At 47.9% G+C, this 144179-nt stretch overlaps 1 protein-coding gene and 2 pseudogenes across 1 annotated transcript; 1 reads left to right on the forward strand and 2 right to left on the reverse strand.

The window, feature by feature from the left end:
* Nucleotides 1-10195: 10195 nt before the first annotated feature.
* LOC147118741 (uncharacterized) lies at nt 10196-10974 on the reverse strand (annotated as a pseudogene).
* Nucleotides 10975-12322: 1348 nt separating this feature from the next.
* LOC147118742 (uncharacterized) lies at nt 12323-100631 on the reverse strand (annotated as a pseudogene).
* On the forward strand, nt 40023-41474 carry LOC147118743 (uncharacterized; the record flags this gene model as incomplete). The annotated part of the gene is made up of 1 exon (XM_085984563.1): nt 40023-41474. A coding segment is annotated over one exon (945 nt), but the record flags the coding sequence as incomplete, so codon positions are not given.
* Nucleotides 100632-144179: the final 43548 nt, after the last annotated feature.

Raw genomic sequence — 144179 nt, forward strand, 5'->3', positions numbered from 1 at the left:
ATTCATTACATTGAAACTAGACACTGGGGCAAAAGCAAACTTAATCAGTATGAGTGACATTAAAAATATGAAAGAAAAGCCCAAATTACAGAAAAAGTCAGTACTACTGAAGGACGATAATGGACAGAAAATAGATAGCTTAGGTTTATGCAGACTTAAAGTGACAGTCAAAGACAAAGTGCTTCATCTCATGTTTTCTGTTGTGGCTGAAGGGCTTGATTCACTACTAGGTGACAAAGCTTGTGAGGACTTAGAACTGGTCAAGAGAGTCTACCGTATAAACTGTGCCATAAGCAGACCAGATGACTCAGTGGATTCTGTAGTGAGTAATTTCCAGGATGTGTTCAAAGGATTTGGAGTTCTACCATTCACTTACAAGATCCAGCTAAAGGAGGATGCTCAGCCAGTGGTACATGCTCCACGGAGAGTTCCAGCACCCCTGCGTGACCGGCCCAAGAAAGAACGGGACAGAATGACCACACTAGGAGTCATCAGGAAAGTCGAAGAGCCAACAGACTGGGTTAACTCCATGGTATGTGTAAAGAAAAAGAACAATGATCTAAGAATATGCATGGATCCAAAGGACTTAAATGCAAACATAAAACGTGAACACTACCAGATTCCCAAGCGAGAAGAAATCACCAGTGAAATGTCAGGTGCCAGATACTTCACAAAGCTCAATGCCTCACAAGGATTTTGGCAACTCAAACTGGATGAAGAGAGCACCAAATACTGTACCTTCAACACACCATTTGGCAGGTATTGTTTCCTCAGAATGCCTTTTGGGATAATATCTGCATCTGAAATCTTTCATAGAGCGATGGAACACATAATTGAAGGTCTGGAAGGAGTTCGGGTCTATGTTGATGACATCATCATCTGGGGCTCCACACTGAAAGAACACAATGAGAGACTGACTAAAGTGCTACAGAGCATACGCTGGAATGGACTGAAGCTCAACAAAGCCAAGTGTCAGTTTGGCATCCAGGAAGTTACTTTCCTAGGAGATAATTTATCTGGTAAAGGAATAGAGCCAGATATGAAAAAAGTAAATGCCATACTCAACATGCCCCGACCAATGACAAAAAAGGAGTGCTACGCATCATGGGGATGATAAACTTCATTGGAAAGTTCATTCCTAACTTGTCAGCCAAGACAGCCTGTCTGCGAGACCTGCTACATAAAACAAATGAGTTCGCATGGACAGAAAGACATGAACAAGAGTGGATGAACCTCAAAACAGTGCTGACAACCACACCTGTACTCACCTTCTTTGACCCAACAAAGAGAATCAAAGTGTCAATGGATGCATCAAAAGATGGCCTAGGCGCGGTCTTGCTGCAAGCAGAGGGTGAAGATTGGAAGCCTGTTGCCTATGCCTCCAGGTCTATGACTGATTCTGAGTGTCGATACGCCCAGATTGAAAAGGAATGTCTAGGCTTGGTAGTTGGACTAGAAAAGTTTCATGGCTACATATATAGACTTCCCACCTTCACAGTTGAGACAGACCACAGCCCACTGGTTGCCATCATTAAAAAAAATCTGAATGAGATGTCTCCAAGGATTCAACGACTCATGATGAAGCTGCAAAGATATGACTTTGAACTGATCTACACACCAGGCAAACACATAGTGTTAGCAGATGCACTATCCCGAGCACCCACAATGAGTCATGTGAGCTCTACTGAGGAAGACGTGGATGTTCATGTGAGTATGGTCACTGCTGCGCTGCCCGTGTCAGACACAAAATCAAAGCAAATAGCAGAAGAAACAGTAAAAGATACAGTGTTACAAACAGTAATAGAGAACATTCATCATGGTTGGCCAAAAGGTTCCTGTCCAAAGTACTATCACATAAGGTCAGAGTTGAGTGTCGCAAGTGGACTATTACTGAAACAGAACAGAATAGTCATTCCACAGGCTCTACGTCGAGACATGCTCGAAAGAATTCATGAGGGACACCTCGGAATTGAAAAATGCAAAAGGAGAGCAAGAGATGCTGTTTATTGGCCTAGAATAAATAAGGACATTGAGAACATGATAGGCAAATGTGAGACATGTCAGAAACACCAAAACAAACAAGCAAAGGAACCAATGATAGTAGCTGACATACCAACAGCACCGTGGCAAAAGGTTGGTATGGACCTCTTTCATTTGAATGGTAAAGACTATCTATTAGTGATTGACTACTATTCTAACTATCCTGAGATGGCGCTGCTCTCAAGCACCACAGCAAGCAGTGTCATAATGCATGTGAAATCCGTCTTCGCCAGACATGGAATTCCCAGGATTGCTGTTAGCGACAATGGTCCGTACTTCAACTGTAAGGAGTGGCAACAGTTTGCAGCACATTATGACTTTCAGCACATCACATCCAGTCCTCTGTATGCTCAGTCGAATGGTAAGGCAGAGAAAGGTGTTCAAGTTCTCAAACAGCTACTGAAGAAAGCAACAGAAAGCAAGACTGATCCTTATCTCGCCCTGCTGAGCTACCGAGCCTCACCTTTAGACTCTGGTTCTTCACCTGCTGAACTCCTAATGGGTCACAAGTTGCGCACTACACTACCCTGCTGTGCAAAAGAAAAGCAGAGTAAGGAACTGAGACAGAGACTTCAACTGTTAAAGCTGAAACAGAAATCATACTATGACAAGTCATCCAAAACTCTGAAACCATTGACAAGGGATGATATTGTCAGGATTGAGGATCCAGATGCATGGAACAGGAAAGCTACAGTTCTTGAGGAAGTAGGACCAAGGTCATACACTGTTAGAACTGAGGAAGGACAGATTCTCAGGAGGAACCGCCGTTCCCTCCCGAAAACACAAGAAACTATCCAAGAGCAAATCGATGACAATGCCGCAACTGAATCTTGTCACTCACCACCAGAACAATCTAACACAAACACACATACAGGCTCTCATGAAAACACATCAGACTTACCTGTGCTGAGAAGATCCACACGTGAAGTAAAAAAGCCTGATAGACTTAATCTTTGTGTATAAAGTAAAGCTTTGAAAATGTGTTGACTGTTGTGAAAATGTTTATGTTTATAGAGCACTAACAAAAGTGTTACTGACATCATCTTTATCGTGTTTCTTGAAAGTTGATTGATATTGATTTTGTTTAACCTCAAAGAAAGGGGGATGTAATGATCAGTAACATGTCATTCTAGAATGGTATACTAGGTGGAGCTGTACGTATATAAGAGTGGGGCTACCCACGATGCACTAGGCTACCCACAAGGCAGTAGTCAAGATGGATGCAGTACATCAGTCCACATGGCTGAATAAAGTGACTAGCTCAAGCTAGCTGTTCATAATGAAAACATCTAGTTATTTATGAACATAACACAGGGGATTTATTGGCTTTCAGTACCGACCTTGGTTTGTAAAGAAGTCTCTCATGCAATACTTTGTCAAAGGCCTTTTGGATGTCCAGGTACACTACACCATTTAATTTGGGATACGCCCCATTTAATTCGGGACGTAGTCTCTTTCAAAAAAGTCTAAGAAGTTGGTTAGGGAAGATCTATCTATTAACGCTGATTCTCCCTCCACAGATGCTGCCTGATCTGCTGAGTATTTCCTGTTTTTATTTATAATAGAGAAGGGTAAAGCTGTGTCTGTGCCTTTAACGGCAGCTGCCCAGACACAGGGTGCTGTCCCTTTAAGAACGAGTGACGGGGACAATCCAGATTCCTCTGTCAGGTTTCCTGGGGCGGATGTCAGGAGCCCAGCGTGCAGGCGTGGGACAGGCTCTGTGCATTCGCCGGGCGGAGCTGTAGGTCGGCGGGAGCGTGGTCGGGAGATTAATAAACTGCGGGTAGGCCGCGCCGCTGGGTTTATAAAGTTTGAGAACAGCCTCAGGCCTGAATGAGATCCAGTGGCCCGGTTTGTGTTCCACCGGACGGCAGCGGTGATGCTTTTTCTCGGTGACAGGCCCGGGTTACACGCCGCCATCTTGGTGGAGGAAAGACAGACAGGTTCCATCTGCAGCACGGTGCATGCGCAGCCATTTTGGTAAAGGAACAAAGAGTGGGTGGGGCTTCAGTGACCAGGAGAGACTTTCATTGACTCATTGATTTTATTCTCACTCTACACACAGCGGGTGTAGAACTGAACCCAACCAGAGTAGAGGGAGGGGGAAACTGGGAGTGGAGGAAAGAAATGTTGGAGATGGTGCGATGGGTTTGGATTTCAGCACAGGGAGGAGGGAGAGTGTGTGGGATGGGGATTTACAGCTTTGGGGGAACAAGAGAGGAAAAAATGTTCCATAGAAACTAGAATTGTCTGTTCTGAATTTCTAGCCTGTACTTACAGTGATGACTTTTGTAAACTCATTTTACAGGCTGTTAGAAGGGGAGGATTTGCAGACAGGAAACTCAAACCAAACATCACATCAAGATCTGACAGAGTCACTCAATTCATCAGGACCTGAATATCATCGGCCATTAAATGTGGAAGGAAGAATTTCTGTCTGTTCTGTCTGGGAAAAGATTTCAAACATCAGTGTGACTGGAAAAGCACCGAGACACACACACCCGAGTGAGAGTGTTCCAGTGCACTGACTGTGGAAAGAGCTTTAACGAGTTAGCCTGAAAAAACATTGCACCATTCACAGCGGGGAGAAACCGTACACGTGTTCTGTGTGTGGACAAGGCTTCAACTGATCATCCAACCTGGAGAGACACAAGGACACCCTCACCACGGAGAAACCGTGGAAATGTGGGGACTGTGGGAAGGGATTCAATTACCCATCCCAGCTGGAAACTCATTCACACAGTCATACTGGGGAGAGGCCATTCACGTGCTCCGTGTGTGGGAAGGGATTCACTCACTCATCTGCCCTCCGATCACACCAGCGAGTTCACAGTGATGAGAGACCTTTTAAATGTGCTGATTGAGGGAACTGCTTTAGAAACATAGAAACATAAAAGATAGGAGCAGGAGTAGGCCATTCGGCCCTTCGAGCCTGCTCCGCCATTCAATGAGATCATGGCTGATCATCCAAATTCAGTACCCTTGTCCCTGCCTTCTCCCCATATCCCTTGATCCCTTTTGCCTCAAGAAATATATCCAACTCTTTCTTGAATATATTTAATGAACTGGCCTCTACCGCCCTCTGTGGCAGAGAATTCCACAGGTTCACCACTCTCTGGGTGAAGAAATTCCTCCTCATCTCAGTCCTTAATGGCTCACCCCTTATCCTTAGACTATGACCTCTAGTTCTGGACTCCCCGGCCATCAGAAACATCCTTTCTGCATCTAGTCTGTCCAGACCTGACAGAATTTTATAGGTTTCGATGAGATCCCCTCTCAATCTTCTAAACTCCAGTGAGTACAAGCCCAATTGACCCAATCTCTCCCCATACGTCATTCCTGCCATCCCAGGTATTAGCCTGGTGAATCTTCGCTGCACTCCTTCCATGGCAAGAACGTCCTTCCTCAGATAAGGCGACCAAAACTGCACACAATACTCAAGGTGCGGTCTCACCAAGGCCCTGTACAACTGTAGCAAGACATCCTTGTTTCTGCACTTGAACCCTCTTGCTACGAAAGCCAACATACTGGTGCACAAGAACACCCAGGTCTCTTTGCACTTCCCCTTCTCCCAATCTATTGCCATTCAAATAATAATCTGCCTTCCTGTTTTTGCCACCAAAGTGGATAACCTCACATTTATCCACATTATAGTGCATTTGCCATGTTTCTGCCTAATCACCCAACCTGTCCAAATCATACTGGAATTTAAACAACATCCTCCTCACAGCATACCCTCCCACCCAGCTTTGTGTTGTCTGCAAATTTGGAGATACTTCATCCAATTCCCTCGTCCAGATCATTAATATATATTGTGAACAGCTGGGGTCCAAGGACCGATCCTTGCGGTACCCCACTAGTCACTGCCTGCCACTCGGAAAACGACCCGTTTATTCCAACTCTTTGCTTTCTATCTGCCAACCAGTTCTCTATCCAAGTCAATACCTTGCCCCCAATCCCATGTGCCTTAATTTTACAAGCTAATCTCTTATGTGGGACCTTATCGAAAGCCTTCTGAAAGTCCAAATACACCACATCCACTGGTTCTCCCTTATCTATTTTACCAGTTACATCCTCAAAAAATTCCAGTAGATTAGTCAAGCATGATTTACCTTTTGTAAATCCATGTTGACTTTGTCCGATCCTGTCACTGCTTTCCAAGTGCTCTGCTATTACATCTTTTATAATGGACTCTAGCATTTTCCCCACAACTGATGTCAAGCTTACCGGCCTATAATTCCCCCCTTTTTCTCTACCGCTTTTTTTGAATAGTGGGGTAACATTAGCTACACTCCAATCCATGGGTACTGTTCCAGAGTCTATCGAGTTCTGGAAGATGACCAGCAATGCATCTACTATCTCCAGGGCCTCTTCCTTAAGTACCCTAGGATGTAGATTATCAGGCCCTGGGGATTTATCGGCCTTCAACCCCGTCAACTTCCCCAACACCATTTACCTACAAATACTGATTTCTTTCAGTTCCTCCCCCTCATTAGTCCCTATGTTCCTGGACATCGCTGGGAGGTTATTTGTGTCCTCCTTTGTGAAGACAGAACCAAAATATGTATTTAATTGGTCAGCCATTTCTTTGTTCCCCATTATAAATTCCCCTGATTCTGACTGCAAGGGACCTACGCTTGACTTCACCAATCTTTCTCTCTTCACATATCTATAAAAGCTTTTACAGTCAGTTTTTATGTTCCCTGCAAGCTTACTTTCATAATCTATTTTCCCCCTCTTAATTAATCCCTTTGTCCTCTTTTGCTGAATCCTAAACTGCTCCCAGTCCTCAGGTTTGCTGCTTTTTTTGGCCAATTTATATGCCCTCTCCTTGGATCTTATGTTATCCCTAATTTCCCTTGTTAGCCATGGTTGAGTCACCTTTTTTGATTTATTTTTATGCCAAACTGGGATAAACAAATTCTGTAGTTCATCCATGTGATCTTTGAATGTTTGCCATTGCCTATCCACCGTCAACCCTTTGAGTGACATTACCCAATCAATCCTACCCAACTCGCATCTCATACCATCATAGTTCCCTTTATTTAAATTCAGGACCTTAGTCTCTGAGTCAACTGCTTCCCTCTCCATCTTAATGAAGAATTCTATCATATTATGATCGCTCTGACCCAAGGGGCCTCACACAACAAGATTGCTAATTAATCCTTTCTCATTGCATAATACCCAGTCTAAGATGGCCTGATCCCTAGTTGGTTCCTCAACATATTGTTCCAGGAACCCATCCCGTAAACACTCCAGGAGTTCCTCCTCCACAGCATTGTTACTAATTTGGTTAGCCTAATCTATATGTAGTTTAAAGTCACCCATGATGACTGCTGTGCCCTTATTGCACGCTTCTCTAATATCCCTTTTAATGCCATCCCCAACCTCTGCATTACTGTTTGAGGGTCTATACACCACTCCCACTAATGTTTTCTGCCCTTTGGTATTTCTCAGTTCTACCCATACAGATTCCACATCATCAGAGCTAATATCTTTCCTTACAATTGTGTTAATCCCCCCTTTAACCAGCAATGCTACTCCACCTCCTTTTCCTTTTTGCCAATCTTTCCTGAATATTGAATACCCCTGGATGCTGAGTTCCCAGCCTTGGTCCGCCTGGAGCCATGTTTCTGTAATTCCAATCATATCATATTCATTTACCTCTATTTGCGCTGCTGATTCATCCACCTTATTACGAATGCAATAAGGTGAATGAAAGAGGAGTTGGGGTGAGGGGGTTGGAGAGTAGGGGTGAAAGAGGTGTTGGGGTCAGAGGGGTTCGCGATTAGGGGTGAACGAGGAGTTGGGGTGAGGGGGTTGGGGTGAAAGAGGAGTTGGGGTGAGGGGGGTTGGAGAGTAGGGGTGAAAGAGGAGTTGGGGTGAGGGGTTGGAGAGTAGGGGTGAAGGAGGAGTTAGGGTGAGGGGCGCTGGAGAGTGGAGTGAAAGAGGAGTTGGGGTGAGGGGGGGTTGGAGAGTAGGAGTGAAAGGAGTTGGGGTGAGGGGGTTGGAGAGTAGGGGTGAAAGAGGAGTTGGCATGAGGGGGGTTGGAGAGTAGTGGTGAAAGAGGAGTTGGGGTGAGGGGGGTTGGAGAGTAGGGGTGAAAGAGGCGTTGGGGTGAGGGGGGGTTGGAGAGTAGGGGTGAAAGAGGAGTTGGGGTGAGGAGGGTTGGAGAGTGGGGTGAAAGGGGAGTTGGGGTGAGGGGTTTTGAGAGTAGGGGTGAAAGAGGAGTTGGGGTGAGGAGGGTTGGAGAGTAGGGGTGAAAGAGGAGTTGGGGTGAGGGGTTTTGAGAGTAGGGTTGAAAGAGGAGTTGGGGTGAGGGGGGTTGGAGAGTAGGGGTGAAAGAGGAATGCGGTGAAAGAGGAGTTGGGGTGAGGAGGGTTGGAGAGTAGGAGTGAAAGAGGAGTTGGGGTGAGGGGTTTGGAGAGTAACAACAACAACTTGCATTTAGATAGCACCTTTAACTTAGTAAAACATCCCAAGGTGCTTCACTGTCACGTTATCAAACAATCTTTGACTGAGCCACATGAGGCGATATTAGGGCAGATGACCGAAAGCTTGTTGAAAGAGGTAGGTTTTAAGGAATGTCTTAAAGCAGGAATGAGAGGTAGAGAGGAGGAGAGGTTTAGGGAGAGAATTCCAGAGCTTGGGGCCTCGACAGCTGAAGGCACGGCCACTAATGGTGGAGCGATTAAAATCGGGGATGCGCAAGAGGCCAGAATTGGAGGAGTGCGGAGATCTCAGAGGTTGTAGGTGTGGAGGAGTTTACAGAGATAAGGAGAGGGGAGGCCATGGAGGATTCCTCTGGTACTGGAATCAAGAACAAGAGGCCAGAATCTTAAAATTAGAGCTCGGCCATTCAGGGGTGAAATCAGGCAGCACTTTTTCACACACAGGGTAGTAGAAATGTGGAACTCTCTCCCCCAAAAGGCTTTGGATGCTGGGGGTCGATTGGAGCTTTCAAGACTGAGATGATCGATTTTTGTGATTTAATTGTTCCAAGGGATGTGGAATAAAGGCGGGTCAATGGAGTTAAGATACGGATCAGCCTGATCTAATTGAATGGTGGAGCAAGCTCGACGGGTTGAATGGCCTCCTCCTGTTCCTAATGTTCCTGTGACACACTCAGAAATGCCCCAGAGCACTGAAATCCCACTGAGCCCCAGCACATGCTCAATGGAAAGCCCAGGTCAAGGGCAAAGCCAGCGTGCCCTCTCTGAACCCAGTTTGCTGCTACCTCTGTGCCCAGCACTGCCTGCACCCCCGGCGCATGGCAGTGGAATTTCAAAAGAAGGAAGGAATCTGTCAGCGTGTGAAAGACTTTTAGAAAGAATTCAAGGAGTTTTCAGAGAGTTGGGATCTTTCTCTATTCTCGGGGAGTTAGATATCAGCCTTTCTCCTGTGAATATAGAGCCACCTTATAGGGCCGTGATCATCTTTGAAAGAGCTGCCAATTAATATCACTCCCCGGGCCTGTCCCCATAGCCCCACAAACTTTTCCTTTAAGCAGATCCAATTCCCTTTTGAAAGTTACTATTGAATCTGCGTCCACCCACTTTCAGACAGTGCATTCCAGAACACAACAACTTACGGAGTGAAAAATGGCTCATCTCCTCTCTGGCTTTTTGTCCATTATTTGGCGTGATGTGTTTATTTGTGAAATATATTTTCTGAGTGGAATTAAATTTAAAACCAGATTCTGAGGCGTGATGCTCTATTCACACATCGAAGGTGAGAGAGATGCTGTGGGGCACACACTTAGTCCAGTAGCTGAAAGTGATTAACAGACTGGGTTTGTGTTTAGTAATCCCGGGCGTGTTACCGATACCTTCCCTGGATACCAAGGCTAGGAGAGGCACTCTGGAATGTATGGGGAGCTGGGACTTGTCCATGAGAGTAACTGAAGGTATGAGAACTGAAATAATCTAGAGTTAGAAAGGAGAAAAGGCCCAAAAATGGAGCAGTCGGTAACAGGACATCAATTAGTCTCCTCTTATCTTGGAGAAATGAAGGACTCGACACACTGTGTGTTTGAAACAAAGCTGATTTATTTGACATATCAAAATATTAAACTCCAGCCCAGTTATAGGGTTATTACCATCAGCAGAAACAAACCCGGACTGCCAGAATGAACATGGTTCAGTCCTGGATGTGATTAACAGCAGCAATAACAGCAGAATCCAACCCTTGCAGTCGGTCGTGAACTCGCTGGGGTGTCTGCAGGTTGGATGACTGAGTGAATCCCTTCCCACACACGGAGCAGGTGGATGGCCTCTCCCCAGTGTGAACTCGCTGGTGTCTCAGCTGGTGAAATGATTTAATGAATCCCTTCCCACACACAGAGCAGGTGAATGGCCTCTCCCCAGTGTGAACTCGCTGGTGTACAGTGAGGTGGAATGACTGAGTGTATCCCTTCCCACACACGGAGCAGGTGAATGGCCTTGCCCCAGTGTGAACTCGCTGGTGTCTCAGATGTTGGGAAGAACAAATGAATCCCTTCCCACACACGGAGTAGGTGAACGATCTCTCCCCAGTGTGAACTCACTGGTGTACAAAGAGGTTGCATGAATGCCTGAACCTCTTCCCACAGTGAGAGCAACTGAACGGTCTCTCATCAGTGTGAACTCGCTGATGTTGAATTAGTCCCTCAGAACTTTTAAAGCAGTTCCCACAATCAGCGCTTTTAAAAGGTCTCTCATCACTGTGAACTCGCTGGTGTGATCGAAGGGCAGATGAGTGAGTGAAACCCTTCCCACACACGGAGCAGGTGAGCAGTCTCTCCGCGGTGTGACAGCATTGATGAGTTTCTAGCTGGGATGGGTAATTAAATCTCTTCCCACAATCCTTACATTTCCACGGTTTCTCCATGGTGCAGGTGTCCTTGTGTCTCTCCAGGTTGGACAATCAGTTGAAGCCTCATCCACACACAGAACATGTGTACGGTTTCTCCCCACTGTGAACAGTGCAATGTTTTTTCAGGCTGTGTAACTGGTTAAAGCTCTTTCCACAGTCAGTGCACTGGAACACTCTCACTCGGGTGTGTGTGTCTCGGTGCTTTTCCAGTCACACTGATGTTTGAAATCTTTTCCCACAGACAGAACAGACAAATATTTCTCCTTCCACATTCAAAGGCCGATGATATTCGGGTCCTGATGAATGGAGTGACTGTCAGATCTTGATGTGATGTTTGGTTTGAGTTTCCCGTCTGCAAATCCTCACCTTCTAATACCCTGTAAAAGGAGTTTACAAAATACATCATTGTAAGTATAGGATTAAAATTCAGAACAGACAATTCTAGTTTCTATGGAACATTTTTTCCTCTCTTGTTCCCCCAGAGCTGCAAATCCCCATCCCACACACTCTCCCTCCTCCCTGTGCTGAAATCCAAACCCATCGCACCATCTCCAACATTTCTGTCCCCCACTCCCAGTTTTCCCCCTCTCTCTACTTTGGTTGGGTTCAGCTCTACACCCGCTGTGTGCAGAGTGAGAATAAAACCAATGAGTCAATGATTGTCTCTACTGGTCACTGGGACCCGAAAGCCCCGCCCACTGTCTGTTCCTGTACAAAGATGGCCACGCATGCGCCGTGCTGCAGGTGGAACCGGCCTGTCTTTCCTCCACCAAGATGGCGGCGCGTAACCCGGGCCTGTCACCGAGAAAAAGCCTCACGGCTGCCGTCCGGTGGAACACAGACCGGGCCACTGGATCTCATTTGGGCCTGAGGCCGTTCTCCAACTTTATAAACCCTGCGGCGCGGCCTACCTGCAGTTTATTAATCTCCCGACCCCCGTTCCCACCGACCTGCAGCTCCGCCCAGCAACCGCGCAGAACCTGTCCCGCACCTGCGCGCTGGGCTCCTGACATCCCCAGAAAACCTGACAGAGGAATCTGGATTGTCCCCGTCACTCATTCTTAAAGGGACAGCACCCTGTGTCTGGGCAGCTGCCGTTAAAGGCACAGACACAGCTTCACCCTTCTCTATTATAAATATAAACAGAAAATACTCAGCAGATCAGGCAGCATCTGTGGAGCGAGAATCAGCGTTAATAGATAGATCTTGCCTAACCAACTTCTTTTGAAAGAGGTGACGTCCCGAATTAAATGGGGCGTATCCCAAATTAAATGGTGTAGTGTACCTGGACATCAAAAAGGCCTTTGACAAAGTATTGCATGAGAGACTTCTTTACAAACTAAGGTCAGTAGGTTTCAAGGTGAAACATGCATATTGATTAATTACTGTCGAGGTGAAGCTAGGTTGCAAAGGGAGGATACTGAGTGGGTTACCCCAGGGGTCCGTGCTGGGAACCCTCCTCGTCTTGGTCTACAAAGGTGACCTGGTATCATAATCATAATATAAAACAGTTAAATTTGGAGATGGCACCAAGCTAGGAAAGAATATGAATTCAGAGGAGGCAACTAGGATCTTACAAAGCGAGCTTTCAAAGAATGACGATTGGCAGATGAAACTCAAGATAGAAAAAGGCAAGATACTGTTTATATGGGAAAAATAGAAATGGGTGGTGTTGAGTCTGTGTTTTCCAAATGTAGTTATGCTGAATAACTGGACACAGACAACAGAATACTTAAACAGGTCTTTAGTAATTGAGGGTCAGGGCTGAACTGAAATACAAACTGCTCCACAGGGTTTATATACTGGTGTGGTCACCACCGGTACTACAATATACAGGAGCCATCAGAAAGTAGTTCATCACCTTAAGGTAGTCTCTTAAGGTGGTACAGGTTACATACACTACAATTCCTCCCCTTTTAGCTTAACAGTGTACACCCCAATTTAAACATAACATGGATAACATATATACAACTTTCATACAAAACTGTTCAAAGATTCAGTCTCTGAGGAGGCCTCCTGATCCGGGCCGGATAACGCCTTTCAGGGGTCTCTGGTTCTCGTTGCTGGGGTGACTCATCCATTTGATCTCTTATGGATTGAACATCATCATGTACGTTTGAGTCTGAGGTAGATGCTACAGGCTCAATAACTTCTTCAACTGGTGTCTCTGCCATAGACATGGGGTCGACCCTTGTTCTCGATTCCACAAGTTGGTCAGCATGACATCGTATTACGTTCTCTCCAACGTCTACCGTGTACATCAAGGGTCCTTGTCGGGCACGAATTGTTCCGGATTGCCATTTATCATTCCTATAGTCCCTGGCCAACACTGGTTGTCCTATTTCGAAACTCCGAGTGCCCTTGTTATTTACGTGCTGGAATTGTTTGTTTTCGACTTCCCTATGCACATTGGGTTTTAACAAATCCAATCGGGACCGCAACCTCCTGTTATAGAACATTATGGCAGGGCTTTGATTTGTCACTGCATGCGTGGCGTTTCGATATGCCATCAGGAAATTGTCCACCTTGTGTTGTAGTGGAATATGGTCTTCGCTCATGGCCTTTATCGCCTTTTTGAACGTTTGTACAAATCTCTCGGCCAACCAATTTGTAGCCGGATGATATGGGGCAGATGTATAGTGTTTCACCCCATTCTTCTTCATGAATTTCTGGAATTCTTCTGACACGAACTGTGGTCCGTTGTCTGAACATATTTGTTCCAGCAGCCCATTCCTTGCAAATATGGTTCTTAGAACTGCGATCGTCTTTTCAGAGGTAGTGGTCGACATCTTAATCACTTCTGGCCATTTAGAATGTGCATCTACCACTATCAAAAGCATGGAATCCATGAATGGACCTGCAAAGTCGATATGCACACGTTGCCATGGGGTTGAAGGCCATTCCCACGGATGCAGCGGTGCAATTGGAGGTGCATTTTGAACTTTTTGGCACCCTGAGCAGCTTTTAGTCAGATCCTCTATTTGTTTGTCGATACCTGGCCACCACACATAAGCCCTAGCAAGGCCTTTCATCTTGACTCCCCCCAGATGACCTTCATGCAGTTCCTTCAGAACTCGCTCCCTTAATTTAGGAGGAATAATCACCCTTGTTCCATACATCAATGTTCCTTGACAGATGGACAGCTGCTCTCATCTGGCTGAGAATGCCGGTAACAGTGGTTCGCCATGTGTTGGCCATCCCTTCACTGTCAAATCGTAGACCCGAGACAGTGTCGGGTCGTTTCTGGTCTCTCTCTCAATACTCGCATTGGTGACTGGTAAGCATTCGATGATGGTCGAGTGAAATATCTCGACAGGGTCAACTGCCGGTGCCTCTTCCGCTGTAGGTAGTGGCAGGCGCAACAGCCCATCAGCATTACCATGTTGCTTTGTAGCTTTGAATTTGATATCATATTGATGTGCCCCTAGGAAAAGGGACCATCTCTGAAGCCTCTGCGCCGTCATAACCGGAACACCCTTCTTAGGGTTAAAGATGGAAACCAACGGCTGGTGATCTGTCAGCAGCGTAAACCTTTGGCCTTGCAGGTAATGGTTAAATTTCTTAACTCCCCACACGAGGCTGAGAGCCTCCCTATCTATCTGAGCATAGTTGCGCTCAGCGGAGGTCAATGATCTGGATGCGAACGCGACTGGCCTTTCCAAGCCATTTGGCAACTTATGTGAGAGCACTGCCCCAATACCATATGGAGAAGCATCACAAGCTAAACGAATAGGCAGCGTTGGGTTAAAGTGAGCCAACACTTCCTTAGAGGTGATCAGTGCCTTGCTTTTTTGAAAAGCCCGCTTACAGTCCTCGCTCCACTTCCATGGTACTCCCATTTGCAAAAGAGTGTTCAGCGGGTGTAACACCGTGGATAAATTTGGAAGAAGCTTGTGGTAATAGTTAATCAACCCAAGGAACGACCTCAACTGGGATACATTTTCCGGAGCGGGAGCTTTCACAACAGCTTCGATCTTGTCAGGTGACTTATGAAGCCCCTCCTGGTCAATGACGTGACCGCAGTACGAGATTCGCTTCTGAAAGAACTCACATTTCTGGCGATTAACTCTGAGTCCATATTCTTTCAATCTGGTGAGCACCTGCTCCAAATTCGCGAGGTGTTCCTTATCATCATCTCCTGTAATCAGAATGTCGTCCAGGTAGCATTGTGTGCCTGGAATTCCCTGTAATACCTGCTCCATGGCCCTTTGCCAAATCGCTGGAGCCGATGCCACTCCAAAAACCAGTCTATTATACCGATATAAGCCCTTATGTGTGTTGATCGTGAGATACTGGTGTGACGCTTCATGAACTTCCATCTGTAAGTACGCCTGCGCCAGGTCTATCTTGGTGAAGTGTTTCCCACCAGACAGCGAAGCGAAGATATCCTCAATCCGCGGAAGTGGATATTGCACCGTGTGAAGAACCGGATTAACAGTGATCTTGAAATCGCCACAGATGCGAACCTTCCCCGGTTCCCCCGGCTTGTTGCTCAACGAACGCTTCATGACGGGAACAATGGGCGTGGCCCATTCGCTCCAGTCCACCTTTGACAGTACTCCTGAACGTTCTAGCCCTTCCAGTTCTGCTTCCACAGCAGGTCGTATTGCATAAGGCACCGATCTGGCTTTGAAAAATTTTGGGTTTGCATGCTCTTCAACCTTGATGTTTGCCGTAATTCCTTTCAGTGTTCCCAGTCCCTGTTGAAACACCTCCTTAGCATCGTCCAATATTTTGGACAGTTGTTTAGGTTTGACATCGTCCTCTTTACAGGAATCTACAGTTAGTGCTTGTAAGGAATGCCAGTCCATATTTATTCTCCGGATCCATTCCCATCCCAGTAGTGGTGGACCTCCCTCAGGTAACACATACAAGTCCATTCCTTGACTTTCTTTACCATTGTAGACCACCTTTACCTTTATCTTTCCGATGGGGTATACTCTTTGCCCCGTGTATGTTTTCAATACAATCTCCGTATCCCTCAGGGGAATGTGTGAGAATAACCTTTTGTACTCTTGCTTATTCATGACCGTCAATGCCGATCTAGTGTCCAATTCCATCTTCACTTGGACTCCTGCTATCCGAAGCATGACCCAGATAGTTTGGTGGTCTGCTGTGTTATCCACATTATGTATTTTTAGACAACCCAGTTCCTTACTGCTGGAGTCTGAATCCGTCTTTTGTTCATCCGAACTGTTCTCTGTCACCTTGTGTACTTTATTGTACTTCTCCTGCGGCGACTTTTTGTTGCTGGTCTTCTTTCCTGACCGGCATACTTTCGCTATGTGACCAAGTCTGCCACATTTCCTGCATTCTTTATCTTTGAACCAGCACTGGTTCTGATCATGCGTTGTCCTTCCGCAACGATAACACTTTACTGCACCCAATGCCATTTCATTGGTGCTGAATTCCGATGGCCTTTGCTGCATTTCCGCAGTGCCTCGTGCTGCTGCCTCGTGCGATGCTGCAATGCTGAAAGCTTTGTCCAATGTAAGATCCTTTTCCTCTAGCAGTCGCTTCTGGGTTCCTTCCTTTAGTAGCCCACACATGAACTTATCTCTCAGAGTGTCTGCTAGTCCTGTACCGAACTGACAGTACTTTGATAACTTGCGCAGTTCGATTAAGAATTCAGCGTTGCTTTCCTCTTTAAGCTGAATTGTTTTGTAAAGTTTAAATCGTTCCACTATCAGCAGCGGCGTGGGGTTTAAATGCTCTTGCAGGATAGTAACAATCTCAGCGAAACTCTTTCCTACCGGTTTATCTGGTGTTACAAGGTGCCTTAATAACCCGTACGTCTTCGCACCCATCGAGTTTAATATGGTTAGTGCTTTCTTATCTGCCGGTATCTCATTCGCTGTACAGTAAACTTCAACACGTTCCACATAAGTGGCCCAATCTTCTACATCGCTATCAAAAGCAGTGATGTTACCCGTTTTTGGCATCTTGTTGAGTTTCCTTTATTTTATTTATTTTTCCAAAATGGCGGCTTCCCGCGCTTGGTGGCTTTTCCCACGCTTATCATCTTCCCCCGCTGTTGCCGTTCTCGCCTCCCAGCGGTCCTTATTTCCCCTGACGCTGCTGCTCTTGTTCCCCGCCGCTCCCGCGGTCCTCGTGGACATTAACGCTTTTCTGGCTGCTGCGCGTCTCTGCCCGATTGCAGTCCGGCCCTTTTCACCGGCTGCGGTCATGTTCTCCGCCCTTTTCTTCGGTTTCCCTCCCCTTCTCCCACTGACAACTCGGCCGACTTTCTCTCCATGTCGCTAGATCGGGCTTACCCGCCGCTGTCGTAGAAGGGATGATCACTGCCTGTTGCTGATGGTGGACTTCATGGCCAGCAAATCCAAACCGGGTTCTCGATGCCTCCCGTGCGATGCGGTGCTCAGCAGGATGATGAGGGCGGATGCCCCTTTTCGACGCCCGTTCTGAGGACGAAGCTTCCTTGGATGCAAAACTGCCGCTAGGTACGATCAGACTCGTCGCCACTGTTGAGTCTGTGTTTTCCAAATGTAGTTATGCTGAATAACTGGACACAGACAACAGAATACTTAAACAGGTCTTTAGTAATTGAGGGTCAGGGCTGAACTGAAATACAAACTGCTCCACAGGGTTTATATACCGGTGTGGTCACCACTGGTACTACAATATACAGGAGCCATCAGGAAGTAGTTCATCACCTTAAGGTAGTCTCTTAAGGTGGTACAGGTTACATACACTAGAGGTGGGATAGACCTTGTCAAGTGGGAAGTTGAGACAAACCTTAGGGTGTTAGTTGAGTCATCACTCATCATTCCTAAAAGGTGTGGCTCATCAATAAACAAAGGAAATAGCATGCTAGATCATATTGTCCAATCAGCTCAGTTCAAATACCTAGAGCTAATGTCGAAGCTGCCCTGGTCACATTGCACTTGGTATGCTGCATATAGTCCTGGTCAGCCATCCAGGTCTTACTGGCATTCCAGAAGAAAGCAACAAACCCTGATCCATGGTGTTAGAGGGAAGAGTTATGATGTACAACTTGATAAGCAAGTCCTCTTCTTCAACCTCAAGAAGACAGGTCTTAGAAGCAACATTAATAGAGGTATATAAATACTTACCTGGATAGAGAAAGTAAATCTGGAACAATACTTTCAGATACATCTGGGCAGCAGGACGTGAGGGCACAGGGTTCATGGGTGTGAAGAGCAAATTTAGGACAGATGTCAGGAAATCTTTCTTTACTCAGAGGGTGATCAACAGCTGAAATGGGTTGCCAGCAGGGTGGTTTATGCCAGGACACTGGAGTAATTAAGAAACAGATGCTGTAATGGAAAGATGGTAAGGTTGGTATTCTAGAAGGAGATTAAATGGGCTGAAGGGCCATCTTCATCCAAACCTATCCTGTGATCTTGTACAAACAAATTTTAGAATATTCCACCATGAATTGTAAAAGATAAACTACTGTTTGCTTTAGATGCCAATAAGTCAGGCATCTTCTTAAAGCTGCTAATAGCCAATGTGTACCATCTGTCTAAATATAAGAACATTATAGCAAACGATTTATGGTTTTCACAGAAAGAAATGGATGAATTGCTGAATTCAGCCTCCAAAACTCTGGTAACATTCCCAGAATCCCATGTAGTAAAATAGAATTTGCCTTGTTCGGTCGCCAGTAGTCAGTGGCCCTGTGGGTGTTCCCTCCACCGAGCAACATTACATTTGGTTATTAGTCTCCCACAGGGCCACTATATCTGTAGCCAAAATTCCCATGTCGTCACATCATTGCCAGTCACTCTCACAGCTTGCTGTTTGAAATCCTCATAACCTCGGGTTTAGTTTTCAGCCACTTTACAAGGCTGCTTATGTTGTGTCAGCGAACATGAAGGGCTGCATTTAGTGTTTTTAATTTTTGGTGTTAACATGATCATTGAACTCTTTTATGCACCTGTTCCCATTAAAAAAAAAGCAAGTGTGACTTTATCCACAAAATATGGTGCAGCATCGCTGATTAAATTATCTGCATTGCTTTGTGGAGGAAGGTTTCCTTCCTGTCATTTTATGTCCCAAAAGAGCAGCAAGGTTATGCTAAAACTGTATAAAACACTAGTTAGGACACAGCTAGAGTACTGAGTACAGTTCTGGTCACCACATTACATGAAGATGTGATTGCACGAGAGAGAGTACAGAGGAGATTCACGAGGATGTTGCCAGGACTGGAGAATTTTAGCTATGAGGAAAGATTGGATAGGCTGCGGTTGTTTTCTTTGGAACAGAGGAGGCTGAAGGGAGACCTAATTGTGATGTATGAGTGGCCGAGATAGAATGGCTAGGAAGGACCTATTACCCGTAGCAGAGAGGTCAATAAACAGGAAGCATAGATTTAATGTAATTGGTAGAAGGATTATAGGGGAATTGAGGAGAACTTTTTTTCACTCAGAGGGTGGTGGGGGTCTGGAACTCACTGCCTGAAAGGGTGGTCGAGGCAGAGACCCTCATCACATTTAAAAAGTATTTCGATATGCACTTTGAGGTGCTGTAACCTACAAGGCTACGGACCAAGAGCTGGACAGTGGGATTAGGCTGGGTAGCTCTTTTTCGGCCGACACAGACAAGATGGGCCGAATGGCCTCCTTCTGTGCCGTAAATTTCTGTGATTTCTATGATTTTAATAACGTTTCAGGTCGATGAAATTTCGTCAGAACTGGAAAAAGTCAGAGATGTAACAGGTTTTATGCAGGGAAAGTGGGGGGGGGGGAGGAAAGAACAAAGCGGAAGGCCTGTGATAGGATGGAAGACAGGAGAGATTAAATGACAAAAGGGGTGTTGGTGGACACCAAAAGGAGATGGTAAAGGGACAAGTAAAGAAACAAAAGATGGGTCTAGAGGTTGTGTAAATGGGAATATCAGAATCATCAGCAACAACTGCCATCAGAAAAAATTGGGGCAGAGGTTATGATCTGAAACTGTTGAACTCAATGTTGAGTCTGGAAGGCTGTAGAGTTCCTGATGGAAAGATGAGGTGTTGTTGTTCGAGCTTATGTTGGGCTTCATTGGAACAGTGTAGGAGGCAGAGGACGGAGAGTTCACTGTTATAGTGGGGCGGAGAATTAACCCTTCTCTATGTTGTGTGTTTTTTGGGTAAAGGTAGAGTGCCTCTGCTTGCCTGTGGGGTTGAGGTCGTTTTTTAAAGAGACAGTGTGTGGGAAGTGCAAGAATTCGTAATAATTTACAGTTCTGAAGATTATTTTTTTTGATTAAAGAATCCCTGGGCGTTGTGCTTTTAAATTTCCAGGGATAAAAATGGCTGTCACACCACATGGCCGAAGACAAAGGACTTGGAAAGCAGCTTTCTGTGTCTGGAAGTAAGGTTCAATGGAGCTGCCAATCAAAGGGGTGTCCCCACCCCCCCTGCAGCAGGACAATCGATGCCTGTTTACAAAACGTTCTACAATGTTGACTCTAAGATCAAGTGCTTGAAACTGCCAGCATGAACAAAGGAACTTTGTTTGCTAAGCACTCAAGACTGTCAATCAATTGTGGCTCCAGATGACCACAGGACAATGCTTTGTTTACAAAGCAATTGAATGCTATTAGCATTTGTTTGTATATCGAGTGGATACATCTAAACTGCAGAAGAGACTTTTGGATCTTGAATGGGAACCGTTTAAGAACAGAATGGGTTTAAATCACCTAGCATTCTGGACAATAGAGCAGTTGTATTTCCCTTTTGTTTCAGCCCAGGGAGCTCCGGAAGACACATTAACCCAGTCCAACCACTCTGAGTTAGCCAATCACAGCTTTCTCTTGTGTATTGGACCCTTTGGGTGGGAATTTTGCACACAGCCCTTGCAAGGCAGAATGGCAGGGGGCTCACCAGGTATATAAGATAGCTGCTGAGAAGCTATCTCTCTCTTTACTTCCTGGGACCAGAGGTGAGCAGGGTGTTCTGACTCCTCGGCAAGGCAACCTAGCAGGAGTTTGGGGTGGTGATTTGAGGGGAATTGCTAAGATTGTTTAAATAACATTGGAGCCATTTTATCCCTCATTTTCACCGTCTGCAACTCCCTGTTATATAGTTTTACTGTAATTACTGTGTTCGTGTGGTATAGTTTATTCTTTTGATTGTAGTTTATTTAGGTAATAAAACTTGATTTTTCTCTCATCCAAACCACTTGTCCGTTTTAATATCATTAATTATAAGTTCCTCCACTCAGAACTGAAGGAGGGGTAGCAATTCAAAACCGCTGTTTGTAAATTGGTTTAGAGTGAAGCAGCAAAAGGTTGCTGACCAGATGTATTACCGTAAACCAGGTAAAAGGTTGGAATTGGTCAGAGCTCAGAGGCAAAGGCTGCTAGCCAGGTAAATTACCATAAACCAGTTAAAAGATGCCCCCCTTACAGAAGCGATTCACTCAGTCATGCACCAGTGTTTGCACATTGATAGACCAGCTGGTTCACACTGGTGATGGACCTTTTAAATGTTTGGACTGTGAGAAGAGCTTCAAAAGCATAAACAATCTGCAGATACACCAAAGCACTCAGACAGGGGAGAAGCCGTTCACCTGCTCCATGTGTGGGAAATAAATTACTCGTTCATCCAACCTGCTGACACACCCGCGAGTTCACATGTGATGGCAGGGGTTGGAAGCTGCTGTTATTGCTGCTCTTAATCAAATCTCGGACTGAACCGTGTTCATTCTGGCAGTTGAAGTATGTTTCTGCTGATAATAACCCCTATAACTGGGCTGGAGTTTAATATTCTGGGTATATATCAAATTAATCAAAGGGTGAAGATGCAGGTAAAAATTCTGCTGATTGTGTTTGCCTTCAATGGAGTTTATTTTTACTTTTTCCAAACACTTCACGTTTTAAAGGGTTTCCTTCAAATACTGAAAACTACCACAGTGCAGCTACTATCAGACTCACCGATAAATGGAAAGTTTCTCCTTCTCCACTCGTTAACCCTGACATAATGTTAAAGGCCTCTAACAGGTCTCCTCTTAGTCTTCTCTTTACCAGAGTAAAGAGCCCCAGCTTGCTCAATCTTGCTTGCTAGTTGCATCCTCTCTGGTGACACCTTTGTAAATCTATTCTGCACTTTCTTCAGTGCTTCAATATCCTGTTATATGGAGACCAGAACTGCCCACAGTACTTCAAGTGTGGTCTAACCAAGGTTCTATATAAATGTAACATTATCTCCCTGCATTGTTATTATATTCCTCTAGAAATGAACCCCAGTATTTTCTTTCCACGCTTTATGGCCTTATCAATTTGCGTTACTACTTTTAGCAATTTATGTGTGTGTATTTCCAGATTTCTTTGCTACTTTACTCCATTTAGTTTCTTACCTTCTTAGGAATAGGTGGCCTCCTTATTCCTCCCACCAAAATGAACGACCTCACATTTCACTATATTGAATTTCATTTCCCATTTATCTGCACAGTCTGCAAGCCTGTTTATGTATTCCTGTATTTCTGTGCAGTCAAAATTATTAGCTATATATCACCCAATTTGGCGTCATCTTCAAATTGCGACAATATGCCTCCAATTTCTGCGTGCAGTTTATGGTAAACAAATATTTACAATTGGGGCTTTCCATAGTGGGGCGTTTACCCAGAATCCCCCGCGCGGCAGACTGTGCCCCATCAATGACCAGGGGAGCTCAGTGCGCAGGCGCAAGACTGGGCGGTGCTCTGAGCATGCGCAGTGCCAGTGGAGGCTTTGGGCTGATGAGGAAGACACGGTTCCAGGAGGCGGTAGGAGATTGTGGGCTCGGGGTAGAATTGGACCCGCGGCTAGGCTGGACAGCTGCATAAACACTCGGTGTAGACCTCAGGCCCCGAATTAGAGCCCACAGGTCCCGTGTAGGCCCCGTGGTGACAGGCCCGGCCGCCCGGGTCAGCGGGGTCAATGGCCGCCATCTTGGACAGAGCGGGATCACGGCGCATGCGCGGCCATCTTGGCCAGGAACAGAGAGTGGGCGGGGCTCCAGGGTCCCAGTGACCCGGAGAGACAATCATTGACTCATTGATTTTATTCTCACTCTGCACACAGAGGGTGGAGAACTGAACCCAACCAGAGTAGAGGGAGGGGGAAAACTGGGAGTGGAGGAAAGAAATGTTGGAGATGGTGCGATGGGTTTGGATTTCAGCACAGGGAGGAGGAAGAGTGTGTGGGACGGGGATTTACAGCTTTGGGGTTAAAATGTGTTATTTTGGTCATATTTCTAGATTTGCCATTTTCTGCCCACTGGGCAATCACAGTGCACTGACCAACACCTTCGCTTGTCAGAATAGGGCAGGTGGAACCGAGCCAGAGGCAGCTCTGGGACTTCATCTTCTGAGCATTGGGTTGGGAAACCAGAATTCCATTGTTTATGGGGCCCTGGCGAGCACTGCCCTCCCTCCCACAATTTTAATATTTTGATGCATCTGTCTATTTATATACTAGGAATGTTTTAATTGCTTTCATAGCAAAATGCATTTATTATTAAACCTTCACAGAAGACAACTGTGGTAACAATTGAATAAAACTCAGAGAGTTGTGGGGATCTGGAACGCTCTACCTGAAAAGGTCATGAGCTGATTCCATCAATGATTTTAAAAGGGAGTTGGGCGGGTACTTGAGGATGAGGATCTTACAGGGTTACGGACAACAAGCAGGGATGTGGGACTAAGCACGACTGCTCATTCTAAGAGCCAGCACGGGCCCGACGGGCCGAATGGCCTCCTTGGTGATGTACGTTTCCATGATTCTATGAAAACTAACAGAACCAAACAAAGAAATGATCTTCCTTGGTTATTGATCATTTCACTAAATTTCAACAGAGAACTCTATACACCAACAACAATTTACATTTATATAGCGCCTTTAAAACATCTCAAGGCAGTTTACCGTAGCACAGTCAGACAATAATCGACACACATACTTTGTTTGTGGTCCAGTGCACTGACACAAAGTTCCTTCACAACTGTAACAATTTTATTACGGTTGCTGTGAAGGCTGCGCTCACTCTGCTCGTACATCTGGTCTCCAAAGGAGGCAAAACAGGACTAATGCTGCCGAGCTCAGCTCTTTTTGATCAGAAAATATCAACTGTTTCGCCTCATCAGGAAATGCACAAAAGAGGCAGCAGTGCTGATTGGCTGCCCAGGAAAGTCCTATTTAGATTAAACTCCTTCACCCAGAGAGTGCTGAGAATGTGGAACTTGCTGCCACAGGGAGTAGTTGAGGCGAAGAGCAGGGATGTATTTAAGGGGAAGCTGGATAAACACATGGGAGAAAGGAATAGAAGGAGATGCTGATATGGTGAGATGAAGAGAGATGGGAGGAGGCTCGTGTGGAGCATAAACACCGCATGGACCAGTTGGGCCGAATGGCCTGTTTCTGTGCTGTACAATCTGTGTAATTCTATATAATAAGAGAGGAGAGAATGTTCCATAGAAACTGGAATTATCTGTTCTGCATTTTAATCCTCAACTTACAGTGATGACTTTTGTAAACTGCTTTTACAGGGAATATCATCGGCCTTTGAATGTGGAAGGAGAAATGTTAGCCTGTTCTGTCAGTGGGAAAAGATTTCAAACATCAGTGTGACTGGAAAAGCACCGAGACACCCACACCCGAGTGAGAGTGTTCCAGTGCACTGACTGTGGAAAGAGCTTTAACCAGTTACACAGTCTGAAAAACATCGCACCATTCACAGCGGGGAGAAACCGTACACGTGTTCTGTGTGTGGACGAGGCTTCAACTGATCGTCCAACCTGGAGAGACACAAGGACACCCGCACCACGGAGAAACCGTGGAAATGTGGGGACTGTGGGAAGGGATTCAGCTCCCCATCCCGGCTGGAAATTCATCGACGCAGTCACACCGGGGAGAGGCCGTTCACCTGCTCCGTGTGTGAGACGGGATTCATTAATTCCTCCGACCTTCTGAGACACCATCGCATTCACACTGGGGAGAGGCCGTTCACCTGCTCCGTGTGCGGGAAAGGATTCATTCGGTCATCCCACCTGCTGACACACCGGCGAGTTCACACTGGGGAGATGCCATTCACCTGCTCCGTGTGTGGGAAGGGATTCACTCAGTCCTCCCACATGCTGAGACACCAGCGAGTTCACAAGTGAGTGCAGGGGTTGGATTCTGCTGTTATTGCTGCTGTTAATCACATCCAGGACTGAACCATGTTCATTCTGACAGTCGGTGTTTGTTTCTGCTGATGTTCATAACCCCTATAACTTGGCTGGAGTTTAATATTCTGGATATATAGCTGATTGACTTGTCGGGGCTGCAGTGTTCGTTTAAGAACCGCTGTCTGATCTTTCCCCTTAATTTCTGATGAGAGTCCCTGAATTATTTTACAATAAAATTATGAACTTTTACTTCAATCGTATATTAATCTTTAGTAGAAAATCTACAATTCAGTGCCTGAAAGGTTCCACTGATTAACATCTCCAATTAGAAAGTGCTGATTAATCCTCACTGACAATTCTTACTGACTTGCACATTACACACAGTGGCACCTCCATTATCCACCAGAAAGAAGGGGAATGGGAATTGGTGGAGAATCGAGAGTCCCCAAATGTTGCCCCTCCCGTCTGGTCCCAATCCCCTCGGCATGGGAATGGAGACAAGTCCAGTTATAGTGAGGGGATGAGTTAATGATATTTACTCAGACGGGCGGAAGGTGGGAAGTGGTGTTCCACGGGGATCGGTGCTGGGACCACTGTTGTTCATCATTTACATGAATGATTTGGACTTGGGAATCAGAAGTACAATTTCAAAATTTGCAGATGACACTAAATTGGGGGGTGTAGTTAATACTGAGGAAGACTGCGATAACATCCTTGTAGAATTATTCAGTTGTGTTCAGTAAATAGCAGCATCTTTTAATTTGCTTTGACTGATCACATCACTATAGAGTTATGTGAAAAACAGAAATCATTAACAGCTCCCAATTTTAGAATTGTCAGATTGAAACTCAACTTCTTCCAAGTACAATCTAACATTTCAAAAATTGTAATGGATGTAGGCGAGATATTAGGACTGTTGTCTAACACAATCCAAACACAGTGACACACAGACAGATGGGCAGGTGTAGCTTCACAGCGAATCCTTTCAAGCCTCACTAAAAAGTGGCAGACTGGCAATCCATTGTTCACTAATGGAGTTGTGATCTTTGTAAATTAAGAAAGGAAATGCATGGAAATGTGTCAAAGAGTTGATTAACAGAGTGGGGCATCATCTCCCTTTGATTTCTATTTCTGACACCAGGCAACAGAAAAAGGTCATTACAACACGACATAAACAGACTCTTCAGGTGTGAGACATCAGACTTCAGAACAACACGTCTGCCAGCTCTGGCCACAAACCTCAGTACAGTCAACCTTTCAGCAGCTGCAGCCCTGATTAAATAACTAGTAGATTAACATGTCTAGTAGAGCTTTTGTATTTCTATTCAAAATGGAACAAAATGTCTTTGTGACACACACACAATTAATAATTAAATCACAATGTGATTGTGAGGATCGATTATCATCTCTTTAACCCAAGGTCGCTACACACTTCCCTGAACTCAACCCTCTGATTTGTTTTTTGTAGCGATCTTTCCATCCATACTGCTGCCTGGCCCTTCACTCCACACGACCTGACCTTGGTCATCTTGTAGATCTTACAAACTGTTTATGGATAGCAAGCTGGTCACAAAACAGGAAACAGAGAGTAGGGGTTGGAAGTAGCTACTCAGACTGGCAAAAGGTGGGAAGTGGTGTTCCACAGGGATCAGTGCTGGGATCACTGTTGTTCATAAATGATTTGGACTCGGAAATCAGAAGTACAATTTCAAAGTTTGTCGATAACACCAAATTGGGAGGTAGAGTTAATACTGAGGAAGACAAAATGCAAGAAGACATTAATAAATTTCAGAATGGGCGTGTAATTGTCAAATTAATTTCACTATAGATCAGTGTGAGGTGGTGTGTTTTGGTGGGAAGAATAAGGAGGCCACACACTACTGGGACAACAAGGGGGAAAAATTGGGTTGCTTTGCGCCTCCCGCGATATTCAGCGGGAGGTTAGCGGTGGCGGTAGCCGGTAGCGCCCCGCGGCACTGCACCGCCGGCAATGACGTCATCGCCATGCACAGCACCCCGGCTGCAACCTTGGGTTGTGACCCCTGACCTATCGCCGGACGATATGTCTGACAGGGTCAAGGGTTGTTCCTGCAACTGCGGTGGCGCCACTTAAAGGGCAGCTGTCGGGCAGCAACTTTTTATTTTGGCCGACTGCCAGCACCTGCCCCCTTCCCCTTCTTCGGGGTGCCGGCCGCGATCACTCAGCCCGGCGCTCCTCTTGATCCGACACCCCGCTCCCCGGTGGTCCAGCAGGGCCCCAGTGTGCGCAGTGCTAGGCCCCTCCCCTTTAATCGAGGAGGGAGGTCTGCTATGACATGGTGCTATGTGCCGACGGGCGTGGCGCTGTTGCACAAAGTGCCGTGAAAGTCACTGGTAGCGCCTCAAGAGGGAGGGGAGCGCTTCCAGTAGCACCCCGCCTCCTGCCTGGGGCGCTACCACTGAAATTAATTCACAGGGGCGCTAACTTTTTCGGGGGGCTAAAATTAGCCCAGCGACCCAAAGGGGGCACCACAGAATTTTTCCTCCTAAGAGTCTAAATGGGCTGGAGGAGCAGAGGGACCCCGTGATACAGATGCACAAATCACTAAAAGTAGCGACACAGGTTAATAAGGCCATTAAAAAAAAAGCACTGGGCTACATTCCTAAAGGAGCCTTCTGTTCCGTGCCTAGGAAGTCTGAACCATGGCAGAGAGCGGCTGGGACACGTTTCTCACACACCTCGAGATTAACCCACACGGCGACTTTGCTGTCAGTGAAGAGAGACGAGAAAGACCAAAGTGCTGTTTGCCCCTCTCAGTGTGGCCCTGAAGGACTGTGTCCAGGCTGAAGTTCTGTTCCTGCCGTACAATCCTCCCCCAGATTGTCTTTTCTGAGCTCCAGCCAGGTGATGCTAAACACTAAGGTGGGAAAGACAAAAATCTACAACAATGTGTTTAAAACAAAGCTGACTTATTTGACATATATCCAGAATATTATACTCCAGCCCAGTTATAGGGGTTATTAACATCAGCAGAAACAAACCCCAACTGTCAGAATGAACATGGTTCAGTCCTGGATGTGATTAAGAGCAGCAATAACAGCAGAATCCAACCCCTGCAGTCGCTTGTGAACTTGCTGGTATCTCAGCAGGGTGGATGACTGAGTGAATCCCTTCCCACACACGGAGCAGGTGAACGGTCTCTCTCCAGTGTGAATGCGCTGGTGTGCAGTGAGTTCAGATGACTGCCTGAACCCAGTCCCGCAGTGAGAGCATCTGAACGGTCTCTCGTCAGTGTGAACACGTTGATGGTATGTCAGTTCCCAGGAACTTTTATAGCACTTCCCACAGTCCAGGCATTTAAAGGTCTCTCATCAGTGTGAGCGCGCTGATGATTCAGCAGTTTGGATGACTGAGTGAATCCCTTCCCACACACCGAGCAGGTGAACGGCCTCTCCCCAGTGTGAACATGCTGGTGTCTCAGTAGGTGGGATGAATTAGTGAATCCCTCCCCACACTCAGAGCAGGTGAACGGCCTCTCCCCAGTGTGAACTCACTGGTGTCGCAGTAGGTGAGTTGAATTAGTGAATCCCTTCCCACACTCAGAGCAGGTGAACGGCCTCTCCCCAGTGTGAATGCACTTGTGTGTCGATAGGCCAAAGGATTGGCTGAAGCCTCGTCCACACACAGAACACGTGTACGGTTTCTCCCCGCTGTGAACGGTGCTTTTTGCTTCCATTTTCAGAGGCCGGTGATATTCAGATACGATGAGTCGAGTGACTCTGTCAAATCTTGGCGTGATGTTTGGTTTGAGCTTACCATCTGCAAATCCTCCCCTTCTACTATCCTGTAAAATTAATTTAAAACGGGGAGCGTGAGAGAGAACCCACAAGAAACCAAAGCCAGGTTGTGAAATTGAGCTCAATGAATCTGGTCATTTGTGGGGCCGGCACTAGAAAAAAGTGACCATGAAAACTGCCGGATTGTCATCAAAACCCAACTGGTTCACTAATGTCCCTCAGGGAAGGGAATCCACCACCCGGTCTGGGCCTACACGACTCTGGCCTCTATGGGAGGGGGGCGAAGGAGATGAACTTTATACATCTGCAACTCGACCAGAACTTTGACAGAACCTCCAAAACCCACAACCTCCACCACCTAGAAGGACAAGGGCAGCTGTTGCATGGGAGCACCATCATCTCCAAGTTACTCTCTAAGTCACACACCATCCTGACTTAGACATATTCATCGTTGCTGGGTCAAAATCCTCGAACTCCTTACCTAACAACATTGTGGGAGTACCTTCACCACACGGACTGCAGCAGTTCAAGAAGGCGACTCACCACCACCTTCTCAACGGGCAACTGGGGATTGGCCATATTTGCTGCTCTTGCGAGCAGCGCCCACATCCCAAGAATAAATAAAAGCAAATCGGTAGATGTAAACTGGATTAAAAGCCTCTACAGAAATACTTGTTCCTAAAACAATACTCTTTTACATTGTAGGGACAGTGTCTGTTTAACAACCTAATCTCCCCCAGAATCCACCTCCCTTGACAGTCTCACATTGGAAATTGTTGGGTCCTCCTGGGTTCAGAAGTACTGAGGGTTAAAGCCAACATCTTCTCCTCCATCTCCACTCCAGCTCAAACTGAAGCAATAAAAAGACCTACACAGGCGGCCAGGGACCTACCTTCCGTCAGCCTGCAATAAAACTCTTCCCAACAGCCGCTGACTAATGGCGGCCACAGCACCCACAATTCCCTGCGCCCCAGAAACCGCTCTATCCAACGCGCTGATTTCCCCGCTGAGAGTGCGCATGCTCCCCGGGGCCGCGGGCCATTCTGGGAGCCTGGCTCTTGTCCTTTTCGGTGGAACCAGCAGAAGAAACCGGGAAGCGGTGGCTTGGATGGGGGAGGCGCTGCACCCTGGGTTTCCTGGTGCCGGGTCCGCCTATCTCGGCCGCTCTGATTCTGATTGAGTTTTTTGATGAGGTAACAGAGAGGGTTGATGAGGGCAATGCAGTTAACGTGGTGTACATGGATTTCCAAAAGGCGTTCGACAAGTGCCACATAATAGGCTTGCCAGCAAAGTTGAAGCCCATGGAATAAAAGGGACAGTGGCAGCATGGATACGAAATTGGCAAAGTGACAGAAAACAGAGTAGTGGTGAATGGTTGTTTTTCAGACTGGAGGAAGGTACACAGTGGTGTTCCCCAGGGGTCAGTACTAGGACCACTGCTTTTCTTGATATATATTAATGACTTGGACTTGGGTGTACAGGACACAATTTCAAAATTTGCAGATGACACAAAACTTGGAAGTATAGTGAACAGTGAGGAGGATAGTGACAGATATCAAGAGGACGTAGACAGGCTGGCGGAATGGGCGGACACGTGGGAGATGAAATTTAATGCAGAAAAGTGCGAAGTGGTACATTTTGGTAGGAAGAACGAGGAGAGGTGATATAAACTAAAGGGTACAATTCTAAAGTGGGTGCATGAACAGAGAGACCTGGGGGTATGTGTGCACAAATCGTTGAAGGTGGCAGGGCAGGTTGAGAAAGTGGTTAAAAAAGCATACGGGATAAATAGAGGCATAGAGTCTAAAAGCAAGGAAGTTATGATGAATCTTTATAAAACACTGGTTGTGGCCAATTCTGGGCATCGCACTTTATGAAGGATGTCAAGGCCTTAGAGATGGTGCAGAAAAGATTTACCAGAATGGTTCCAGGGATAAGGGATGATGGACTTCAGTTACGTGGATAGACTGGAGAAGCTGGGGTTGTTCTCCTTAGAGCAGAGAAGGTTGAGAGGAGATTTGATGGAGGTGTTCAAAATCATGAGGGTTCTGGACAGAGTAGATAGAAACTGTTCCCATTGGCGGAAGGGTCGAGAACCAGAGGACACAGATTTAAGGGGATTGGCAAAAGAACCAAAGGCGACATGAGGAAAAACTTTTTTACTCAGCGAGTGGTTAGGATCTGGAATGCACTGCCTGAAATGGTGGTGGAGGCAGATTCAATCACCGCTTTCAAAAGGGAATTGGATAAGTATCATTAAATATATTCAAGAAGGAGTTAGATATATTTCTTAAGGCAAAAGGGATCAAGGGGTCTGGAGAGAAGGCAGGGACAGGGTACTGAATTTGGATGATCAGCCATGATCTTATTGAATGGCGGAGCAGGCTCGACGGGCCGAATGGTCTCCTTCTGTGCTGTAACCATTCTATGATTCTATAAAATATTAGAAAGTTTGTTCCACAGAAGCACGGGGCTTATCTGCTTTTATTCATGAATTTAAAAAGTCTGTATTAAAACCTGAGCCAGTGTGTTGTGAGACAAAGAGCCTTGTGTCCAATAAGGGGAATAAAGGCCCACAGCCTCCCCTGGCCCCGGGCCCTGAACAAGGGACTGGAGAAACTCGCTGCCCTGCAGATCAGACAATCAGCCGGCGCTAGTCCCGCCCCTTGGGCTCCCCGATTGTTTGGAGGACCCGCCGCCGGCTCACTCCTCCAGCCGCGCCCCGCTCGCTCCCTATTGGTCAGAAGCTCCCGTCAATCAGGCCGTGGACCCGGGTCACGTGTCCCTCACCGACTTTACAAAGAAAGCCTCGCGCGGTTGCCGGGCGGAGCTGCAGGTCGGCGGGAGCGGGGTCGGGAGAATAATAAACTGCAGGTAGGCTGCGCCGCAGGGTGTATAAAGTTGGAGAACGGCCTGAGGCCCGAATGCGATTCAGCGGCCCGATCTGTTTTCCACCGGACGGCAGCGGTGAGGCTTTTTCTCGGTGATAGGCCCGGGCTACGCGCCGCCATCTTTGTGGAGGACAGACAGGCCGGTTCCACTTGCAGCACAGCACATGCGCGGCCATCTGGTACAGGAACAGGGAGTGGGCGGGGCTTCAGGGTCCCAGTGGCCTTTACCCGGAATGCCCTGCGCCGACTCCGTCCGACAGGATCTGAGTGCGCAGGCACAGCTCCGAGTGGCGGAAGGGGGTTTGTCTGCTCTGGGCATGCGCGGTTATTACCCTTGGTGACCGGGAGGGGTCGCTGTGCCGGACTCGGCTGAAACCGCTCTCCCGCCTGCGCATGCGTGGACTCTCGGCTGTCAATCAACCGTCAGCCAGCAGAGGTCGCTGGTGAGACCAGTGAAGGAAGAAAGACTTGCATTTATATAGCGCCTTTCACAACCACCGGACGTCCCAAAGCGCTTTATAGCCAATGAAGTACTTTTGAAGTGTTGTCACTGTTGTAATGTAAGAAACGCAGCAGTCAATTAGCGCGCAGCAGTCAATTAGCACACAGCAAGCTCCCACAAACAGCAATCTGATAATCTATCATTTTGTTATGTTAATTGAGGGATAACCATTGAAACATAGAAGATAGGAGCAGGAGTAGGCCATTCAGCCCCTCGAGCCTGCTCTGCCATTCGATGAGATCATGGCTGATCATCCAAACTCAGTACCCTGTCCCTGCCTTCTCACCATATCCCTTGACCCCTTATCCTTAGACTGTGACCCCTGGTTTGGACTCCCTGACCATCGGGAACATCCTGCATCTAGTCTGTCTAGTCCTGTTAGGATTTTATAAGTTTCAATGAGATCCCCTCTCATTCTTCTAAACTCCAGCGAGTATAAGCCCAATCGACCCAATCTCTCCTCATACGTCATTCCTGCCATCCCAGGTATCAGTCTGGTGAATCTTCGCTGCACTCCCTCCATGGCAAGAACATCCTTCCTCAGATAAGGCGACCAAAACTGCACACAATACTCAAGGTGTGGTCTCACCAAGGCCCTGTACAACTGCAGCAAGACATCCTTGTTCCTGTACTCGAACCTTCTTGCTATGAAACATAGAAGATAGGAGCAGTAGGCCATTCGGCCCTTCGAGCCTGCTCCGCTATTCAATGAGATCATGGCTGATCATCCAAATTCAGTACCCTGTCCCTGCCTTCTCCCCATATCCCTTGATCCCTTTAGCCTTAAGAAATATATCCAACTCCGTCTTGAATATATTTAATGAACTGGCCTCCACCGCCCTCTGTGGCAGAGAATTCCACAGGTTCACCACTATCTGGGTGAAGAAATTCCTCCTCATTTCAGTCCTAAATGGCTTACCACTTACCCTTAGACAATGACCCCTGGTTCTGGACTCCCCGGCCATCAGAAACATCCTTCCTGCATCTAGTCTGTCCAGGCCTGACAGAATTTTATAGGTTTCGATGAGATCCCCTCTCAATCTTCTAAACTCCGGTGAGTATAAGCCCAATCGACACAATCTCTCCTCATACGTCATTCCTGCCATCCCAGGTATCAGCCTGGTGAATCTTCGCTGCACTCCTTCCTTGGCAAGAACGTCCTTCCTCAGGTAAGGCGACCAAAACTGCACACAATACTCAAGGTGCGGTCTCACCAAGGCCCTGTACAACTGTAGCAAGACATCCTTGTTCTTGTACTCGAACCCTCTTGCTATGAAGGCCAACATGCCATTTGCATTCTTAACCGCCTGCTGCATCTGCATGCTTACCTTCAGTGACTGGTGCACAAGAACACCCAGGTCTCTTTGCACTTCCCCTTCTCCCAATCTGTTGCCATTCAAATAATAATCTGCCTTCCTGTTTTTGCCACCAAAGTGGATAACCTCACATTTATCCACATAATAGTGCATTTGCCATGTTTCTGTTTACATTTGCCATGTTTCTGCCCAAATCGTACTGGAGTTTCACGACATCCTCCTCACAGCACACACGCCCACCCAGCTTTGTGTCGTCTGCAAATTTGGAAATATTACGTCCAATTCCCTCGTCCAGATCATTAATATATATTGTGAACAGCTGGGGTCCTGGGACCGATCCTTGCGATACCCCACTAGTCACTGCCTGCCACTCGGAAAATGACCCGTTTATTCCAACTCTTTGCTTTCTGTCCGCCAACCAGTTCTCCATCCAAGTCAATACCTTGCCCCCAATCCCATGTGCCTTAATTTTGCACGCTAATCTCTTATGTGGGACCTTATCAAAAGCCTTCTGAAAGTCCAAATACACCACATCCACTGGTTCTCCCTTATCTATTTTACCAGTTACATCCTCAAAAAATTCCAGTAGATTAGTCAAACATGATTTACCTTTTGTAAATCCATGTTGACTTTGTCCGATCCTGTCACTGCTTTCCAAGTGCTCTGCTATTACATCTTTTATAATGGGCTCTAGCATTTTCCCCACTACCGATGTCAGGCTTACAAGTCCCCACTTTTTCTCTACCACCTTTTTTGAATAGTGTGGTAACATTAGCTACCCTCCAATCCATGGGTACTGTTCCAGAGTCTATTGAGTTCTGAAAGATGACCAGCAATGCATCTACTATTTCTAGGGCCACTTCCTTAAGTACCCTGGGATGCAGATTATCAGGCCCTGGGGATTTATCGGCCTTCAGTCCCATCAATTTCTCTAACACCATTTCCCTACAAATGCTGATTTCTTTCAGTTCCACCCTTTCATCAGACCCTATGTTCCCCGGCATCTCTGGGAGGTTTTTTGTGTCCTCCTTTGTGAAGACAGAACCAAAATATGTATTTAGTTGGTCTGCCATTTCTTTGTTCCCCATTTTAAATTCCCCTGATTCTGACTGCATACCATTTGCCTTCTTAACCGCCTGCTGCACCTGCATGCTTACCTTCAGCGACTGGTGCACAAGGACACCCAGGTCTCTTTGCACTTCCCTTTCCCCCAATCTATTGCCGTTCAGATAATAATCTGCCTTCCTGTTTTTGCCACCAAAGTGGATAACCTCACATTTATCCACATTATACTGCATCTGCCATGCATCTGCCCAATCACCCAATCTGTCCAAATCATACTGGAGTTTCTCGGCATCCTCCTCACATCACACACACGCCCACCCAGCTTTGTCATCTGCAAACTTGGAGATATTACATCTAGTTCTTTACATAGGAGCAGGAGTGGGCCATTCGGCCCCTCGAGCCTGCTCCGCCATTAAATGAAATCATGGCTGATCTTCTGCCTCAACTGCATTCACCAGCCCTATCGCCATATCCCTTGATGCCCTTACTGGTCAGAAATCTATCGACTTCTGATTTGAATATACCCAATGATTGAGCCTCCACAGCCCTCTGGGGTAGAGAATTCCAAAGATTCACCACCCTCTGTGTGAAGAAATGTCTTCTCATCTCAGTCCTGAATGGCCGACCCTTTATCCTGAGGCTGTGGCCCCTGGTTCTAGACTCCCCAGCCAAGGGAAACATTCTCCCAGCATCCACCCTATCAAGCCCTGTAATAATTTTGTATGCTTCAATGAGATCCCCTCTCATTCTTCTGAATTCAACAGAATACAGGCCTAGTTTACTCAATCTCTTCTCATACGACAGTCCCGCCATCCCAGGAATCAATCTTGTGAACTTTCGTTGCACTCCCTCTTTGGCAAGTATATCCTTCCTTAGGTAAGGAGACCAAAATTGTACACAGTACTCCAGGTGTGGTTTCACCAAGGCCCGATATAATTGGAGTTAGACTTCTTTAGTCCTGTACTCAAATCCTCTTGTAATGTCAATCAACCATCAGCTAGAAGAGGTCGCTGGTGAGACCAGTGAAGAAAGAAAGACTTGCATTTATATAGCGCCTTTCACCACCACTGGACATCCCAAAGTGTTTTAAAGCCAATTAAGTACTTTTGAAGTGTAGTCACTGTTGTAATGTAAGAAATGTGGCAGTCAATTAGCGCACAGCAAGCTCCCACAAACAGCAATGTTATAATGGCCAAATAATCTATCTTTTTATGTTGATTGAGAGATAAACATTGGCTAGGAGACTGGGGATAACTGCCCTGCTCTTTCCCACATTACAACAGTGACTACTTCATTGTAGTACTTCATTGGCTGTAAAGCACTTCAAGACATCTGCTGGTCATGAAAGCACTGTATAAATGCAAGTCTTTCTTTCTTGAAATAGTGTCATGGGATCTTTTACACCCACCTGAGAGAGCAAACAGAGCCTCAGTTTAATGTCTCATCCGAAAGACGGCACCTCCGACAGTGCCGCACTCCCTCAGCACTACACTGGAGCGTCAGCCTAGATTTTTGTGCTTAAGTCTCTGGAGTGGGACTTGAGCCCGCAACTTTCTGACTCAGAGGCGAGGGTGCTACCAACTGAGCCACTGGCTGACACTAAAGAACAAGCAGTTCTGACGAAAGGTCATCGACCTGAAACGTTAACTCTGTTTCTGTCTCCACAGATGCTGCCTGACCTGCTGAGTATTTCCAGCATTTTCTGTTTTTATTAAAGAAACGAGGGAGTGATTGCTGACAGGAAGAATGTTGGGTCGTCCTGCGTATGCGCACCTCCCTGGTGGCTGAGGTGAAACACCGACTCGCCCCCACCTGAGACGCGCACGCGTACCAGATGTTGCGGCCCCGCATGCGTGCCCGATGTTCCAACCGCGGGGTTTTGTGCGCTGAGCATGCGCGTTGCGGACCGATCGGGACGGGCGATTGTGGAGCAGGAGGGAGAGCGCGGGGGCCATGAGCACATGGGCGGGACTCAGAGTCAACAGAGCGCTTTCTGGAGTGTGGGGGCTTGTGGGTATTGCAGCCACCATTACTGCTGATCCTTTCAACCAACCTGTGCAGCAGCTGGGGCCTGAAAATCAGCTTCACTGCCCCTAGGTTCAGAAAGGGGAAAATTAAACAACAGTTTGTCTCTGATCCTTTTCTGATCTCAATTTACAGGGGTATAGAAGTGGAGCAGTTACAGGCGGGAAGCTCAGACCAAACATCACATCAAGATCTGACAGAGTCGCTCGATTCATCAGGACCTGATTATCATCAGCCTTTGCAAATGGAAGGAGAAAGCAGCGATCGCAGCGATGACAAACCGCACACGTGTTCAGTGTGTGGACGTGGATTCAGCCGATCGCCTGAGCTGGCGAGACACATGCACCGTCACACCAGGGAGAAAACGGGTAAAGGTGGGGACGGTGGGAAGGGATTCAGTTCCCCGTCTGCATTGGAAGTTCAACGGCGCAGTCACACCAGGGACAGTCCGTTCACCTGCTCCGTGTGTGGAAAGGGATTTGTTTGTTCATCCCACCTGCAAACACACCAGCGAGTTCACACTGACGAGAGACCATTTCAGTGTTCTGACTGTGGGAAGAGCTTTAAAAGCCCCGGGCATCTGAAGGAACACCAGCGGGTTCACACTGATGAGAGACCATTTCAATGTTCTGAGTGTGGGAAGAGCTTTAAAAGCTCCGGGGAATTGAAGCAACACCAGCTTGTTCACACTGATGAGAGACCATTTCAGTGTTCTGACTGTGGGAAGAGCTTTAAAAGCGCCAGGGATCTGAAGGAACACCAGCGAGCTCACATTGACGAGAGAACATTTCAGTGTCCTAACTGTGGGAAGAGCTTTAAAAGTGCCAGGGACCTGAAGGGACACCAGCTTGTTCACACTGATGAGAGAGCATTTCAATGTTCTGACTGTGGGAAGAGCTTTAAAAACCCCGGGGAACTGAAGCGACACCAGCTTGTTCACACTGATGAGAGAGCATTTCAATGTTCTGACTGTGGGAAGAGCTTTAAAAGCCCCCAGGATCTGAAGCAACACCAGCTTGTTCACACTGATGAGAGACCATTTCAGTGTCCTAACTGTGGGAAGAGCTTTAAAAGCGCCAGGGAACTGAAGGGACACCAGCTTGTTCACACTGATGAGAGACCATTTCAGTGTTCTGACTGTGGGAAGAGCTTTAAAAGCCCCGGGCATCTGAAGCGACACCAGCGAGCTCACACTGATGAGAGACCATTTCAGTGTTCTGACTGTGGGAAGAGCTTTAAAAGCCCAGGGGAACTGAAGGAACACCAGCTTGTTCACACTGATGAGAGACCATTTCAGTGTTCTGACTGTGGGAAGAGCTTTAAAAGCTCTGGGGAACTGAAGCGACACCAGCGAGTTCACACTGATGAGAGAGCATTTCAGTGTTCTGACTGTGGGAAGAGCTTTAAAAGCCCCCAGGATCTGAAGGGACACCAGCTTGTTCACACTGGGGAAAGACCATTCCATTGTCCTAACTGTGGGAAGAGCTTTAAAAGCGCCAGGGAACTGAAGGGACACCAGCTTGTTCACACTGATGAGAGAGCATTTCAGTGTTCTGACTGTGGGAAGAGCTTTAAAAGCCCCCAGTATCTGAAGGAACACCAGCTTGTTCACGCTGCTGAGAGACCATTTCAGTGTCCTGATTGTGGAAAGAGCTTTAAAAGCCCCGGGGAACTGAAGGGACACCAGCTTGTTCACACTGATGAGAGACCATTTCAGTGTCCTGACTGTGGGAAGAGCTTTAAAAGCCCCAGGGAACTGAAGGGACACCAGCGAGCTCACACTGATGAGAGACCATTTCAATGTTCTGACTGTGGGAAGAGCTTTAAAAGCCCCCAGTATCTGAAGCATCACCAGCGAGCTCACACTGATGAGAGACCATTTAAATGTTCTGACTGTGGGAAGAGCTTTAAAAGCTCCGGCGAGCTGAAGAGACACTAGCGAGTTCACACTGGGGAGAGGCCGTTCATCTGCTTTGTATGTGGGAAGGGATTCACTGAATCATCCCACCTGCTGGCACATCAGCTTGTTCACACTGGAGCGAACCCCTTTAAATGTTCTGACTGTGGAAAGAGCTTTAAAAGCTCCGGGGAGCTGAAGAGGCACCAAAACCTACACACTTGGGAGAGACCGCTCACCTGCTCTGTGTGGGGGAAGTGATTCGTTCAGCCCTCCAACCTGCAGAGACACCAGCGAGTTCACACTGACGAGAGACCCTTTAAATGTTCTGACTGTGGAAAGATCTTTAAAAGCTCCAGGGAGCTGAAGAGACACCAGCTCCTCCACACTGGTGAGAGGCCGTTCACCTGCTCCGTGTATGGGAAGGGATTCACTCGGTCATCCACCCTCCTGTCACACCAGCTTGTTCACACTGACGAGAGACCCTTTAAATGTTCTGACTGTGGGAAGAGCTTTAAAAGCTCGAAGAACCTTAAGAGACACCAGCGTCTTCACACTGATCATAGAATCTAACAGCACAGAAGGAGCTCATTCGGCTGTCCAATTTAGTCCCAAACCCCAGCTTTATCCCCAGAACTCTGCAAACTAGTCCTCTTCAAGTACATGTCCAATTACCGTTTGAAAGTTCCTGTGGAACCTGATTCCAGCATCCTTTCAGATGGTGCATTCCAGATCTTAACAACCCCCTGTGTGAAAACAATTCTCCTAATTTCCCCCTAGTTCTTTTAGCAACTATTTTAAATCTGTGACCTTTGGTTACCGACCCACTTGCCAGAGTGAACAGTTTCTCCCTACTTGCTCGATCAAAACCCCTCATCATTTATGCGCCGCCATCTTGGTGGAGCGAAGACGGACCAGTTCCACCTGCAGCACGGCGCATGCGTGGCCATCTTGGTACAGGAACAGAGAGTGGGCAGGGCTTCAGGGTCCCAGTGACCAGGAGAGACAATCATTGACTCATTGATTTTATTCTCACTCTGCACATTGCGGGTGTAGAACTGAACCCAACCAGAGCAGAGGGAGGGGGAAAACTGGAGTGGAGGAGCAAAATGTTGGATATTGTGCGATGGGTTTGGATTTCAGCACAGGGAGGAGGGAGAGTGTGTGGGACAGGGATTTACAGCTTTGGGGGAACAAGAGAGGAAAGAATGTTCCATAGAAACTAGAATTGTCTGTTCTGAATTTCTATCCTGTACTTCCAATGATCACTTTTGTAAACTCCTTTTACAGGGTATTAGAAGGGGAGGATTTACAGACGGGAAACTCAAACCAAACATCACATCAAGATCTGACAGTCACTCCATTCATCAGGACCTGAATATCATCGGCCTTTGAATGTGGAAGGAGGAATGTTTGTGTGTTCTGTCTGTAGGAAAAGATTTCAAACATCAGTGTGACTGGAAAAGCACCGAGACACCCATACCCAAGTGAGAGTGTTCCAGAGCACTGACTGTGGAAAAAGCTTTAACCAGTTACACAACCTGAAAAAACATCGCACCATTCACAGCGGGGAGAAACCGTGCACGTGTTCTGTGTGTGGACGAGGCTTCAACCAATCATCCAACCTGGAGAGACACAAGGACACCCGCACCATGGAGAAACAGTGGAAATGTGGGGACTGTGGGAAGAGATTCAATTATCCATCCAAGCTGGAAACTCATCGGCACACTCACTCCAGGGAGAGGCCGTTCACCTGCTCCGTGTGTGGGAAGGGATTCGCAGAGTTATCCAAGCTCCAGATACACCAGCGAGTTCACACTGGGGAGAGGCCGTTCACGTGTATTGAATGTGGGAAGGGATTTACTCAGTCATCCAGCCTCCATAGACACCAGCGAGTTCACACGGGAGAAACCGCTCTGCTCCGTGTGTGGGAAGGGATTTGCAGAGTTATCCAAGCTCCAGATACACCAAAGAGTTCATACTGGCAAGAGGCTGTTCACGTGTATTGAATGTGGGAAGGGATTCACTCAGTTATACCATCTCCAGATACACCAGCGAGTTCACACTGGGGAGAGGCCATTCACCTGCTCTGTGTGTGGGAAGGGATTCACTCAGTCATCCCATCTTCTGACCCACCAACTTGTTCGCACTGTTAAGAGACCATTTAGATGTTCTGACTGTGAGAAGAGCTTTAAAAACACAAGCGACCTGCTGACCTACCAACGCACTCACACTGGGGAGAGACCGTACATCTGCTCCGTGTGTAGGAAGGGATTCGCTCAGTCATGCACTCTGCTGAGACACCAGCGAGTTCACACTGAGGAGCGATCTTTCACCTGCTCTTATTGTGGGAAGGTTTTCACTTGGAAGTCTAACCTGCTTAATCACCAGCGAGTTCACACTGGGGAAAGACCATTCACCTGCTCCGTGTGTGGGAAGGGATTCACTCAGTCATGCACTCTGCTGAGACACCAGCGAGTTCACCAGTGATTGCAGGGGTTGGATTCTGCTGTTATTGCTGCTGTTAATCACATCCAGGACTGAACCATGTTGACTCTGGCAATTGGGCTTTGTTTCTGCTGATGTTAATCACTAGAATAACTGGGCTTGAGATTAATATTCTGGACAAATATTAAATAAATCAGCTTTGTTTCAAACACACAGTGTGTCTAATATTTGATTTCTCCATGATAAGAGGAGACTAATTGATGTTCTGTTACTGACTGTTCCATTTTTGGGCCTTTTCTTACTCTGGATTATTTCAGTTCTCATCTAGTTCACCTTCTACCACATCAAACCCCAAACTTGTTCCATTTGTGTACACGGCTTGTGGGTGTCATAGACTGAACTGTAGTGTCTCACTTTACACTCATCTGAAATTCCTTTGAACCACCCCTTTACAGAACTACCTTGCATAAGATTTGAAATCTGTTATTTTCTGTATCATTTAACATCTCTTGGATCCGATTTAAAAAAACTCCACACATACTGCATGTGACAGCCTTAGAAGTGTTCTGATCTTTGTAATTGTCATTGCTGATTTTGATGGTCTGTTTGATTTAATCTCTTGTTACTAACATACCTTGCACTATTTCTTTAATCGAGATAATTGTTTCAAATACTTCCTTTATCAGCTCTTTAGCTCCTCCATTGATCCCTGTCAATAATCCTTGGTCAGGGGCTGGGGTTAAGGTGTAGGATTGGGGTTAGTGGTTGGGGTTAGTGGTTATTGGTTAGGATTGGGGTTAGTGTTTGGGGCCAGTGGTTATTGGTTAGGATTGGGGTTAGTGTTTGGGGCTAGTGGTTTGTGAGGGTGCCGGTCAGTTCCTTCAGTAACCTCTAGATGGCACCTTCACTTGTTGGTTTCCCTTTGTTAATTGTTTCTAGCCTCTTGTGTTTATTAGTTAACTGCCTTTTATCTGTTCATTGGTTTCACCTGGTTTTGTTGGTATTTAAGTTTTGTGGTTTCTTCCCTCTGTGCTCAGTCCTGACAAAGGAGTTGGTCTTCACAAGGTTCTCTGACTTGACTAGGTGTTCAGTCTTGACTAGCCTTTTGCTCTGTGGCAGCTTGCCTTGACAAGCTGGTTGCCGTGGTTGTTGCTTGTATTTAAGTCTGTGGTTCTTCCTTTTGATCTCGGTCTTGACAAGTTGCTCAGTCTTGATAAGGTGCTCAGTTTGGACAAGCATGTTGCCCTGTGGTACCTTGTCTTGAGCCCTGTATTGATAAGCCGATTACCCCTGTGGTAGCTTGTCTTGAGTCTTATCTCTGCAAGCCGGTTGCCTATGTGGTAGCTTGTCTCGAGCTCAGTCTGGACAAGTGGGTTGCCTCATGGAAGCTTGTTCTGAGTTCCTATCTTGACTAGCCGTTTGGTAGCTTGTCTTGAGCTCTTATGTTTGTTACTGTTTTCCTTGTGTGAATCCAGTAATGTGTGAATCTAGTAAAGTACTGTTATTTAAGACTGTATACCTGCTTCTCGCCTCGTCTGTCTGCACTTGGGTCCAGAACCAGCCTCGCCCGGACAGCACGGCCCCGTATCTACATGGCCCCGTGACTCCCAACCCTGACAGTGGTTATTGGTTAGGATTGAGGTTAGTGGTTGGGGCTCGTGGTTATTGGTTAGGATTGGGGTTAGTGGTTGGGGCTAGTGGTTATTGGTTAGGATGGGGGTTAGTGGTTGGGGCTCGTGATTATTGATTAGGATTGGGGTAAGTGGTTGGGGTTAGTGGTTATTGATTAGGATTGGGGTTAGTGGTTGGGGCTAGTGGTTATTGGTTAGGATTGGGGTTAGTGGTTGGGGCTAGTGGTTATTGGTCAGGATTGGGGTTAGTGGTTGGGGCCAGTGGATATTGGTTAGGATTGGGGTTAGGGTTAGTGGTTATTGGTTAGGATTGGGGTTAGTGGTTGGGGCTAGTGGTTATTGGTTAGAATTGGGGTTAGTGGTTGGGGTTAGTGGTTATTGGTTAGGATTGGGGTTAGTGGTTGGGGCTAGTGGTTATTGTTTAGGATTGGGGTTAGTGGTTGGGGCTCATGGTTATTGGTTAGGATTGGGGTTAGTGGTTGGGGCCAGTGGTTATTGGTTAGGATTGGGGTTAGTGGTTGGGGCTAGTGGTTATTGTTTAGGATTGGTGTTAGTGGTTGGGGTTAGTGGTTATTGGTTATGTAATACCCACTGGAAATGTTATGTACGCTAAGTATGGTTATCAGTCTTTAACTTAGACACTGTATTATCATTGTTATAAATCCCTGGGTTAAAGTTGCCCATGTGAAGGTACGGCAAGAACTTTTAAGGACACAATGTGACTAAGAGCAGACTTTCCATAATTCTGCACCAGTATGAACTGTTGCAGACAGTGAGGCTGCGCAGTCTCCAGGCAGAAACCCCAGGAGGAAGGGGTGGAGTCGGGTTTTTCGAGCGGGAAACGGGAGCGACTGGAAGAAAAAAGGGCAGGAGCTCTGAAAAGAGGGCTCAGGAGGCAAATGGCTGCCGCATCCCATCCCGGGCTTCCAAACTCGGCCGCCGCCCTTCGTATTAGTAGCTCTGCATCCAGAACTCAAAGTGGGATTCAGTGATCGTGAAGAGAATTCAACGAAGGGGTTCGGAGTCGTAAGTCTTGCAGACATTATACATAGTGGCACGGTGGCATAGTGGTTAGCACTGTTGCCTCACAGCTCCAGGGACCCGGGTTCGAATCCGGCCTCAGGCGACTGTGTGGAGTTTGCACATTCTCCCCGTGTTTGCGTGGGTTTCCTCCGGGTGCTCCGGTTTCCTCCCACAGTCCAAAGATGTGCAGGTTAGGTTGATTGGCTATGATAAATTGACCCTTAGTGTTAGGGGGATTAAATACATGGGGTTATGGGGATAGGGTGGGATATGTGTTGGTGTAGGGGTTACGGGGATCGGGTGGGATATGTGTCGGTGCAGGCTCGATGGGCCGAAATGGCCTCTATCTGCACTGTGGGATTTCTGTGATACCATGAGCTCCAACTTAAGCACGCCAACGAAAGAGTGCACTCGAATTTGGACACAGGGACAGATTCTCCTTTGAATCCATATAAATGGAGAATGTATGTTTATTATGTCTAGATTCATTCTAATGCATGCAAATGTCTAATTTAGGTCATTGACCCGTAATCTTCTTATACTGTCTGACGTTAAAACTATAAAGTAAGATAATTGGAATTAAGCCATTGTAGTAGTGATCTCCTTACTGGACTATAGAATACTGTCTACAACAGAGACCACATCTCACATATATCTAGAGAACCGTGAAGGGGTTACAGTTAGGATTGGGGTTAGTGGTTGGGGTTAGTGGTTATTGGTTAGGATTGGGGTTAGTGGTTGGGGTTAGTGGTTTGGATTGGGGTTAGTGGTTCGGGCACGTGGTTATTGCTTAGGATTAGGGTTAGTGGTTGGGGCCAGTGGTTATTGGTTAGGATTGGGGCTAGTGGTTATTGTTTAGGATTGGGGTTAGTGGTTGGGGTTAGTGGTTATTGGTTAGGATTGGGGTTAGTGGTTGGGGCCAGTGGTTATTGGTTAGGATTGGGGCTAGTGGTTATTGGTTAGGATTGGGGTTAGTGGTTCGTTCCAGTGGTTATTGGTTAGGATTGGGGTTAGTGGTTGGGGTTAGTGGTTACTGGTTAGGATTGGGGTTAGTGGTTATTGGTTTGGATGGGTTAGTGGTTGGGGCTTGTGGTTATTGGTTAGGATTGGGGTTAGTGGTTGGGGCTAGTGGTTATTGGTTAGGATTGGGGTTAGTGGTTGGGGCTACTGGTTATTGGTTAGGATTGGGGTTAGTGGTTGGGGCTCCAGGTTGTTGGTTAGGATTGGGGTTAGTGGTTGGGGCCAGTGGTTATTGGTTAGGATTGGGGTTAATGGTTGGGGCCAGTGGTTATTGGTTAGGATTGGGGTTAGTGGTTGGGGCCAGTGGTTATTGGTTAGGATTGGGGTTAGTGGTTGGGGCCAGTGGTTATTGGTTAGGATTGGGGTTAGTGGTTGGGGCTCGTGGTTATTGGTTAGGATTGGAGTTACTGGTTGGGGCCCTTGGTTATTCGTTAGGATTGGGGTTAGTGGTTGGGTCTAGTGGTTATTGGTTAGGATTGGTGTTAGTGGTTGGGGTTAGTGGTTATTGGTTAGGATTGTGGTTAGTGGTTGGTGTCAGTGGTTATTGGTTAGGATTGGGGTTAGTGGTTGGGGCTAGTGATTATTGCTTAGGATTGGGTTAGTGGTTGGGGCCCGTGGTTATTGGTTAGGATTGGGGTAATTGGTTGGGGTTAGTGGTTGGGGCTAGTGGTTATTGGTTAGGATTGGGGTTAGTGGTTGGGGCTAGTGGTTATTGGTTAGGATTGGGGTTAGTGGTTGGGGCTAGTGGTTATTGGTTAGGATTGGGGTTAGTGGTTGGGGCTTGTGGTTATTGGTTAGGATTGCGGTTAGTGGTTGGGGCTCGTGGTTATTGGTTAGGATTGGGGTTAGTGGTTGGGGCTTACGGTTATTGGTTAGGATTGGGGTTAGTGGTTGGGGCTAGTGGTTATTGGTTAGGATTTGGGTTAGTGGTTGGGGCAAGTGGTTATTGGTTAGGATTGGGGTTAGTGGTTGGGGCTTACGGTTATTGTTTAGGATTGGGGTTAGTGGTTGGGGTTAGTGGTTATTGGTTAGGATTGGGGTTAGTGGTTAGGACTGGTGTTAGTGGTTGGGGTTAGTGGTTATTCGTTAGGATTGGGGTTAGTGGTTGGGGCCAGTGGTTATTGGTTAGGATTGGGGTTAGTGGTAGCAGCTAGTGGTTATTGGTTAGGATTGGTGTTAGTTGTTGGGGCTCGTGGTTATTGGTTAGGATTGGGGTTAGAGGTTGGGGCTAGTGGTTATTGGTTAGGATTGCGGTTAGTAGTTGAGGCTAGTGGTTATTGGTTAAAATTGGGGTTAGTGGTTGGGGCTCGTGGTTATTGGTTAGGATTGGTGTTAGTGGTTGGGGCTCGTGGTTATTGGTTAGGATTGAGCTTAGTGGTTGGGGCTGGTGGTTATTGGTTAGGATTGGGGCTAGTGGTTATTGGTTAGGATTGGGGTTAGTGGTTGGTGCTCGTGGTTATTGGTTAGGATTGGGGTTAGTAGTTGGTGTTAGTGGTTATTGGTTAGGATTGAGGTTAGTGGTTGGGGCTAGTGGTTACTGGTTAGGATTGGGGTTAGTAGTTGCGACTCATGGTTATTGGTTAGGATTGGGGTTAGTGGTTGGGGCCAGTGGTTATTGTTTGGGATTGGGGTTACTGGTTGGGGCTAGTGGTTATTGGTTAGGATTGGGGTCAGTGGTCATTGGTTATGATTGGGTTTAGTGATTGGGGCTGGTGGTTATTGGTTAGGATTCGGGTTAGTGGTTGGGGCCAGTGGTTATTGGTTAGGATTGGGGTCAGTGGTCATTGGTTACGATTGGGTTTAGTGATTGGGGCTAGTGGTTATTGGTTTGGATTGGGGTTAGTGATTGGGGTTGGTGGTTATTGGTTAGGATTGGGGTCAGTGGTTGGGGCTAGTGGTTATTGGTTAGGATTGGGGTTAGTGTTTGGGACTCGTGGTTATTGGTTAGGATTGGGGTTAGTGGTTGGGGCCAGAGGTTATTGTTTAGGATTGGGGTTAGTGGTTGGGGATCGTGGTTATTGGCTAGGATTGGGGTTAGTGATTGGGGCTAGTGGTTATTGGTTAGGATTGGGGTTAGTGGCTGGGGCCAGTGGTTATTGGTTCGGATTGGAGATAGTGGTTGGGGCTAGTGGTTATTGGTTAGGATTGGGGTTAGTGGTTGGGGCTCTTAGTTATTGGTTAGGATTGGGGATAGTGCTTGTGGTTAGTGGTTATTGGTTAGGATTGGGGTTAGTGGTTGGGTTCAGTGGTTATTGCTTAGGATTGGGGTTAGTGGTTGGGGCTAGTGGTTATTGGTTAGGGTTGGGGTTAGTGGTTGGGGCTTGTGGTTATTGGTTAGGATTGGGGTTAGTGGTTATTGGTTAGGATTGGGGTTATTGGTTGGGGCGGCTGGTTATTGGTTAGGATTGTGGTTAGTGGTTGGGGCTAGTGGTTATTGGTTAGGATTGGGGTTAGTGGTTGGGGCCAGTGGTTATTGGTTAGGATTGGGCTTAGTGGTTGGGGCTTGTGGTTATTGGTTAGGATTGTGGTTAGTGGTTGGGGCTAGTGGTTATTGGTTAGCATTGGGGTTAGTGGTTGGGGTTAGTGGTTATTGGTTAGGATTGGGGTTAGTGGTTGGGGTTAGTGGTTATTGGTTAGGATTGGGGTTAGTGGTTGGGGTTAGTGGCTGTTGGTTAGGATTGGGGTTAGTGGTTGAGGACAGTGGTTATTGGTTAGGATTGGGGTTAGTGGCTGGGGCTAGTGGTTATTGGTTAGGATTGGGGTTAGTGGTTGAGGCTAGTGGTTATTGGTTAGGATTGGGGTTAGTGGTTGGGGCTAGTGGTTATTGGTTAGGATTGGGGTTAGTGGTTGGGGCTAGTGGTTATTGGTTAGGTTTGGGGTTAGTGGTTGGTATTAGTGGTTATTGGTTAGGATTGGGGTTAGTGGTTGGGGGTAGTTGTTATTGGTTATGATTGCGGTTAGTGGTTGGGGCTCGTGGTTATTGGCTAGGGTTGGGGGTAGTGGTTGGGGCTAGTGGTTATTGGTTATAATTGCGGCTAGTGGTTGGGGCTTGTGGTAATTGGTTAGGATTGGGGTTAGTGTTTGGGGCTAGTGGTTATTGGTTAGGTTTGGGGTTAGTCATTGAGGCTAGTGGTTATTGGTTAGAATTGTGGTTAGTGGTTGGGGCTCGTGGTTATTGTTTAGGATTGGGGTTCGTGGTTGGGGCTCATGGTTATTGGTTAGGATTGGGGTTAGTGGTTGGGGCTGGTGGTTGTTGGTTAGGATTGGGGCTAGTGGTTATTGGTGAGGATTGGGGTTAGTGGTTGGGGCTCGTGGTTATTGGTTAGGATTGGGGTTAATGGTTGGGGCCAGGGATTTTTGGTTGGATTGGGGTTAGTGGTTGGGGCCAGTGGTTATTGGTTACGATTGGGGTTAATGGTTGGGGCTAGTGGTTATTGGTTAGGATTGTGGTTAGTGGTTGGGGCTTGTGGTTATTGGTTAGGATTGGGGTTAGTGGTTGGGGCTAGTGGTTATTGGTTAGAATTGCGGTTAGTGGTTGGGGCTTGTGTTTATTGGTTAGGATTGGGGTTAGTGGTTGGGGCTGGTGGTTGCTGGTTAGGATTGGGTTTAGTGGTTGGTGTTAGTGGTTATTGGTTAAGATTGGGGTTAGTGGTTGGGGCTAGTGGTTACTGGTTAGGATTGGGGTTAGTGGTTGGGGCTCGTGGTTATTGGTTAGCATTGGGGTTAGTGGTTGGGGCCAGTGGTTATTGGTTGGATTGTGGTTAGTGGTTACGGCCAGTGGTTATTGGTTAGGACTGGGGTTAGTGGTTGGGGTTATTGGTTATTGGTTATGATTGGGGTTAGTGGTTGGGGCTAGAGTCATAGAGTCATAGAGTTTTACAGCACAGAAAGAGGCCCTTCAGCCCATCGTGTCTGCGCCACCCATCCATCCCTGTCCAGTCTAATCCCATTTTCCAGCATTTGGTCCATAGCCTTGTATGCAATGGCATTTCAAGTGCTCATCCAAATGCTTCTTGAATGTTGTGAGGGTTCCTGCCTCTACCACCCTTTTAGGCATTGAGTTCCACATTCCAACCACCCTCTGGGTGAAAAAGTTCCTGCTCAAATCCCCTCTAAATCTCCTGCCCCTTACCCTGAATCTATGCCCCCTTGTTATTGACCCCCCTACTAAGGGGAAAAGTTCCTCTTTGTCTACCCTATCTATGCCCCTTATCATTTTGTACACCTCAATCAGGTCCCCCCTCAGCCTTCTTTGCTCCAAGGAAAACAACCCCAGCCTGTTTAGTCTTTCTTCATAGCTGAGGCGCTCCATCCCAGGTAACATCCTGGTGAATCTTCTCTGCACCCTCTCCAAAGCAATCACATCCTTCCTATAGTGAGGCGACCAGAACTGCACACAGTACTCCAGCTGTGGCCTCACCAGTGTTTTGTACAGTTCCATCATAACCTCCCTGCTCTTATATTCTATGCCTCGGCTAAAGAAGGCAAGTATCCCATATGCCTTTTTAACCACCTTATCTAACTGTTCCGCTGCCTTCAGAGATCTATGTACATGTACACCAAGGTCCCTCTGACCCTCTGTACTTCCTAGGGTCCTACCACTCATTGTGTATTCCCTTGCCTTATTTGTCCGTCCAAAATGCATCACCTCGCACTTTTCAGGGTTAAATTCCATTTGCCACTGTTCCGCCCAACTGACCAACCCGTCTATATCATCCTGTAGCCTGAGGCTTTCCTCCTTGCAATTTACCACCCAACCAATTTTCGTGTCATCTGCAAACTTACTGATCATCCCTTTTACATTCTCATCCAAATCATTTATGTAGATCACAAACAACAAGGGACCCAGCACCAATCCCTGAGGTACCCCACTGGACACAGGCTTCCAGTCACAAAAGCAACCTTCGACCATCACCCTCTGCCTCCTGCCACTCAGCCAGTTTAGGATCCAACACACCAAGGCACCCTGGATCCCATGGGCTCTTACCTTCTTGACCAATCTCCTATGCGGGACTTTGTCAAAAGCTTTACTGAAGTCCATGTAAACCACATCCACAGCATTTCCCTCATCCACCTCCCTAGTCACCCCCTCGAAAAATTCAATCAGATTTGTCAGACATGATTTACCCTTGACAAAGCCATGCTGACTATCCCCGATTAATCCTTGCCTCTCCAAGTGGAGACTAATTTTGTCCCTCAGAATTTTTTCCAATAATTTCCCTACCACAGATGTTAGGCTCACTGGCCTGTAATTCCCTGGTTTATCCCTGCTACCCTTCTTGTATAATGGTACTACATTAGCTGTTCTCCAGTCCTCTGGTACATCCCCTGTGGCCAGAGAGGTTCTGAAAATTTGTGTCAGAGCCCCTGCAATCTCCTCCTTTGCCTCCCACAGCAGCCTGGGATACATCTCGTCCGGGCCTGGGGATTTATCCATTTTATGGCCTGCTAAAACCGCTAGCACCTCCTCCCTCTCGATACTAATATGTTCAAGTATGTCACAGTCCCCTTGCCCGATTTCTATGTCTGCATCGTCTTTCTCCATAGTGAACACAGATGCAAAAAATTCATTTAAAACCCCGCCTACATCATCTGGCTCTACACACAGATTGCCACTTTGGTCCCTAATGGGCCCTACCCTTTCCCTGGTATCCTCTTGCCCTTAATATACTTATAAAACATCTTAGGATTTTCCTTTATTTTGCTCGCCAGTGTTATTTCATGGCTCCTCCTCGCCCTCCTAATTTCTTTTTTAAGTATGCCCCTGCACTTTTTGTAATCCTCTCGGGCTTCTTCCGTCTTTAGTCTTTTGTAACTGCCAAAAGCCCCCCTTTTATTTCTAATGCATTTTTGTATATCCCTTGTCATCCAAGGTTCCCTTTGCTTGTTGGTCCCACCCTTGACCTTTACAGGAACATGTTGGCGTTGTACTCTCTCTATTTCCCTTCTGGTTATTGGTTAGGATTGGGGTTATTGGTTAGGATTGGGGTTAGTGGTTGGGACTTGTGGTTATTGGTTAGGATTGGAGTTAGTGGTTGGTGCCAGTGGTTATTGTTTAGGATTTGGGTTAGTGGTTGGGGCTTGTGGATATTGATTAGGATTGGGGTTCGTGATTGGGGCTAGTGGTTATTGGTTAGGATTGGGGTTAGTGATTGGGGCTAGTGGTTATTGGTTAGGATTGGGGTTAGTGGTTGTGGCTATTGGTTAGGATTGTGGTTAGTGGTTAGGTCCTGTGGTTATTGGTTAGGATTGGGTTAGTGGTTATTTGTTAGGATTGGGTTAGTGGTTGGTGCTAGTGGTTATTGGTTAGGATTGGTGTTAGTGGTTGGGGCTGGTGGTTATTGGTTAGGATTGGAGTTAGTGGTTGGGTCTCGTGGTTATTGGTTAGGATTGTGTTTAGTGCTTGGGGCCAGTGGTTATTGGTTAGGATTGAGGTTACTGGTTTGGGCCAGTGGTTATTGGTTAGGATTGGGGTTAGTGGTTGGGGCTCGTGGTTATTGGTTAGGATTGGGGTTAGTGATTGGGGTTAGTGGTTATTGGTTATGATTGGGGTTAATGGTTGGGGCTAGTGGTTATTGGTTAGGATTGTGGTTAGTGGTTGGGGCTTGTGGTTATTGGTTAGGATTGGGGTTAGTGATTGGGGCTAGTGGTTATTGGTTAGGATTGGGGTTAGTGGTTGGGGCTAGTGGTTATTGGTTAGAATTGCGGTTAGTGGTTGGGGCTCGTGTTTATTGGTTAGGATTGGGGTTAGTGGTTGGGGCTGGTGGTTGTTGGTTAGGATTGTGTTTAGTGGTTGGTGTTAGTGGTTATTGGTTAAGATTGGGGTTAGTGGTTGGGGCTAGTGGTTACTGGTTAGGATTGGGGTTAGTGGTTGGGGCTCGTGGTTATTGGTTAGCATTGGGGTTAGTGGTTGGGGCCAGTGGTTATTGGTTGGATTGTGGTTAGTGGTTATGGCCAGTGGTTATTGGTTAGGATTGGGGTTAGTGGTTGGGGCTCGTGGGTATTGGTTAGGATTGTGGTTAGTGATTGGGGTTCGTGATTATTGGTTAGGATTGGGGTTAGTGGTTGGGGCTAGAGTCATAGAGTCATAGAGTTTTACAGCACAGAAAGAGGCCCTTCGGCCCATCGTGTCTGCGCCGCCCATCCATCCCTGTCCAGTCTAATCCCATTTTCCAGCATTTGATCCATAGCCTTGTATGCAATGACATTTCAAGTGCTCATCCAAATGCTTCTTGAATGTTGTGATGGTTCCTGCCTCTACCACCCTTTTAGGCATTGAGTTCCACATTCCAACCACCCTCTGGGTGAAAAAGTTCCTCCTCAAATCCCCTCTAAATCTCCTGCCCCTTACCCTGAATCTATGCCCCCTTGTTATTGACCCCCCTACTAAGGGGAAAAGTTCCTCTTTGTCTACCCTATCTATGCCCCTCATCATTTTGTACACCTCAATCAGGTCCCCCCTCAGCCTTCTTTGCTCCAAGGAAAACAACCCCAGCCTGTTTAGTCTTTCTTCATAGCTGAGGCGTTCCATCCCAGGTAACATCCTGGTGAATCTTCTCTGCACCCTCTCCAAAGCAATCACATCCTTCCTATAGTGAGGCGACCAGAACTGCACACAGTACTCCAGCTGTGGCCTCACCAGTGTTTTGTACAGCTCCATCATAACCTCCCTGCTCTTATATTCTATGCCTCGGCTAAAGAAGGCAAGTATCCCATATGCCTTTTTAACCACCTTATCTACCTGTTCCGCTGCCTTCAGAGATCTATGTACATGTACACCAAGGTCCCTCTGACCCTCTGTACTTCCTAGGGTCCTACCACTCATTGTGTATTCCCTTGCCTTATTTGTCCGTCCAAAATGCATCACCTCGCACTTTTCAGGGTTAAATTCCATTTGCCACTGTTCCGCCCAACTGACCAACCCGTCTATATCGTCCTGTAGCCTAAGGCTTTCCTCCTTGCAATTTACCACCCAACCAATTTTCGTGTCATCTGCAAACTTACTGATCATCCCTTTTACATTCTCATCCAAATCATTTATGTAGATCACAAACAACAAGGGACCCAGCACCAATCCCTGAGGTACCCCACTGGACACAGGCTTCCAGTCACAAAAGCAACCTTCGACCATCACCCTCTGCCTCCTGCCACTCAGCCAGTTTAGGATCCAACGCGCCAAGGCACCCTGGATCCCATGGGCTCTTACCTTCTTGACCAATCTCCTATGCGGGACTTTGTCAAAAGCTTTACTGAAGTCCATGTAAACCACATCCACAGCATTTCCCTCATCCACCTCCATAGTCACCCCCTCGAAAAATTCAATCAGATTTGTCAGACATGATTTACCCTTGACAAAGCCATGCTGACTATCCCCGATTAATCCTTGCCTCTCCAAGTGGAAACTAATTTTGTCCCTCAGAATTTTTTCCAATAATTTCCCTACCACAGATGTTAGGCTCACTGGCCTGTAATTCCCTGGTTTATCCCTGCTACCCTTCTTGTATAATGGTACTACATTAGCTGTTCTCCAGTCCTCTGGTACATCCCCTGTGGCCAGAGAGGTTCTGAAAATTTGTGTCAGAGCCCCTGCAATCTCCTCCTTTGCCTCCCACAGCAGCCTGGGATACATCTCGTCCAGGCCTGGGGATTTATCCACTTTATGGCCTGCTAAAACCGCTAGCACCTCCTCCCTCTCGATACTAATATGTTCAAGTATGTCACAGTCCCCTTGCCCGATTTCTATGTCTGCATCGTCTTTCTCCATAGTGAACACAGATGCAAAAAATTCATTTAAAACCCCGCCTACATCATCTGGCTCTACACACAGATTGCCACTTTGGTCCCTAATGGGCCCTACCCTTTCCCTGGTTATCCTCTTGCCCTTAATATACTTATAACACATCTTAGGATTTTCCTTTATTTTGCTCGCCAGTGTTATTTCATGGCTCCTCCTCGCCCTCCTAATTTCTTTTTTAAGTATGCCCCTGCACTTTTTGTACTCCTCTAGGGCTTCTTCCGTCTTTAGTCTTTTGTAACTGCCAAAAGCCCCCCTTTTATTTCTAATGCATTTTTGTATATCCCTTGTCATCCAAGGTTCCCTTTGCTTGTTGGTCCCACCCTTGACCTTTACAGGAACATGTTGGCGTTGTACTCTCTCTATTTCCCTTCTGGTTATTGGTTAGGATTGGGGTTATTGGTTAGGATTGGGGTTAGTGGTTGGGACTTGTGGTTATTGGTTAGGATTGGAGTTAGTGGTTGGGGCCAGTGGTTATTGTTTAGGATTTGGGTTAGTGGTTGGGGCTTGTGGATATTGATTAGGATTGGGGTTCGTGATTGGGGCTAGTGGTTATTGGTTAGGATTGGGGTTAGTGGTTGTGGCTAGTGGTTATTGGTTAGGATTGTGGTTAGTGGTTAGGTCCTGTGGTTATTGGTTAGGATTGGGTTAGTGGTTATTTGTTAGGATTGGGTTAGTGGTTGGTGCTAGTGGTTATTGGTTAGGATTGGTGTTAGTGGTTGGGGCTGGTGGTTATTGGTTAGGATTGGAGTTAGTGGTTGGGTCTCGTGGTTATTGGTTAGGATTGTGTTTAGTGCTTGGGGCCAGTGGTTATTGGTTAGGATTGAGGTTACTGGTTTGGGCCAGTGGTTATTGGTTAGGATTGGGGTTAGTGGTTGGGGCTCGTGGTTATTGGTTAGGATTGGGGTTAGTGATTGGGGTTAGTGGTTATTGGTTACGATTGGGGTTAATGGTTGGGGCGAGTGGTTATTGGTTAGGATAGTGGATAGTGGTTGGGGCTTGTGGTTATTGGTTAGGATTGGGGTTAGTGATTGGGGCTAGTGGTTATTGGTTAGGATTGGGGTTAGTGCTTGGGGCTAGTGGTTATTGGTTAGAATTGCGGTTAGTGGTTGGGGCTCGTGTTTATTGGTTAGGATTGGGGTTACTGGTTGGGGCTGGTGGTTGTTGGTTAGGGTTGGGTTTAGTGGTTGGTGTTAGTGGTTATTGGTTAAGATTGGGGTTAGTGGTTGGGGCTAGTGGTTACTGGTTAGGATTGGGGTTAGTGGTTGGGGCTCGTGGTTATTGGTTAGGATTGGGGTTAGTGGTTGGGGCTGGTGGTTGTTGGTTAGGATTGGGTTTAGTGGTTGGTGTTAGTGGTTATTGGTTAGGACTGGGGTTAATGGTTGGGGTTATTGGTTATTGGTTAGGATTGGGGTTAGTGGTTGGGGCTCGTGGTTATTGGTTAGGATTGTGGTGAGTGGTTATTGGTTAGGATTGGGGTTAGTGGTTGGGGCTCGTGGTTATTGGTTAGGATTGGGGTTAATGGTTGGGGCCAGGGATTTTTGGTTGGATTGGGGTGAGTGGTTGGGGCCAGTGGTTATTGGTTACGATTGGGGTTAATGGTTGGGGCTAGTGGTTATTGGTTAGGATTGTGGTTAGTGGTTGGGGCTTGTGGTTATTGGTTAGGATTGGGGTTAGTGGTTGGGGCTAGTGGTTATTGGTTAGAATTGCGGTTAGTGGTTGGGGCTTGTGTTTATTGGTTTGGATTGGGGTTAGTGGTTGGGGCTGGTGGTTGTTGGTTAGGATTGGGTTTAGTGGTTGGTGTTAGTGGTTATTGGTTAAGATTGGGGTTAGTGGTTGGGGCTAGTGGTTACTGGTTAGGATTGGGGTTAGTGGTTGGGGCTCGTGGTTATTGGTTAGCATTGGGGTTAGTGGTTGGGGCCAGTGGTTATTGGTTGGATTGTGGTTAGTGGTTACGGCCAGTGGTTATTGGTTAGGACTGGGGTTAGTGGTTGGGGTTATTGGTTATTGGTTAGGATTGGGGTTAGTGGTTGGGGCTAGAGTCATAGAGTCATAGAGTTTTACAGCACAGAAAGAGGCCCTTCGGCCCATCGTGTCTGCGCCGCCCATCCATCCCTGTCCAGTCTAATCCCATTTTCCAGCATTTGGTCCATAGCCTTGTATGCAATGGCATTTCAAGTGCTCATCCAAATGCTTCTTGAATGTTGTGAGGGTTCCTGCCTCTACCACCCTTTTAGGCATTGAGTTCCACATTCCAACCACCCTCTGGGTGAAAAAGTTCCTCCTCAAATCCCCTCTAAATCTCCTGCCCCTTACCCTGAATCTATGCCCCCTTGTTATTGACCCCCCTACTAAGGGGAAAAGTTCCTCTTTGTCTACCCTATCTATGCCCCTCATCATTTTGTACACCTCAATCAGGTCCCCCCTCAGCCTTCTTTGCTCCAAGGAAAACAACCCCAGCCTGTTTAGTCTTTCTTCATAGCTGAGGCGCTCCATCCCAGGTAACATCCTGGTGAATCTTCTCTGCACCCTCTCCAAAGCAATCACATCCTTCCTATAGTGAGGCAACCAGAACTGCACACAGTACTCCAGCTGTGGCCTCACCAGTGTTTTGTACAGCTCCATCATAACCTCCCTGCTCTTATATTCTATGCCTCGGCTAAAGAAGGCAAGCATCCCATATGCCTTTTTAACCACCTTATCTACCTGTTCCACTGCCTTCAGAGATCTATGTACATGTACACCAAGGTCCCTCTGACCCTCTGTACTTCCTAGGGTCCTACCACTCATTGTGTATTCCCTTGCCTTATTTGCCGTCCAAAATGCATCACCTCGCACTTTTCAGGGTTAAATTCCATTTGCCACTGTTCCGCCCAACTGACCAACCCGTCTATATCGTCCTGTAGCCTGAGGCTTTCCTCCTTGCAATTTACCACCCCACCAATTTTCGTGTCATCTGCAAACTTACTGATCATCCCTTTTACATTCTCATCCAAATCATTTATGTAGATCACAAACAACAAGGGACCCAGCACCAATCCCTGAGGTACCCCACTGGACACAGGCTTCCAGTCACAAAAGCAACCTTCGACCATCACCCTCTGCCTCCTGCCACTCAGCCAGTTTAGGATCCAACGCGCCAAGGCACCCTGGATCCCATGGGCTCTTACCTTCTTGACCAATCTCCTATGCGGGACTTTGTCAAAAGCTTTACTGAAGTCCATGTAAACCACATCCACAGCATTTCCCTCATCCACCTCCCTAGTCACCCCCTCGAAAAATTCAATCAGATTTGTCAGACATGATTTACCCTTGACAAAGCCATGCTGACGATCCCCGATTAATCCTTGCCTCTCCAAGTGGAGACTAATTTTGTCCCTCAGAATTTTTTCCAATAATTTCCCTACCACAGATGTTAGGCTCACTGGCCTGTAATTCCCTGGTTTATCCCTGCTACCCTTCTTGTATAATGGTACTACATTAGCTGTTCTCCAGTCCTCTGGTACATCCCCTGTGGCCAGAGAGGTTCTGAAAATTTGTGTCAGAGCCCCTGCAATCTCCTCCTTTGCCTCGCACAGCAGCCTGGGATACATCTCGTCCGGGCCTGGGGATTTATCCACTTTATGGCCTGCTAAAACCGCTAGCACCTCCTCCCTCTCGATACTAATATGTTCAAGTATGTCACAGTCCCCTTGCCCGATTTCTATGTCTGCATCGTCTTTCTCCATAGTGAACACAGATGCAAAAAATTCATTTAAAACCCCGCCTACATCATCTGGCTCTACACACAGATTGCCACTTTGGTCCCTAATGGGCCCTACCCTTTCCCTGGTTATCCTCTTGCCCTTAATATACTTATAAAACATCTTAGGATTTTCCTTTATTTTGCTCGCCAGTGTTATTTCATGGCTCCTCCTCGCCCTCCTAATTTCTTTTTTAAGTATGCCCCTGCACTTTCTGTACTCCTCTAGGGCTTCTTCCGTCTTTAGTCTTTTGTAACTGCCAAAAGCCCCCCTTTTATTTCTAATGCATTTTTGTATATCCCTTGTCATCCAAGGTTCCCTTTGCTTGTTGGTCCCACCCTTGACCTTTACAGGAACATGTTGGCGTTGTACTCTCTCTATTTCCCTTCTGGTTATTGGTTAGGATTGGGGTTATTGGTTAGGATTGGGGTTAGTGGTTGGGACTTGTGGTTATTGGTTAGGATTGGAGTTGTGGTTGGGTCTCGTGGTTATTGGTTAGGATTGTGTTTAGTGCTTGGGGCCAGTGGTTTTTGGTTAGGATTGAGGTTACTGGTTTGGGCCAGTGGTTATTGGTTAGGATTGGGGTTAGTGGTTGGGGCTCGTGGTTATTGGTTAGGATTGGGGTTAGTGATTGGGGTTAGTGGTTATTGGTTACGATTGGGGTTAATGGTTGGGGCTAGTGGTTATTGGTTAGGATAGTGGTTAGTGGTTGGGGCTTGTGGTTATTGGTTAGGATTGGGGTTAGTGATTGGGGCTAGTGGTTATTGGTTAGGATTGGGGTTAGTGCTTGGGGCTAGTGGTTATTGGTTAGAATTGCGGTTAGTGGTTGGGGCTCGTGTTTATTGGTTAGAATTGGGGTTAGTGGTCGTGGCTAGTGGTTATTGGTTAGGATTGTGGTTAGTGGTTAGGTCCTGTGGTTATTGGTTAGGATTGGGTTAGTGGTTATTTGTTAGGATTGGGTTAGTGGTTGGTGCTAGTGGTTATTGGTTAGGATTGGTGTTAGTGGTTGGGGCTGGTGGTTATTGGTTAGGATTGGAGTTAGTGGTTGGGTCTCGTGGTTATTGGTTAGGATTGTGTTTAGTGCTTGGGGCCAGTGGTTATTGGTTAGGATTGAGGTTACTGGTTTGGGCCAGTGGTTATTGGTTGTGATTGGGGTTAATGGTTGGGGCCAGTGGTTATTGGTTAGGATTGGAGTTAGTGGTTGGGGCCAGTGGTTATTGGTTAGGGTTGGAGTTAGTGGTTGGGGCCAGTGGTTATTGGTTAGGATTGGGGTTAATGGTTGGGGCCAGTGGTTATTGGTTAGGATTGGGGCTAGTGGTTATTGGTTAGGATTGGGGTTAGTGGTTGGGCCAATGGTTATTGGTTAGGATTGGGTTTACTGGTTTGGGCCAGTGGTTATTGGTTGTGATTGGGTTTAATGGTTGTGGCCAGTGGTTATTGGTTAGGATTGGGGTTAGTGGTTGGGGCCAGTGGTTATTGGTTAGGATTGGAGTTAGTGGTTTGGGCCAGTGGTTATTGGTTAGGATTGGGATTAATGGTTGGGGCCAGTGGTTATTGGTTAGGATTGAGGCTAGTGGTTATTGGTTAGGATTGGTGTTAGTGGTTGGGCCAATGGTTATTGGTTAGGATTGGGGTTAGTGGTTGGGGCTAGTGGTTATTGGTTAGGATTGGGGTTAGTGATTGGGGTTTGTGGTTACTGGTTAGGATTGGGGTTAGTGGTTGGGGCTAGTGGTTATTGGTTAGGATTGTGGTTAGTGTTTGGGACTCGTGGTTATTGGTTAGGATTGGGGTTAGTGGTTGGGGCCAGAGGTTATTGTTTAGGATTGGGGTTAGTGGTTGGGGCTCGTGGTTATTGGCTAGGATTGGGGTTAGTGATTGGGGCTAGTGGTTATTGGTTAGGATTGTGGTTAGTCATTGAGGCTAGTGATTATAGGTTAGGATTGGGGTTAGTGGTTGGGGCTAGTGGTTACTGGTTAGGATTGGGGTTTATGGTTGGTGCTAGTCGTTATTGGTTAGGATTGGGTTAGTGGTTATTGGTTAGGATTGTGTTACTGGTTGGTGCTAGTGGTTATTGGTTAGGATTGGGTTTAGTGGTTGGGGCTAGTGGTTATTGGTTATCACAGAATCACACAGAATCACAGAATCCACACAGTGCAGACAGAGGCAATTTCGGCCCATCGTGGGGCTCGTGGTTATTGGGTACGATAGGTGTTAGTGGTTGGGGCTAGTGGTTATTGATTAGGATTGGGGTTACTGGTTGGAGCTAGTTTTTATTGGTTAGGATTGGGGTTAGTGGTTGGGGCTAGTGGTTACTGGTTAGGATTGGGGTTAGTGGTTGGGGCTAGTGGTTATTGGTTAGGATTGGGTTTAGTGGTTCAGGCTAGTGGTTATTGGTTAGGATTGGTGTTAGTGGTTGGGTCCAGTGGTTATTGGTTAGGATTGGAGGTAGTGGTTGGGGCCAGTGGTTATTGGTTAGGATTGGGGTTAGTGGTTGGGGCTAGTGGTTATTGGTTAGGGTTGGGGTTAGTGGTTGGGGTTAGTGGTTATTGGTTAGGATTGGGGTTATTGGTTGGGGCTAGTGGTTATTGGTTAGGATTGGGCTTAGTTTTTGGGGCTTGTGGTTATTGGTTAGGATTGTGGTTAGTGGTTGGGGCTAGTGGTTATTGGTTCGTATTGGGGTTAGTGGTTGGGGTTAGTGGTTAGGATTGGGGTTAGTGGTTGGGGTTAGTGGTTGTTGGTTAGGATTGGGGTTAGTGGTTGAGGACAGTGGTTATTGGTTAGGATTGGGGTTAGTGGCTGGGGCTAGTAGTTATTGGTTACGATTGGGGTTAGAGGTTGAGGCTAGTGGTTATTGGTTAGGATTGGGGTTAGTGGTTGGGGCTAGTGGTTATTGGTTAGGATTGGGGTTAGTGGTTGGGGCTAGTGGATATTGGTTAGGTTTGGGGTTAGTGGTTGGTATTAGTGGTTATTGGTTAGGATTGGGGTTAGCGGTTGGGGTAGTAGTTATTGGTTATGATTGCGGTTAGTGGTTGGGGCTCGTGGTTATTGGCTGGGGTTGGGGTTAGTGGTTGGGGCTAGTGGTTATTGGTTAGAATTGCGGGTAGTGGTTGGGGCTCGTGTTTATTGGTTAGGATTCGGGTTAGTGGTTGGGGCTCCTGGTTATTGGTTATGATTGGGGTTAGTGGTTGGGGCTCATGGTTATTGGTTCTGATTGGGTTTAGTGCTTGGTGTTAGTGGTTATTGGTTAAGATTGGGGTTAGTGGTTGGGGCTAGTGGTTACTGGTTAGGATTGTGGTTAGTGATTGGGGTTAGTGGTTATTGGTTAGGATTGGGGTTAGTGGTTGGGGCTAGTGGTTACTGGTTAGGATTGGGGTTAGTGGTTGGGGCTCGTGGTTATTGGTTAGGATTGGGGTTAGTGGTTGGGGCCAGTGGTTATTGGTTGGATTGTGGTTAGTGGTTATGGCCAGTGGTTATTGGTTAGGACTGGGGTTGGTGGTTGGGGTTATTGGTTATTGGTTAGGATTGGGCTTAGTGGTTGTGGCTCGTGGTTATTGGTTAGGATTGCGGTTAGTGATTGGGGTTAGTGGTTATTGGTTAGGATTGGGGTTAGTGGTTGGGGCTAGTGTTTATTGGTTAGGATTGGGGTTAGTGGTTCGGACTTGTGGTTATTGGTTAGGATTGGAGTTAGTGGTTGGGGCCAGTGGTTATTGTTTAGGATTTGGGTTAGTGGTTGGGGCTTGTGGTTATTGGTTAGGATTGGGGTTCGTGATTGGGGCTAGTGGTTATTGGTTAGAATTGGGGTTACTGGTTGTGGCTAGTGGTTATTGGTTAGGATTGTGGTTAGTGGTTAGGGCCTGTGGTTATTGGTTAAGATTGGGTTAGTGGTTATTTGTTAGGATTGGGTTAGTGGTTGGTGCTAGTGGTTATTGGTTAGGATTGGTGTTAGTGGTTGTGGCTCGTGGTTATTGGTTAGGATTGGAGTTAGTGGTTGGGTCTCGTGGTTATTGGTTAGGATTGTGTCTAGTGTTTGGGGCCAGTGGTTATTGGGTCCGATTGAGGTTACTGGTTTGGGCCAGTGGTTATTGGTTGTGATTGGGGTTAATGGTTGGGGCCAGTGGTTATTGGTTAGGATTGGAGTTAGTGGTTGGGGCCAGTGGTTATTGGTTAGGGTTGGAGTTAGTGCTTGGGGCCAGTGGTTATTGGTTAGGATTGGGGTTAATGGTTGGGGCCAGTGGTTATTGGTTAGGATTGGGGCTAGTGGTTATTGGTTAGGATTGGGGTTACTGGTTGGGCCAATGGTTATTGGTTAGGATTGGGGTTACTGGTTTGAGCCAGTGGTTATTGGTTGTGATTGGGTTTAATGGTTGTGGCCAGTGGTTATTGGTTAGGATTGGGGTTAGTGGTTGGGGCCAGTGGTTATTGGTTAGGATTGGTGCTAGTGGTTGGGGCCAGTGGTTATTAGTTAGGATTTTGATTAATGGTTGGGGCCAGTGGTTATTGGTTCGGATTGAGGCTAGTGGTTATTGGTTAGGATTGGTGTTAGTGGTTGGGCCAATGGTTATTGGTTAGGATTGGGGTTAGTGATTGGGGCTCGTGGTTATAGGTTAGTATTGGGTTAATGATTGGGGTTAGTGGTTATTGGTTAGGATTGTAGTTAGTGGTTGGGGCTCGTGGTTATTGGTTAGGATTGGGGTTAGTGGTTGGGGCTGGTGGTTGTTGGTTAGGATTGGGTTTAGTGGTTGGTGTTAGCGGTTATTGGTTAAGATTGGGGTTAGTGGTTGGGGCTAGTGGTTACTGGTTAGGATTGGGGTTAGTGGTTGGGGCTCGTGGTTATTGGTTAGCATTGGGGTTAGTGGTTGGGGCCAGTGGTTATTGGTTGGATTGTGGTTAGTGGTTACGGCCAGTGGTTATTGGTTAGGACTGGGGTTAGTGGTTGGGGTTATTGGTTATTGGTTAGGATTGGGGCTAGTGGTTGGGGCTCGTGGTTATTGGTTAGGATTGTGGTTAGTGATTGGGGTTAGTGGTTATTGGTTAGGATTGGGGTTAGTGGTTGGGGCTAGAGTCATAGAGTTTTACAGCACAGAAAGAGGCCCTTCAGCCCATCGTGTCTGCGCCACCCATCCATCCCTGTCCAGTCTAATCCCATTTTCCAGCATTTGGTCCATAGCCTTGTATGCAATGGCATTTCAAGTACTCATCCAAATGCTTCTTGAATGTTGTGAGGGTTCCTGCCTCTACCACCCTTTTAGGCATTGAGTTCCACATTCCAACCACCCTCTGGGTGAAAAAGTTCCTCCTCAAATCCCCTCTAAATCTCCTGCCCCTTACCCTGAATCTATGCCCCCTTGTTATTGACCCCCCTACAAAGGGGAAAAGTTCCTCTTTGTCCACCCTATCTATGCCCCTCATCATTTTGTACACCTCAATCAGGTCCCCCCTCAGCCTTCTTTGCTCCAAGGAAAACAACCCCAGCCTGTTTAGTCTTTCTTCATAGCTGAGGCGCTCCATCCCAGGTAACATCCTGGTGAATCTTCTCTGCACCCTCTCCAAAGCAGTCACATCCTTCCTATAGTGAGGCGACCAGAACTGCACACAATACTCCAGCTGTGGCCTCACCAGCGTTTTGTACAGCTCCATCATAACCTCCCTGCTCTTATATTCTATGCCTCGGCTAAAGAAGGCAAGTATCCCATATGCCTTTTTAACCACCTTATCTACCTGTTCCGCTGCCTTCAGAGATCTATGTACATGTACACCAAGGTCCCTCTGACCCTCTGTACTTCCTAGGGTCCTACCACTCATTGTGTATTCCCTTGCCTTATTTGTCCGTCCAAAATGCATCACCTCGCACTTTTCAGGGTTAAATTCCATTTGCCACTGTTCCGCCCAACTGACCAACCCGTCTATATCGTCCTGTAGCCTGAGGCTTTCCTCCTTGCAATTTACCACCCCACCAATTTTCGTGTCATCTGCAAACTTACTGATCATCCCTTTTACATTCTCATCCAAATCATTTATGTAGATCACAAACAACAAGGGACCCAGCACCGATCCCTGAGGTACCCCACTGGACACAGGCTTCCAGTCACAAAAGCAACCTTCGACCATCACCCTCTGCCTCCTGCCACTCAGCCAGTTTAGGATCCAACGCGCCAAGGCACCCTGGATCCCATGGGCTCTTACCTTCTTGACCAATCTCCTATGCGGGACTTTGTCAAAAGCTTTACTGAAGTCCATGTAAACCACATCCACAGCATTTCCCTCATCCACCTCCCTAGTCATCCCCTCGAAAAATTCAATCAGATTTGTCAGACATGATTTACCCTTGACAAAGCCATGCTGACTATCCCCAATTAATCCTTGCCTCTCCAAGTGGAGACTAATTTTGTCCCTCAGAATTTTTTCCAATAATTTCCCTACCACAGATGTTAGGCACACTGGCCTGTAATTCCCTGGTTTATCCCTGCTACCCTTCTTGTATAATGGTACTACATTAGCTGTTCTCCAGTCCTCTGGTACATCCCCTGTGGCCAGAGAGGTTCTGAAAATTTGTGTCAGAGCCCCTGCAATCTCCTCCTTTGCCTCCCACAGCAGCCTGGGATACATCTCGTCCGGGCCTGGGGATTTATCCACTTTATGGCCTGCTAAAACCGCTAGCACCTCCTCCCTCTCGATACTAATATGTTCAAGTATGTCACAGTCCCCTTGCCCGATTTCTATGTCTGCATCGTCTTTCTCCATAGTGAACACAGATGCAAAAAATTCATTTAAAACCCCGCCTACATCATCTGGCTCTACACACAGATTGCCACTTTGGTCCCTAATGGGCCCTACCCTTTCCCTGGTTATCCTCTTGCCCTTAATATACTTATAAAACATCTTAGGATTTTCCTTTATTTTGCTCGCCAGTGTTATTTCATGGCCCCTCCTCGCCCTCCTAATTTCTTTTTTAAGTATGCCCCTGCACTTTTTGTACTCCTCAAGGGCTTCTTCCGTCTTTAGTCTTTTGTAACTGCCAAAAGCCCCCCTTTTATTTCTAATGCATTTTTGTATATCCCTTGTCATCCAAGGTTCCCTTTGCTTGTTGGTCCCACCCTTGACCTTTACAGGAACATGTTGGCGTTGTACTCTCTCTATTTCCCTTCTGGTTATTGGTTAGGATTGGGGTTATTGGTTAGGATTGGGGTTAGTGGTTGGGACTTGTGGTAATTGGGTAGGATTGGAGTTAGTGGTTGGGGCCAGTGGTTATTGTTTAGGATTTGGGTTAGTGGTTGGGGCTTGTGGATATTGATTAGGATTGGGGTTCGTGATTGGGGCTAGTGGTTATTGGTTAGGATTGGGGTTAGTGATTGGGGCTAGTGGTTATTGGTTAGGATTGGGGTTAGTGGTTGTGGCTAGTGGTTATTGGTTAGGATTGTGGTTAGTGGTTTGGTCCTGTGGTTATTGGTTATGATTGGGTTAGTGGTTATTTGTTAGGATTGGGTCAGTGGTTGGTGCTAGTGGTTATTGGTTAGGATTGGTGTTAGTGGTTGGGGCTGGTGGTTATTGGTTAGGATTGGAGTTAGTGGTTGGGTCTCGTGGTTATTGGTTAGGATTGTGTTTAGTGCTTGGGGCCTGTGGTTATTGGTTACGATTGAGGTTACTGGTTTGGGCCAGTGGTTATTGGTTGTGATTGGGGTTAATGGTTGGGGCCAGTGGTTATTGGTTAGGATTGGAGTTAGTGGTTGGGGCCAGTGGTTATTGGTTAGGATTGGGGTTAGTGGTTGGGGCTAGTGGTTATTGGTTAGGATTGGGGTTAGTGGTTGGGCCAATGGTTATTGGTTAGGATTGGGGTTACTGGTTTGGGCCAGTGGTTATTGGTTGTGATTGGGTTTAATGGTTGTGGCCAGTGGTTATTGGTTAGGATTGGGGTTAGTGGTTGGGGCCAGTGGTTATTGGTTAGGATTGGAGTTAGTGGTTTGGGCCAGTGGTTATTAGTTAGGATTGGGATTAATGGTTGGGGCCAGTGGTTATTGGTTAGGATTGAGGCTAGTGGTTATTGGTTAGGATTGGTGTTAGTGGTTGGGCCAATGGTTATTGGTTAGGATTGGGGTTAGTGGTTGGGGCTAGTGGTTATTGGTTAGGATTGGGGTTAGTGTTTGGGGTTTGTGGTTACTGGTTAGGATTGGGGTTAGTGGTTGGGGCTAGTGGTTATTGGTTAGGATTGGGGTTAGTGTTTGGGACTCGTGGTTATTGGTTAGGATTGGGGTTAATGGTTGGGGCCAGAGGTTATTGTTTAGGATTGGGGTTAGTGGTTGGGGCTCGTGGTTATTGGCTAGGATCGGGGTTAGTGATTGGGGCTAGTGGTTATTGGTTAGGATTGTGGTTAGTCATTGGGGCTGGTGATTATTGGTTAGGATTGGGGTTAGTGGTTGGGGCAAGTGGTTACTGGTTAGGATTGGGGTTTGTGGTTGGTGCTAGTCGTTATTGGTTAGGATTGGGTTAGTGGTTATTGGTTAGGATTGTGTTACTGGTTGGTGCTAGTGGTTATTGGTTAGGATTGGGTTTAGTGGTTGGGGCTAGTGGTTATTAGTTATCACCGAATCACACAGAATCACAGAATCCACACAGTGCAGATAGAGGCCATTTCGGACCATCGTCGGGCTCGTGGTTATTGGGTACGATAGGTGTTAGTGGTTGGGGCTAGTGGTTATTAATTAGGATTGGGGTTACTGGTTGGAGCTAGTTTTTATTGGTTAGGATTGGGGTTAGTGGTTGGGGCTAGTGGTTACTGGTTAGAATTGGGGTTAGTGGTTGGGGCTAGTGGTTATTGGTTAGGATTGGGTTCAGTGGTTCAGGCTAGTGGTTATTGGTTAGGATTGGGGTTAGTGGTTGGGGCCAGTGGTTATTGGTTAGGATTGGAGGTAGTGGTTGGGGCTAGTGGTTATTGCTTAGGATTGGGGTTAGTGGTTGGGGCCATTGGTTATTGGTTCGGATTGGAGATAGTGGTTGGGGCAAGTGGTTATTGGTTAGGATTGGGGTTAGTGGTTGGGGCTCGTAGTTTTTGGTTAGGATTGGGGCCAGTGGTTGAGGTTCGTGGTTATTGGTTAGGATTGGGGATAGTGGTTGTGGTTAGTGGTTATTGGTTAGGATTTGGGTTAGTGGTTGGGGTCAGTGGATATTGGTTAGGATTGGGGTTAGTGGTTGGGGCTAGTGGTTATTGGTTAGGATTGGGGTTATTGGTTGGGGCTAGTAGTTATTGGTTAGGATTGTGGTTAGGGGTTGGGGCTAGTGGTTATTGGTTAGGATTGGGGTTAGTGGTTGGGGCCAGTGGTTATTGGTTAGGATTGGGCTTAGTTTTTGGGGCTTGTGGTTATTGGTTAGGGTTGGGGTTAGTGGTTGGGGCTCGTGGTTATTGGTTAGGATTGGGGTTAGTGGTTATTGGTTCGTATTGGGGTTAGTGGTTGGGGTTAGTGGTTAGGATTGGGGTTAGTGGTTGGGGTTAGTGGTTGTTGGTTAGGATTGGTGTTAGTGGTTGAGGACAGTGGTTATTGGTTAGGATTGGGGTTAGTGGCTGGGGCTAGTAGTTATTGGATACGATTGGGGTTAGAGGTTGAGGCTAGTGGTTATTGGTTAGGATTGGGGTTAGTGGTTGGGGCTAGTGGTTATTGGTTAGGATTGGGGTTAGTGGTTGGGGCTAGTGGATATTGGTTAGGTTTGGGGTTAGTGGTTGTTATTAGTGGTTATTGGTTAGGATTGGGGTTAGCGGTTGGTGGTAGTAGTTATTGGTTATGATTGCGGTTAGTGGTTGGGGCTCGTGGTTATTGGCTCGTGTTGGGATTAGTGGTTGGGGCTAGTGGTTATTGGTTAGAATTGCGGGTAGTGGTTGGGGCTCGTGTTTATTGGTTAGGATTGGGGTTAGTCGTTGGGCTCGTGGTTATTGGTTACGATTGGGGTTAGTGGTTTGGGCTGGTGGTTGTTGGTTAGGATTGGGGCTAATGGTTATTGGTTATGATTGGGGTTAGTGGTTGGGGCTCATAGTTATTGGTTAGGATTGGGTTTAGTGGTTGGGGCTAGTGGTTACTGGTTAGGATTGGGGTTAGTGGTTGGGGCTCGTGGTTATTGGTCAGGATTGGGGTTAGTGGTTGGGGCCAGTGGTTATTGGTTGCATTGTCGTTAGTGGTTATGGCCAGTGGTTATTGGTTAGGACTGGGGTTAGTGGTTGTGGTTATTGGTTATTGGTTAGGATTGTGGTTAGTGGTTGGGGCTCGTGGTTATTGGTTAGGATTGTGGTTAGTGATTGGGGTTAGTGGTTATTGGTTAGGATTGAGGTTAGTGGTTGGGGCTAGTGGTTACTGGTTAGGATTGGGGTTAGTGGTTGGGGCTCGTGGCTATTGGTTAGGATTGGAGTTAGTGGTTGGGGCCAGTGGTTATTGTTTAGGATTTGGGTTCATGGTTGGGGCTTGTGGTTATTGGTTAGGATTGGGGTTCCTGATTGGGGCTACTGGTTATTGGTTAGGATTGGGGTTACTGGTTGTGGCTAGTGGTTATTGTTTAGGATTGTGGTTAGTGGTTAGGGCCTGTGGTTATTGGTTAAGATTGGGTTAGTGGTTATTTGTTAGGATTGGGTTAGTGGTTGGTGCTAGTGGTTATTGGTTAGGATTGATGTTAGTGGTTGGGGCTCGTGGTTATTGGTTAGGATTGGAGTTAGTGGTTGGGGCCAGTGGTTATTGGTTAGGATTGGAGTTAGTGGTTGGGGCCAGTGGTTATTGGTTAGGGTTGGAGTTAGTGCTTGGGGCCAGTGGTTATTGGTTAGGATTGGGGTTAATGGTTGGGGCCAGTGGTTATTGGTTAGGATTGGGGCTAGTGGTTATTGGTTAGGATTGGGGTTAGTGGTTGGGCCAATGGTTATTGGTTAGGTTTGGGGTTACTGGTTTGAGCCAGTGGTTATTGGTTGTGATTAGGTTTTATGGTTGTGGCCAGTGGTTATTGGTTAGGATTGGGATTAGTGGTTGGGGCCAGTGGTTATTGGTTAGGATTGGTGTTAGTGGTTGGGGCCAGTGGTTATTAGTTAGGATTTTGATTAATGGTTGGGGCCAGTGGTTATTGGTTAGGATTGAGGCTAGTGGTTATTGGTTAGGACTGGTGTTAGTGGTTGGGCCAATGGTTATTGGTTAGGATTGGGGTTAGTGATTGGGGCTCGTGGTTATTGGTTAGTATTGGGTTAATGATTGGGGTTAGTGGTTATTGGTTAGGATTGTAGTTAGTGGTTGGGGCCAGTGGTTATTGGTTAGGATTGGGGTTATTGATTGGGGTTAGTGGTTATTGGTTAGGATTGGGGTTAGTGATTGTGGTTAGTTGTTATTGGTTAGGATTGGGGTTAGTGGTTGGGGCTAGTGGTTATTGGTTAGGATTGGGGTTAGTGGTTGGTGCTAGTGGTTATTGGTTAGGATTGGGGTTAGTGGTTGGGGCTAGTGGTTATTGGTTAGGTTTGGGGTTAGTGTTTGGGACTCGTGGTTATTGGTTAGGATTGGGGTTAGTGGTTGGGGCCAGAGGTTATTGTTTAGGATTGGGGTTAGTGGTTGGGGCTCGTGGTTATTGGCTAGGATTGGGGTTAGTGATTGGGGCTAGTGGTTATTGGTTAGGATTGGGGCTAGTGGTTGGTGCTAGTGGTTATTTGTTAGGATTGGTTTAGTGGTTATTGGTTAGGATTGTGTTACTGGTTGGTGCTAGTGGTTACTGGTTAGGATTGGGGTTAGTTGTTGGGGCTAGTGGTTATTGGTTAGGATTGGGTTTAGTGTTTGGGGCTAGTGATTATTGATTAGGATTGGGGTTAGTGGTTGTAGCTAGTTCTTATTGGTTAGGATTGGGGTTACTGGTTGAGGCGAGTGGTTACTGGTTAGGATTGGGGTTAGTGGTTGGGGTTACTGGTTATTGGTTAGGATTGGTTTTAGTGGTTGGGGCCAGTGGTTATTGGTTAGGATTGGAAGTAGTGGTTGTGGCCAGTGGTTATTGGTTAGGATCGGGGTTAGTGGTTGGGGCCAGCGGTTATTGGTTAGGATTGGAGATAGCGGTTGGGGCTGGTGGTTATTGGTTAGGATTGGGGTTAGTGGTTGGGGCTCGTAGTTATTGGGTAGGATTGGGGTTAGTGGTTGAGGTTCGTGGTTATTGGTTAGGATTGGGGATACTGGTTGTGGTTAGTGATTATTGGTTAGGATTGAGGTTAGTGGTTGGGTTCAGTGGTTATTGTTCAGGAGTGGGGTTAGTGGTTGGGGCTAGTGGTTATTGGTTAGGGTTGGGGTTAGTGGTTGGGGCTCGTGGTTATTGGTTAGGATTGGGGTTAGAGGTTGGGGCTAATGGTTATTAGTTAGGATGGGGTTAGTGGTTGGGGCTAATGGTTATTGGTGAGGATTGTGGTTCGTGGCTGGGGCTAGTGGTTATTGGTTAGTATTGGGGTTAGTGGTTGGGGCTCTTGGTTATTGGTTAGGATTGGGCTTAGTGGTTGGGGCTAGTGGTTATTGGTTAGAATTGGGGTTAGTGGTTGGGGCTAGTGGTTATTTGTTAGGATTGGGGTTAGTGGTTGGGGTTATCGGTTATTGGTTAGGATTGGGGTTAGTGGTTGGGGTTAGTGGTTATTGGTTAGGATTGGGGTTAGTGGTTGGGGTTAGTGGTTGGGGTTAGTAGTTATTGGTTAGGATAGGTGTTAGTGGTTGAGAACAGTGGTTATTGGTTAGGATTGGGGTTAGTGGCTGGGGCTAATGGTTATTGGTTATGATTGTTGTTAGTGGTTGGGGCTAGTGGTTATTGGTTAGGATTGGGTTAGTGGTTGTGGCTAGTGGCTATTGGTTAGGCTTGGGGTTAGTGGTTGGTGTTAGTGGTTATTGGTTAGGATTGCAGTTAGCAGTTGGGGGTTGTAGTTATTGGCTAGGTTTGGCGTAAGTGGTTGAGGCTAGTGGTTATTGGTTAGGATTGGGGTTAGTGGTTGGGACTCGTGGTTATTGGTTAGGATTGGGGTTAGTGGTTGGGGCTCGTGGTTATTGGTTAGGATTGGGGCTAGTGGTTATTGGTTAGGATTGGGGTTAGTGGTTGGGGCTCGTGGTTATTGGTTAGGATTGGGGTTAGTGATTGGGGCTCGTGGTTATTGGTTAAGATTGGGGTTAGTGGTTGGGGCTAGTGGTTATTGGTTAGGATTGGGGTTAGTGATTGGGGCTCGTGGTTATTGGTTAAGATTGGGGTTAGTGGTTGGGGCTAGTGGTTATTGGTTAGGATTGGGATTAGTGGTTGGGGCGCGTGGTTATTGGTTAGGATTGGGGTTAGTAATTGGGGCTCGTGGTTATTGGTTAGGATTGGGGTTAGTGGTTGGGGTTAGTGGATATTGGTTACGATTTGGGTTAATGGTTGGGGCTTGTGGTTATTGGTTAGGATTGGGGTTAGTGTTTGGGACTCGTGGTTATTGGTTAGAATTGGGGTTAGTGGTTGGGGCCAGAGGTTATTGTTTAGGATTGTGGTTAGTGGTTGGGGCTCGTGGTTATTGGTTAGGATTGGGGTTAGTGATTGGGGCTCGTGGTTATTGGTTAGGATTGGGGTTAGTGGTTGGGGCTGGTGGTTATTGGTTAGAATTGCGGGTAGTAGTTGGGGCTCGTGTTTATTGGTTAGGATTGGGGTTAGTGGTTGGGGCTCGTGGTTATTGGTTAGGATTGGGGTTAGTGGTTGCGGCTGGTGGTTGTTGGTTAGGATTGGAGCTAATGGTTATTGGTTAGGGTTGGGGTTAGTGGTTGGGGCTCATGGTTATTGGTTAGGATTGCGTTTAGTGGTTGGTGTTCGTGGTTATTGGTTAAGATTGGGGTTAGTGGTTGGGGCTAGTGGTTACTGGTTAGGATTGGGGTTAGTGGTTGGGGCTAGTGGTTATTGGTTAGGATTGGGGTTAGTGGTTCGGACTTATGGTTATTGGTTAGGATTGGGGTTAGTGGTTGGGGCCAGTGGTTATTGGTTGGATTGGGGTTAGTGGTTATGGCCAGTGGTTATTGGTTAGGACTGGGGTTGGTGGTTGGGGTTATTGGTTATTGGTTAGGATTGGGGTTAGTGGTTGGGGCTCGTGGTTAATGGTTAGGATTGTGGTTAGTGATTGGGGTTAGTGGTTATTGGTTAGGATTGGGGTTAGTGGTTGGGGCTAGTGGTTATTGGTTAGGATTGGGGTTAGTGGTTCGGACTTATGGTTATTGGTTAGGATTGGAGTTAGTGGTTGGGGCCAGTGGTTATTGTTTAGGATTTGGGTTAGTGGTTGGGGCTTGTCATTATTGGTTAGGATTGGGGTTCGTGATTGGGGCTAGTGGTTATTGGTTAGGATTGGGGTTAGTGGTTGTGGCTAGTGGTTATTGGTTAGGATTGTGGTTAGTGGTTAGGGCCTGTGGTTATTGGTTTAGATTGGGTTAGTAGTTATTTGTTAGGATTGGGTTAGTGGTTGGTGCTAGTGGTTATTGTTTAGGATTGGTGTTAGTGGTTGGGGCTCGTGGTTATTGGTTAGGATTGGAGTTAGTGGTTGGGTCTCCTGGTTATTGGTTAGGATTGTGTTAAGTGCTTGGGGCCAGTGGTTATTGGTTGGATTGGGGTTACTGGTTTGGGCCAGTGGTTATTGGTTGTGATTGGGGTTAATGGTTGGGGCCAGTGGTTATTGGTTAGGATTGGAGTTAGTGGTTGGGGCCAGTGGTTATTGATTAGGGTTGGAGTTAGTGGTTGGGGCCAGTGGTTATTGGTTAGGATTGGGGTTAATGGTTGGGGCCAGTGGTTATTGGTTAGGATTGGGGCTAGTGGTTATTGGTTAGGACTGGGGTTAGTGTTTGGGCCAATGGTTATTGGTCAGGATTGGGGTTACTGGTTTGAGCCAGTGGTTATTGGTTGTCATTGGGTTTAATGGTTGTGGCCAGTGGTTATTGGTTAGGATTGGGGTTAGTGGTTGGGGCCAGTGGTTATTGGTTAGGATTGGTGTTAGTGGTTGGGGCCAGTGGTTATTATTTAGGATTGTGATTAATGGTTGGGGCCAGTGGTTATTGGTTAGGATTGAGGCTAGTGGTTATTGGTTAGGATTGGTGTTAGTTGTTGGGCCAAAAGTTATTGGTTAGGATTGGGGTTCGTGATTGGGGCTCGTGGTTATTGGTTAGTATTGGGTTAATGATTGGGGTTAGTGGTTATTGGTTAGGATTGTAGTTAGTGGTTGGGGCCAGTGGATATTGGTTAGGATTGGGGTTATTGATTGGGTCTAGTGGTTATTGGTTAGGATTGGGGTTAGTGATTGGGGTTAGTTGTTATTGGTTAGGATTGGGGTTAGTGGTTGGGGCTAGTGGTTATTGGTTAGGATTCGGGTTAGTGGTTGGTGCTAGTGGTTATTGGTTAGGATTGGGGTTAGTGGTTGGGGCTAGTGATTATTGGTTAGGATTGGGGTTAGTGTTTGGGACTCGTGGTTATTGGTTAGGATTGGGGTTAGTGGTTGGGGCCAGAGGTTATTGTTTAGGATTGGGGTTAGTGGTTGGGGCTCGTGGTTATTGGCTAGGATTGGGGTTAGTGATTGGGGCTGGTGGTTATTGGTTAGGATTCGGGTTAGTGGTTGGGGCTCGTGGTTATTGGCTAGGATTGGGGTTAGTGGTTGGGGCTACTGGTTATTGTTTAGGATTGGGGTTAGTGGTTGGCGCTAGTGGTTATTTGTTAGGATTGGTTTCGTGGTTATTGGTTAGGATTGTGTTACTGGTTGGTGCTAGTGGTTACTGGTTAGAATTGGGGTTAGTGGTTGGGGCTCGTGGTTTTGGTTAGGATTGGGGTTAGTGGTTGGGGCTAGTGGTTATTGGTTAGGATTGGGGTTAGTGGTTGGGGCTAGTTCTTATTGGTTAGGATTGGGGTTACTGGTTGAGGCTAGTGGTTACTGGTTACGATTGGGGTTAGTGGTTGGGGCTACTGGTTATTGTTTATGATTGGGGTTAGTAGTTCGGGCGAGTGGTTATTGGTTAGGATTGGGGTTAGTGGTTGGGGCCAGTGGTTATTGGTTAGGATTGGAAGTAGTGGTTGGGGCCAGTGGTTATTGGTTAGGATCGGGGTTAGTGGTTGGGGCCAGCGTTTATTGGTTAGGATTGGAGATAGTGGTTGGGGCTAGTGGTTATTGGTTAGGATTGGGGTTAGTGGTTGGGGCTCGTAGTTATTGGGTAGGATTGGGGTTAGTGGTTGAGGTTCGTGGTTATTGGTTAGGATTGGGGATACTGGTTGTGGTTAGTGGTTATTGGTTAGGATTGGGGTTAATGGTTGGGGTCAGTGGTTATTGTTCAGGATTGGGGTTAGTGGTTGGGGCTAGTGGTTATTGGTTAGGGTTGGGGTTAGTGGTTGGGGCTCGTGGTTATTGGTTAGGATAGTGGTTAGTGGTTGGGGCTACTGGTTATTGGTTAGGATTGGGGTTAATGGTTGGGGTCAGTGGTTATTGGTTAGTATTGGGGTTAGTGGTGGGGGCTCGTGGTTATTGGTTAGGATCTGGCTTAGTGGTTGGGGCTAGTGGTTATTGGTTAGAATTATGGTTAGTGGTTGGGGTTATCGGTTATTGGTTAGGATTGGGGTTAGTGGTTGGGGTTAGTGGTTATTGGTTAGGATTGGGGTTAGTGGTTGGGGTTAGTGGTTAGGATTGGGGTTAGTGGTTGGGGTTAGTGGTTATTGGTTAGGATAGGTGTTAGTGGTTGGGGACAGTGGTTATTGGTTAGGATTGGGGTTAGTGGCTGGGGCTAATGGTTATTGGTTAGGATTGGGGTTAGTGGTTGGGGCCAGAAGTTATTGTTTAGGATTGGGGTTAGTGGTTGGGGCTAGTGGCTATTGGTTAGGTTTGGGGTTAGTGGTTGGTGTTCGTGGTTATTGGTTAGGATTGGAGTTAGCAGTTGGGGGTTGTAGTTATTGGTTAGGATTGGTGTTAGTGGTTGGGACTCGTGGTTATTGGCTAGGTTTGGCGTTCGTGGTTGGGGCTAGTGGTTATTGGTTAGAATTGGGGCTAGTGGTTGGGGCTCATGGTTATTGGTTAGGATTGGTGTTAGTGGTTGGGGCACGTGGTTATTGGTTAGGATTGGGGTTAGTGGTTGGGGTTACTGGTTATTGGTTAGGATTGGGGTTAGTGGTTGGGGCTAGTGATTACTGGTTAGGATTGGGGTTAGTGGTTGGGGCTCGTGGTTATTGGTTAGGATTGGGGTTAGTGGTTGGGGTTATCGGTTATTGGTTAGGATTGGGGTTAGTGGTTGGGGTTAGTGGTTATTGGTTAGGATTGGGGTTAGTGGTTGGGGTTAGTGGTTGGGGTTAGTAGTTATTGGTTAGGATAGGTGTTAGTGGTTGAGAACAGTGGTTATTGGCTAGGATTGGGGTTAGTGGCTGGGGCTAATGGTTATTGGTTATGATTGTTGTTAGTGGTTGGGGCTAGTGGTTATTGGTTAGGATTGGGTTAGTGGTTGTGGCTAGTGGCTATTGGTTAGGCTTGGGGTTAGTGGTTGGTGTTAGTGGTTATTGGTTAGGATTGCAGTTAGCAGTTGGGGGTTGTAGTTATTGGCTAGGTTTGGCGTAAGTGGTTGAGGCTAGTGGTTATTGGTTAGGATTGGGGTTAGTGGTTGGGACTCGTGGTTATTGGTTAGGATTGGGGTTAGTGGTTGGGGCTCGTGGTTATTGGTTAGGATTGGGGCTAGTGGTTATTGGTTAGGATTGGGGTTAGTGGTTGGGGCTCGTGGTTATTGGTTAGGATTGGGGTTAGTGATTGGGGCTCGTGGTTATTGGTTAAGATTGGGGTTAGTGGTTGGGGCTAGTGGTTATTGGTTAGGATTGGGGTTAGTGATTGGGGCTCGTGGTTATTGGTTAAGATTGGGGTTAGTGGTTGGGGCTAGTGGTTATTGGTTAGGATTGGGATTAGTGGTTGGGGTGCGTGGTTATTGGTTAGGATTGGGGTTAGTGGTTGGGGTTAGTGGATATTGGTTACGATTTGGGTTAATGGTTGGGGCTTGTGGTTATTGGTTAGGATTGGGGTTAGTGTTTGGGACTCGTGGTTATTGGTTAGGATTGGGGTTAGTGGTTGGGGCCAGAGGTTATTGTTTAGGATTGTGGTTAGTGGTTGGGGCTCGTGGTTATTGGTTAGGATTGGGGTTAGTGATTGGGGCTAGTGGTTATTGGTTAGGATTGGGGTTAGTGGTTGGGGCTGGTGGTTATTGGTTAGAATTGCGGGTAGTAGTTGGGGCTCGTGTTTATTGGTTAGGATTGGGGTTAGTGGTTGGGGCTCGTGGTTATTGGTTAGGATTGGGGTTAGTGGTTGCGGCTGGTGGTTGTTGGTTAGGATTGGAGCTAATGGTTATTGGTTAGGGTTGGGGTTAGTGGTTGGGGCTCATGGTTATTGGTTAGGATTGGGTTTAGTGGTTGGTGTTAGTGGTTATTGGTTAAGATTGGGGTTAGTGGTTGGGGCTAGTGGTTACTGGTTAGGATTGGGGTTAGTGGTTGGGGCTCGTGGTTATTGGTTAGGATTGGGGTTAGTGGTTGGGGCCAGTGGTTATTGGTTGGATTGGGGTTAGTGGTTATGGCCAGTGGTTATTGGTTAGGACTGGGGTTGGTGGTTGGGGTTATTGGTTATTGGTTAGGATTGGGGTTAGTGGTTGGGGCTCGTGGTTAATGGTTAGGATTGTGGTTAGTGATTGGGGTTAGTGGTTATTGGTTAGGATTGGGGTTAGTGGTTGGGGCTAGTGGTTATTGGTTAGGATTGGGGTTAGTGGTTCGGACTTATGGTTATTGGTTAGGATTGGAGTTAGTGGTTGGGGCCAGTGGTTATTGTTTAGGATTTGGGTTAGTGGTTGGGGCTTGTCATTATTGGTTAGGATTGGGGTTCGTGATTGGGGCTAGTGGTTATTGGTTAGGATTGGGGTTAGTGGTTGTGGCTAGTGGTTATTGGTTAGGATTGTGGTTAGTGGTTAGGACCTGTGGTTATTGGTTAAGATTGGGTTAGTGGTTATTTGTTAGGATTGGGTTCGTGGTTGGTGCTAGTGGTTATTGGTTAGGATCGGGGTTAGTGGTTGGGGCCAGCGTTTATTGGTTAGGATTGGAGATAGTGGTTGGGGCTAGTGGTTATTGGTTAGGATTGGGGTTAGTGGTTGGGGCTCGTAGTTATTGGGTAGGATTGGGGTTAGTGGTTGAGGTTCGTGGTTATTGGTTAGGATTGGGGATACTGGTTGTGGTTAGTGGTTATTGGTTAGGATTGGGGTTAATGGTTGGGGTCAGTGGTTATTGTTCAGGATTGGGGTTAGTGGTTGGGGCTAGTGGTTATTGGTTAGGGTTGGGGTTAGTGGTTGGGGCTCGTGGTTATTGGTTAGGATAGTGGTTAGTGGTTGGGGCTACTGGTTATTGGTTAGGATTGGGGTTAATGGTTGGGGTCAGTGGTTATTGTTCAGGATTGGGGTTAGTGGTTGGGGCTAGTGGTTATTGGTTAGTATTGGGGTTAGTGGTGGGGGCTCGTGGTTATTGGTTAGGATCTGGCTTAGTGGTTGAGGCTAGTGGTTATTGGTTAGAATTATGGTTAGTGGTTGGGGTTATCGGTTATTGGTTAGGATTGGGGTTAGTGATTGGGGTTAGTGGTTATTGGTTAGGATTGGGGTTAGTGGTTGGGGTTAGTGGTTAGGATTGGGGTTAGTGGTTGGGGTTAGTGGTTATTGGTTAGGATTGTGGTTAGTGGTTAGGACCTGTGGTTATTGGTTAAGATTGGGTTAGTGGTTATTTGTTAGGATTGGGTTCGTGGTTGGTGCTAGTGGTTATTGTTTAGGATTGGTGTTAGTGGTTGGGGCTCGTGGTTATTGGTTAGGATTGGAGTTAGTGGTTGGGTCTCCTGGTTATTGGTTAGGATTGTGTTAAGTGCTTGGGGCCAGTGGTTATTGGTTAGGATTGGGGTTACTGGTTTGGGCCAGTGGTTATTGGTTGTGATTGGGGTTAATGGTTGGGGCCAGTGGTTATTGGTTAGGATTGGAGTTAGTGGTTGGGGCCAGTGGTTATTGATTAGGGTTGGAGTTAGTGGTTGGGGCCAGTGGTTATTGGTTAGGATTGGGGTTAATGGTTGGGGCCAGTGGTTATTGGTTAGGATTGGGGCTAGTGGTTATTGGTTAGGACTGGGGTTAGTGTTTGGGCCAATGGTTATTGGTCAGGATTGGGGTTACTGGTTTGAGCCAGTGGTTATTGGTTGTCATTGGGTTTAATGGTTGTGGCCAGTGGTTATTGGTTAGGATTGGGGTTAGTGGTTGGGGCCAGTGGTTATTGGTTAGGATTGGTGTTAGTGGTTGGGGCCAGTGGTTATTATTTAGGATTGTGATTAATGGTTGGGGCCAGTGGTTATTGGTTAGGATTGAGGCTAGTGGTTATTGGTTAGGATTGGTGTTAGTGGTTGGGCCAAAGGTTATTGGTTAGGATTGGGGTTCGTGATTGGGGCTCGTGGTTATTGGTTAGTATTGGGTTAATGATTGGGGTTAGTGGTTATTGGTTAGGATTGTAGTTAGTGGTTGGGGCCAGTGGTTATTGGTTAGGATTGGGGTTATTGATTGGGTCTAGTGGCTATTGGTTAGGATTGGGGTTTGTGATTGGGGTTAGTTGTTATTGGTTAGGATTGGGGTTAGTGGTTGGGGCTAGTGGTTATTGGTTAGGATTCGGGTTAGTGGTTGGTGCTAGTGGTTATTGGTTAGGATTGGGGTTAGTGGTTGGGGCTAGTGATTATTGGTTAGGATTGGGGTTAGTGTTTGGGACTCGTGGTTATTGGTTAGGATTGGGGTTAGTGGTTGGGGCCAGAGGTTATTGTTTAGGATTGGGGTTAGTGGTTGGGGCTGGTGGTTATTGGTTAGGATTCGGGTTAGTGGTTGGGGCTCGTGGTTATTGGCTAGGATTGGGGTTAGTGGTTGGGGCTACTGGTTATTGTTTAGGATTGGGGTTAGTGGTTGGCGCTAGTGGTTATTTGTTAGGATTGGTTTAGTGGTTATTGGTTAGGATTGTGTTACTGGTTGGTGCTAGTGGTTACTGGTTAGAATTGGGGTTAGTGGTTGGGGCTCGTGGTTTTGGTTAGGATTGGGGTTAGTGGTTGGGGCTAGTGGTTATTGGTTAGGATTGGGGTTAGTGGTTGGGGCTAGTGATTATTGATTAAGATTGGGGTTAGTGGTTGGAGCTAGTTCTTATTGGTTAGGATTGGGGTTACTGGTTGAGGCTAGTGGTTACTGGTTACGATTGGGGTTAGTGGTTTGGGCTACTGGTTATTGTTTATGATTGGGGTTAGTAGTTCGGGCGAGTGGTTATTGGTTAGGATTGGGGTTAGTGGTTGGGGCCAGTGGTTATTGGTTAGGATTGGAAGTAGTGGTTGGGGCCAGTGGTTATTGGTTAGGATCGGGGTTAGTGGTTGGGGCCAGCGTTTATTGGTTAGGATTGGAGATAGTGGTTGGGGCTAGTGGTTATTGGTTAGGATTGGGGTTAGTGGTTGGGGCTCGTAGTTATTGGGTAGGATTGGGGTTAGTGGTTGAGGTTCGTGGTTATTGGTTAGGATTGGGGATACTGGTTGTGGTTAGTGGTTATTGGTTAGGATTGGGGTTAATGGTTGGGGTCAGTGGTTATTGTTCAGGATTGGGGTTAGTGGTTGGGGCTAGTGGTTATTGGTTAGGGTTGGGGTTAGTGGTGGGGGCTCGTGGTTATTGGTTAGGATAGTGGTTAGTGGTTGGGGCTCCTGGTTATTGGTTAGGATTGGGGTTAATGGTTGGGGTCAGTGGTTATTGTTCAGGATTGGGGTTAGTGGTTGGGGCTAGTGGTTATTGGTTAGTATTGGGGTTAGTGGTGGGGGCTCGTGGTTATTGGTTAGGATCTGGCTTAGTGGTTGGGGCTAGTGGTTATTGGTTAGAATTATGGTTAGTGGTTGGGGTTATCGGTTATTGGTTAGGATTGGGGTTAGTGGTTGGGGTTAGTGGTTATTGGTTAGGATTGGGGTTAGTGGTTGGGGTTAGTGGTTAGGATTGGGGTTAGTGGTTGGGGTTAGTGATTATTGGTTAGGATAGGTGTTAGTGGTTGGGGACAGTGGTTTTTGGTTAGGATTGGGGTTAGTGGCTGGGGCTAATGGTTATTGGTTAGGATTGGGGTTAGTGGTTGGGGCCAGAAGTTATTGTTTAGGATTGGGGTTAGTGGTTGGGGCTAGTGGCTATTGGTTAGGTTTGGGGTTAGTGGTTGGTGTTAGTGGTTATTGGTTAGGATTGGAGTTAGCAGTTGGGGGTTGTAGTTATTGGTTAGGATTTGTGTTAGTGGTTGGGGCTCGTGGTTATTGGCTAGGTTTGGCGTTCGTGGTTGGGGCTAGTGGTTGTTGGTTAGAATTGGGGCTAGTGGTTGGGGCTCATGGTTATTGGTTAGGATTGGGGTTAGTGGTTGGGGCACGTGGTTATTGGTTAGGATTGGGGTTAGTGGTTGGGGTTACTGGTTATTGGTTAGGATTGGGGTTAGTGGTTGGGGCTAGTGATTACTGGTTAGGATTGGGGTTAGTGGTTGGGGCTCGTGGTTATTGGTTAGGATTGGGGTTAGTGGTTGCGGCCAGTGGTTATTGGTTGGATTGGGGTTAGTGGTTGGGGCTCGTGGTTATTGGGTAGGTTTGTGGTTAGTGGTTGTGCTAGTGGTTATTGGTTAGGATTGGGGTTAGTGGTTGGGGCTCGTGGTTATTGGTTAGGATTGTGTTTAGTCGTTGGGGCCAGTCGTTATTGGTTAGGATTGGGGTTAGTGGTTTGGGACAGTGGTTATTGGTTGTGATTGGGGTTAGTGGTTGGGGCTAGTAGTTATTGGTTAGGATTGTGTTAGTGGTTGGGTGGTTATTGGTTAGGATTGGATTTACTGGTTGGGGCCAGTGGTTATTGGTTATGATTGGGGTTAATGGTTGGGGCCTGTGGTTATTGGTTAGGATTGGGGCTAGTGGTTATTGGTTAGGATTGGGGTTAGTGCTTGGGACTAGTGGTTATTGGTTAGGATTGGGGTTAGTGGTTGGGGCCAGTGGTTATTGGTTAGGATTGGAGTTAGTGGTTGGGCCTCATGGTTATTGGTTAGGATTGGGGTTAGTGTTTGGGACTTGTGTTTATTGGTTAGGATTGGGGTTAGTGGTTGGGGCCAGAAGTTATTGTTTAGGATTGGGGTTAGTGGTTGGGGCTCGTGGTTATTGGTTAGGATTGGGGTTAGTGATTGGGACTTATGGTTATTGGTTAGGATTGGAGTTAGTGATTGGGGCTAGTGGTTATTGGTTAGGATTGGGGTTAGTGGTTGGGGCTAGTGGTTATCGGTTAGGATTGTGGTTAGTGGTTGGGGCTTGTGGTTATTGGTTAGGATTGGGGTTCGTGGTTGGGGCTCGTGGTTATTGGTTAGGATTGGGCTTAGTGGTTGGGGCTAGTGGTTATTGGTTAGGATTGGGGTCACTGGTTGGGGCTAGTGGTTATTTGTTTGGATTGGTGTTAGTGGTTGGGGTTATCGGTTATTGGTTAGGATTGGGGTTAGTGGTTGGGGTTAGTGGTTATTGGTTAGGATTGGTGTTCGTGGTTGTGGTTAGTGGTTAGGATTGGGGTTAGTGGTTGGGGTTAGTGGTTATTTGTTAGGATTGGGGTTAGTGGTTGAGGACAGTGGTTATTGGATAGGGTTGGGGTTAGTGGCTGGGGCTAGTGGTTATTGGTTAGGATTGGGGTTAGTGGTTGAGGCAAGTGGTTATTGGTTAGGATTGGGGTTAGTGGTTCGGGCTGGTGGTTGTTGGTTAGGATTTGGGCTAGTGGTTATTGGTTAGGATTGGGGTTAGTGGTTGGGGCTCGTGGTTATTGGTTAGGTTTGGGGTTAGTGGTGGTGTTAATGGTTATTGGTTAGGATTGGGGTTAGCGGTTGGGGGTAGTAGTTATTGGTTAGGATTGTGGTTAGTGGTTGGGGCTAGTGGTTATTGGTTAGGATTGGGGTTAGTGGTTGGTGTTAGTGGTTATTGGTTCGGATTGGGGTTAGCGGTTGGGGGTAGTAGTTATTGGTTAGGATTGGGGTTAGTGGTTGGGGCTCGTGGTTATTGGCTAGGGTTGGGGTTAGTGTTTGAGGCTAGTGGTTATTGGTTAGAATTGGGGCTAGTGGTTGGGGCTCATGGTTATTGGTTAGGATTGGGTTTAGTGGTTGGGGCTAGTGGTTATTGGTTAGAATTGGGGTTAGTGGTTGGGGCTCGTGGTTATTGGTTAGGATTGGGGTTAGTGGTTGGGGCTCGTGGTTATTGGTTAGGATTGGGGTTAGTGGTTGGGGCTCGTGGATATTGGTTAGGATTGGGGTTATTGGTTCGGGCTAGTGGTTGTTGGTTAGGATTGGGGCTAGTGGTTGTTGGTTAGGATTGGGGTTAGTGGTTGGGGCTCGTGGTTATTCGTTAGGATTGGGGTTATTGGTTGGGGCTCGTGGTTGTTGGTTAGGATTGGGGCTAGTGGTTGTTGGTTAGAATTGGGGTTAGTGGTTGGGGCTCGTGGTTGTTGGTTAGGATTGGGGTTAGTGGTTGTGGCTCGTGGTTATTGGTTAGGATTGGGGTTAGTGGTTGGGGCTCGTGGTTATTGGTTAGGATTGGAGTTAGTGGTTGGGGCCAGTGGTTATTGTTTAGGATTTGGGTTAGTGTGGTGAACCACTGTTTGTATTCCACTGTGTACATGTCTGTACATGCCTCGGCTGACTCCTCCCACGAGTCCAGGTATAAAGGTGACTGCTCCACAGTCCCTCTGTATTCTGGACTGGTCGACCACTCGAGGCACACCTTCATTCTCTTGTTAATAAAAGCCTGTTAGTTACTCGCTTAACCTCAGTCATTTGAGTGATTGATAGCGCATCAATTTTATTAACAAGATTTTTTATAATGGAGAAGATCCTCACACCAGCATGCCTAGACTTAGACCATCGGGAGGCTTACGCATCCACCAAGTTTGCTCACTGGCTTAGGTGCTTTGAAAAATTACTGATCGCCTCCGCTGCAATGGTCAAATCGGATGAGGACAAACTGGATGTCCTGACCTCCAAAGTCAACCACCGAGCGTACTCGGTCATCCAGGATGCGACCTCGTACACGGCTGCTATCAAGCTCCTCAAGGACCAGTACACGCGCCCAGTGAACAAGGTGTACGCCAGGCACCTCCTGGGGAGTTGTAAGCAACAACCTGGGGAATCGACCGAGGAATACCTTCAGGCACTGTCTGTGCTTGGCCGGGCCTGTGGTTGTAAGGATGTAAAGGCCGCCGTGTACACAGAGGAACTTATCCGGGACGCTTTTGTAGCGGGCCACAGGTCCAATTACACCCGACAGCGACTGTTGGAGCAGAGTGACCTCGACCTCAACAAGGCCTCTGAACTCGCACTATCATTGGACGCAGCCTACCGGGGCATGGATGCCGACTCCTCTGCACCGTGGACGCCGCGGGGAACGACAGCCTGGGACACAGTAGGACCCTCTCATAGCGCCGTGCCACCCCAGCCACATCCCAGCAATGGCCCAACTACCGCAGCAGTGTCCCAAGGCCAGAAATGCTACTTCTGTGGCCAGGCCAAACACCCCAGAGCGCGCTGCCCGGCGAAAAATGCGATCTGCTCGGGCTGCGGGAAGAAGGGACACTACGCCAGCATCTGCAGGGCCAAAGCCACCCCAAACCCCAGCAGCGCCACGTGTGGGCCGTGCGGGCCGCCATCTTGGGCCTCCCCAGCCATGTGCGAACCACCGGAACAGCAGCCATTTTGGACGCCTCCAGCCCCATGGGGATCATGGATGCCGCCATCTTGGACGCCAGCCAGGACACAGCAGGCCCCCAACACCACCTCATCTGATGCCCGCAACGACACACCGACCCCTACGCTGGCCTCCGTTACGCTGGACCAAGCGAGACCACACCAACTGGCCCGGTCCACAATGGACATTAAGGTAAATGGTCACGAAACAATCTGCCTTTTTGACTCTGGGAGCACGGAGAGCTTCATCCACCCCGACACGGTGCGGCGTTGCTCTCTCCCAGTCCTGCCTGCGCACCAGCGGATTTCTATGGCCTCCGAGTCCCAGTCGGCGGACATTGGCGGCTACTGCGTGGTGACACTCTTAGTAGACGGGACTGTGTACGATAATTTTAAACTTCTGGTCCTGCCGCACCTCTGCGCTGCCGTTCTACTGGGGTTAGATTTTCAGTGCCACCTTAAAAGTGTTACGATGGCGTACGGTGGACCCCTACCCCCACTCACAGTCCGCAGCCAGCAGCTTCCAAATTGCCCGCCGCACACCAGGTGCAACCTCTCCACACTCAGAGTCACCCCCCCCCCCCCCCACTGTTTGCTAACCTCACCCCCGACTGTAAGCCCATCGCCACAAAGAGCAGGCGATACAGTGCCGGGGACAGGGTTTTCATTAAAACCAAAGTGGAGCGGCTCCTGAAGGAGGGGATTATTGAGGGCAGCACCAGCCCCTGGTGAGCCCAGGTTGTGGTCGTTAAGACCGGCAAGAAGCAGCGCCTGGTCATCGACTACAGCCAGACAATAAATCGCTACACCCTGCTGGACGCTTACCCACTCCCCCGCATAGCTGATATGGTCAACCAGATCGCGCAGTACCCCGTCTTCTCGACCATTGACCTGAAATCAGCGTACCACCAGCTCCCTATCCGCCCTGAGGACCGCCAGTATACTGCCTTTGAGGCAAACGGCCGCCTCTATCACTTCCTTAGGGTTCCCTTTGGCGTCATCAACGGGGTTTCCGTCTTCCAAAGGGAGATGGACCGGATGGTCGATCAAAATGCATTGCAGGCCACTTTCCCATATCTGGACAATGTGACCATCTGCGGCCATGACTTGCAGGACCATGACGCAAACCTCGAAAAATTCCTCTGCACCGCCCAACTCCTGAACCTGACGTATAACAAGGAGAAGTGCATATTCCGCACAACCCACCTCGCCATCCTTGGCTGTGTTGTGGAACACGGAGTCATCGGTCCCGACCCCGACCGGATGCGTCCCCTTATGGAACTCCCACTGCCCCACTGCCTCAAGGCCCTGAAGAGGTGCCTAGGGTTTTTCTCCTATTACGCCCAGTGGGTCCCCTACTATGCGGACAAGGCCCGTCCGCTGATCAAGTCCACCTCTTTTCCCTTGACAGCAGAGGCCTGCTTAGCCTTCCACCGTATCAAGGATGACATTGCCAAAGCCACCATGCACGCAGTGGACGAATCCATCCCCTTCCAGGTGGAAAGCGACGCGTCCGACTTTGCCCTGGCCGCTACCCTTAATCAGGCGGGAGACCCGTGGCCTTCTTTTCATGTCATTGGAGGCACTACCTGGCCGGAAAACGATTTACCCTGCTCACTGACCAGCGTTCAGTTGCTTTTATGTTTAACAACAAGCAGAGGGGCAAAATCAAAAATGACAAGATCTTGAGGTGGAGAATCGAACTTTCCACCTACAATTACGAGATCTTGTACCGGCCCGGGAAGCTCAATGAACCCCCGGATGCTCTATCGCGTGGCACCTGCGCCAGCACGCAGATCGATAGACTGCGGGCCCTCCACAATGACCTCTGTCACCCGGGGGTCACCAGGTTCTTCCACTTCATCAAGGCCCGCAACCTGCCTTACTCCATTGAGGAGGTCAGGACCATGACCAGGAACTGCCAAGTCTGCGCTGAGTGCAAACCGCACTTTCATAGACCAGACAGGGCTCACCTGATAAAAGCCACTCGCCCCTTCGAGCGCCTGAGCGTTGATTTTAAAGGGCCTCTCCCCTCCTCCGACCGCAATGTGTACTTCCTCAACATTATTGATGAGTACTCCCATTTCCCGTTCGCCATCCCCTGCCCGGACATGACCAGTGCCACGGTCATTAAATGTCTGAACGACCTCTTCACCCTGTTCGGTTTCCCCAGCTATATCCATAGCGACCGGGGCTCATCGTTTATGAGTGATGAACTCTGCCAGTACCTGCTCGCTAGGGGTATTGCCACAAGCAGGACCACCAGTTACAACCCCCGGGGGAACGGACAGGTGGAAAGAGAGAATGCGACAGCTTGGAAGGCCGCCCTGCTAGCCTTAAAGGCTAGGGGCCTTCCGACCTCCCGCTGGCAGGATGTGCTCCCCGATGCGCTCCACTCTATTTGGTCACTGCTCTGCACTGCCACTAACGCCACCCCTCATGAGAAAATGTTTGTCTTCCCAAGGAAGTCCACATCGGGGACATCGCTACCGCCATGGCTGACGTCCCCAGGGCCGGTCCTACTGAGAAGACACGTGAGGACCCATAAAACGGACCCCCTGGTCGAGAGGGTCGACCTCCTCCACGCCAACCCCCAGTATGCTTACATTGCGTACCCGGACGGGCGGGAGGACACAGTCTCCATATGAGACCTTGCACCCTCGGGGGCCCCAGTAACCCACTACCACCCCCCCCCCACGATCCAATATCCAACCCCAGCAGACAGCACGCCTGGGCCCCACGACCCGCTCGACACCCATGAGGACTACACACCAGTGCCCCAGCCTACGTGGGACTCGACGCCGGAATCTTCACTACCCCTGCCATCGCCACGTCGATCACAGCGGCAGACAAGACCTCCGGAGAGACTCCAATACACAAACTTTTAGTACGCTTCACCCCGCCGGACTCATTTCTAAACAAGGGGTGAATGTGGTAAACCACTGTTATACCTGCCTGTGTGGGTGTTTGTATTCCACTGTGTACATGTCTGTACATGCCTCGGCTGACTCCTCCCACGAGTCCAGGTATAAAGGTGACTGCTCCACAGTCCCTCTGTGTTCTAGACTGGTCGACCACTCGAGGCACACCTTCATTCTCTTGTTAATAAAAGCCTGTTAGTTACTCGCTTAACCTCAGTCTTTTGAGTAATTGATAGCGCATCACCATCATCTTCTCAAGGGTAATTAGGGATGGGCACTAAATGCAGGCCTAGCCAGCCAGTGACGCCCACATCCCATCAATGAATTTAAAAAAAAGCTATTGGCGCGGTAGCCTACCTGAGATCCCTGGATGATGAGGGCCAAAGCAACGTGGGATTTGTCCTGGGAAAGGCGAAGTTGACACCCCGGCCAGAGCCCACCATACCACGCCTGGAGTTATGCGCTGCAGTATTAGCGGTGGAGAGTGCGGGGGAAATTGAAACAGCATATAAGAAGGGCAAAGAGACAATATGAGAAAAGATTAGCGGGTAACGTAAAAGGGAACCCAAAAATCTTCTATAAACATATGAAAAGTAAAAGGATAGTTAAACGAATGGTGGGGCCGATTAGGGACCAAGTAGGAGCTCATCATACGGAGGCAGAGGGCATGGCTGAGGTACTGAATGAGTACTTAGCATCTGTCTCCACAAAAGATGAAGTTAATGTCGCAGTAGAGGAGGGGGGAGTAGAGAAATTGGATAAAAATGGATAGAAAGGAGGTGCTAAATAGGTTGGCATCACTCAAAGTTAACAAGTCACCCGGTCCAGATGCGATGCATCCTAGATTGCTGAGGGAAGCTAGGGTGGAGATAGCAGAAGCTCTGACCACAATCTTTCAATCTCCCTCAGATATATGGGAGTGGTGCCAGAGGACTGGAGGATTGGAAATGTTACACCCTGTTTAAAAAAGGGGAGAGGGTTAAACCTGGTAACTATAGGCCAATCAGTCTAATGTCAGTGTGGGTGAACGACTAGAGACCATTGTCAAGGACAAAATTAATTCTCACTTGGAGAAGCATGGGTTAATAAGGGGCAGCCAGTATGGATTTGTTAAAGGTAAATTGTGTCTGACTAAACTGATTGAGTTCTTTGATGAAGTAACAGAGGGTTGATGAAGGTAGTGCAGCAGATGTTGTATATATGGACGTTCAAAAGGCATTTGATAAAGTACCACACAAGAGACTTACTTGGAAAATAGAAGCACAGGGAATTAAAGGGCTGATGGTAATTTGGGTATAATTGGCTAAGGGAGAGGAGACAGTGAGCAGTGCTGAGGGATGTTTTTCTGACTGGAGGGAAGTATGCAATGGGTTCCCCCAGGGGTCGGGATTAGGACCATTGCTTTTCTTGTTATATATAACTGACCTGGACTTAGGTATAGGTGTACAATTTCGAAATTTACGGATGATACAAAACTTGGCAACGTAGTAAATAGTGAGCATAGTAGTAGCAGACTTCAGGAGGACAGAGACAGACTGTGAAATGAGCAGACACAAGGCAGATGAAATTAAATGAGGATAAGTGTGAAGTGATGCACTTTGGGAGAAACAACAGGGAGAGGCCGTATAATCTAAATGGGACTATTTTGAGGGGGTGCAAGAGCAGAGGGACCTGGGGGTCCATATTCACAAATCTTTGAAAGTGCCACAGCGTTGGTGAGGCGGTTCAGAAAGCGTATGGGATACTTGACTTTGTAAATAGGGCCTGTAGGGGGTTTTGCACAGGCGTGTTTGGTCAGTCAGCTTTGCCTCGGACTACCTTCTTTGAGCGGTTCAAATCACTCGCCCCCTGGGTTCTGGGCACCGGACTTAGGTACAGGCAGCGGTACAGAGAAGACTCGAGTAGACAGGTGGTTGGATGCAAACAAAACCAAGATTTTATTGAAGAGGAAAACTTGATACAATCTTATGGAAAAATTACTAGTGTACACTTCTACAGGCAAAAATTACAAGAGACTCATAATAATACTATACTTATACTTATACAGGGAAATGGGGAACACACGGCACATCGAGGGAAAACAACTATCTTAACAATCCCTTATCCTTATCCCACCCCCTATACCTAACTAGGTTAAGTTATGAGGGGTCAGAATTCATGCTCACCAATCAAAAGGGTTTGTTAGACTCAAAAGTCGTTGGGTTCGGGGTTCGCTCTTGGTGCTCTCTGGAGCCTGCTGTCGTCACATGGGCTCCAGGCCCTGCAAGGGCGTTGTCCAGGTTCGAGTACCCCAAAGTTAAAGTCTCTGCTTGGGTACTTTACTTTGCAGGGATGGTCCTTCGTCGACAGCTTGAGTTTGCATGAAGATAGTCGCAGGTCAGCTGAGGCTGAAGGCCCGATGATTCGAAGCCTACCCTCAGTTGGTCTTCCTCAGTTGGTCTTCTTCAGGTGGCCTTCCCTCCTCCCCTCGTCGCGTCCCACTTCACCTGGCCTGAATCGCCCGTGTTCGCACGACCCGGTGCCGGGGCGAGTCCCGATAGTGTGGGAAAGGGCACGGGCAAAGGCCAGGCGGGGGTAAGCGCGGGGCGGGGGAAGAGCAGTAGCCACGAGGGCAAGGGGCCGAAGAGCCGGGAGAGTGGCAGCACCAGCACCAGAGCAGCAGGAGAGCAGAGCAGGAGTTCACCGATTGCTCCCCGGGGGCCTTCAATTATACCTTCGTCGAAAACCCTTATCTGCGCACCAAATCAGGTTAGTTCCTTGTTTTAATTTTGGCAGGCTAGTTAAAATAATGGTAGCAATCTATACTGATGGTTTTTAGATGGCCGGTAACTGCATCTACCGGCCCGATAATTGACTTGTATTGTCCTGAAAGTCCTCGATGGATGTGTTTAATCTGTTTCCGATTATGTATGCAGACTGTTTGATGGCCTTAACTATAGGCCTAATTGAATTTAGATCTGTCTCCAATTCGGTCTAATACATAATTCACAGTTCTGTCTGGGTCCCAAAACACAAAGTTCTCTTCACAGAAAGCCTGCAGCCTTAGTTTCGATTTCTCCCAAGCTGTCCGCGCTGCAGAATCCATTTTGGAATCCCGCAGGCTTTCTGCCACGAGGCACCGACGCCATCTTGGGTACCCATTTTAATTTAAAATGTCCACGCAGGGTCCCTTTTATTAATAAACTTCAGGGAGATGCACAAATTTTCAAATCTTACAGGCCATTGAATACAAAAACAAGGAAGTTACACTAAACCTTTACAAATCACTAGTTAGGAACATAGGACAGGAGGCCATTCAGCCCCTCGAGCCTGTTCCGCCATTCAATGAGATCATGGCTGATCTGCGACCTAACTCCATACACCCACCTTTGGCCCATATCCCTTAATACCTTTGGTTAACAAAAACCTATCAATCTCAGATTTAAAACTAACAATTGATCTCGCATCAATTGCCGTTTGTGGAAGAGAGTTCCAAACTTCTACCACCCTTTGTGTGTAGAAGTGTTTCCTAATTTCACTCCTGAAAGGTCTGGCTCTAATTTTTAGACTATGTCCCCAGTCCTAGAATCCCCAGCCAGCGGAAATAGTTTCTCTCTGTCTACCCTATCTGTTCCCCTTAATATCCTGAAAACTTCGATCAGATCACACCTTAACCTTCTAAATTCCAGGGAATACAACCCTAATTTGTGTAATCTCTCCTCGTAACTTAATCCTTGAAGTCCGTGTCTCACCAGGTCAGGTGATTGGCTGAATCCGCGTCTACACACCGAACACGTGTGCGGTTTGTCATCGCTGCGATCGCTGCTTTCTCCTTCCATGTGCAAAGACCGATGATATTCAGGTCCGGATGAATCGAGCAACTGTCAGATCTTGACGTGATGTTTGGTTTGAGCTTCCTGCCTGTAACTGCTCCACTTCTATAACCCTGTAAATAGAGTTCAGAAAAGGATCAGAGGCAAACTGTTGTTTAACTTTCCCCTTTCCGAACCTAGGGGCAGTGAAGCTGATTTTCAGGCCCCAGCTGCTGCACAGGTTGGTTGAAAGGGTCAACAGTAATGGCGGCTGTAATACCCACAAGCCCCCACGCTCCAGAAAGTGCTCTGTTGATACAGTCCCGCATGTGCTCATGGGCCCCGCGCTCTCCCTCCTGCTCCACAATCGCCCGTCTCGATCGGTCCACAACGCGCATGCTCAACACACAAAACCCTGCGGTAGGCACATCGGTCGCTCATGTGGAGCCGCAACATCTGGTACACGTGCGCGGCTCAGATGGGGGCGAGTCGATGTTTCGCCTCAGCCTCCAGGGAGCTGCGCATGCGCAGGACGACCCAACATTCTTCCTGTCAGCAATCACTCCCTCGTTTCTTTAATAAAAACAGAAACTGCTGGAAATACTCAGCAGGTCAGGCAGCATCTGTAGAGAGAGAAACAGAGTTAATGTTTCAGGTCGATGACCTTTCGTCAGAACAGCTGGTTCGTTAGTGTCAGCTGTGACTCAGTTGGTAGCACTCTCGCCTCTGAGTCAGAAAGTTGTGGGTTCAAGTCCCAGCCCAGAGACTTGAACACCAAAATCTAGGCTGACACTCCAGTGCAGTGCTGAGGGAGTGCGGCACTGTCGGCCCCGTCTGCTCTCTCAGGTGGATGTCAAAGATCCTATGGCACTATTTCGAAGAAGAAAAGCAAAGAGAGGGCATGAAAAAATATTGGCAAAGAAAACAAATGGAGCCTATTAGGGACTATAAAGGTAACCTGTGTGTGGAAGCGGAAGACATGAATATGGTTTTTAATGAATACTTTGCGCCTGTTTTCACAAAAGAGAGGGATGATGCAGACATTGCAATCAGGGAGGAGTGTTGCAGTGGGGAAAGAGTTAAACTGACATCACTGGCAGTTTCACTGAATGGTGTAATAAAGACCATACTTTGCAGTAGTAAGATTTTTCTGAGTTGCTGAATTGGCAGTTGAGATAACATAGCCGGACATGGAACCATAAGAGGCCGAGAGGATGCAAGTTCTGTTCTGGCAGGAAAGTAAAACAATGAGTTGGAAGTAAAAGAGGCCTAGAAGGGCAGGAAAGGAGGACAATGAGTCAGAAGTACAATGTTAATGAGACCCCATCTGGCATAAACAGAGGTCAGAGGTTTTACACACTGCTTGACATATACTTTTCCGATAATAAAGGCGGTACTTTAATGTAACGCGGCACAGGCAACCAATCAGTGAAGATGCATGTGGGCCAGGATCCAATCGGGTGGCAGGAATGAATTGTGCATGAGATGGCCATGTGTATTGTAATGTATAAAAATGTAGTGTTTGCTGTACCAATTTGGAAAGGTCTGACTAAGACAGAGCAGACTGTTTCCCCACCGGTGTAATAAGACAACTTGACTATCGATCTAAAACCTTGTGTCGACTGTTGGTTTAAAATACTCCACAACAATTGGCGTCACGAACAGGATTTGAACCTGTGCGGGGATAGACAGTACACATGGACCAGGGTCCCGCAGGGGTTCCACAACAGTCCAAATATATTCCACCGTGTACTGAGTCAAGCCTTAGACGGGTTAGACCTATCAAAGTACCAGAGCGCCCTACTCCAATATGTCGATGTCATAATGATTGCATCAGAGGATGCCAAAGGACACATGGGAGCATTACTAGCCACCCTCCGGACACTTCAGAAAGCTGGCTTTAAATTGAAACCCAAAAAGGCACAGGTTGGACTGTCCAAAGTAAAGTATCTGGGGCACGAAATGAGCCAGGGGTATAAGGCACTCCCACAGGAACAAAGGCAGCCATAAAAGACATGCCAAGGCCAGTGACCGTCCGGGGAGTGAGGAAAGTGTTGGGACTGTTTAACTACTGCAGGAATTTTATATCAGACTTTGCAGGGAAAGCAGAGCTGATTCAATGGTTAGTTAAAGGGGGAGACCCGCCACTAAGATAGAATGGGAATCGGAGCAGGACGAGGCTTATGCAAAATTAAAAGCAGCCCTGACGTCCGCACCCGCACTAGGATTGCCAAATATCGTCAAACCATTCCATATATATATATATATATATAAGTAAGTATAGACGGGAACTTCTATAATGCTGTAGTCACCCAAGAGTACGGGGGAGATATGAGGCCAATTGCCTATTACTCCACCCAACAAACCCCCGTGGCTAAAGGAATGGCGAGATGTGTGGCGGCCCTCGACTGTGCCACATGGGCGGTGCAGATATGCGAGCCCGTCACTATGTCAGGGCAGCTGATATTACACACACAACACACAGTGTGGACCTGCTAAACACAGGCAAAATGAAGGCTGTATCAGACAGAAGGAGGGCGGCTTGGGAAGCAGTATTGCTCCCCAAGGACAGATCAGTCCAGATTATAAGGGAACCTAAGAGTCAACCCCGCAGAGGGAATGCTATCAGAGGGTGAGGCACACGAGTGTCAGTTAGTATTCGAAGATGTCGTCAGTGGAACCGTATCAGAATCGCCCCTTGAAAATCCCGAACACACCTTTTATGTAGACGGATCTCGCTGATATATAAATGGGGAGCCACCCACTGGTTGGGCAGTAGTATCCGAGAACGGAGAAACAGTCGCAAAGGGAGGGCTTGAAGGAGGAACCTCAGCGCAGGTAGCAGAACCAGTGGCTCCCACGGAAGCATTGAAATTGGCAAAGGGAAAACGAGAAAATATATACAGAGACAGTAGATATGCGTTTGGGGTAGTACATCATTATATGATAGCGTGGAATAGGAGAGGAAACATAGAAGATAGGAGCAGGAGTAGGCCATTCGGCCCCTTGAGCCTGCTCCGCCATTCAATGAGATCATGGCTGATCATCCAAATTCAGAACCCGGTCCCTGCCTTCTCCCCATATCCCTTGATCCCTTTAGCCTTAAGAAATATATCCAACTCCTTCTTGAATATATTTAATGAATTGGCCTCCACTGCCTTCTGTGGTAGAGAATTCTACAGGCTCACCACACTCTGGGTGAAGAAATTCCTCCTCATCGCTGTCCTGAATGGCTTACCCCTTATCCTTAGACTGTGACCCCTGGTTCTGGACTCCCCCGCCATCGGGAACATCCTTCCTGCATCTAGTCTGTCTAGTCCTGTTAGAATTTTATAAGTTTCAATCAGATCCCCACTCATTCTTCTAAACTCCAGCGAGTATAAGCCCAATTGACCCAATCTCTCCTCATACGTCATTCCTGCCATCCCAGGTATCAGTCTGGTGAATCTTCGCTGCACTCCCTCCATGGCAAGAACATCCTTCCTCAGATAAGGCGACCAAAACTGCACACAATACTCAAGGTGTGGTCTCACCAAGGCCCTGTACAACTGCAGCAAGACATCCTTGTTCCTGTACTTGAACCCTCTCGCTACGAAGGCCAACATACATTTGCCTTCTTAACCGCCTGCTGCACCTGCATGCTTACCTTCAGCGACTGGTGCACAAGGACACCCAGGTCTCGTTGCACTTCCCCTTCTCCCAATCCATTGCCATTCAGATAATCTGCCTTCCTGTTCTTGCCACCAAAGTGGATAACCTCGCATTTTTCCACATTATACTGCATCTGCCATGCTTCTGCCCAATCACCCAACCTGTCCAAATCATACTGGAGTTTCTCGGCATCCTCCTCACAGCACACACGCCCACCCAGCTTTGTGTTGTCTGTGCTCATCTAACTGCTTCTACCAATTACTTTAAATCTATGGCCCCTGGTTATTGACCTCGCTGATAAGGAAAATATGTCCCTCCTACCCACTCTATCCAGGCCCCTCATAATTTTATGCACCAAAGAGCAGTTAGTAACAGAGATTGGAGAAGTTTGGGGCTTTTTCTTGCACTGAAGCAGCGAAGGATGAGGGCCAGCCTGATGGAGGTCCTCAAGACCATGAGGGTTATTGATCAAAGGCAAATGACAGATTCCTCTCCGGGCACCTCAAAGTCTGCATGCGCCGCTCTTGTTGGGGTTTAGAACGCGCATGCTCAGGGGCAGAGTCCCAGGACCAGCTGCTAGTGCGCATGCTCAGGGGGCAGCGGAGTCCCAGAACCAGCTGCTAGTGGGCATGCTCAGGGGCAGAGTCACAGGACCAGCTGCTAGTGGGCATGCTCAGGGGCAGAGTCACAGGGCCAGCTGCTAGTGGGCATGCTCAGGGGCAGAGTCACAGGACCAGCTGCTAGTGGGCATGCTCAGGGACAGAGTCCCAGGACCAGCTCCTAGTGGGCATGCTCAGGGGCAGAGTCCCAGGACCAGCTGCTAGTGGGCATGCTCAGGGGCAGAGTCCCAGGACCAGCTGCTAGTGGACATGCTCAGGGGCAGAGTCCCAGGACCAGCTGCTAGTGGACATGCTCAGGGGCAGCGGTGACCCAGAACCAGCTGCTAGTGGGAATGCTCAGGGGCAGCTGCTAGTGGGCATGCTCAGGGGTAGCAGAGTCTCAGGACCAGCTCCTAGTGGGCATGCTCAGGGGCAGAGTCCCAGGACCAGCTGCTAGTGGGCATGCTCAGGGGCAGAGGCCCAGGACCAGCTGCTAGTGGGCATGCTCAGGGGCAGAGTCCCAGGACCAGCTGCTAGTGCGCATGCTCAGGGGCGACACTCATTAACGGTTGAATAGTCGGAATTACCGGCGGAAAGCGACTTTTTTCAGCTAGACGGACGAGCGGAGAGAGACGGGGAAATAAATGACGGTAAACACAAACCTGGGAGTCCGAGGGTCCCGGGAAGCGAACGGAGCAGATTCAGCCTCACGGAGCGGGTCAGACTTTCTCAGAGACACGTGACCGGGGCCCACGGCCTCAGTGACGTCACAGCCTCCTGGACATGTGATCCGAGCCCGCGGCCTGATTGACGGGAGCTTCCGACCAATAGGGAGCGAGCCGGCGGCGGGTCCTCCAACCAATCGGGGAACCCGAGGGACGGGACTAGCGCCGGCTGATTGTCTGATCCGCAGGGCAGCGAGTTTCTCCAGTCCCTTGTTCAGGGGCCGGGGCCAGGGGAGGCTGTGGGCCTTTATTCCCCTTATTGGACGCAAGGCTCTTTGTCTCACAACACACTGGCTCAGGTTTTAATAAAGACTTTTTAAATTCATGAATAAGAGCAGATAAACCCCGTGCTTCTGTAGAACAAACTGTCTAATATTTGGGAGTAAAAGGACAAGTTTTTTTCCCTCTGGAGAATGTTATTAGTTTCAGGAAACAACAACAACAACCACTTGTATTTATAAAGCACCTTTAATGTAGTAAAACGTCCCAAGGCTCTTCACAGGAGTGTTAGAAAACAAAATTTGACACCGAGCCACATAAGGAGATATTCGGGCAGATGACCAAAAGCTTGGTCAAAGAGGTAGGTTTTAAGGAGCATCTTAAAGAAGGAGAGAGAGAGGGAGAGGTTTAGGGAAGGAATTCCAGAGCTTAGGGCCCAGGCAGCTGAAGGCACGGCCACCAATGGTGGAGCGATTAAAATCGGGGATGCTCAAGAGGCCAGAATTAGAGAAGCGCAGATATCTCAGGAGGTTGTGGGGCTGGAAGAGATTAGAGAGATAGGGAGGGGCAAGGCCATGGAGGGATTTGAAAACAAGGATGAGAATTTTAAGGATGAGACACTTGAGGAAAAGCAGGGAGTGGGGGAGGGTCAAGCCCTTATGGTACAGGGTCGCTAATTCTGTTCTGCAACAGTTACTGGGACAGACTGTATCTCCCCCTCTCCTCCACACAGGGATTTGTGGTAGTTAAAGGGACAGTGATTCTTCTTGTTCTGCGAGATTGTAATTAAAGGGACACTACTCTGAGATGGCTGCGAACTTTTAGAGCCGCCAGCCTTTCTAAAACATCTTCCTGTCTTTGAGGATCTGTGTGAACTCGCTGGTGAGTCAGCAGGTTGGATGAACTTTGAAACCTCTTTACACAGTCAGAACATTTAAAGGGTCTCTCGTCGGTTCTGGGGCAGGAGGGATCTGGTTAACAGTGATCACAATATCATTAGGTTTAAAGTAGTTATGGAAAGGGACAAAGAAAAATCAACGGTGAAAATATCCAGCTGGAAGAGAACTAATTTCAGTGATGTGAGAAGGGATCGAGCACAGGTGGACTGGAAACAAAGGCTGTCCAGGAAAACAGTGAATGACCAATGGCAGGCCTTCAAGGCTGAGATAGTTCGGGTACAAACCAAGCATATTCCCATAAGGAGGAAAGATGGGGCATCCAAAGCTAGAGCTCCCTGGATGAGAAAGGATATCGAGGTTAGAATAAAACAGAAAAAGGAGGTTTACGACAAATGTCAGGTACAGAATACAGTCAAAAACCAGGCAGAATACAGAGAGTGCGGGGGAAATTGAAACAGGATATAAGAAGGGCAAAGAGACATTGGGGCAGTAATTCCTCCCCAAACGTGTGAGTACGGAAGGGGTACTCACGCGTCTGGCCGGAGGAAATGCCGGTTTTCAGCAGGCACAGCGCATGCGCTGAAAACTGGCATTTCCTCTCCTCTAACCCAAGAGGTGAAGAGGCTAGCGCGTGCGCTGTAGGGGGCAGCGCGTGCGTCTTGGATTTCCTCTGTTTTGGGGGATTTGCGCATGTGTAAAGGCCTCCGGTCTTTATGCTTGTAAAAAGCACACGTAAGTATTTATTTTTTACAGTTAAGTGGTGTTTTAGTGCAATTTAGAAAAAAAATTTCCACAGGTTTATTATTTTAAAGAATCTACAATAAGGTAAGTTTAGTTTTAGACCCTTTTTATTAAAAATTTATTTTTTTCAAAAAAAAAAAATTGTTTAAATTATTTTTTTAAACTTATTTATACTTAATTTAATTAATGATTGGGATGTTTTTTTTAAATTTTATTTAAAGTTTAAGTAGTGTTTTGGGGTGCAGTACTTCTCATGAGTTTGACAGTTCTTACTCTCAAACTTATGAATGAAGTTTCCCCTCCCCTGATTGGCTGAACAGTGCTCACCTGATCCCAGCCGGCACATCGCACGAACTACGCCGCTGGGTCAGGTTAGCACAGCGCGCCGACATCAGAACCAGGCCACTGACAGGAAATCCACTGCGGGCCAGGTTTCAGATGTCGGCGCGCCGGGTAAGTGCACATCGGGGGCTTACACGCGCGGCAAGCCCCCGACACCAAGTTCTGGGCCAATATGAGAAAAGATTAGCGGGTAACATAAAAGAGAACCCAAAAATCTTCTATAAACATATGAAAAGTAAAAGGATAGTTAAAGGAATGGTGGGGCCGATTAGGGACCAAATAGGAGCTAATCATACGGAGGCAGAGGGCGTGGCTGAGGTACTGAATGAGTACTTAGCATCTGTCTTCACAAAAGAAGAGGATGAAGTTAATGTCGCAGTAGAGGAGGGGGGAAGCAGAGAAATTGGATTAAAAATAGATAGAAAGGAGGTGCTAAACAGTCATCACTCAATGTTAACAAGTCACCCGGTCCAGATGCGATGCATCCTAGATTGCTGAGGGAAGCTAGGGTGGAAATAGCAGAAGCTCCGACCACAATCTTTCAATCTCCCTCAGATATATGGGAGTGGTGCCAGAGGACTGGAGGATTGCAAATGTTACACCCTGTTTAAAAAAAGGGGAGAGGGATAAACCTGGTAACTGCAGGCCAATCAGTCTAATGTCAGTGGTGGGTGAACGACTAGAGACCATTGTCAAGGACAAAATTAATTCTCACTTGGAGAAGCATGGGTTAATAAGGGACAGCCAGTATGGATTTGTTAAAGGTAAATCGTGTCTGACTAAACTGATTGAGTTCTTTGATGAAGTAACAGAGGGTTGATGAAGGTAGTGCAGTAGATGTTGTATATATGGACTTTCAAAAGGCATTTGATAAAGTACCACATAAGAGACTTACTTGGAAAATAGAAGCAGAGGGAATTAAAGGGCTGATGGTAATTTGGGTATATAATTGGCTAAGGGAGAGGAGACAGTGAGTAGTGCTGAGGGATGTTTTTCTGACTGGAGGGAAGTATGCAGTGGGTTCCCCCAGGGGTCGGGATTAGGACCATTGTTTTTCTTGTTATATATAACTGACCTGGACTTGGGTATAGGTGTACAAGTTTGAAGTTTACGGATGATACAAAACTTGGCAATGTAGTAAATAGTGAGCATAGTAGTAGCAGACTTCAGAAGGACAGAGACAGACTGTGAAATGAGCAGACACAAGGCAGATGAAATTAAATGAGGATAAGTGTGAAGTGATGCACTTTGGGAGAAACAACAGGGAGAGGCCGTATAATCTAAATGGGACTATTTTGAGGGGGTGCAAGAGCAGAGGGACCTGGGGGTCCATATTCACAAATCTATGAAAGTGCCACGGCAAGTTGGTGAGGCGGTTCAGAAAGCGTATGGGATACTTGGCTTTGCAAACAGGGCCATTGAATACAAAAACAAGGAAGTTACACTAAACCTTTACAAATCACTAGTTAGGAACATAGGACAGGAGGCCATTCAGCCCCTCGAGCCTGTTCCGCCATTCAATGAGATCATGACTGATCTGTGACCTAACTCCATACACCCGCCTTTGGCCCATATCCCTTAATACCTTTGGGTAACAAAAACCTATCAATCTCAGATTTAAAATTAACAATTGATCTCGCATCAATTGCCGTTTGTGGAAGAGAGTTCCAAACTTCTACCACCCTTTGTGTGTAGAAATGTTTCCTAATTTCACTCCTGAAAGGTCTGGCTCTAATTTTTAGACTATGTCCCCAGTCCTAGAATCCCCAACCAGTGGAAATAGTTTCTCTCTATCTACCCTATCTGTTCCCCTTAATATCCTGAAAACTTCGATCAGATCACACCTTAACCGTCTAAATTCCAGGGAATACAACCCTAATTTGTGTAATCTCTCCCCGTAACTTAACCCTTGAAGTCCGGGTATCATTCTGGTAAACCTACGCTGCACTCCCTCCAAGGCCAATATATCCTTCCTAAGGTGTGGTGCCCAGAACTGCTCACAGTACTCCAGGTGTGGTCCAACCAGGGTTTTGTACAGCTGCAGGGTTTTGGCCTCAGCTGGAGTCTTGTGTACAGTTCTGGGCACCACACTTTAGGAAGGATGTCAAGGCCTTGGAGAGGGTACAGAGGAGGTTGACCAGGATGGTACCAGGGATGAGGGACTTCAGTTATGTGGAGAGATTGGAGAAGCTGGGATTGTTCCCCTTAAAGCAGAGAAGGTTAAGAGGAGACCTAATAGAGGTGTTCAAAATGATGAGGGGTTTTGATCGAGCAAGTAGGGAGAAACTGTTCACTCTGGTAAGTGGGTCGGTAACCAAAGGTCACGGATTTAAAATACTTGCTAAAAGAACTAGAGGGGAAATGAGGAGAATTGTTTTCACACAGAAGGTTGTTAAGATCTGGAACGCACCATCTGAAAGGATGCTGGAATCAGGTTCCACAGGAACTTTCAAACGGTAATTGGACATGTCCTTGAAGAGGACTAGTTTGCAGAGTTCTGGGGATAAAGCTGGGGTTTGGGACTAAATTGGACAGCTCTTTCAAAGAGCCGGCACAGACACGATGGGCCGAATCACCTCCTTCTGTGCTGTTAGATTCGATGATCAGTGTGAACACGCTGGTGACTCTTAAGGCTCTTAGAGCTTTTAAAGCTCTTCCCACAGTCAGAACATTTCACGGATCCTCGTCAGTGTGAACAAGCTGGTGTGACAGGAGGGTGGATGACACAGTGAATCCCTTCCCACACACGGAGCAGGTGAACGGCCTCTCCCCAGTGTGGAGGAGCCGATGTTTCTTCAGCTCCCCAGAGCTTTTAAATCTCTTCCCACAGTCAGAACATTTAAAGGGTCTCTCGTCAGTGTGAACTCGCTGGTGTGCCAGCAGGTTGGAGGACCGAGCAAATCCTTTCCCACAGTCGGAGCAGATGAACGGCCTCTCCCCAGTGTGTAGGTGTTGGTGTCTCTTCAGATCCCGGGAGCTTTTAAAGGTGTTTCCACAGTCAGAACATTTAAAGGGTCTCTCGTCAGTGTGAACTCGCTGGTGTCTCTGCAGGTGGGATGATTCAGTGAATCCCTTCCCACATTCGGAGCAGGTGAATGGTCTCTCTCCAGTGTGGAGGCGCTGGTGTTTCTGCAGGTTGGATGACTGAGTGAATCCCTTCCCACATTCGGGGCAGGTGAACGCCCTCTCCCCAGTGTGAACTCGCTGGTGTGTCTGCAGGGTGGATGATTCAGTGAACCCCTTCCCACATTCGGAGCAGGTGAATGGTCTCTCTCCAGTGTGGAGGCGCTGGTGTTTCTGCAGGTTGGATGACTGAGTGAATCCCTTCCCACAGTCAACACAGTTAAACGGCCTCTCATCAGTGTGGACAAGCCAGTGTTGCTTCAGATCCTGGGGGCTTTTAAAGCTCTTCCCACAGTCAGAACACTGAAATGGTCTCTCGTCAGTGTGAACAAGCTGGTGTCGCTTCAGATCCTGGGGGCTTTTAAAGCTCTTCCCACAGTCAGAACACTGAAATGGTCTCTCGTCAGTGTGAACTCGCTGGTGTGTTTGCAGGTGGGATGACCAAACAAATCCCTTTCCACACACGGAGCAGGTGAATGGACTGTCCCTGGTGTGACTGCGCCGTTGAACTTCCAATGCAGATGGGGAACTGAATCCCTTCCCACCGTCCCCACCTTTACCCGGTTTCTCCCCGGTGTGACGGTGCACATGTCTCGCCAGGTCAGGCAATCGGCGGAATCCACGTCCACACACTGAACACGTGTGCGGTTTGACATCTCTGCAATCGCTGCTTTCTCCTTGCATGTGCAAAGGCCGATGATATTCAGGTCCGGATGAATCGAGTGACTCTTTCAGATCTTGACGTGATGTTTGGTCTGAGCTTCCCGCCTGTAACTGCTCCACTTCTATAACCCTGTAAATTGAGTTCAGAAAAGGATCAGAGACAAACTGTTGTTTAACTTTCCCCTTTCCGAACCTAGGGGCAGTGAAGCTGATTTTCAGGCCCCAGCTGCTGCACAGGTTGGTTGAAAGGATCAGCAGTAATGGCGGCTGTAATACCCACAAGCCCCCGGCGCTGCAGAAAGCGCTCTGTTGACTCTGAGTCCCGCGCATGTGCGCATGGCCCCCGCGCTCTCCCTCCTGCTCCACAATCGCCCGTCCCAATCGGTCCACAACGCGCATGCTCAGCTCACAAAACCCCACGGTTGGAACACCGGGCGTGCATGCGGAGCCGCAACATCTGGTACGCGTGCGCGGCTCAGGTGGGGGCGAGTCGGTGTTTCGCCTCAGCCGCCAGGGAGGTGCGCATACGCAGGACGACCCAACATTCTTCCTGTCAGCAATCACTCCCTCATTTCTTTAATAAAAACAGAAACTGCTGGAAATACTCAGCGGGTCAGTGGAGAGAGAAACAGAGTTAACGTTTCAGGTCGATGACCTTTCGTCAGAGCTGCTTGTTCTTTAGTGTCAGCCAGTGGAAAGTTGTCAGAAAGTTGTGGGTTCAAGTCCCAGCCCAGAGACTTGAGCACAAAAATCTAGGCCGACGCTCCAGTGCAGTGCTGAAGGAGTGCAGCACTGTCAGAGGTGGCGATTTTTGGAGCAGACGTTAAACCGAGGCCCTGTCTGCTCTCTCAGGTGGATGTCAAAGATCCTACGGCACTATTTCGAAGAAGAAAAGCAAAGAGAGGGCATGAAAAAATATTGGCAAGGAAAACAAGTGGAGCCTATTAGGGACTATAAAGGTGACCTGTGTGTGGAAGCGGAAGACATGAATATGGTTCCTAATGAATACTTGGTGCCTGTTTTCACAAAAGAGAGGGACGATGCAGACATTGCAATCAGGGAGGAGGAGTGTTGCAGTGGGGAAAGAGTTAAACTGACATCGCTGGCAGTTTCACTGAATGGTGTAATAAAGACCATACTTTGCAGTAATAAGATTTTTCTAAGTTGCTGAATTGGCAGCTGAGATAACATAGCCGGACATGGAACCATAAGAGGCCGAGAGGATGTAAGTTCTGTTCTGGCAGGAAAGTAAAACAATGAGTTGGAAGTAAAAGAGGCCTAGAGAGGCAGGAAAGGAGGACAATGAGTCAGAAGTACAATGTTGATGAGACCCATCTGGCATAAACAGAGGTCAGAGGTGCAACAACAGCTTGACATATACTTTTCCGATAATAAAGGTGGTACTTTAATGTAATGTGGCATAGGCAACCAATCAGTGAAGATGCATGTGGGCCAGGATCCAATCAGGTGGCAGGAATGAATTGTGCATGAGATGGCCATGTGTATTGTAATGTATAAAAATGTAGTGTTTGCTGTAAAAATTTGGAAAGGTCTGGCTAAGACAGAGCAGACTGTTTCCCCACCGGTGTAATAAAGACAACTTGACTATCGATCTAAAACCTTGTGTCGAGTGTTGGTTTAAAATACTCCACAACAATTGGCGTCACGAACAGGATTCGAACCTGTGCGGGGATAGACAGTATACATGGACCAGGGTCCCGCAGGGGTTTCACAACAGTCCAAATATATTCCACCGTGTACTGAGTCAAGCCTTAGACGGGTTAGACCTATCAAAGTACCAGAGCGCCCTACTCCAATATGTCGATGACATAATGATTGCATCAGAGGATGCCAAAGGACACATGGGAGCATTACTGGCCACCCTCCAGATACTTAAGAAAGCTGGCTGTAAATTGAACCGTAAAAAGGCACAGGTTGGACTGTCCAAAGTAAAGTATCTGGGGCACGAAATGAGCCAGGGGTATAAGGCACTCCCGCAGGAAGGAAAGGCAGCCATAAAAGACATGCCAAGGCCAGTGACCGTCCGGGGAGTGAGGAAAGTGTTGGGACTGTTTAACTACTGCAGGAATTTTATATCAGACTTTGCAGGGAAAGCAGAGCCGATTCAACAGTTAGTTAAAGGGGGAGACCCGCCACTGATAAGATAGAATGGGAATCGGAGCAGGACGAGGCTTATGCAAAATTAAAAGCAGCCCTGACGTCCGCACCCGCACTAGGATTGCCAAATATAGTCAAACCATTCCATATATACTATAGTATAGACGGGAACTTCTATAACGCTGCAGTCACCCAAGAGTACGGGGGAGTTATGAGGCCAATTGCCTATTACTCCACCCAACAAACCCCCGTGGCTAAAAGAATGGCGAGATGCGTGGCGGCCCTCGACTGCGCCACATGGGCGGTGCAGATATGCGAGCCCGTCACTATGTCAGGACAGCTGATATTACACACACAACACACAGTGTGGACCTGCTAAACACAGGCAAAATGAAGGCTGTATCAGACAGAAGGAGGGCAGCTTGGGAAGCAGTATTGATACCCAAGGACAGATCAGTCCAGATTATAAGGGAACATAGAGTCAACCCCGCAGAGGGAATGCTATCAGAGGGTGAGGCACACGAGTGTCAGTTAGTAATCGAAGAGGAGGTCAGAAGAACCGTATCAGAATCACCCCTTGACAATCCCAAAAACTCCTTTTTTGTAGACGGATCTCGCCGATATATAAATGGGGAGCCACCCACTCGTTAGGCAGTAGTATCCGAGAACAGAGAAACAGTCACAAAGGGAGGGCTTGAAGGAGGAACCTCAGCGCAGGTAGCAGAACTAGTGGCTCTCACGGAAGCATTGAAATTGGCAAAAGGAAAACGAGTAAATATATACACAAGACAGTAGGTATGCATTTGGGGTAGTGCATGATTATATGATAGCGTGGAATAGGAGAGGATATGTAACCTCCGGAGGAGGACAAATACAGCATGAGGAGGTAGTGAGAGACCTAGTAGAAGCGGTAAAAGGAGAAGAGGTAGCAGTGATTAAAATAAAGGCACACCGCAAGATAGTGAGCGAGCAACAAAAAGGAAATATGCTAGCTGATCAGGCAGCAAGAGCAGCAGGTAGAATAACAGCAGAGGAAGTGAACATTAAAAGAATCCAAGAGGAGACCGAAATGGAGGAGCAGGAGCAGTGGACAAAGAGGCACAGCCAAAGGTAGAGATGGAATATGGAAAAAGGATCACAGGGTGACCGGACTGACACCATATGAACTCAGGACTGGACGAGCAGTGTGTCTGCTGGAAGGAGTAGCATCTGGTAGCGAGGGACTGGGACCCTTAAAAGATAAAATGAGGAAATACATACAAACATTGGATAATCAATTGAAGGAGCTCAAACAAGAAGTTAAAGAACAAGACATCAGAGATAAAAATACACAAAAGCAGGGGGCCTCGGAGCCCCTACCCAAGGTGGGCGAGCAGGTATTTGTTAAAATATTGCCAGAGAGATCGGGATTCTCACCTAGATGGACCGGACCATTTGAGGTTATCATGACCAGCGATACGTGCGCATGTATAGATATGAGGGGAAAGGGTAGATGGAAACATTGGACCCAATTAAAACGGTACAACAATAACCCATCTGATCTTAAATTCCACAGGAACAATGGAATAAACACCGGAGATAAACTAACCTCCGGTGACGACCAGGCTTCTGCTTAATTTACAGGGAAACTTCACCATGAAGGTGGGATTACTGCTGGGACACGAAATAAGCAAAGGGACATCCCACATTACACGACAAGTACATGAAGAAGAAGCACCATGTTTTAATGGAACAATCACATTCGGAGTCTCATCCACGGCTCCCAATACACAGAAAGAAGAGACAGGAGACCAGGTAGGCCTCAGAGCGGCGGCGGGAATCTCGGACTTGCGGTGATATAAAGAGGCCCCAGAGACCAGGTAGGCCCCAGAGCGGCGGCAGGAATCTCGGAGGAGCGGTGATATAAAGAGGCCCCAGAGACCAGGTAGGCCTCAGAGCGGCGGAGGGAATCTCAGACTTGCGGTGATATAAAGAGGCCCCAGAGACCAGGTAGGCCCCAGAGCGGTGGCAGGAATCTGGGAGGAGCGGTGATATAAAGAGGCCGCAGAGACCATGTAGGCCCCAGAGTGGCGGCGGGAATCTCGGAGGAGCAGTGATATAAAGAGGCCCCAGCGACCAGGTAGGACCCAGAGCGTACTAATCTCCGAACTCAGAGAGGGAGAGAAGTAAAAAGTAATCGAAGTGTGACGTCACCAGAAAGCAGGTAAGTGATTGGTTGGTGAGTATTTCTCTCTTTTTAAACCTTAACTTTGTGGTTTATAGTTTCTAAAGTCTCTGTGGTGTAGCGGGGACTGTTGGTAAACCAGGGCCATTAAATATACCATTTAACTGTAGTGTAATTGGTGGGATTGATTTGATTTAATTTAATTTCAATTAATTAAAGGGAAACTCATGACAGGACAGCCGGGCCCCGTGATCTGCTCCTCCTGTGCTATGTGGGAACTCAGGGACACTTCCTGTGTCCCTGACAACTATGTGTGCAGGAAGTGTATCCAGCTGCAGCTACTGGCAGACCGCATTGCGGCGCTAGAGCTGCGAATGGATACATACTGGACCATTCGCGATGCTGAGGAAGTCGTGGATAACGCGTTTAAGCAGTTGGTCACACCGCAGGCAAAGGTTGGACAGGCAGAAAGGGAAGGGGTGACCAATAGACAGAGTGCTAGGCGCAGGCAGGTAGTGCAGGGGTCCCCTGTGGACATCCCCCTCTCAAACAGATACACCACTTTGAGTACTGCTGGGGGGTATGGCTTATCAGAGGAAGGCAGCAGCAGCCAGCTTCCTGGCACCAGGGGTGGCTCTGCTGCACAGGACGGGAGGAAAAAGAGGGGTAGAGCTATAGTAATAGGGGATTCTATTTTAAGGGGAATAGATAGGAGTTTCTGCAGCTGCAAACGAGACTCCAGGATGGTGTGTTGCCTCCCTGGTGCAAGGGTCAAGGATGTCTCCGAGCGGCTGCAGAACATTTTGGAAGGGGAGGGTGAACAGCCAGTTGTCGTGGTGCATATAGGTACCAACGATATAGGTAAAAAACAGGATGAGGTCCTAAAAGCTGAATATAGGGAGTTAGGAGGTAAATTAAAAAATAGGACCTCTAAGGTAGTAATCTCAGGATTGCTACCAGTGCCACGTGCTAGTCAGAGTAGAAATAGAAGGATATTTCAGATGAATACGTGGCTAGAGGAATGGTGCGAGGGGGAGGGATTCCAATTCCTGGGAAACTGGAACCGGTTCTGGGGGAGGTGGGACCAGTTCAAACTGGACGGTTTACACCTGGGCAGGGCCGGGACCGATGTCCTAGGGGGAGTGTTTGCTAGTGCTCTGGGGGAGGGTTTAAACTAAAATGGCAGGGGTTTGGGAACCTGAGCAGGGGGACAGAGGAAAGGGAAACAAGAATAAAAGCAAAAGATAGGAAGGAGAAAAACAAAAGTGGCAGTCAGAGAAATCAACGGTTTAAATCAAACGTGGCCACAGTAAATAATAATTCTAGTAGGTCTAAGAGCGTTAAAAAAACAAGCCGGAAGGCCTTGTGTCTTAATGTGAGGAGCACTCGCAATAAGGTGGATGAATTAGCTCCGCAAATAGAGCTAAACGAATATGATTTGATTGGGATTACGGAAACATGGCTCCAGGGTGGCCAAGGCTGTGAACTCAACATCCAGGGGTATTCAATATTCAGGAAAGATAGGCAAAAAGGAAAGGGAGGTGGGGTAGCATTGCTGGTTAAAGAAGGGATTAACACAATTGTAAGGAAGGATATCAGCTCTGATGATGTGGAATCTGTATGGGTAGAACCGAGAAATACCAAGGGGCAGAAAACATTAGTGGGAGTGGTATATAGACCTCCAAACAGTAATGCGAAGGTTGGGGATGGCATTAAAAGGGAAATTAGAGAAGCGTGCAATAAGGGCACAGCAGTCATCATGGGTGACTTTAATCTACATACAGATTGGGCCAACCAAATTTGTAACAATACTGTGGAGGAGGAATTCCTGGAGTGTTTATGGGATAGTTTCCTGGACCAATATGTCGAGGAACCAACCAGAGATCAGGCCATCTTAGACTGGGTATTATGTAACGAGAAAGGATTAATTAGCAATCTTGTTGTACAAGGCCCCTTGGGTCGTAGCGATCATAATATGATCGAATTCTTCATTAAGATGGAGAATGAAGTAGTTGACTCAGGGACTAGGGTCCTGAATTTAAATAAAGGAAACCACGATGGTCTGAGGCGCGAGTTGGGTCGGATTGTTTGGGGAATGTCACTCAAAGGGTTGACGGTGGAAAGGCAATGGCAAACATTCAAAGACCGCATGGATGAACTACAGAATTTGTTCATCCCAGTTTGGCATAAAAATAAAACAAAAAAGGTGACTCAACCGTGGCTAACAAGGGAAATTAGGGATAGCATAAGATCCAAGGAGAGGACATATAAATTGGCCAGAAAAAGCAGTAAACCTGAGGATTGGGAGCAGTTTAGGATTCAACAAAGGAGGACAAAGGCATTAATTAAGAAGGGGAAAATTGAATATGAGAGTAAGCTTGCAGGGAACATAAAAACTGACTGTAAAAGCTTTTATAGATATGTGAAGAGAAAAAGATTGGTGAAGTCAAGCGTAGGTCCCTTGCAGTCAGAATCAGAGGAATTTATAATGGGGACAAAGAAATGGTAGACCAATTAAATACATATTTTGGTTCTGTCTTCACAAAGGAGGACACAAATAACCTCCCGGAGATGTTGGGGAACATAGGGTCTGATGAAAGGGAGGAACTGAAAGAAATCAGTATTTGTAGGGAAATGGTGTTAGGGAAATTGATGGGATTGAAGGCCGATAATCCCCAGGGCCTGATAATCTACATCCTAGAGTACTTAAGGAACTGGCCCTAGAAGTAGTAGATGCATTGCTGATCATCTTCCAACATTCGATGGAATCTGGAACAGTACCCATGGATTGGAAGGTAGTTAATGTTACCCTGTGGCGACACGCCACCATTGGACATAATCCGCTCACGGCGGCACGGACAGTTTACGCACGCGCACTGCCAGCAGCAGCCGCCCCCAGCCGTGGGCCCCTTCCTCCGGCAACTTGTTTCCCGCAGGGACAGGCTGCCGGGAGCACTTCCTGTCTCGGGAGTATTTAAGTGGTTGCGTGGGCTTTTTAAGCACTTGTTTTGCCATGATGTAAATTAAAGCAGTTGTGTTCCATCAACCCTGGTCTCGACTCCCACGTTTGCCGCGGTATCTCAACACTGGTGACCCCGACGCTCAGGACGAATCCTAAGCTAGCATGGCGGATACAAACGCAGTCACGGTTAAACTACCGGACTTTTGGGAGAACCTGGCCGAGGCCTGGTTCGTTCAAGCCGAGTCCAGGTTCCGGCTGAGAAGCATTATAGTCAACGCCACGAAGTACGACTACCTCGTCGCCTCTCTCACCAGCGCCACAGTCCCTAAGGTTTGGGCAGCGCTGCAGGATCCACCAGAGGAAGGCAAGTACGAACATCTGAAGGCCGCGCTCCTTAAAAAATTTCAGGCATCCTCCTACCAGCGCAACTGCCAACTCCTCGACCTCCCAGGCCTTGGTGACGCTTCACCATCAGACCTGCTTTCCCATATGCTGTCCCTCTCGGACGACAAAAAACCCGGTGCCCTCTTTCGTACGCTTTTCATTCGGCAGCTCCCCGCCAGCATCCGCCCACTCATTGTGGAGTCTGGCTCCATGGACCTGAACGAGATAGCCGAAAAGGCCGACCGGCTGCTCTCCGCGCAGACCGCCCGCCCGACCTCACGGCAACGACCACGCGGTCCCCCCGGCTCACTAGGCCCGACCGCCCTTCCACTCCGGGTCACTGCTACTACCACACCCGTTTTGGCACTAGGGCCCAACGTTGCAGGCCACCGTGCTCTTTCAAACCCTCCCCCGCACCGGCCCCCACGATGGCCGCGGGGCAAAAGGGGCCCCTACTGTACGTCACCGACGACAGCACCAACCGCCGATTCCTGTGCGACAAAGGAGCCCAGCACAGCATCACCCCCGCCTCCGCCCTCGAAATCCAACGCGGCGCACGGGGCGTCACGCTGGCTGCAGCCAATGGCTCTGACATCCGCACATACGACACCCGCATGGTCACCCTCGACCTCGCAGGCCGCCGCTACCGCTGGGAGTTCCTCACAGCCAAGGTCCTCTGCCCACTCATCGGCGCCGACTTCCTACGCGCCCACGGCCTCCTCGTCGACATTCTGAGGCACCGCCTCGTCGACATCAACACTATGGCCCCCATCCCTGGCGCAGTCACCCCGGCCCGTTCGGCCGGCCTGATGACCTACTGCCTCGCCAGAGCCATGGACGACTACTCGGCACTACTAGCCGAGTTTCCCGCCCTCACTAACCCGACCTTTTCGGCCAAAGCCGCCAAACACGGTGTGGAGCACTATATCCCCACCACCGGCCCCCCGGTCTCGGCCCACGCCCGCAGACTCGATCCGGCCAAGCTGGAAATCGCGCGGGCCGAGTTCACCACCATGGAGCAACTCGGCATCATCCGCCGCTCCAGCAGCCCTTGGGCCTCGCCCCTCCACATCGCCCCCAAGCCCAGCGGAGGCTGGCGCCCCTGCGGGGACTACCGCCGCCTCAACGACGCCACCACCCCCGACCGATACCCGGTGCCGCACATCCAGGACTTCTCGGCCCGACTGGCCGGACGAACCGTCTTCTCCAAGGTCGACCTGGTGCGCGGTTACCACCAAGTCCCCGTACACCCCGCAGACATCCCCAAAACGGCCTTCATCACCCCATTCGGCCTGTTCGAGTTCCTGAGGATGCCCTTTGGCCTCAAGAATGCAGCCCAGGCTTTCCAGCGCCTTATGGACTCAGTCCTCCGGGACCTGAACTTTCTATTCGTCTATCTAGACGACATTCTTGTGGCCAGCTCCTCCAAACAGGAACACCTCGAACACCTTCGCATCTTGTTCGGGCGCCTAGCCCAACATGGGCTTATCCTCAGCCCAGCGAAGTGCCAATTCGGCCTAGCCGAGATCGATTTTCTCGGCCACCACATCACCCCTGCTGGGGCCGTCCCCCTGCCCAACAAGGTGCAGGCCGTCCAGCAATTCCCCCGCCCTAAAACCATCAAGGGCCTCCAGGAGTTCCTCGGGATGGTGAACTTTTACAACAGGTTCATCCCCAGAGCTGCAGCCCTCATGAAGCCCCTATACGATTCCCTTCGAGGTAAATCCGGCAAGATGGCCGTAGCCTGGACCATTGACACGTCAGCCGCCTTCGACGCCACGAAAAACGCGCTCGCTGACGTCACCCTGCTCGCGCACCCGAGGGCCGATGCCCGGGTCGCGCTCACCACCGACGCTTCCGACCATGCGGTCGGAGCCGTGTTCGAGCAGTGGGTCAATGGCGCGTGGCAGCCACTTGCCTTCTACAGCCGCCAACTGCGCCCCCCGGAGGTCAAATACTCTACTTTCGACCGCGAGCTCCTCGCGCTCCACCTGTCCGTCTGCCATTTCAGGTTCCTCCTGGAGGGCCGCTCCTTTACCGCGTACGTGGACCACAAGCCGCTCACATACGTGATGGCCAAGAACACCGACCCTTGGTCCGCTAGGCAGCAACGCCAGCTCGCGGCTGTGTCCGAGTTTACCACGGACATCCAGCGCGTCTCCGGTAGAGACAACGTTGTCGCCGACTGCCTTTCCCGTCCCGCCATCTGCGCGAATCACCTAGCGGTCGATTACGCGCAACTAGCAGTGGCCCAGCTCATGGACCCAGACCTCCTCTCAGCGGCTACCAGCCTGCCAGGGCTACACCTAGCCAAGGTCGCGCATGGGCCCGAAGCCACGGCAGTCACTTGCGACGTCTCACTCGGCCAACCCAGGCCGGTCGTCCCTGCAACCTGGCGCCGCCGCATTTTTGACGCGCTCCACAGGCTCTCCCATCCGGGTTCCCGCGCATCTGTTAAACTCCTCTCCCAGCGCTTCGTCTGGCGCGGCCTCAGCAAAGATGTTTGGACTTGGGTCAACTCCTGTCTCGTCTGCCAACGGGCTAAGGTGCAGCTGCACACAAAAGCACCCCTGGGAGACTTCGAGGTACCCAGCCGCCGCTTCGACCACGTACACGTCGACATCGTCGGTCCTCTGCCGCCATCGCAAGGCCAAACTTATCTTCTCACGATGGTCGACCGCTACACACGCTGGCCTGAGGCAGTGCCATTGACCTCCACCACCACAGCCGACATCGCCAGGGCGTTCGTTAACACCTGGGTCGCGAGGTTCGGCGTACCGGCTGATATAACCTCCGACAGAGGTGCCCAGTTCACCTCCGAACTCTGGACGGCCACAGCACGCAACCTCAGGGTGACGCTCCATCGAACCACCCGCAGGCCAACGGGCTGTGTGAACGCTTCCATAGGTCACTCAAGGCCTCACTCCTTGCCAGCCTGCAGGACAGTACCTGGACTGACCGCCTACCGTGGGTGCTACTAGGCCTACGCACCGCGGTCAAGGAAGACCTCCAGTCCTCAGCAGCGGAGTTAGTCTACGGACAACCGCTGCGCATACCAGGCGAATTCCTCCCGGAGGCTACCACACCTTGGTCGGCCAAACAGCAGCGGCTTAACTCTTTCTCTTCCGCTCAACAGTTCGCCCCACTTCCGGTCATCCGACACGGCGAACTCGCACCTCACGTTCCGCCAAACTTACAGCAGGCACGCTTCGTCTTCGTGCGACACGACGCACACCGCGGACCCCTGCGACCCCCGTACGACGGACCGTACGAGGTACTACAAACCGGGACAAGGTCTTCAAGCTGCGACTCGGCGATAGGGTCGAAACGGTCTCCATCGACCGACTCAAACCAGCACACACAGAACCAGGGGAACAGGTCCCCGTGGCCCGACCTCCAACTAGAGGCCATCCCGCCAGCAAGCTAGCACAGCCGGCGGCGAACCGCCCGGCCCCACCAACTAGACCGGCAGCCACTCAGAGCCGCTCCGGCAGAACCATTAGACCACCGTCACGACTCGTCCACTCCTCCTAAGCGGATTCTGGGGGGAGCTCTGTGGCGACACGCCACCATTGGACATAATCCGCTCACGGCGGCACGGACAGTTTACGCAGGCGCACTGCCAGCAGCAGCCGCCCCCAGCCGTGGGCCCTTTCCTCCGGCAACTTGTTTCCCGCAGGGACAGGCTGCCGGGAGCACTTCCTGTCTCGGGAGTATTTAAGTGGTTGCGTGGGCTTTTTAAGCACTTGTTTTGCCATGATGTAAATTAAAGCAGTTGTGTTCCATCAACCCTGGTCTCGACTCCCACGTTTGCCGCGGTATCTCAACACTGGTGACCCCGACGCTCAGGACAAATCCTAAGCTAGCATGGCGGATACAAACGCAGTCACGGTTAAGATTGGTGAAGTCAAGCGTAGGTCCCTTGCAGTCAGAATCAGGGGAATTTATAATGGGGAACAAAGAAATGGCAGACCAATTAAATACATACTTCGGTTCTGTCTGCACAAAGGAGGACACAAATAACCTCCCAGAGATGTCGGGGAACATAGGGTCTAATGACAGGGAGGAACTGAAAGAAATCAGTATTTGTAGGGAAATGGTGTTAGGGAAATTGATGGGATTGAAGGCCGATAATCCCCAGGGCCTGATAATCTACATCCTAGAGTACTTAAGGAAGTGGCCCTAGAAGTAGTAGATGCATTGCTGATCATCTTCCAACATTCGATGGAATCTGGAACAGTACCCATGGATTGGATTGGAGGGTAGTTAATGTTACCCCACTATTCAAAAAAGGTGGTAGAGAGAAAACGGGGAATTACAGACCGGTAAGCCTGACATCGGTAGTGGGGAAAATGCTAGAGTCCATTATAAAAGATGTAATAGCAGAGCACTTGGAAAACAGTGACAACATCGGACAAAGTCAACATGGATTTACAAAAGGTAAATCGTGCTTGACTAATCTACTGGAATTTTTTGAGGATGTAACTGGTAAAATAGATAAGGGAGAACCAGTGGATGTGGTGTATTTGGACTTTCAGAAGGCTTTTGAAAAGGTCCTGCATAAGAGATTAGCGTGTAAAGTTAAGGCACATGGGATTGGGGGCAAGGTATTGACTTGGATAGAGAGCTGGTTGGCAGACAGAAAGCAAAGAGTTGGAATAAACGGCTCTTTTTCCGAGTGGCAGGCAGTGACTAGTGGGGTACCGCAGGGATCGGTCCTTGGACCCCAGCTATTCGCAATATATATTAATGATCTAGACAAGGGAACTAGATGTAATATCTCCAAATTTGCAGAAAACACAAAGCTGGGTGGGCGTGTGTGCTGTGAGGATGCCGAGAAACTCCAGCATGATTTGGATAGGTTGGGTGATTGGGCAAAAGCATGGCAGATGCAATATAACGTGGATAAATGTGAGGTTATCCACTTAGGTGGCAAAAACAGGAAGGCAGATTATTATCTGAATGGCAATAGATTGGGCGAAGGGGAAGTGCAACGAGACCTGGGTGTCCTTGTGCACCAGTCGCTGAAGGTAAGCATGCAGGTGCAGCAGGCGGTTAAGAAGGCAAATGGTATGTTGGCCTTCGTAGCGAGAGGGTTCGAGTACAGGAACAAGGATGTCTTGCTGCAGTTGTACAGGGCCTTGGTGAGACCACATCTTGAGTATTGTGTGCAGTTTTGGTTGCCTTATCTGAGGAAGGATGTTCTTGCCATGGAAGGAGTTCAGCGAAGATTCACCAGGCTGATACCTGGGATGGCAGGAATGACGTATGAGGAGAGATTGGGACGATTGGACTTGTACTCGCTGGAGTTTAGAAGAATGAGAGGGGATCTTATTGAAACTTATAAAATTCTGACAGGACTGGATAGACTAAATGCTGGAAGGATGTTCCCGATGGCGGGGGAGTCCAGAACCAGGGGTCACAGTCTAAGGAGTAGGCCATTTAGGACAGAGATGAGGAGGAATTTCTTCACCCAGAGAGTGGGGAATTCTCTACCACAGAAGGCAGTAGAGGCCAATTCATTAAATATATTTAAGAAGGAGTTGGATATATTTCTTAAGGCTAAGGCTAAAGGGATCAAGGGGTGTGGGGAGAAAGCAGGGACCAGGTACTGAAATTGGATGATCAGCCATGATCGCATTGAATGGCAGAGCAGGCTCAAGGGGCCGAATGGCCTACTCCTGCTCCTATCTTCTATGTTTCAAGCGAACCGAGGATGCTACAATGTCCAGATATGAAACCTGGACCCATGAATGGACTAGTATTATTTACCGAGGGAGAACAATTGTATGGTAACGGGAGACACGAAATTGTACCGGTGCTAATGAACTTAACCATGTTACAATGGCCAGGATATTGTGAAAGGTTCACTAAAACTGGAGAATTGTATGGATATATGATGAAGAATGTAATTACCAAGCTGCTGATGTGACAGGGGCTACTAATTTTAGGGGACATGCTGCATTCCACCAAAGGATTAAGAGGAGCTTAGGAACCGATATACTCACGGGAATAAACACGGGGACATCATTCATTAATTCCCTAGATATACAAGGAGTCCAGAGTCATGTGGAACGACTACAAAGGGTAATACAACAGATTTTAGAGAAGGAAACTGGTTTGGTTCAACAAGGATCAGAGTTGGGAGGACACACGATACGGAAATTACTCGAGGGAATCAATGTTATAGAGGACCATGCCAGCATTATCAACAAACTAAACCAGAGAGATGAGGAACAGGCAAAAGACGGGGTAGGGAGAGACTTGTGTCATGCCTATGGCCAATGGATCACCGGACAGTTAAAACACAATCTGGCACAGATACAGCGAGGCGAGGTACTAGACTGGATTAACAGCACACAGCTCTATGGCCTGAGCCAAAATCCAGGCCCTCTGAGTGCTTGTACCCTCAAAGGGATGACCAGAGTATATCCAGTGATACAAAAATGTAAAGCAGAAGTGACAGCAATGATAGGCATGGTACTCCTGATACCAGTGGTGGGACTAGACATGACTCCATACCCACAGTACCAGGTAACAAACATAGGCATAGTGAGGGGTGAGACATACCTCCAATACTATCCAATTGGTACCTATGCCATCAGGAAGAATGGTACTATGAGAGGAGTCTCCCTAAACGGATGCCACGGGAAAGGCACGCTTACGATATGCCCACATCCGGTAGGAGAAGGCCCTAAGGATGAGTGCGGCTATAATAAGACAGAGGGGTGTGTGTTGGAATTATCACATGTTGATCACCATCACACCTGCTCGGGATATAGAGGCGAAGGGGAGTAATGTATAGCCAGCACAGAGACTGAGTACCAATATAGTAACCTTGTATGTGCAATCACAATGCCTAACTTTTGCTTTACACCAAAGGTCCCTGTGACAATTGGACACACCAGATTGGTGTATGTACATTCAAGGGAGAAGATAAAACTAAATGTGCCAGATAATCTAAAGGACGAGTTGGTTAATTATGAAGATCCGGTCGGGGCCCCAATACCCCGTCTGCAAAAGGATCTGCAAGAAACGAAAGAGGATTTAAGTAAGATGGTGAAACAATACATAGTGTTGCAAAGGAATCTTGGGGAATTAGAAAGGGACATAGAGGTAGAACTACAGGACGTCCCGTGGTATGAGAAGCTGTGGGATTGGGGAATGAATGTCAACATACACCCATGGATCGGCATCATTTCTCATATATTAGTGATAGTACAGTTAGTCATGGCTATAGGATGAGGAATAGCAGCATGCACCGCTTGTAAAATGATACGGACCAAACAAAGAGCTAAAGCGAGTCGGAAACACAAGATTGCTCTAAACATGATGGGTATGCAGGGCCTCCCGAACGAGCGCCTGATCACCGCATGGGGCAGGAGGCACAGCGATGCTTATACATGTGGTTTAACTTGGGCAAGGGCCAAGTACCAAAAGGGGGGATTGCAGTGGGGAAAGAGTTAAACTGACATCGCTGGCAGTTTCACTGAATGGTGTAATAAAGACAATAATCTAATGGGCCTTTTGCAGTAGTAAGCTTTTTCTAAGTTGATAACATCGTCGGATGTGGAAACCATAAGAGACCCAAGAGGATGTAAGTTCTGTTCTGGCAGGAAAGTAAAACAATGAAAGAGGCCGAGAGAGGCAGGAAAGGAGGACAATGAGTCAGAAGTACAATGTTGATGAGACCCATCTGGCATAAACAAAGGTCAGAGGTGCAACAACAGCTTGTGGGATAACGGCCGATAATAAAGGTGGTGCTTTAATGTAACGCGGCACAGGCAACCAATCAGTGAAGGTACATGCGGGCCAAGGTCCAATCGGGTGGCAGGAATGAATTTTGACATGTGTTGTAATGTATAAAAATGTAGTGTTTGCTGTACCAATTTGGAAAGATCTGGCTAAGACAGAGCAGACTGTTTCCCCACCGGTGCAATAAAGACAACTTGACTATCGATCTAAAACCTTGTGTCGAGTGTTGGTTTAAAATACTCCACAACAGTGTAGTCACAGACAAATTATTCCAAAGAGCTTTTAAAAGCTACAAGATACGGGACTGAAGACGTTCCTCAAACGGAGGGGGAACAAATCCCAGGGACATGATGGTTTCCATCCGAGGATTCTGAGGGAAGCCAGGGGAAGGAATAACGGAGGGTCCCCGAGTATAAATTGGCTGGCGCCTTTCCCTACATTACAACAGCGACAGCAATTCAAAATCAATGAATTGGCCGTGAAGCCCTTTGGGCATCCTGGGGTCGTGAAAGGCGGCGAATAAATGCACCCTCGCCCCTGAGTCAGAGGTTGTGGGTTCAAGTCCCACTCCAGAGACTTGAGAGCAAAAATCCAGGCTGACATTGCAGTGCAGTGCTGAGCGAGTGCGGCACTGTCAGAGGTGCCGTCTTTCAAATGAGACGTTAAACCGAGGCCTCGTCTACTCTCTCGGGTGGACGTAAATTATCCCAGGGCACTATTTCGAAGAAGATTAGGGGAATTATCCCCGGTGTCCTGGCCAATATCAACTAAAAAAAAAGATTATCTAGTCATTTTTACATTGCATAGAAACATAGAAAAATAGGATCAGGAGTAGGCCATTTGGCCCTTCGAGCCTGCTCCACCATTCAAAATGATGATGGCTGATCCTCTATCTCAATACCATATTCCCGCTATCTCCCCATACCTCTTGATGCTTTTTGTGTCTAGAAATCTATCTATCTCCTTCTTAAATATATTCAGTGACTTGGCCTCCACAGCCTGCTGTGGTAGAGAATTCCACAGGTTCACCACCCTCTGAGTGAAGAAATTTCTCCTCATCTCAGTCCTAAATGTCCTACCCCGTATCTGAGACTGTGACCCCTCATTCTAGACCCCCAGCCAGGGGAAACATCCTCCCTGCATCCAGTCTGTCTAGCCCTGTCAGAATTTTATACGTTTCAATGAGATCCCCTCTCATTCTTCTAAACTCCAGTGAATACAGGCCTAGTCGACCCAATCTCTCCTCATACGACAGTCCTGCCATCTCAGGAATCAGTCTGGTGAACCTTCGCTGCACTCCCTCTATGGCAAGTACATCCTTTCTTAGGTAAGGAGACCAAAACTGCACACAGTACTCCAGGTGTGGCCTCACCAAGGCCCTGTATAACTGCAGTAAGACATCCTTGCTCCTGTACTCAAATCCTCTTGCAATGAAGGCCAACATGCCATTTGCCTTCCTAACTGCTTGCTGCAGCTGCATGTTTGCTTTCAGTGACTGGTGTACAAGTACACCCCGGTCCCTTTGTACATCAACATTTCCCAATCTATCACCATTTAAATAATACTCTGCCTTTGTTTTTTCTACTGAAGTGGATAACTTCACATTTATCCATGTTATACTGCATCTGCCATGTATTTGCCCACTCACTCAACTTGTCTAAATCACCTTGAAGCCTCTTTGCATCCTCCTCACAACTCACAATCCCACCTAGTTTCGTGTCGTCAGCAAACTTGGAAATATTACATTTGGTTCCCTCATCCAAATCATTGATCTATATTGTGAATAGCTGGGGCCCAAGCACTGATCCCTGTGGTACCCCACTAGTCACCGCCTGCCACCCCGAAAAAGACCCATTTATTCCGACTCTCTGTTTCCTGTCTGTTAACCAATTTTTAATCCATGCCAGTTTATTACCCCCAATCCAATGAGCTTTAATTTTGCACACTAACCTCTGATGTGGGCCTTTAATCAAAGGCCTTCTGAAAATCCAAATACACTACATCCACTGGTTCTCCCTTATCTATTCTACCAGTTACACCCTCAAAAAACTCCAGTAGGTTTCTCAAACATGATTTCCCTTTCATAAATCCATGTTGACTCTAATCCCGTTGATATTTTCTAAGTGTCGTGTTATCACATCCTTTATAGAGTCTAGCATTTTCCTACTACTGATGTGAGACTAGCCGGTCTGTAGTTCCATGTTTTCTCTCTCCCTCCTTTTTTAAATAGCGGGGTTACATTTGCCACCCTCCAATCTGCAGGAACTGTTCCATAATCTATATAATTTTTGAATTGCTGTTTGTGGGAGCTTGCTGAGCGCAACTTGGCTGCCGCTTTTCCCACATTACAACAGTGACTCCACTTCATTGGCTGTAAAGCGCTTTGGGACGTGCGATGGTCGTGAAAGGCGCTTTATAAATGCAGGTCTTTCTTTTCTTTCTTTAAGTTCTTTGTTTCTCTTTTTCACTCCATCTTGACCCAGACTGTCTAGCAATGGAGGGGTTATCATAGAATCACAGAAATTTAGGGCACAGAAGGAGGCCATTCGGCCCATCGTGCCTGAGCCGGCCGAAAAACAGCTTTCCAACCTAATCTCACTTTCCAGCTCTTGGTCAGTAGCCCTGCAGGTTACCGCACTTCATCTGCATCTCCAAGTACTTTTCAACTGAGATGAGGGTTTCTGCCTCAACCACCCTTTCAGGCAGAAAGTTCCAGACCCCGACCACCCTCCGAGTGAAAAAAGTTCTCCTCAACTCCCCTGTAATCCTTCTACCAATTACTTTAAATCTATGGCCCCTGGTTATTGACCTCGCTGATAAGGAAAATAGGTTCTTCCTACCCACTCTATCCAGGCCCCTCATAATTTTATACACCCCAATCTCCTCTGTTCCAAAGAGCAGTTAGTTACAGAGATTGGAGAAGTTTGGGGCTTTTTTATTTGCACTGAAGCAGCGAAGGATGAGGGCCAGCCTGATGGAGGTCCTCAAGACCACGAGGGTTATTGATCAAAGGCAAATGACAGATTCCTCTCCAGGCACCTCAGCGTCCGCATACGCCGCTCTTGTTGGGGTTTAGAACGCACATGCTCAGGGGCCCAGAGTTCCAGGACCAACTGCTAGTGGGCATGCTCAGGGGCAGCGGAGTCCCAGGACCAGCTGCTAGTGGGCATGCTCAGGGGCAGAGTCCCAGGACCAGCTGCTAGTGGGCATGCTCAGGGGCAGAGTCCTAGGACCAGCTGCTAGTGGGCATGCTCAGGGGCAGAGTCCTAGGACCAGCTGCTAGTGGGCATGCTCAGGGGCCCAGAGTCCCAGGACCAGCTGCTGGTGGGCATGCTCAGGGGGCAGCAGAGTCCCAGGACCAGCTGCTAGTGGGCATGCTCAGGGGCAGAGTCCCAGGACCAGTTGCTAGTGGGCATGCTCAGGGGCTGCAGAGTCCCAGGACCAGCTGCTAGTGGGCATGCTCAGGGGCAGAGTCCCAGGACCAGCTGCCAGTGGGCATGCTCAGGGGCAGCAGAGTCCCAGGACCAGCTACTAGTGGGCATGCGCAGGGGCAGCACAGTCCCAGGACCAGCTGCTAGTGGGCATGCTCAGGGGCAGAGTCCCAGGACCAGCTGCTAGTGGGCATGCTCAGGGGCAGAGTCCCAGGACCAGCTGCTAGTGGGCATGCTCAGGGGCAGAGTCCCAGGACCAGCTGCTAGTGGGCATGCTCAGGGGCAGAGTCCCAGAACCAGCTGCTAGTGGGCATGCTCAAGGGCAAAGTCCCAGGACCAGCTGCTAGTGGGCATGCTCAGGGGGCAGAGTCCCAGGAGCAGCTGCTAGTGCGTATGCTCAGGGGCAGAGTCCCAGGACCAGCTGCTAGTGGGCATGCTCAGGAGTAGCAGAGTCCCAGGACCAGCTGCTAGTGGGCATGCTCAGGGGCAGCCGAGTCCCAGGACCAGCTGCTAGTGGGCATGCTCAGGGGCAGAGTCCCAGGACCAGCTGCTAGTGCGCATGCTCAGGGGCAGAGTCCCAGGACCAGCTGCTAGTGGGCATGCTCAGGGGCAGAGTCCTAGGACCAGCTGCTAGTGCGTATGCTCAGGGGCAGAGTCCCAGGACCAGCTGCTAGTGGGCATGCTCAGGGGTAGCAAAGTCCCAGGACCAGCTGCTAGTGGGCATGCTCAGGGGCAGCAGAGTCCCAGGACCAGCTGCTAGTGGGCATGCTCAGGGGCAGCAGAGTCCCAGGACCAGCTGCTAGTGGGCATGCTCAGGGGCAGAGTCCCAGGACCAGCTGCTAGTGGGCATGCTCAGGGGCAGAGTCCCAGGGCCAGCTGCTAGTGGGCATGCTCAGGGGCAGAGTCCCAGGGCCAGCTGCTAGTGCGCATGCTCAGGGGCGCCACTCTGGGTAACGGTTGAAGATTCGAAATTACTGGCGGAAAGTGAGTTTTTTCAGCTCGACGGAAGAGCGGAGAGGGACGGGGAAATAAATGACGGTAAACACAAACCTGGGAGTCCGAGGGTCCCGGGAAGCGAACGGAGCAGATTCAGCCTCGCGCAGCGGCTCAGACTTGCTCAGCAACACGTGACCCGGGCCCGCAGTCTCAGTGACGTCATGGCATCAGGGACACGTGACCCGAACCCACGTCCTGATTGACGGGAGCTTCCGACCAATAGGGAGCGAGCGGGGCGGGGCTGGAGGAGCGAGCTGGCGGCGGGTCCTCCAAGCAATGGGGGAGCCCGAGGGGCGGGACTAGCGCCGGCTGATTGCCTGATCTGCAGGGCAGCGAGTTTCTCCAGTCCCTTGTTCAGGGCCCGGGGCCAGGGGAGGCTGTGGGCCTTTATTCCCCTTATTGGACACAAGGCTCTTTGTTTCACAACACACTGGCTCAGGTTTTAATATAGACTTTTTAAATTCATGAATAAGAGCAGATAAACCTCGTGCTTCTGTGGAACAAACTTTCTAATATTTTGGTAGTAAAAGGACAAGATTTTTTCCCTCTGGGGGATTTGTTATTCGTTTCAGGAAACAACAACAACAACCACTTGTATTTATAAAGCGCCTTCAATGTAGTGAAACGTCCCAAGGCTCTTCACAGGAGTGTTAGAAAACAAAATTTGACACCGAGCCACATAAGATATTCGGGCAGATAAGAACATAAGAAATAGGAGCAGGAGTAGGCCAATCGGCTCCTCGAGCCTGCTCCGCCATTCAATAAGATCATGGCTGATCTGATCCTAACCGCCAATCCACTATCACAGAACCATCTCCTGAATCTAACAGAATTAGACACACGAAATAGGAGCAGGATCAGGCTACACGGCCCGTGGGCCCGCTCCGCTACCCACAGGGCCATGTCCGATCCGAACCTAGACTCATGTCCAAATTCCTGCCCGCTCCCCGTAACCCTTAATTCCCTTTACTTCTAGGAAACTGTCTATTTCTGTTTTAAATTTATGTAATGATGTAGCTTCTACAGCTTTTTGGGGCAGCATATTCCATGAACCTACCACCCTCTGAGTGAAGTAGTTCCTCCTCATCTCAGTTTTGAAAGAGCAGCCCCTTATTCTAAGACTATGCCCCCTAGTTCTAGTTTCACCCATCATCGGGAACATCCTCCCCGCATCCACCCGATCCAACCCCTTCACAATCTGATATGTTTCAATAAGATCGCCTCTCATTTTTCTGAACTCCAATGAGTAGAGTCCCAATCTACTCAACCTCTCCTCATATGTCCATCCCCTCATCCCCGGGATTAACCGAGTGAACCTTCTTTGTACTGACTCGAGAGCAAGTATGTCCTTTCTTAAGTATGGACACCAAAACTGTATGCAGTATTCCAGGTGCGGTCTCACCAATACCTTGTACAACTGAAGCAATACCTCCCTGTTTTTATATTCTATCCCCCTAGCAATAAAAGCCAACATTCCATTGGCCTTCTTAATCACTTGCTGCAACTGCATACTAACCTTTTGAGTTTCGTGCACCAGGACCCCCAGATCCCTTTGTACTTCAGTACTTTCCAGTTTCTTGCCATTAAGATAATAACTTGCTCTACGATTTTTCCTGCCAAAGTGCATAACCTCACACTTCCCAGTATTGTATTCCATCTGCCAAATCTCTGCCCACTTACTTAGCCTGTCGATGTCCCCTTGCAGGTTTTTTATGTCCTCCTCACTCACTACTTTCCCTCCCATCTTAGTATCATCTGCAAACTTTGATATGTTACACTCGGTCCCCTCCTCCAAATCGTTAATATAGATTGTAAAGAGTTGGGGACCCAGCACTGACCCCTGCGGAACACCACTAGTTACTGATTGCCAGTCTGAGAATGAACCATTTATCCCAACTCTCTGCCTTCTGTTAGATAGCCAATCCTCTATCCATGCCAGAGTATTACCCCCAATCCCGTGATTTTTTATCTTAAGCAATAATCTTTTGTGTGGCACCTTGTCAAATGCCTTTTGGAAGTCTAAATACACTACGTCCACTGGTTCCCCTTTATCCACCCTATATGTTACTTCCCCAAAGAACTCCAGCAAATTTGTCAAACATGACTTCCCCTTCATAAAACCATGCTGACTTTGTCCTATTAAATTATGATTATCCAAATGTCCTGTTACTGTCTCCTTAATAATGGACTCCAAAATTTTACCTACCACAGATGTTAGGCTAACCGGTCTATAGTTTCCAGCCTTCTGTCTACTGCCCTTTTTAAATAAGTGTGTTACATTAGCAGTTTTCCAGTCTGCTGGGACCTTTGCCGAGTCCAGGGAGTTTTGGAAAATTATTACCAATGCATCCACAATCCCTACCGCCACTTCCCTCAAGACCCTAGGATGTAAGCCATCAGGTCCAGGTGATTTATCCACCTTGAGTCCCATTATTTTACCAAGTACCACTTCCTTAGTGATTTTGATCGTGTTTAGCTCCTCCCCCCCTTTAGCCCCCTGTTTGTCCAGTGTTGGGATATTCTTAGTGTCTTCTACTGTAAAGACTGATGTAAAATATTCATTCAGTGTTTTTGCCATCTCCATATTTCCCACCATTAATTTCCCGGTCTCATCCTCTAAGGGACCAACATTTACTTTAGCCACCCTTTTTCTTTTTATATAACTATAAAAACTCTTACTATCTGTTTTTATATTTTTTGCTAATTTACTTTCATAATCTATCTTCCCTTTCTTAATCAATCTTTTTGTTATTTTTTGCTGTCTTTTAAAGTTTTCCCAATCCTCTATCCTCCCACTAGATTTGGCTACCTTATATGCCCTTGTTTTTAGTCGAATACTATCCTTAATTTCTTTGACCAAAAGCTTGGTCAAAGAAATAGGTTTTTGTAAAGTCTGTGTGTTCTAGTTGTAATTAATAACACACAGACTACAAGATTAAAGTTCAACAGATCTTTACTGGTTGGAGGTCAGGACTATATGAAATACAATCTTACTACACAGTGCTTATATACCGGTGGTCACCACTGGTATTACGTATACAGCAGCCAGAGAAAGTAGTACATCTCTTAAGGTGGAACAGGCTTAAGTTCTCTTAAGGTGGAACAGGTTACATACACCACAATCCTCCCTTTTTAGCTTAATAGTCATATCCCCATTTAACATAACATCATAACATATATACATATATAACTTCAGGTATAAACAGTTCAAAGGTTCAGTCTCTCAGGAGGCCTTCTGATTCGGTCTGGATTACGCCTTTCAGTGGTCTCTGATTCTTGTTGCTGAGGTGACTCTTCTTGTTGGTTTCCTATGTATTGGACGTCATCATCAGGTACAGTCCCTGCCAAGGTAGATGCTTCAGGTTCATTAACGTCTTCCACAGTTGTCTCTGTCGCAACCATGGGTTCGACCCTTGCTCTTGATTTTACCAGTTGATCCGCATGACGCCTTATCACATTGTTACCAATATCTACTGTGTACATCAGAGGTCCTTGTCTGGCCTGAATTGTTCCGGACTGCCATTTTTCGTTTCCATAGCCCCTTGCCAACACTGGTTGTCCTACTTCGAAACTTCGAGTGGACTTGTTATTAATATGCCGGAACTGTTTGTTTTCCACTTCCCTCCGCACATTTGGTTTTAACAAGTCCAACCTGGACCGCAACCTCCTGTTATAAAACACCATGGCAGGACTTTGGTTAGTCACTGCATGAGCGGTGTTTCAATACGCCATTAGGAAATTGTCCACCTTGTGCTGTAGCGGAATCTGATCATCGTTCATGGCCTTTATTGCCTTTTTGAATGTTTGGACAAATCTCTCGGCCAACCCGTTTGTCGCCGGATGATATGGGGCAGAGGTATAATGTTTCACCCCATTCTTCTTTAAGAATTTTTGGAATTCTTCCGACACAAACTGTGGTCCGTTGTCCGAACAGATCTGTTCTGGCAATCCGTTCCTTGCGAATATTGTTCTTAACACCGCAATTGTCTTTTCTGAAGTAGTGGTATTCATCTTGATCACTTCTGGCCATTTGGAATGTGCGTCCACCGCAATTAGGAACATGGAGTCCATGAATGGACCAGCAAAGTCAATATGTACGTGTTGCCATGGGGCTGAAGGCCATTCCCATGGGTGTAGTGGTGCGATCGGAGGTGCATTTTGCACTTTTTGGCACCCAGCGCAGCTTTTCGTCAACTCCTCTATCTGTTGGTCAATACCCGGCCACCATACATAAGCCCTAGCAAGACTTTTCATCTTAACTCCCCCCAGATGACCTTCATGCAGTTCTTTTAGAACTCTTTCCCTTAACTTGGGAGGAATAATCACTCTTGTCCTGTACATCAAAGTACCATGGCAGACGGACAGCTGGTCTCGCCGTGCCGAGAATGCCGGTAACAGAGGATCACCACGTGTTGGCCATCCTTTCACTGTCACCTCGGAGACTCTGGATAGTGTCGGGTCATTCCTGGTTTCTCTTTCAATACTTGCATTGGCGACTGGTAAACACTCGATGATGGTCGAATGAAATAACTCAACAGGGTCAACTTTCGTCGTTTCTTCTTCTTCAGGTAGTGGCAGGCGTGACAGCCCATCAGCATTGCCATGCTGCTTCGTACCTTTGAATTCTATTTGATATTGATGTGCCCCTAGGAAAAGGGACCATCTCTGGAGACGCTGTGCTGTCATCACTGAAACACCCTTCTTAGGGTTAAAAATGGATACCAACAGCTGATGGTCTGTCAGAAGTGTGAATTTTTGGCCCTGCAGGTAATGATTAAACTTCTTCACTCCCCATACAAGGCTGAGAGCCTCCCTATCGATCTGCGCATAGTTGCGCTCAGCGGAGGTCAATGATCTGGATGCAAATGCGACTGGTCTTTCCGTGCCATTTGGCAACTTGTGTGAGAGTACTGCCCCAATACCATATGGAGAAGCATCACAAGCCAACCGAATAGGCAGTGTCGGGTTGAAGTGAGCCAACACTTCCTCTGAGGTGATCAATTCTTTGCTTTTGCGAAATGCCTTCTTACAGTTTTCGCTCCATTCCCATGGTACCCCCTTCTGTAAAAGAGCATTTAGCGGGTGCAGTACCATGGATAGATTTGGTAGAAATTTATGGTAATAGTTAATCAATCCTAGAAACGACCTCAACTGAGAGACATTATCCGGAGCGGGAGCCTTTACAACTGCCTCTATCTTGTCAGGAGACTTATGAAGCCCCTCCCGGTCAATGACATGACCACAGTACGAGATCCGCTTCTGGAAGAACTCACATTTCTGCCGATTAACTCTAAGTCCATACTCTTTCAGTCTGTTGAGCACCAGTTCCAAGTTTGCGAGGTGTTCTTCATCACCATCACCTGTAATCAGAATATCGTCCAGGTAACATTGTGTGCCTGGAATTCCCTGTAATACCTGCTCCATGGCCCTCTGCCAAATTGCTGGAGCCGATGCCACTCCAAAAACCAGCCTACTGTACCAGTACAAACCTCGATGCGTGTTGATCGTGAGGTATTGGCGTGACTCTTCTTCAACCTCCATCTGCAAGTACGCCTGCGCCAGGTCTATCTTGGTGAAGTGTTTCCCGCCAGACAACGAAGCAAAAATATCCTCAATCCGCGGAAGCGGATACTGCACCGTGTGAAGCACCGGATTAACGGTGATTTTGAAATCTCCACAGATGCGAACCTTCCCTGGTTCTCCTGGCTTGTTGCTCGAAGGACGTTTCATAACGGGAACAATGGGCGTAGCCCACTCACTCCAATCTACCTTAGACAGTACACCTGAATGTTCTAGCGCTTCCAGTTCCGCTTCTACAGTAGGTCGTATTGCATAGGGTACCGGTCTGGCTTTAAAAAATTTTGGTTGTGCATGTTCATCAATCTTGATGTTTGCCGTAATTCCTCTCAGTGTTCCCAGTCCCTGCTGGAACACCTCTTTAGCATCATCCAATATTCTGGACAATCGTTTAGGTTTGACATCTGTTTCCCCGGAATCTACCGTTAGTGCCTTCAAGGAGTGCCAGTCCATATTCATTTTCCTAATCCACTCCCGTCCCAGTAGTGGTGGACCTCCTTCAGGTAGCACATATAAGTCCATTACTTGGCTTTCTTTGCCCTTGTGGACCACTTTTACCTCTATCTTTCCGATGGGGTACACTCTTTGCCCCGTGTATGTTTTCAATATAATCTCCGTATCCCGTAGGGGAATATGTTGGAATAACCTTTTGTAATCTTTCTTATTCATGACCGTCAATGCCGATCCAGTGTCCAATTCCATCTTTACTTGGACTCCTGCTATCTGAAGGGTGACCCAAATTGTCTGGAGATCTGCATCCTTACCAACGTTGTGTACTCTTAAGCTACCCAGTTCATTACTGCTAGCGTCTGAATCTGACTTCTGTTCGGTCGAACTGTTCTTTGTCACCTTGTGTACCTTTATGTATTTTCCTTGCGGTGACTTTTTGTTGCTGGTCTTCTTTCCTGACCGGCATACTTTAGCTATGTGGCCAAGCCTGCCACACGTTCTGCATTCTTGGTTTTTAAACCAACACTGGTTCTGATCGTGCGTTGTCTTTCTGCAACGATAACATTTTACAGTACTCAAACCCAATTTATTTGTACTGAGTTCCGGTGACCGTAGCTGCATTACTGCTGTGCCTCTCGCTGCGGCTTCGTGTGCTGCTGCCATAGTGACCGCTTTTTCAAGCGTCAGCTCATTCTCCTCGAGCAATCGCTTTTGTGTATCTTCTTTTATTAAACCACACACAAATTTATCTCGTAGCGCCTCTGTCAATCTCGTTCCGAATTGACAGTACTTTGCTAGCTTACGTAATTCCATTAAATATTCAGCATTGCTTTCATCCTTCAGCTGCCTTCTGCTGTAAAATTTAAATCGTTCCGCTAGCATCAGCGGCGTGGGGTTTAGGTGATTTTTCAGGACAGTAACAATCTCCTCGAACGTCTTATCCGCTGGTTCATCTGGTGATAAAAGGTGTTTCAATTGCCCGTATGTCTTCGTACCCATTAAGTTTAATAATGTTAGTGCTTTCTCTTCATCTGGGATTTTATTTGCTTTACAATAATTTTGTATGCGTTCTACATACATAGCCCAATCTTCGATGTCGCTATCAAAGGTATTAATGTTCCCATGTTTAGGCATCGTTGCAATTTAATTTATTTTTATTTTTATCCAAGATGGAGGCTTCCGCGCTCTTGTCTTCGTCCTCCGCCTACAAAATGGCGGTTTTCCCGTGCTTGGCGGTCTTCACCCTTCCCCCGACGCTGTCTCCGCTTCACCGTGGCTCTCGCGCCTTCAGTTGCCCCCAGACGCTGCGCCTTTTTAGCCCGAATGCGGCCCGGCCCTTATCACCAGCCGCGATTGATGTCCCCGCGCTGCGCCTTTCGGCCCGAATGCAACCCGGCCCTTATCTCCGGTCGCGATCGATCTCACCGCCCTTATTCCTCCGTCTTCCCTCCCCGTCTGTACAGCCAACGCGGCCGATTTTCTGGTCGCGTCGCTGCCCGGCTTACCCACTACCAAGGTAGAAAGAAGATAGCTGACAGCCACTGATGGAGGCTTTGAGTTCAGGATGTCTTCTGCACTCTGGTTTCTCGATGTCTGCCGCGCGACGTGTCTTCCAGCAGGGTGATGAGGGTGGAAGCCTCTCTTCGACGTCCGTTCTGTGGACGAAGCCGCCATGGATATAACTGCCGCAGGGTAAGAATCTGACTCATCGCCACTGTAAAGTCTGTGTGTTCTAGTTGTAATTAATAACACACAGACTACAAGATTAAAGTTCAACAGGTCTTTACTGGTTGGAGGTCAGGACTATATGAAATACAATCTTACTACACAGTGCTTATATACCGGTGGTCACCACCGGTATTACGTATACAGCAGCCAGAGAAAGTAGTACATCTCTTAAGGTGGAACAGGCTTAAGTTCTCTTAAGGTGGAACAGGTTACATACGCCACAGTTTTAAGGAGCATCTTAAAGAAGGAGAGAGAGGTTGAGAGATGGAGAGGTTTAGGGAAGGAATTCCAGAGCTTAGGGCCCAGGCAACTGAAGGCACGGCCACCAATGGTGGAGCAATTAAAATTGGGGATGCTCAAGAGGCCAGAATTAGAGAAGCGCTAATATCTCGGAAGGTTGTAGGGGCTGAAAGAAATTACAGGGATAGGGAGGGGCGAGGCCATGGAGGGATTTGAAAACAAGGATGAGAATTTTAAGGATGAGACACTTGAGGAAAAGCAGGGAGTGGGGAGGGTCAAGCCCTTATGGGACAGGGTTGCTAATTCTGTTCTGCAACAGTTACTGAGACAGACTGTATCTCCCCCTCTCCTCCACACAGCGATTTGTGGTAGTTAAAGGGACAGTGATTCTCCTTGTTCTGCGAGATTGTAATTAAAGGATCACTACTCTGAGATGGCTGCGAACTTTTAGTGCCGCCAGCCTTTCTAAAACAGTGACTGCACTTCAAAAGTACTTCATTGACTGTAAAGCGCTTTGGGTCGTCCGGTGGTGGTGAAAGGTGCTATATAAATGCAAGTCTTCACTGGTCTCACCAGCGACCTCTTCTAGCTGATGGTTGATTTCTACTGCCTCCCAAAGATACACAAAGCCAACACACCCGGACATCCTATTGTATCAGGCAACGGAACCCTGTGTGAGAACATCTCTGGATATGTCGAGGGCATCCTGAAACCCATCGTACAGGGAACCCCCAGCTTCTGTTGCGACACTACAGACTTCCTACAGAAACTCAGCACCCACGGACCAGTTGAACCAGGAACACTCCTCGCCACGATGGACGTCTCAGCACTCTACACCAGTATCCCCCACAATGACGGCATTGCTGCGACAGCCTCAGTACTCAACACCAACAACAGCCAATCTCCAGACGCCATCCTACAACTCATCCGCTTCATCCTTGACCACAATGTCTTCACCTTCGACAACCAGTTCTTTACCCAAACACACGGAACAGCCACGGGGACCAAATTCACACCCCAATACGCCAACATCTTCATGCACAAGTTCGAGCAAGACTTCTTCGCTGCACAGGACGTCCAACCAACGCTACACACCAGATACATCGACAACATTTTCTTCCTATGGACCCACGGCGAAGAATCACTGAAAAGACTACACTATAACATCAACAAGTTCCATCCCACCATCAAACTCACCATGGACTACTCCTCAGAATCGGTTTCATTCTTGGACACACGAATCTCCATCAAAGACGGACACCTCAGCACTTCACTCTACCGCAAGCCCACGGACAACCTCAGGATGCTCCACTTCTCCAGCTTCCACCCTAACCACGTTAAAGAAGCCATCCCCTATGGACAAGCCCTGCGAATACACAGGATTTGCTCAGACGAGGAGGAACGCAATGGACACCTACAGACACTGAAAGACGCCCTCATAAGAACGGGATATGACACTCGACTCGTCGATCGACAGTTCCGATGGGCCACAGCAAAAAATCTCATAGACATCCTCAGAAGACAAACACGGGACACAACCAACAGAGCACCCTTCATCGTCCAGTACTTCCCCGGAGTGGAGAAACTACGCCATGTTCTTCACAGCCTTCAATATGTCATCGATGACAATGAACACCTCGCTAAGGCCATCCCCATGCTTCCACTACTCGCCTTCAAACAGCCGTCTAACCGCAAACAGACCATCGTTCGCAGCAAATTACCCAGCTTTCAGGAGAACAGCGACCACGACACCACACAACCCTGCCATGGCAACCTCTGCAAGGCATGCCAGATCATCAACACAGATACCATCATCACACGTGAGGACACCACCCACCAGGTACATGGTACATACTCATGTGACTCGGCCAACGTTGTCTACCTCATATGTTGCAGGAAAGGATGCCCCGGAGCATGGTACACCTGACAAAGGAGCAGCGCTCCGAAAGCTTGTGATTTCAAATAAAGCTGTTGGACTATAACCTGGTGTTGTGTGACTTCTTACACATCTCCAGTAATGCACTGCGCATGCTCAATAACCCGGCCCTTCCCGCGCCTGCGCACTGGGCTCCTGTTTTCTGGGTGCGGCACGTGGTCCACCGTGAGGAATGCTGGGTAAAAGCTCCCATTGAAAGACCAGATTAGTGAATGGAACATGATTTACTGTGATCGGATTGAGGACTGAACCATGTTCATTCTAGTAGTTATGGTTTGTTTCTGCTGATCTTAATAACCCCTGTATCTGCGCTGGAGATTAATATTCTGTATAAATAGTGAATAAATAAAGCTCGAGGAACAGCACCTCATCTTTCGATTAGGCACTTTACAGACTTCTGGACTCAACACTGAGTACAACAATTTCAAACTTTAACCTCTGCTCCCATTTTTCATGCTGTATGATTTTGCCATCCCCATTTGCAACATTTCCCAAGACTCGGTTTCACAGCCACATCTTTTTCCTCAGCAACTGTCTCCGGTTCTGACTTATTCCACGTGGATTCCAACTGAACTTCCACCCTTCATGTTTCAGATCCACCACGATATCTTTCCTGCCTCTTACCTTAACTGTTACATCTCCAGCTTTTTCCAGTTCTGATGAAGGGTTCCAGACCTGAAACGGTGGCCTAGAAATTCGGTTGTTTGCACCAGCGGTTAGCGCCTTAAGAGACCGAGAATTGGGGCGTTGCCTAATGTTGGGGCGGGCGCAATGAAGATAGCGACAACTCCCATATTGACTAAACATTTAATGCCTGCGCTAAGTGTTTGCACGCGCCCGCGAGCGCAAGCACATAATGACATCATTTCATCGTGCAACGCCTTTTAGGGGCACCTGAGCGGATATTGGGTGGCGCCCGGAGCCTTAACGCCTAGCGCTATTAGTGACAGTTCGAGGGAGCATGAGCAGGCCCTTCTCGGAGTCGGGGGGCGCTATTTAAAGGGGACAGCTCTAGTATAGAAGCTTCAGCCACTTGGCCTGTTCATTGCGATCGTTGGTGGAGAGAGTTGGAGCAGAGTTTTTGGATTTTAGCATTAGAGTACTTGGGACCCTCAAACCTGTCCGGAGCAGTTGGAGCACTAGACCTAACAGCCTTCTGACCAACTGGCATCGGAATAGGAGATGCTTTGGAGGGCGACGGGCTCCTAGCTGAACACTATGAAGGGGCAGAAAGACGGCGGGAGAGAGGGCTGGGATTGGCCAGAAGGAGGAGGGGCAATGGAGTTTGCCCAATCCGAGGGTATGCTGCGAGGGTCTTTAGGGGTCATACCTTGACATGTTGGAGGAGCAGTGTGTGCGAAGGCTCCGAATTGGGAAGGACGTTGTTACTGAGCTGTGCCACCTGCTTACTGGGGATCTGCAGCCGCGTCAACGGTGCATGACCTTTCTGTCGGTGGCCGCTAAACTGACTGTTGGCCTCAGTTTTTATGGCAACGGATCCTTTCAGTGAGCCATTGGGGACATCGCGAATATCTCTCAGGCTGCAGTCCACTGCTGCATCCGGCAAGTTACAGCTGCCCTTTATAGGAGAAGGCGTCAATTCATCACCTTCCCTCTGACCCTGGAGAAGCAGGCGGAGGAGGAGGAGGAGCATGCGGATGAGGAGGAGGAGGAGCAGGAGGAGGAAGATGGAAGGGCTCCTGAAAGTGGAAGGGACATCCGTCACTGGCTCATGAGGAGTCGTCTCGAGGCCCCTCTGGTGGAATGATGAGTGTCTTAACTGCTGCGCACTTTGGATGTTTGAAAGCATCTGAAGGCCAGCATCACTGTAATTATTCACGTACACCTTAGCATATTTAAACTTCTCTTTATTGTCACAGAAGTCTTTCATTACAGCAAAACAACGTCATGTCAACAGAAACCATAACAAACAAAATAACAATAAACTCTTCGGCAAAGCCGCCAAACTGAACAAACTTTTTCCAACAATTGCAACAGGTGAGGGTCTCCTTGAGTTTGGCCAAAGAAATGTCTCAGGACCTCCCTCTACTGCTGGCCCCTTGATGGAGAACGACTTCTCTTTCGTGCTCGGCCCCTTCCCTCCCTGCTGCTCCTACGTAATTGAACCCCAGTGGCGGGGTGAAGGCTGGGGGACGCCTGCTGACTGTCTGGAAGCACAGAAGCCCCTGAGGGATGGCCTGGCCGACCTCTGGGCTTGGAGGGTGCGGACGCAGGATGCTTGATCTGAGCATGGCTGGAAGCAGTGTGCACTGCAGGTGGTGGCAGCTGCACTGCAGACGTGCCAGTGCTGGCATGTGGAATAGTCACCTGCCGAGAGAGGACACCTGCACCATTGTCGGATGACACACTGGCTCTCTGAGGGGATTGGCTTGGCTCATCCGCCACAATCGCATGCTCCACTGATTCCTGGCCTTGTATGGGACTGGAAGGGCCCGGGGTGATCCTAGCTGATGCAGATAGGGTGGCTGCAGTGAGAGTTCGCGTTGCCTCAATCTGGGTGTGGACGAGGCCAGCAAGTGACTGTGTGGCAGCAGTGAGGACCTGTGAGCCAGGTGCCAGTGCTTCGGAGAAGCCCTGGACAGTTCTTTCCATTGCTTCAGACAAGGCCGGTGCTGACCGCTCCACTGCCTCAGACAAGCCCTGGACAGACCTTTCCATTGTTGCCCCGAAGCCCTGGAGAGTCCTGTCCATTGTTGCCCCGAAGCCCTGGAGAGTCCTGTCCATTGTTGCCCTGAAGCCCTGGAGAGTCCTCTCCATTGTTGCCCCGAAGTCCAACACACTCTTTGCCAGTGAATCTATTGACTGAGGCATCCTCCCCACTGCAGCCATCAGCTCAGTGTGCCTGAGCCGGGCCTGGGTGCTCATTTCAGCCAGGTGACGCACCTCCTCTGCACTCTGTGCAGCAGTCATCACTGTATTGATTTGTATGTGGGTTCAATGACGAGACATTTATGAAAGAGAATGACTTTTTATCTAAAGTATGTTCAACTCAGTTAACAGCATTTACAGGAGACACCATCTTACAGATCCATCTAAAACGAAACTAAAACTAAACTCAACTGCTTGTCTCTCACATGATCTCTGCTGGTCAGGCATAAGTAATCAATACATGCAATCATGCTGGTAAGGCATCATAATCGAACAGGCAAATACCATATTTGCTGATATCATTACATCTCCCTTTCTTAAAACAAAAGTATTTTACTTTTAACTAACAACATGTTTTCTTTGTATTAATCTGCATTTTAACTGTAACACTTAATGAACTTACATTAACATTATCAAGGTTTTTTAACCTTGCTTTGTGTGTTCACATGAAATATGTAAATGCACTAGAACTTGAAGAAAGAATAAGATAACATTACTTCCTTCTATAACAATAGTCCTTAAATTTGCTCAATGAGTCTCTCAGGAGGCTTCACGTGTCTTGAGGATTTTCTGATTGATTGTCCTTGAATCTGAGTTGTTGCCTCAGATGATTGGTTCTCAGCTGTGTGATCAGGTTGTTCAACAGTATCAGTCTCTTGACCTGCTGTGGCTGGTCCCATGAGAAGATCTCGATGATTTCTTCTCAGAACAGCACCCTCATCTGTCTGAATGGTGTATGGTCTTGGTTGAACTTCACTCAGGACAGGTCCCTTCTGAGTCCATGTGTTTGTTTTGTCTTTGAACCTTACTTGGTCACCAGTGTGGAGTTCAGGTAGGTTTTGTGTTCCTCTGTCATAGTAGTACTTTTGCTTTTCTTTCTGTTGCTCTTTGAACTTCCTCACTTTCTCCCCCTCTTTTGTTTTCAGGAGGTTCTCCAGGATGGGTAGGTTTGACCTTAGCCGACGTCCCATAAGGAGTTGGGCTGGTGACTTACCACACTCGAGCGGCGTTGTGCGGTATACAAGCATGCTTTGGTAGAAGTCAGTTCCACTGTCTTTTGCCTTGTACATCAGTCTTTTCACTGTGTTTGTGGGCTCTCCTGGGTCAACAGCTCTGGACAACGTGTCTGCTGTATACATCAGCTTACCCGGTGTGTACGCAACATTCAGTTCATCATAGACTGTCTCTCCTTCACTTTCCACAACGAGGACTCTCTTTACCAGGTTCAGTCTCTCACAGGCTTTTAAACCTAGTATGGCTTGCACATCCTTTGGCACCACGATTAATGCTAGCGTGTGCTCTCTGTCCTTGTGTGTTACTTTGACAATGCATCTTCCTTTCACTGGTATATCAGTACCTGTGTATCCTGTCACTTTCACTTTTATTCCATGTATCTTTGGTCTGGGTCTAATTTTCTTAAAATCAGTCTCTGATATCACATTAACTTGTGCTCCAGTATCCAATTTAAATGGAATATGTATGTCATTCACTTTTAGTGTCAACATCCAGTCTCTTTTTTCTTCTTTGTTTTCAGACACAACATCTACATTGAACTCCTCTATCTCGCTTTCATCTACTGTATGGACCTTGCTTTGTTGCACTTGGTTCTTACAGCAACGGGCATAATGGTTGTTTTTGTTGCAACTATTGCATGTTTTACCATATGCTGGACACTTTCTTGGTGGATACTGTGTACCGCATCGACTACATGACTTTCGATTGTCCCTTTCATTTTCGTTCGCTGGCCACGCCTCTTTTTTCACATTGGCGCTCTTTTTGTTAAACGGTTTGTATCCGTTCATTCTCACTGCATCCACGTTGCAGCTACTGTCACTGAACAGCTCCTTTGCCTGCAACTTCACAGTCTCTGTAGCCCTACACAGTGCTATGGCTTTTCCCAGGTCTAGATCTTGCTCTCTTAGCAGTCTTTCCCTTAGACCATTATCTGGAATACCACACACCAGTCTGTCTTTTATCAGCGAGTCTGTCAGTCCCCCAAATTCACACGATTTGCTTCTGTTTCTCAGTTCAGTCACATACTGATCAATAGTCTTGCCCATTTTCTGTACACATGTGAAAAATCTGTGCCTCTCAAACGTCATGTTACATTTAGGTATGCAGTAGGCCTCAAACTGTTCCATTATTTTATCTAGCTTCATTTTGTCTCCATCAGCAGCGAATGTGAAGTTATTATACACCTCCAGCGCTTCATCACCCACGACATGTAAGAACAGTGACGATTTCCTTTTATTACTTTTCTCGTCAGCACCGATTGCTGATAAATACAACCCCACACGTTGTTTGAACCTTCTCCAATTTTCAGCCACATTACCTGTCAACTGAAGCATCGCCGGTGGGAGTAAACCTTCCATTTTTCACTTCGTTAGCTATTCTCTAATGGTAAGTAACGATGTTCTCTTTTGGCTTGCTAATTTGTGGAGAGCTGATTTAACTTCAGATTTTTTCTCTTCATCTCTTTCAGCCACTTCTGACACCATGTATTGATTTGTATGTGGGTTCAATGATGAGACATTTATGAAAGAGAATGACTTTTTATCTAAAGTATGTTCAACTCAGTTAACAGCATTTACAGGAGACACCATCTTACAGATCCATCTAAAACGAAACTAAAACTAAACTCAACTGCTTGTCTCTCACATGACCTCTGCTGGTCAGGCATAAGTAATCAATACATGCAATCATGCTGGTAAGGCATCATAATCGAACAGGCAAATACCATCTCTATTTGCTGATATCATTACAATCACTACCTGCCTTGCCCTCCGGGGAGACAGTGACCGAACTTGCCTACCCCCCTTGCGTTGCTGCATGCCGCTTGGTCCGGCAACTGCCTGATCATCAGAGCCCCCCCCCCCGCCTCCCCTCCAGGGAACTACTATCCCCAGTCTGTACATGTGTATGCTCCTCTGAGATTGGAGCGGATGGTCCGGCTTCCTCCTGATCCTCAACTCCGGAGGCACTGGCACTGGCAGCTTCAGGGCGTGGATCCCCAGTTGGTGATGCATCATCTGAAAGCAGGGAGGTGGAAGAGTGGCTTTAGCAAAAGGACAGGTTGGCGGAAAGGCATGGCAGATTGCGGCACACTGAGGAAGCATGCTGGCGGGGGGACCAAGTGGAAGGAGACAGTTGCAAAAGGTGAGAGCCTTACCCTCGCTGTCGAGAATGGGGTCGGCAGCTGCAGTGGTTACAGGACCAGACAGACGTCCTCCAAGAATCTGGTGCACTCTCTCCTTGAGATCCGTGAGAGTGACCACTTGTGGAGGTCCGCCACCGGTTCAACGCTGCTCCCTCCGCATCGTCGCCAGCTTGGACTGCAGGGGAAAGGGGAAGTTCTGTAACATGATGCCTTGAGAGATCATCTCATGCCCCCCATGGTGCAAGAGCCCTTACATGATGCCTTGGGAGATCATCTCATGCCCCCCCTGGTGCAAGAGCCCTTACATGATGCCTTGAGAGATCATCTCATGCCCCCCATGGTGCAAGAGCCCTTACATGATGCCTTGAGAGATCATCTCATGCCCCCCATGGTGCAAGAGCCCTTACATGATGCCTTGAGAGATCATCTCATGCCCCCCATGGTGCAAGGGCCCTTACATGTGGCCTTGAGAGATCATCTCATGCCCCCCATGGTGCAAGGGCCCTTACATGTGGCCTTGAGAGAAATGTCCATGTGTGTGGCCAGAAAGGGCCATGGGTGCTTGCTGACAGATGGCCATTGGGGCATCATGGCAACAGGGTCCTCGAAGTTAGGTGCAGATGGAGGGAATCAGAAGTTTGCATAACCAACACTCACCCTAACGACCCGAGTGAGGTCGTTGAATTTCTTCCTGCACTGAACAGGGGTCCTGGTCGCCAAGCTGTTGGAGTTGACCCTCTGAGAAACCTCCCTCCAAGATCGCCGGTAAGCCTTTTGGTTCGGCCTCTTGCCATTATCAGGATACAGAACATCTCGACGGCGCTCAACTGCAGACACCAAGTGGTCCAGGGCCTCAGTGCTGAAGCGCTCTGCTCTCTGTCTCACCTTCTCCATCCTCACCAAGTTTGTTGCGCCAGAGAAGGGCAAGCGCCGATTCTGAGGCCTACAGGGCGTTGAGTGTAGCAGCTCAGGCTGACTGACCCACCCCTTTAAGAGCCGTCCGGCGCCTGGAAGTCTCGTGGTTTCCGGTAATTGAGATCACCTGCGCCGCGCCCGTCCGCGACGATATTGGGTAGCGCCTGAACTTTTGCACCTTAGGAGCCCCGTGCAACGTCTGAGTTAGCGCCTCAATCCCCTTTGGGGGCGATGCAACCCAATATCTCGCCAGGCAGCGATAAGTTTCGTCTGGCTATCAACTTTGCGCAGCGCCAGTTCTAACGCCTCAAGTGGGGCTATACCCAATTTCTAGGCCGTTAACTCTGTTTCTCTCTCCACGGATGCTGCCTGGCCTGCTGAGTATTTCCAGTATTTTCTGTTGTTATTTCAGTGAATAAATAAGCTTTGTTTCAAACACACATTGTGTCAAATATTTGATTGTTCCATGATAAGAGAAGACGAATTGATGTTCTGTTCCAGACTGTTTAATTTTTGGGCCTTTTCTTACTCTGGATTATTTCTGTTCTCATCTTGTTCGCCTTCTACCACATCAAAGCCCAAGCTTGCTCCGTTTGAGTACACAACTTGTGGGTGTCATAGAATGAACTGTAGTGTCTCACTTACGCTCATCTGCCATCAACTGGTCCAGGCAGCGGGCGGTCGAGGGGGTCGTTTGGCCCGACTGCCTGCCTCTCTTCTGGTGGCCCTGGAGATGGAGCACACAGTGTCTGCCGGCATGCTTGAGGCCTTCCGCGACCGGTGGGCACTGCGGGGACTGGAGTGCATCATCACCCCGGCCAACACTATTTTAATTTAATTTGTTAAGTTTCATTTAATGGTTTTTTAAGTTACATTATTTTTTGTTTAAGTGTGCATCAAAAGAGTAAACTCATCTGCACACCCCAGGGACTGGAGTGCATTATCTCCACAGGTAATGAAATGTAAATTAAATTATTAAGTTTCCTTTAATGTTTTAAGTTAAACTACAGTTTATTTGTTAACTCAGCTACAATTCCTTTGAACCATAGCTTTATAGAACTATCTTGCATAAGTTTTGAAATCTGTTATCATCTGTATCTGTATTACCCTTTGTGGATTTCATTTAGTAAAACTCCTCCACACGTACTGCACGTGATAACCTTTGAAAGGTTCTGATCTTTGTAACAGTAATTTCTGAGCTTGATGGTCTAGTTGATTTAATATCTTGTTACTAACATACCTTGCACTATTTCTTTCATCGAGATAATTATTTAAAATACTTCCATTATCAGGTCTTTAGCTCCTCCATTGATCCCTGTCAATGATCCTTTGTTAGGGACTGGGGTTAGGGTGTGGGCTTAGGGGTTAGAGGTTGGGGCTAGTGGTTATTGGTTAGGATTGGGGTTAGTGGTTGGGGCCAGTGGTTATTGGTTAGGATTGGGGTTAGTGGTTGGAGCTACTGGTTATTGGTTAGGATTGGGGTTAGTGGTTGGGGCTAGTGGTTATTGGTTAGGATTGGGGTTAGTGGTTGGGGCCCGTGGTTATTGGTTAGGATTGGGGTTAGTGGTTGGGGCCAGTGGTTATTGGTTAGGATTGGGGTTAGTGGTTGGGGCCAGTGGTTATTGGTTAGGATTGGGGTTAGTGGTTGGGGCCAGTGGTTATTGGTTAGGATTGGGGTTAGTGGTTGGGGCCAGTGGTTATTGGTTAGGATTGGGGTTAGTGGTTGGGGCTAGTGGTAATTGTAGTGTATGTGCCTTTAAGAGCCCCCTGTGTACTGTAATGCCGGTAGTGGCCACTCGGGCTATATAAGCCTGTATATTGTGTTGTATCAGTTAGTTCACCTCCAGACTTTGTTCAGTAAACACCTGTGAAACCTACTCCTGCCTTCCGTGTCTCTATTAACACATGGATACAACAGTGGCAACGAATTGGAAACGGACTTACCTGCAATTCAGCAGCACCTCAAGGACATCGATTCCTCAGATGTCCAAAGTCGAAGAAAAGCAAGAAAGAAAAAAAAAGCTGTGGTTTCACCAGCTAGCCAAGCTGGTGGCAGGTACTGCAATAATCCTTCCTGGGCGGCGGGCTTGGGCTCCATCGGCTGGCTCTGCAGCGGGGCCGAGCAGCGAAGGCGGAGGCAAACACAGACAGAGGGGGGGAGCACTTGGGAGGCGGCCGGCGCTGCAAAGCAGGTCGGCGGTCGGACAAGCAGAGGGAGGGAAAAGTCCCAGAGAGTCCGGCGGAAACGAGTCTCCACCTGTAAATAAAAACCACGGAAAACAGCGTTGTCAGCAGCAGCAGTGGCGGGAAAGCGCGGGAAGCGCCATTTTTTCTGCAGGAAAGGAAGGAAAGCACGGGAGGCGCCATTTTTTTTCAAGATGCCTAAGGCTGGCAATATTAATGCTTTCGATAAAGATATAGAGAATTGGACCACATATGTGGAAAGAGTGGAGAAATATTGCACAGCGAATGAAATAAAAGATGATAAAAAGGCATCGCTACTTCTAAATCTAATGGGCGCAAGGACATACGGGCTGTTATGAAACTTAATCACTCCAGCCAAACCGATGGACAAGAATTTTAAGGAGATTGTTGATACCCTACACTGCCAATTCGGGACAGGACTGGCAGATTCTCTACGAGACAAATTCGTCTGTGGTCTCCTAAGTGAAGGAACACAAAAAAAGCTACTTTCTCAGAAAGATTTGACACTGGACAAGGCTTTCAGTGTGGCTGTATCATACGAAGCAGCAGCAACAGGAGCTGCAAAGATACAGCAAAAGCCACAGGACTTCGGGACCCATGAAATGACACGGGGTTTCGAGAGATGTTATCGCTGCGGCAGATCCACCCATGACCAGAGGGACTGCTGGTTCAAGGACAAAGCATGCAGGCAATGCAGAAAGATGGGACACATTACACGTGTATGCTGATCTGGAAACAAAAAATCCACTGACAGAAAAAAAATCAATAAGGAAAAGTACAGAAAGGTACAAATGATGACGGACAGTAGCTCCAAAGACCAGAAGAGCAATAGCGACTCCGGAAACAAGAGACTAAGCTCTCTCAAATTACATAATGTAATTGCCAAAGAAGATTACCAGACCATTTGGGTTACCCTCACGATAGCGGGGTCCCCAGTTAAAATGGAGCTAGATACAGGATCAGCCCTAACCGTCATAAGTCGACGGGATTACGAGCGGCTATTTCCGCATATACCTTTGAAAGACACATCCATTATCTTGAAAACATATACGGGGCAGAAAGTATACCCAAAAGGGAAAATAAAGCTGCCTGTTGTATACAACGGCAAGGAAATACAGAAGTTGTATTTATACGTTCTACAAGATGGTGGTCCACCGCTGTTGGGATGTGAATGGATCAGGAAGATACGTTTAGACTGGCACTCCATTCAGGCACTGACGGTGACCAGTAAGGAAATAAATGATGATGACGTCATACCTGAACGATTAAAAGACATCTTGGCCAACGCCAAAGAAGTGTTTCAAGAGAAACTAAGAACCTTGAAAGGCATCACCGCCTCAATAAAAGTAGAAGATGCGGCAATTCCCAAGTTTTTTAAGGCAAGGCCGCTGCCATACGCAATTCGTCCAGCAGTCGAGGCAGAGCTGGAGAATTTGGAAAAGGCAGGCATATTAGCCAAGATAAATTGGAGCGAGTGGGCAACACCCATCGTCCCGGTCATGAAGAAAACATTGAATAATGATAAATCTGAAGAACAGAGAAAAATTTGCATCTGTGGAGACTTCAAGGTGACTGTAAACCCGGTCCTTCACATGGTACAGTATCCTCTTCCGAGGATAGAAGATATTTTCGCCTCACTATCCGGAGGGAAACGTTTCACCAAAATTGACTTGGCACAGGCATATCTACAGATGGAGGTTGATGAGGCCTCTAAAAAGTGTCTCACGATAAACACACACAAAGGCCTGTACCAGTACAATCGACTGGTTTTCCGAGTAGCATCAGCTCCAGCTATCTGGCAAAGAGCTATGGAGCAAGTCCTCCAAGGGATTCCGGGGACTCAATGCTACCTAGACAACATCCTTGTAACAGGAGAAAATGACAACGAGCACCTTGCCAATTTGGAGCAGGTGCTCACTAGGCTGAGAGAACGGGGCCTATGAGCAAATCGCCCCAAGTGCAAATTTTTCCAGAATCAAATATCATATTGTGGCCACATAATTAATAAGGAAGGGTTGCATAAGTCACCTGAAAAAATTGAAGCGGTCATAAAAGCCCCAGCACCTGAAAATGTTTCACAATTAAGGTCGTTCCTGGGATTGATAAATTACTATCATAAATTTTTACCGAACTTATCAACTCTTCTGCACCCTCTTAATGAACTACTACAAACAGGAGTAATTTGGAAATGGAGCGAAGACTGTAAACGTGCCTTCCATAAATGCAAAGACTTAATCACGTCCAAGGAAGTTTTGGCTCATTACAACCCATCACTGCCAATCAGACTGGCGTGCGATGCATCCCCTTACGGCGTACGAGCAGTATTATCGCATAGATTCCCTGATGGCTCGGAACGGCCGATAGCTTTTGCGTCACGCTCATTGAACTCAGCTGAGCGTAACTATGCCCAAATCGACAGGGAAGCACTCAGCCTGGCATGGGGAGTGAAGAAATTCAACCATTACCTACACGGACAAAAATTTACCTTGTTGACTGACCATCAGCCCCTCATCTCCATATTCAACCCTAAAAAGGGTGTTCCCATTATGACAGCGCAAAGGCTACAGAGGTGGTCCCTTTTTCTAGGGGCACACCAATATGACATAGAATACAAAGGATCAAAACAGCATGGGAATGCTGATGGTTTATCGCGCCTACTGTTGCCAACGGTAGAAGAGGCACCTACAGTAGACCCAGTGGAGATGTTCCACTCTACCATAGTCGAATGTCTACCAGTAACAAATTCTGCCATTGAAAGGGAAACGAGGAATGACCCGACTCTCTCACGAGTCTACGATTTAACAGTGAAGGGATGGCCAGCACATGGCGAACCACTGTTGCCAGCATTCTCACAAAGAAGAGAACAGCTGTCAGTGTGCCGAGGAACCTTGATGTGTGGATCCAGAGTGGTGATTCCACCCAAACTCCAGGATAAAGTGCTAAAGAAGCTTGACGAGGGGCATCTGGGTGGAGTGAAAATGAAGAACCTAGCCAGGGCGTTTGTATGGTGGCCAGGTATCGATGGAGACATCGAAGAAATGACCAAGAGCTGCCTAGGATGCCAGAAGGTCCAAAACGCTCCACCACAAGCCCCTCTACATCCATGGGAGTGGCCCTCATCTCCATGGCAAAGGGTACACATCGACTTTGCTGGTCCATTTATGGACTCAATGTTCTTAATCGCGGTTGATGCACACTCCAAGTGGCCGGAGGTAATAAAGATGTCCTCCACCACCATGGAAAAAACCATCACAGTATTAAGGACCATATTTTCCAGGAATGGGCTGCCTGAACAGATCTGTTCTGATAATGGACCGCAATTTGTGTCCGAAGAATTCAGGAAGTTCTTAAAAAACAATGGGGTTAAGCACTACACGTCCGCCCCACACCATCCCGCCACCAATGGATTGGCTGAAAGGTTTGTCCAGACCTTCAAGAAGGCCATAAAGGCCATGGGTAATGAAGACATAAAACTTCAGCATAAGGTAGATAACTTCTTGTTTGCATACAGGAATGCAACACATGTGGTTACAAACCAAACTCCTGACATGATGTTCTTCAATAGAAGCCGAAGATGCCGGCGGGATTTGATCAAGCCAAACATCAGAAGGGACGTGGAGAACTGGCAATTTCAAGGCATGAATGAAAGGCCAACTAGAACCTTCCAGATAGGTCAACAAGTTTTGGCCCGGGACTACCGTACCGAGAAATGGCAGCCTGGAACTATTTGCACATGACTAGCACCGCTGATGTATACCGTGGACATTGGAGAAAGCATAATAAGGCGCCATGCTGACCAAATCATAGAGTCATCTGAAAAGGGACAACCTACACCACAACTCTATACGCCTAACGATGAAGTAAAGATACCATAGTATCTACCTCCGATCCGGTGATACTGGAACCAGATGAACCTGACACTGGCATTCAAGCCGAATCAGCCTTGCCAAAAGAACTTACTACACCACCAGAAACTACTACACCACCGAGGCGTTATCCGGACCGAGTCAGGAAGCCTCCAGAGAGACTGACTTATAATTGATTAACTACAGCAATGTGTAGATTATTGTTCTTGTAACATGTAATTAATGATTACTTAAAATATTATGTACTGGTTGGCTAAAAGGGGAGGAATTGTAGTGTATGTGCCTTTAAGAGCCCCCTGTGTACTGTAATGCCGGTAATGGCCACTCGGGCTATATAAGCCTGTATATTGTGTTGTATCAGTTAGTTCTGTTGGTCTGTCAGTCGGTCTGTCAGACCTGGGCCCTGACAATAAACCTCCAAAAAACCAAAGTCCTCGTGTTCCAGCAAAGATCCAGACATCAGGGACCCAAAATAAATCTCACACTAGGAACAACTAAAATCGAACAAACCACTAACTACACATACTTGGGCATAAAAATCAGCTCTATGGGAAATTTCAAACTGGCTGTGAATGGACTGAAAGAGAAAGCTAGAAGGGCTTTCTATGCCATTAAAAGATCAATCCAAATAGAAATCCCAATTAGCATTTGGCTCAAAATCAGTAATTGAACCAATTGCACTCTATGGCAGTGAAGTGTGGGGACCGCTAACACAACAAGAATTTGCAAAATGGGACAAACACCCAATTGAGATCCTACATGCAGAATTCTGTAAAAGTATCCTCCGGACTCAAAGGAAAACCATAAACAATGCATGCAGGGCAGAACTAGGCCAATTTCCACTAATAATTACTATCCAAAAAAGAGCCACCAA

Source organism: Somniosus microcephalus, chromosome 4, assembly GCF_052327205.1.
Source record: "Somniosus microcephalus isolate GS21.2 chromosome 4, FLI_Smic_1.0, whole genome shotgun sequence".
NCBI classification, from domain to species: domain Eukaryota; kingdom Metazoa; phylum Chordata; class Chondrichthyes; order Squaliformes; family Somniosidae; genus Somniosus; species Somniosus microcephalus.